This window comes from Bos grunniens, chromosome 14 (assembly GCF_055505025.1).
Source record: "Bos grunniens cultivar Pamir isolate PY7600 chromosome 14, Bosgru_T2T1.0, whole genome shotgun sequence".
Classification (NCBI taxonomy): domain Eukaryota; kingdom Metazoa; phylum Chordata; class Mammalia; order Artiodactyla; family Bovidae; genus Bos; species Bos grunniens.
This window is the reverse complement of record NC_141178.1, coordinates 18,172,501-18,285,003: the sequence shown is the minus strand read 5'-3', so window position 1 is coordinate 18,285,003 and position 112,503 is coordinate 18,172,501. Positions and strand designations below refer to the sequence as shown.

At 39.6% G+C, this 112,503-nt stretch overlaps 2 protein-coding genes across 7 annotated transcripts in view; one reads left to right on the top strand and one right to left on the bottom strand.

The window, feature by feature from the left end:
- The first annotated feature begins 402 nt into the window (after positions 1-402).
- On the top strand, positions 403-55,801 carry RNF19A (ring finger protein 19A, RBR E3 ubiquitin protein ligase). Of its 2 annotated transcripts, none has more exons than XM_086336145.1 (10): positions 403-654; positions 27,833-28,598; positions 39,472-39,680; positions 41,140-41,284; positions 42,088-42,250; positions 45,314-45,428; positions 45,905-46,066; positions 51,253-51,466; positions 52,794-52,937; positions 53,603-55,801. In XM_086336145.1, exons 2-10 carry the CDS (start codon positions 27,925-27,927, stop codon positions 54,291-54,293), a joined length of 2,517 nt encoding a protein of 838 aa, XP_086192271.1. In that variant the 5' UTR covers positions 403-654; positions 27,833-27,924; the 3' UTR covers positions 54,294-55,801. The 2 variants fall into 2 exon arrangements, with proteins under 2 accessions (XP_086192271.1, XP_086192272.1); XM_086336146.1 differs by lacking the exon at positions 403-654 and adding an exon at positions 939-1,428.
- Positions 55,802-76,389: 20,588 nt separating this feature from the next.
- SPAG1 (sperm associated antigen 1) overlaps positions 76,390-112,503 on the bottom strand; it is an 85,475-nt gene continuing 49,361 nt past the window's right edge. For 3 of the 5 annotated variants that reach the window (XM_086336125.1, XM_086336126.1, XM_086336128.1), the window contains 9 exons: positions 102,964-103,335; positions 102,552-102,651; positions 96,287-96,439; positions 91,664-91,830; positions 88,007-88,139; positions 85,322-85,448; positions 78,996-79,160; positions 77,544-77,915; positions 76,390-77,439 (listed from right to left, as the gene is read on the bottom strand). In XM_086336125.1, coding sequence (XP_086192251.1) covers positions 77,308-77,439; positions 77,544-77,915; positions 78,996-79,160; positions 85,322-85,448; positions 88,007-88,139; positions 91,664-91,830; positions 96,287-96,439; positions 102,552-102,651; positions 102,964-103,335 — 1,721 coding nt within the window. In that variant the 3' untranslated portion in view covers positions 76,390-77,307. Of the gene's footprint in view, positions 77,440-77,543; positions 77,916-78,995; positions 79,161-85,321; positions 85,449-88,006; positions 88,140-91,381; positions 91,516-91,663; positions 91,831-96,286; positions 96,440-102,551; positions 102,652-102,963; positions 103,336-112,503 lie in introns of those variants that run through there. The other 2 variants (XR_015140535.1, XM_086336127.1) reach the window with 2 other exon arrangements.

Genomic DNA, 112,503 nt, shown 5'->3' with positions numbered 1-112,503 from the left:
TCACCTCCCTACACCTCGAGAGCGGCTTCTAGGCACCTCCCACCCCCCCCCCCCCCCCCCCCCCCCCCGTCCTGAGACACCTGCCCCACAGCCCGGGAGAAGTCCTACAGGCTGAGGGGCAGGAAGGGCCGCTGACGCTCTCGGGCGGAGGTCAAGCAGGAGGTGGCGGGGGCGCCACACTCCCGGCCACCCGAGCCGCAGGCGGGACGCTCCCGTGAGATTAACCGGGCGAACGTGGGACAGCGAACGCCCGCGTCCCCGCGCGTCCAGCGACGGGCCGGGGTGGGCGTGACGCCATGACGCAAGGCACGCGGGCGGCGCTCCGGGGAGGGGCGAGGCGCGGCTGGGCGGGGAGGGGGCGGGAGGAAGGAGTGGGAGGAGGGGGCGGAGACAGCGGGGGCTGAGGGAAGCGGGGCCCGGGGGAGAGAATGGCAGTTGCGGCGCTGATTCCCGGGAACCGCCGTCAAGACAGAACTGCGGAGGAGGAGTTCGGGGAAGCGGCCGTCGGGACCCCTCCTCTGCGTTCCCCCCGCCCCAGCTGAGAGGCGCCTGGGCGGCTCTGAGGAACCCTCCTCCGTGTTTCCTCTGGCCGCCGCCGCCGCCGGGAGATGGGCCTGCTCGCCCGCAGCCCTGCGCCCTATCGAGGAGTTGAAGGTACGGGCGGGTCTGGGGTGGGGTGAATGGGGGAAGGCTGCACCCGGGAGCCGGAGGGCAGGGGCGCGGTTCCCGTTTCCGACGCGGGGCTCTCCGGCCGCTCCCCGGGACGGAAATGGACTCGGAAATCCCACGGGAGAGGCGCCCCTTCTCGCACTCTGCGCGGCGGAGCCCAGGCGGCGCCGGGGGAGGGTGACGGGCTAGTGGGGGCTCAGGCCTCGCGTTGGATCCGCGCGTCCCCCTGGCTCGGCCCCGGCGCTGGCGGCCGCGCGGGCGGGAGGCGAGGCTTGGGATCCGCCCCGCGAGCCCTGTCCTCCTGGCCCGGGCAGTCTGGGGCGACGGCGGCCGACCCGGCGGTGTTGTGACGGGGGCGGAGGCGGCGCTCCCCTCAGGCACTTCCCCGGCCCCCCGGAGCAGGCGACGCGGAGGGCGGCAGCGGCGGGGAGGCGGTGGCGGGGGCGGAGCGCATTCCTGATGGGTGAAATCGGCTCTTAACGGGACCGATTTCCGGGCCTCGCTGCAAAATTCGGAGCCGGGGCCAACGCCCCCCACCCCACCCCCCACAGCCGGTGCAGCTGGAGGCCCCCCCGGGGAAAGGAGAGAGGCATGCCCAGGGGAACGTTCATCCGGGGGACGGCCACCCCCTGCAAAAGCAGAAATTAAACCGACGAAAACTGGTGTGGCCTTGGGGTAAAGTATGTCTTACGAGGGGGTCTTCCAGGATTGTCTCCTTCATGCTAAACCTTGAGAGACTTCTCCGTCTTCATCCAGCAAGTAATGCCACTGTTTTTAATTTCCAGTTTTTCCTATCATTTGAATTCCCCTCTGTCGTTCCCCACCCCCTTTCATTAATAGGGAGGAAAATAAGTTTAGGGTTCATTAACCTCGCGACAAGGGCAGTAAATAAAAGAGTGAAAAGAATGGCTATATATGGGAGAAAAAAAGATCTTATTTTTTTTCCCCATTAGCTCTTGAAGATAGAAATATACGAACGATGCTTTATTCTGGTTAATATTTACTATTCAAAACGTTGCTGAAAGTCCTGTTGGGTGGACGTTAGAAAGGACAGCTTTTAAATGCTGCTGCAGTTTTCAAACCCAGGTGTTGGCTGCAAATGCTCGTGTTAAATGTTATTAAACAGTGGAGGAATAAAGCAGTTCTTTCCTCTGATCGGTTGCCTTAAAATGTTCCTGATTTTTCCCTTTCCATTCCTTTTTTGGGGGGGTGGGGTGGGGTAAGAACATGACTGTGTTTTTATTTATACATATGTATTTTTTATTTTAACTGAATTCCTTGACCCATTTTGTTATGTGAAGTCTGATGGTATGCCCAAGTTTCATTTTCAGTTTTGCCATTAACCATCTTAATAAGCATCTTTCCACTTCGGTTTATAAGTCAAGCCATTTTTACCGTATTTGCCAGTTTATGCTTCCTTAACACCCAGCTGTCAGAACTGAATCAAAATGTAAATATTTCTATTTAGAAAATGGCGATGATCTATTGTTAACATTTCTTTTCAGACGTTCGTTGCCTGCTACTTACAATTCCATAGTAAAGATTTAGAGTCTTGGGACTTAATAAATAAACCAAATTATGCAACAGCAATAACAACAACAACAAAACCCCTTTTTGTTAGCTTTATTTCTCTTTTTATTATTGTATACAATGTAACAAATTTATATTTCATATATCCTCAGGAACTGTTTTAATATCTTAACAAAGGGTCTTTCTGAGGAAAAATTACATTTGGCCAGCTAATGTTAGTGTGTGTGCTTAGTCGCTCAGTCCTGTTGGACTCTTTGTGACCCCGTGGACTGTAGCCCACCAGGCACCTCTGTCCATGGGGATTCTCCAGGCAAGAATACGGGAGTGGGTTAGTAGTTTTTCAGTATCTGTGACTTCCAGGAGGATTCCAGTAAGGTTATATTTTAAAACTGTAAGATTATCTTAGGAGTTGAAACACAACTCAATTTTTAGTCTTCAGATAGTAGCTATTTGAAATATTGGTGTTTCTTTTGGATGGTGCTTCACCTGATCATTAGAGTTTATATAAAGAACAGCCCAATTTTACTGTCTTTAGACCAGTATTGGAATTTTTACAATTTTAATGGTATTTATAGAATTTTGGGTGCCTTTTTACTAGATTAAATGAAACAATGTTTTTCTCCTACTTAATATGTGAAGATGCTAAGTGTCTATTTATAAAGCTACTTCAGCATTTTAGTGGAAAATAAATGCACATCACAAATTTGAAATAGAGGAAGTTGTAAGGTAATATTTTTGTAGTTGTTGATTAAGACACGTGGGGTCGCCTCTCTTTAGTGGGATCAGATTGAAAGATATTTGCATGGGGTTGTTAGATGGAATTAAATATAGGTAATTTGAGACAAACTTAACATTTGAAAGAATCTCTTGTATATTATGGCAGGTTCTGATTTTAAAGCACTTAACACTTATCACAGAAATTCTTTGGTTTCTCATCATCCCTGCCCACCCCTCCCCCACCCCTCCTCAGTTTGGAGGGCACTGAGGATTGAAAATGTAGTTTCCTGAATTTTCCAAGGAGAAGAAGGAACAAATATTGTGATAACATGTAAAAATCCTTAGTCAGGTGCTAGGCAGAAAGTAAGCTAGGGATAAATTTTGTCGCATTTATATCTGAATTGCCTTCTTCCGTTTCTTCTCTACTCAGGTTATAAAGGAAATCTTAGAGAATTCTAATTTGTTTTTCTGATGTTTCTGACAAGTGACAATTGATTGTCAAACTCAGGCTGGTTTCCTGCTTACTAAGCTTTATGATCTTGTATTATTTAAGGCCCATATAAAAATTAGGCCATTTTGTACTGAAGGCCAAAAAAAAAAGTTGCATTGCTGACTTTATATTTGATTGTATTTGCATTGTACGTGGCAAACCAGCACTAGTAGTTTAATGATGGTCTGAAAGGACTCACGATCATGTGTGAAGTACTTTAGCTTAAAGGTTTGGATTTGATCTTTTTTAAAAGCAAAATGTTATTTTACTTATGGAGATCAGCTAAATTTTCCTTAGGTAATTTTTTTTTCTCCAGTCCAGAGTAATTATTATTTTTATTTGGCCTTTTAGTTTTTAAGTTATGAGGTATCAGTTTGTATATGTAGCTTTGTATCACCTTGAAGCAGCTATATATAACCACACCTGCACAGCTAAAAACCGAGGGATAGTATTCCTTTTCTAAACACATCTGTGTTTCAGGTGATGGTTGATCTCAACCAAAAACATCAGTGAAATCATTTTGGGTGTTTCAAACTTGGAAACTTTGTTTCTCAAGAGCTATCATATATCTGTAATACTTTCAGTATTAATAAAAATTAACACTTTTTGATAAAGTAGTTTTTGCTTGCTCTTTGTAGCTGTCAATAAAACCTGAACAATTATTTTGTTTATTAGTGACATTTTCTTGAAAGTTATTAGCCTAGAAAACATTATACATTTTTGTCCTGTTGATGTTACCTAATATTTTGTTTTAAAAGTCATGTACTCAAGAAATGCTACTTGTTAATTTTTTAAAAATTTCTATATGATAGTTTTTTATGTGAAAGTTTTAGTAGGACAAAACCAATAAAGAGTTGTTTAAGTCCTCAAATAAATTTGTGCATTGAATTTTGACACAAAATCCTCAGAAATCAGCCTGATTTGTTGAAGCTGAAAGAAAACTTTAAAACTTGGTCTTCGGTCCAAAAATCTGAACTCAGCCTCTTAAAATTATGTACACTTAACATTTTCAACCTCTGTCCTCTCTGGAGACCCCTGAATACTTACATAATAATGTAAGTAATATATCACAAAAATAGATGACCAGTACTATAAATGTAAGATGATTCATATTTTGTGATTTCTAAGTCAGGTATTGGCATTTGCTTCTCAAATGGTGTTCTGTTATTCTTATGCATTACCATAAGTGAGATAATACATATGACGTGTGTAGTGGAAGATAAGAGATAATGTAAACTCTGATGGTAGAGACCATTATCTTTGTTTATTCTTCAAGTCTCAGCACTTAGCATAAGGCCTGACAGTGATAGATGTTGGATTAAGTATTTGCTAACTGAATAAAGTATGTATAATGTAATTATATCATACCTATAGTAGGGCTATCTAATGGAAATATAATGAGTCATAAAGATTTTCTTTTAGTCACATTAAAAAAGTAAAAGGAAACAGATGAAATTAATTTTCATAATATGTATTATTTTAAACAACATATACAAAATACCATCTCAGCATGTATTAATGAATGACTTTACATTGTTTTATTCATACTAAGTCTTTGCTCCACTCTGTGGTTACACTAGACAGCATAGCTCTAGGAATATTTTATTTGAAATGTTTCTTTCCACAGAAATTCCTTAGTCTTTTTGATAGTCTTTTTCTAACATGTCTTTTGAATCCAAATACAGAAGCACATGTATGATTGAATTGAAATTACTGAGTTGAACTGAAAAGTTAGAATACCTGACTTCTTTCGTTCGTACAACTTTATCGAAGTGACTCTGCCTCACTTTCCTTGTTTATAAAATGAGGGAGAATATGCTATCATGTTTGATTTTATTAGTATAAATTATGTCTTTGAAGGTTCCCTGGTAGCTAATTAGTAAAGAATCCTCCTGCCAATGAAAGAAATGTGAGTTCAGTCCCTGGATTGGGAACATACCCTGGAGAAGGTAATGGCTACCTACTCCAAAATCCCATGGACAGAGGAGCCTGGCGGGCTACAGGCCATGGGGTTGCAAAGAGCCTGATGTGACTGGGCAGCTGAGCATGTGCCTGCATGCACACACACACACACACACCATGTTTCTGAAACATGTAACTACTCAGACAAGATTGTTACAAAAGAAACTTTTTCATTACTAGTAACTTGTCATAGCAGATCTCAGTGTAAAAACAGAAGGAAGAAGTACCCGTGAGGCTACTATATGTGGAGGTCCTGGTGCCTCCCACACTGGAGTAAGTTACAGTGGATAAATTGATACAAAATGCTCTTATATTGAGTCAAGAGAGGTGACTAGGTCTACTCCAGAACAAAATGTTAAACCTCTTATCTATTTAAATATTGCCTGAACTAGTTTATCCTTCAGTTTTTGTTTATATGAATAACCAACACTTCTTATATAGGCATCCTTAAAATCATGAAATAAGTCCTTTGGAGGTAGAGGGTGGGGACTGATTACGTGCATATAAATGGGGAAAATGACTCTGTCATCACAGGATATGTACAGTGTTGCACAATGACTCATTCTTTTATCTAAACTAGCGGTTGCAGTGGTTACCTGGTAAGCAATTATGCATAGCCAAATATAGCTAAATCAAATACATAGGCAAACTGAATAGATATCTCCTGATAGCCATATGCTTTCATTAAAAATAATGATTTATTAAAATTATAGATGAACATCCCTTAACTTTTTGCATAAACATAGCACACTTTACTGATAATTTCTGGAATCATGCAGTAGATTATGCGGTAGCCCTCAAAAAGATAGGTTCACATGCTAACCTCTCAAACCCATGAATGACACCTTATTTGAAAAAAGTCTTTGCAGATGTAATTAAGGATCTTGAGATGAGGAGATCGTCCAAGCTATCCAAGGGGTCCAAAATTCAATGACAAGTTGCCCTTAGAAGGGAAAATCAGAGGGAAATTACAGACAAGACAAAAGAGAGGGAGATAGTTTGACCGTGGAGGGAGAAATTGGAGTGATGTGGCCCCAAGTCAAGGGATACTTGTGATCACCAGATGCTGTAAGAGGTGAAGAACAAATTCTCCTGTGCCACCCCAAAAGGGATTATAACCCTGCTGGATTTGAGGCTTTTAGCCTCCAGAACTGTGAGAACATAAATTTCTGTTGTCTTATGTCACCCGCTTTGTGGTAATTTGTCACAGGAAACTGATAAACAGTCAAAAATAAAAAGATCTGTGCTTATCTTTATTTTGTATCATTTATTGTGACTATCAGAGATTAGACAGCCCTTCCTTTGGAGTGCTAGTCCATTCTTAGAAATATCAGAGGAAGTGTTTTAATACCCTCAAGTCTGAACAAGCCTAATAAATAGTTTATAGTCTATAAGATACATTGTTATTGTCTCTCATGTCATTCTTCACTCCTCCTGCCGATTTGCCCCTGTTGGCTTGCTCTTGACTTTTTAAGATATAGTTTATATTTAGTGGAAGGGTGAAAACATAGTACTGATGGAATAGGCCAACAGGTTTTGTCTTATGAAGGTGTGATTCCTTCTACCTTCCCTGTCTCCTTTACTGGATCCTCCTGTAAACCCTGTAGCTTAAGAATGGACTGCCACAGGGCTCAGTCCTTACCCTTCTTTATTTACTGCTTTGGCGAGTTCATCCCTACTTGTGATTTTACACACCATCCAGGTAACAACTTTTCTCAAAATTTTATCTCTAGGCCATACTTTTTCCTGAATTCTGTGCTTGTCATTTGGGTATTTGGATGCACATTCTCCCCTAAGATTTAAAGGGAACCCCTGCTCTTAGCTTCTCCCTAAAACTTATTCTTTTCACAGCCTTCTCCATTTCAGTGGACAGCAGTTTCAGCCTTCTGGTTAATCAGGCCAGAATCCACTTGGAATCCATGTCAGTTCTATCAGTTCTACTTTCAAGACATGTCCTTTTGCCCATCATCATCTCTCTCCTAGGGTATTGCAGCCGCCTTTAAACTGTTCTGCATGTTACTGTCTTTAACTCTTCTTGTTCTATTCTTTCTGCTTTATTGACTATGCCAAAGCCTTTGATTGTGTGAATCATAATAAACTGTGGAAAATTCTGAAAGAGATGGGAATACCAGACCACTTGACCTGCCTCTTGAGAAACCTATATGCAGGTCAGGAAGCAACAGTTAGAGCTGGACATGGAACAACAGACTGGTTGCAAATAGGAAAAGGAGTACGTCAAGGCTGTATATTGTCACCCTGCTTATTTAACTTATATGCAGAGTACATCATGAGAAACACTGGGCTGAAGGATGCACAAGCTGCATAGCAATAACCTCAGATATGCAGATGACACCACCCTTATGGCAGAAAGTGAAGAAGAACTAAAGAGCTTCTTGATGAAAGTGAAAGAGGAGAGTGAAAAACTTGGCTTAAAGCTCAACATTCAGAAAACAAAGATCATGGCATCCGGTCCCATTACTTCATGGCAAATAGATGAAGAAACAGTGGAAACAGTGGCAGATTTTATTTTGGGAAGCTCCAAAATCACTGCAGATGGTGACTGCAGCCATGAAATTAAAAGACGCTTACTCCTTGGAAGAAAAGTTGTGACCAACCTAGTTCAGTTCAGTTGCTCAGTCGTGTCCGACTCTTTTCCTCTTGTCCCCAATCCCTCCCACCATCAGGGTCTTTTCCAATGAGTCAGCTCTTCGCATGAGGTGGCCAAAGTATCGGAGTTTCAGCCTCAGCATCAGTCTGTCCAGTGAACACCCAGGACTGGTCTCCTTTAGGATGGACTGGTTGGATATCCTTGCAGGACCAATCTAGACAGCATATTAAAAAGCAGAGACATTACTTTGCCAACAAAGGTCCATCTAGTCAGGGCCTTGGTTTTTCCAGTAGTCATGTATGGATGTGAGAGTTGGACTATAAAGAAAGCTGAGCGCCAAAGAATTGATGCTTTTGAACTTTGGTGTTGGAGAAGACTCTTGAAAATCCCTTGGACTGCAAGGAGATCCAATCAGTCTATCCTAAAGGAAATCAGTCCTGAATGTTCATTGGGAGGACTGATGTTGAAGCTGAAACTCCAATACTTTGGCCATCTGATGCAAAGAGCTGACTCATTTGAAAAGACCCTGATGCTGGGAAAGATTGAAGGCATGTGGAGAAGGGGACGACAGAGGATGAGATGGTTGGATGGCATCACCGACTCAATGGACATGTGTTTGAGTAAACTCCGGGAGTTGGTGATGGACAGGGAGGCCTGGCGTGCTGCAGTCCATGGGGTCGCAAAGAGTCGGACTTGACTGAGAAACTGAACTGAATTCTATTCTTAACACTAGAATTATCCTTTTAAATTACTAATATCCAGATTCTAAACTATCTTGTTTAGAAGCCCCTTAAGCCTCCTAAGTTTTCCCATCTCAGAAATAAAATTTAGAGTTCTTAAAGCGGTCTGTGAAGCCCTACACAAGCTGAGCTGATAACATTCTGACCTGTCTCATATATTCCTTGCTCATTTCCCTTAGACCTCATTCTGGCCTCTGGGCTATTCCTTGAACAGATCAGGCACATTCAACCTTAAAGTCTTTGCAGTGGCTGTTGCCTTTCCCTTGGATGCTCTTTTCCTAGATTTCCTCATGGCTGCTGCTGCTAAGTCGCTTCAGTTGTGTCTCACTCTGTGCAACCCCATAGATGGCCTCCCACCAGGCTCCCCCGTCCCTGGGATTCTCCAGGCAAGAACACTGGAGTGGGTTGCCATTTCCTTCTCCGATGCATGAAAGTGAAAAGTGAAAGTGAAGTCGCCCAGTCAAGTCCGACTCTTTGCAACCCCATGGACTGCAGCCCACTAGGCTCCTCTGCCCTTGGATTTTGCGGCAAGGGTACTGGAGTGGGTGCCACTGCCTTCTCCATCCTCATGGCTAACTCCCCTCAAGTCTTTATTTAAGTGTCATCTTCTCAGTTAGTTCTGATCACCCTTAAAAAAATTGTCATGTGGCACTTCCCAGGTGGTCCAGTGGTTAAGAATCTGCCTGCCAGTGCAGGGGACACAGGTTTGATCTCTGCTCCAGGAAGATCCTGTGTGCCTCAGGGCAAACCTGTGTGCCACAGCTCCTGAGCCCACACTTCACAACCAGAGAAGCCACTGCAATGAGAACCCTGTATGCTGCAATTAGAGAGTAGCTCCTGCTTAACTGCAACTAGAGAAAGCCCAAATGCAGCAACGGAATTTCAGCACAACCAAAAGTAAAAAAAATTTTTTAAATTGTGATCAGCACCCCTCTGACATACACTCTTGATTACCTTTACTTTGCTTAATTTTCCCCCCACATTTCTCACAAAGAATGACAGTAAAATATTTAGGTGACATATTTAGAAAATTATAAACTTCTATATAAAACTATGAAATAATTTTTAGTAGTTTGTCTGTAATTACTGATCTAGAATGATTTGTAGACATAAGATAAGAGTTGGGCCTCAAAGGGTAGGAGTTTAAATAGGCAGAGCAGTGCGGTGTGGGTGTGTGTGTGCTCAGGTGTGTCTTATTCTTTGCTGACCCCATGGACTGTAGCCCGCCAAGCTCCTTTGCCCATGGAATTTTCCAGGCAAGAAAATCCCTTGGGTTGCCATTTCCTACCCCAGGAGATCTTCCCAACCCAGGAATTGAACCTGCATATTTTGCATCAGCAGGGGGCAGGGGGCTTCTTTACCACTGTGCTGCCTGAGAAGCAGAGCACAGAAGGCAGAGGAGTGTATTCAGGCAGAGACAAAGACATAGCAAGTGTCATGGAGGTGAAACTATGTTTTATTAACATATTTAACAAGTAGACCAGCCAGTCCAGGTTCGATGCACGATACTGGATGCTTGGGGCTAGTGCACTGGGACGACCCAGAGGGATGGTATGGGGAGGGAGGAGGGAGGAGGGTTCAGGATGGGGAACACATGTATACCTGTGGCGGATTCATTTTGATATTTGGCAAAACTAATACAATTATGTAAAGTTTAAAAATAAAATAAAATTAAAAAAAAACAAAAAACAAAAAACAAGTAGACCAGTTAGCTAGAGTGTGTTTTTATGTCAGAGAATGGTAAGAGACTAAGGTAAGATTGTGGAAGACTTTGAATTCCATGCAAAGTTTAAAATTCATTTATCTGTGGGAAGCAAATGGATGTTTGTAAGCAGAACTTAACAAAAGGCCAACGTGATCAGTCAGAAACCAGGTGATTAATGAAGGCCTTGTCAAGGAAGTAAAATAGTAGAAAGAGGGCTAAGAGTTTGTTCTGGCACATTAGCTGTATGGATAAGTCAAGTAATCACTAGACCAGCACTGTATAATAGAACTCTCTGCAATGATGGAAATATTCTAGATCTGCACTGTCCAGTATGGTAGCCAGTGGCCATATACAGCTATGCGAGCAAGCTACGTCGCTTCAGTCATGTCTGACTCTCTGCGACCCTATGGACTGCAGCTGGCCAGGCTCCTCTGTCCATGCGATTCTCCAGGAAGGTATACAGGATTGGGTTGCCGTGCCCGAGTTCTGGGGATCTTTGCAACCCAGGGACTGAACCCGCATCTCTTATGTCTCTGGTAGGCGAGTTCTTTACCACTAGCACAACCTCGGAAGGGCATATATGGCGATAGAGCGTTTGAAATGTGACTAGTATAACTGAGGAACTGGAGTTTAATATTTTTTAAAATTAATTTAAACTTAAATAGCCTCATATGGCTAGTGATGATGTATTCAACTGAGTAACTCTAGACTACAGTTTTCTCACTTATAAAGTTTAACATTAGATTGGAACATTAGTGTCACTAGAAGTATAGGTTCCACAATCAAATGAGGTTGTTCTGAGGAACTCACGTGGGTATCTAGCAGATTCACCTGTGCATGACTAGTATTTGTGGAATAGTTCCAGTTTGTAGCCTTTTCATTTTTTGAATCTCCATGACTTATTTGAGATTCCCTCTGTCTCTTGATTGCTGATTTTTAAATTGGGGTTTGTTGATGTTCCTATAGCAAAATATTTATAGTTAAAATATCTAATATGTCTAATTAAATACTAGGTTGTATAATTATAGTTAAACCCACTTTGTTTCTTTTGAATTCTTAATGAGAAAGCCATAATAATGGCTTTCATAATAATGATAAACCTTTATGATTGTTTACCTGTTGTTTAATTCTTATCTAGGTTCTCCTGCTTTCTTTGAAAATACTCCCTTAGTTGTTTTCTTCTCCTATAAAATTAATATTTCATTTGTATTTCAGTTCTGATTTTATTTTGGGGGGACATATTTAGAGGGAAGCGCTATAAATGTGGTGTATCTGGAGCAAAACAGACACATTTTGCTTATTGTGCCTCTTTTTTCCCAAGAGATACTATTGCTTCTGAGAATTACTTTATAATTTGAAGAAAGTTTTAAGGATAGTTTTTAGGACTTCTACCACATAGCTCTTCCAGTCTGTGCTCTACCTCATCATGTGCATATGTTGTAAAATTAAATACACACACAAACACACACATAATGATTTACCCTAACCAGAGGTCTTTGCTTTCCCCACTCCTCATGTTCTTTAGGAGAAAGAGACAAATCAATTTCCACAGTTGGAGAGGCAGGATACTGCTGTTATCAATACTTTTTAAAGTAACTTACAGAAAAATTGGTTAGGACAAAATTAGCCCAAATACTTAATATTTGTAATTGTCCAAATTAAGAATTATTTAGATTAATGATGAAACTGGTAAAATTAAGTTTGCAGTTCATTCCACTGGATTTACTAAGACCAAAGAGTATACCAACACTTTAGAGAATTTGGAGATATTTTTAAAAGAACAGAAACAAAAATTATCTTAGAAACTATTAATTGTCCATTTTTAACCCTAGCGTATGTATGTATTGGGCTTCCCAGGTGGCTCAGTGGTAAACAATTCACCTGCCAGTGCAGGAGATGTGGAGATGGGGGTTCAATCCCTGGGTTGGGAAGATCCCCTGGAGAAGGAAATGACAACCCACTCCAGTATTCTTGCCTGGGAAATCGCGTGGCTCAGCGGGCTACAGTCCATAGCGTTGCAAAGAGTTGGGGACGACTACGCACGCATGATGTGTGTGTGTTACAGCTGTGTATGTGTTTGTGTATTAGAATCACAGTCTTTCAGAACTAAGAGACCTTAGACATTACCTTATCCAATCACTTTAGCTTTCAAATAAGGAAGTTGAAATTCAAAAGTACACAAACTTGACTAATATCTCAAACTAGGTTAATATCTCCCTTCTGTTGATGTATAGCAGTGAGTATTTTAACCAGTCAAAAAGAGTTTTTTTTTTTGACAGCTTGGTCTTTTTTTAACCTGTTAAAAAATTTTTTTTCATGTCTCTGGGCACTCCATCACACACATCATTTTGCGGTATGCTTTTCCATCCTTTTCCTTATTGCTGTGTTGTTTGCCCTTCTAAATAGTTCCTGGAAGGAGCTAGTCAAAATGTTTTAAATATTTTTTATTGGAAAATGGAATGAATAATGCCTTTTCTTTCTGCAGTAGTTTAAACTGTCTTTTTGGGGAGGTTTTGTGGCATACGGGAATAGTTTATTCTGAACTTTTAGTTTATGTTTCTAGGAGATCATAGACATTATCTAGAGGTAGAGCCTAAGGTAGTGTATTTGAGTCTTGATAAGTATTCACTTTCCAAAAAACTTGCTGGAAACGATGTGCCTATGTTAATCATCTGTTGAGCTTCCTCCACCTCCCCTATGTATAAAAGTAGTTAATTTGAATTTACTTATTCCATTTTTAATGTTAGATCACTTATTGTAGGTTTACAACTATATAAACATAAGGGTGAAAACTATATTCATCTTGGAAAAATTTATGTTCTGTAATGATGTATTCCAAACTTGCAAGTGGCTAAGTATTCTGATTACATTAGATAAGCCATTTCAGAGCCAACAGTTTGTTTCATTTTATTTCTAACCTTAAGCATGATAATCTTTTTTTAAATAGCTTTATCCAGTAAGTGCCTTAGTTACATTTGTATCATCTTCTCAAATATTTATAATGGCTAATATTTGTCAGGTGATTAATATGTCATACTAGTGCTAGATTCTTTACATATTTTATTTAATCCTAGTAATAATTCTGTGGACTGTAGGTTATTTGTTATTCCTATTTTACAGTGTAGTAAACTGTCTTAGTAATTTAACACAGTGTCACACAGCTAGTGTCAGAATCTGAACCTGAACCCAAACTTTGTGACTCCAAAGTCCCATGCTCTACTCTCTGAATAAAAACAAGCTATTATTACCCTATATTTGTTTTCAGAATTTTCCTTCCAAGCTACTCTTAAGTTATTCCCTCATTTTATCTCATCTTGGGTAAGATAGTTGTGTCTGAAACAAAAAAAAACCCAAATCTTATGGTGGAATTCTATAAAAGTTAATTTTTCACTCACACAAAGAACCATGTGGGTGACTCAGGTATCCCAATTCCTTCCATCTTGTGACTCAGCCCTCCCCAAAGACCTGTTTGGAGTCAACCACTGGAATCACTACATTCAGCCAGCTTTCGAGGAAAGGGAGAGAGCTCAAAGGATGATTGAAAGGATGATTTAGGGACTAGTTCTGGAAGTGGCATGCATCATCATCCTCACGTTACATTGGCCAGAACTGGACACATGACTGCATCTAGCTGCAAACGGAAGGAAAATGAAACAGGCTAACACTATCTCTACTTAAACACCATCTCTATTTAAAATGGAACAGCACAAAGAAGTAAAATGTTTGATGGCCAGTGAAAAACAGTCAGCAATGGTGCTAGAAAGAAATACAGCCTAAAAGCCTTTTAATTACTGGAATGTGTCCTCAGAAACACGAGCATATTATATACAGATAAGAAATCTGGGTTCTTAGGATAGAGGTAGTGTTATTGACTTACCTTATGAGGATTGATGAACTTAAAAAAATTTTCAGTGCATTTTAAGTGAAGATGACATAATAGCTCTGTAATATCTTTATACACAGCTGTCTTTTGAATGGAGAAGGCAATGGCACCCCACTCCAGTACTCTTGCCTGGAAAATCCCATGGATGGAGGAGCCTGGTAGGCTGCAGTCTATGGGATCTCAAAGAGTCAGACACGACTGAGCAACTTCACTTATACTTTTCACTTTGATGCATTGGAGAAGGAAATGGCAACCCACTCCAGTGTTACTTGCCTGGAGAATCCCAGGGACGGGGGAGCCTGATGGGTTGCCATCTATGGGGTCGCACAGGGTCGGACAAGACTGAAGCGACTTAGCAGCAGCAGCAGCAGTCCTTTGAATGTACAACAGCCTTTATTTGTTAGATTTTGTTTTTTAAATGTGGGTTACTCTAGGCCATGTACATACCTTATATTTATTCTTGCATTATGAATCTGAGACATTTGTCTTATAGATGAAGGTTGTTTATTTTTTTTAAACTTTTCCCCAAACTTAACTCTTTGGAACTGCAACTTATCTTAAAGGAATAGAAGTGTGTTCTAACTGAGCTAATAATTAGAATAGATATGAATATAGTACTAATAATGTAAATTAGTGAGAGCAGACCCAATTTACAGAATCTGATGTTAACTTTTACTGGCAAATTAAACTCCACTATCTCAGCAGTAGTGGTTAACCTTTTGTTATACTTTAGACTCCTTGGAGAATCTGTTGAAATCTATGAGTTCTGTCAGTGGAATATACCTTTATTTATAATTTAGTATGTAGTTTTAGAGATTTCATGGATTTCTATGAAGCCTATCCATGGATAAGCTGTGTTTTTAAGCATCTTTATCCTTCACCAAAAATTATTATTCTGCCTATTATATTTTTACTTTAACAGACTGTATAAAGAGATGTTTAATAAGTCAGAGTTTTTATAAGAGAGTTTGCCTTTTCAATATTATTTGGACAGCAAGAATGATACCCAGAGCCTGCATTACTGCTATGGCTGAATTTCCGGCTATATTGGGGAATAGATTTATTAGAGGAAAATATAACATTTCACATTTGACACCAGCAAGATGAATGACATAACTTAAGATAACTTTAAACATTTAAATGACCTTTTTGAGCAATATGAAACTTCATTATAATGAACTTTACTGATGTATCACCGTAAAGAGAAAACCATATGTGAAAAACCAAAGAATTTAATGAACTTGTTCAGATGTACAAAAACTCTATTTACTTGGGGCCAAAATTAGCTTGTATGCAGATACATCATTACTAGTACGTTACTTCCAGTTGTGGTCTGATCAAAGGATGGCTTATGATGATTAATTCTGTTTTTTATAGTTAGCTACTACATTAAATTGTACCTAGGCATAGTTAAATTTGATATGTTATTGTTTGCAACTCTGTATAGGAAATGCTATGGAAGATAAATATTTCCTTTTTCCATTGCCTTAGGAACTTTTTAATTCTAGAGGAAGAGCAGGGTCAAAAAATTTAGTTAAGTATAGAGGATATCCCCCACTGTTTATTCACCAATATTGGCTTCTGAAGTCATGCTCAGTTAGCTAAGTTAATTTTCTCTGTATTAGATAATTTGGTCAGATAACTAATGATCCCTCTTTGTACAACTTAAATTGTCTGCTATTTATGATGCTAAAAAACTACTGTCATTGTGAAAAATAGAATGCTGTCAAAAGCACATATATACAGTCTTTTAGAAAGAAAACTTTAAATAGATATTGATAAATATTTAGATTTTGGGACTAAAATGTTTAGATTATGGGACTATCATATATGCTCATATAAAATCATCTTTTCTTTCCAAATCATGCTTATGAAAAAAGGGAAGCACTTTATTATACTTTATATCCTTGCAAAGTCTAGTATTACTGTTTGGGGAAGACACAGGCTGAAATGTCTTTGTTCAGTGCTTGGTGTGGATGCACTAGAATGAAAGTTCCACAGAACAGGGGCCTTGTCTCTCTTGTTCACTATTCTGTGTCTACCACCCGGAAGAGTATTTGGCACATTAGATAAACACTGAACATACTTGTTGAAAGAATAAATGAATTAATGCTGATAAAGAATAATGAATTGTATACTTGAGCCAAAATTTCCTATAATAGCATCATATACAGGTTCAAGAATATTGTATCTTAGATCTTTAGGTAAAGGTATCCTTTGGAAAACTGCCAAATGCTTCTCCTGCCTCAAATATATACAACTTTCCTCTTGAGGAAAAGATCATGCAACACAAATCAGATCAGATCAGTCGCTCAGTCGTGTCCGACTCTTTGCGACCCCATGAATCGCAGCACCCCAGGCCTTCCTGTCCATCACCAACTCCCGGAGTTCACTCAGACTCAACGTCCATCGAGTCAGTGATGCTATGCAGCCATCTCATCCTCTGTCGTCCCCTTCTCCTCCTGCCCCCAATTCCTCCCAGCATCAGAGTCTTTTCCAGTGAGTCAGCTCTTCTCATGAGGTGGCCAAAGTACTGGAGTTTCAGCTTTAGCATCATTCCTTCCAAAGAAATCCCAGGGCTGATCTCCTTCAGAATGGACTGGTTGGATCTCCTTGCAGTCCAAGGGACTCTCAAGAGTCTTCTCCAACACCACAGTTCAAAAGCATCAATTCTTCGGCGCTCAGCCTTCTTCACAGTCCAACTCTCACATCCATACATGACCACAGGAAAAACCATAGCCTTGACCAGACGAACCTTTGTTGGCAAAGTAATGTCTCTGCTTTTGAATATGCTATCTAGGTTGGTCATAACTTTCCTTCCAAGGAGTAAGCATCTTTTAATTTCATGGCTGCAGTCACCATCTGTAGTGATTTTGGAGCCCAGAAAAATAAAGTCTGACACTGTTTCCACTGTTTCCCCATCTATTTCCCATGAAGTGATGGGACCAGATGCCATGATCTTCGTTTTCTGAATGCAACACAGGACAGCTGAAAATCAAGCAGAAACTGGTCTTACTGGCTCAAGGTATCAAGGGATAGAGTTTGGGACTGCCAGAATGGCTGGAAATTGAGTGGATAAATCCCAGAAAGGAGGGAGTTACAGTCGGATAGCCCTTAAATCTATGAAAAACTCCCCTAAAATATGCTAGTGACCCCTAAACTATTCAGAGAGATTCCATGGAGCTCAGTGGAAAATAATAACAGTTAGACTGGAAAAGCTGGCTAAAGATTTTAGCTGGTACTCGGGTCAGGAGAGACAATTTGGTATTTGATTCCCACCAAATTAACAGAGCTTGGTAAAACATTTGTGCTCAGAGACACATTTTAAAACATAAAATCAAGCCTCCACAAGTTTGACTTTATGAGCCAGAGATGTAACTGCTGGGTATACTAAAAATTTTCACTCTTAGGAGAAGATCTCTCTACCACATAATATCCACAATACCCAGTTTGTAATAGACAACTGCTAGACATGTGAAGAATTGGGAAAATGGGATGTAACGTCACGACCATTGACCCCAGAATGATAGTGGGCCCTAAAATTAGCAGAATTAACAGACTTGAAAGCAACTGTAATATATTCAGTGACCTAAAGGGAGATGCATGATCATGATGACTGAATATAGGTGGGCAATTTCAACAGAGAAATAGAAACTATAGAAGAATGGACAATCTAGAACTGAAAAATACAATTGAAGTAAAAATTTTACTGAATGGGTTTAGCAACAGACTGGAGAAGGCAGAGAAAAAAGTTGATGAACTCGAAGGTGGATCAATAAAAATTTGCAAATCCAAAGAATGGATTAAAAGCACAAAAAATGAACAGAGCCTTGGCAGGAAGAGAGAGAGACAGACAGTAGAGTAAAAAAAATATGTAAAGAAATAATTGCCAAAAAATTAAATCAACTTGAAATTGAAAAAGTTCAGTGAACCCCAACTATGATAAATACAGAGAAAATAACATCTAGGTGTATTTTGATCAAACTTGCTGAACATCAGAGATGGAAAGAAAATGTTAATACAGCCAAAGGAGAAAACGCACACGTTACTACAGAGGAATTAAAATATCAGTGAATGGTGACTTAATCAGAAATGATTGGCGATCAGAAGAAAATGGAATGACCAATTTTAGGTTCTGAAAGGAGAAAGTTATCAACCTGAAATTCTATATTCAGAAAAGAATACTCATGAAAATGAAGGTAAAATAGGACATTTTTCAAATAAACAACTTGAGAGAATTCATTGATAGGAAATCTGCAACATGACGAAATGTTTAAGGAAGTTCTTCAGGCTGGAGGGAAATAATATCAAGACACCAGATGAAACTTGGATCCACAAGAAGGAATAAAAAGTACCACAAATGGTAAATGTGTCAATAAATAGATTTTATCCCCAGAAAATGTTTTGTAAGCATATAAAGTAATGAAAGAATTTACAGAAGAACTGGTAGATGTGATTAAATAAACATTTTAAAGCTTTTTACTTTAAAAATCACAGAATTAAAGGGCAAATATTAAGAGGAAATAAATATGAAAGTTTTAAAATTGAAGAGGACCATTAATATTCCAGTATAAAAAATGGTCAAAAGCATATGAACAGATAATTCATTGAAAAAATAAAGAGGGCTGTAAGTGTGAACAAATGTTCGATTTGTTTAGTAACCAAAGAAATAGAAATGAAAGTAGCTTACTTTTTTTCCCCACGACTTAGAAAAAGCTATTGAAATAATATAGAATGTTGATTAGAATCCAGGGAAATAAGCACCTTTCCAATTGGTGGGAGCAAAAATTGGAACAAAACAGTTTGGTTGTTTATTTCAAGAGCGTATTTTGGAGTCGCTACCACGTAGATAGCAGCAAGTATTTTGGAAGTCCCTACCACCTAGATGGCAGCAAAAATTGGAACAAAACAGTTTGGTTGTTTACTTCAAGAGTGTATTTTGGAAGTCCCTACCACTTAGATAGCAAGAAATTTATACACTAAGAACTAGCTTATCAAATTAGGTCAGAGGTAGGTAGAAAGGAGATAATTATTCAGTAACTGGTGTTGAGAAAACTGGCTAGCCATTTAGAAAAAAATCAGACTTTGATCTCTACTTAGTTGTAACATGAAAATAAATTGAAATGGATACATGATGTAAGCAGTAAACAAACAAAATATAGAAAAGTACCAGAAAGAAATATAAATTCATTTTAAAAATGTAATCTTGGAGTGAGCAGGATTGTTCCAAGAATATAGAATCCAAAAGTCATAAAGAGAAAAAATATGTGAATTTGAACACACACACACACACACACGAAAGTTTCATTTCTACATTGGAAAATTGCCATGCAGGTGTTTTTTTTTAAATTTTTTAATATATTTAACACATAATAGTAGAGTTCCTTTATATAAAAAAACCTCATACCAGCAGCAGAATATGAACATGTGGTTAGTTCACAGAAAGTGAAATGTGACTTATAAACGTGTGAGAACCATGTTTAATATCAGATAAATATTCATTAAATTTTTTTCTTTTATTCATCATCTTCTCTCAACCTCTCAACATGAGTATATATTGCTGAAGAAGTTTAATGGCCTGTTATGCTTTTGTAACATAAAATAGTTTTTTAATAGAATCTAAAATAGAAGGTCTTACTTCTTTATCTCCTTTCTTGACTCTCACTTAAATATGAAATAGCTTGGGTTTCAGTAGTGACCAGAATTAATGATCAATAGAAACTGTGCTGGGAATCTCTGTACCTGTTCCCTTCTCACTTCAAACAAACAAAAACTACTTTATACTTAGTCCTCTTTCTATTTTCTTCAACAGTGCTAGTGTTCTGGCATGCTATTTTTATTACCATGTTCTAGAGGTGCTGATGGAGAAGGCGATGGCACCCCACTCCAGTACTCTTGCCTGAAGAATCCCAGGGACGGGGGAGCCTGGTGGGCTGCTGTCTATGGGGTTGCACAGAGTTGGACACGACTGAAGCGACTTAGCAGCAGCAGCAGCGGTGCTGAACTGGGTGTCAGACATCAGTAAAAGAAATTAGAATCAGAAACTGGATACTTTTAGTGTTTATCAATACAAAATTATTGGGTTTTCTCTGTTTTTTTACTTTTGTGAGAAGTAATAGAAGAAACCCAATTTTGGCTGAATAATAGGCAAAAACAGATATTCCAGAGTTGAGTGGGATTTTCTCTTGGGAAATAATTTCTTTATTGTCCTTTTTTTTTTTTTTGCCCAGCCTACTTTCTGCAAAATAATGTTTCATCAGTCTTAAATCATTTAGGCATGTGGGTGCTTAGTAGATGCTCCTAAAACGTTGGTGGTTGGGAGATGTTTATTGGTTGAATGTTTTAAATCTGTAGTTCTTGAAGTTGTATAATGTCAAGATATTTAACATGATCTTATCTATCCTGTAGCACTTGTGGGGTAAAGATTCTTTTTACAGTTTAAAAAGCTGAATGTAGTAAGGTTGTATCACTTAAAAAGAACCATACAGCAGTAATAAGCCAAAAGCAAAGATATGAACAAATCCTCAGTTCCCTTACTTCCACGTATGTGTGTCGTGCATCATGATTGATTTATCCAGTGTGTCTTAGGCACCTACTATAAGTTACAAGTTGTATTAGGTACTACTAGAAACATAAAACTTGTCTTATATTTCATTTCAGCTAACATTTAGGATAGGCCAAATTTTAGCCTGTTACAGTTTCACTTTCTTGTCATAACATCTATTTGAAATAAGTGGAGATCACAGATTTTTTAGTGGAGCTCACAGACTCAGGAATGGACATTATCTAAGATTTTTATAACTAGCAGTGTCTGACAAGGTCTTGACTCCCAAATTCTCTTCTTTATACATCCAGACTGAATATTTTTATTTGCTGCTCCAGACCCACTCCTCATCCTCCCCTTGCTTGCTCTGTGCCCCATGGAAAGCTGACTTACTCTAAGGACGGCCTCCCTTGGCTTCCTTGGTTGGTTTCTCGTTGGGTTTAGCCAGTGTGAGGCATTGGTGGATATTAGAGATCTCCAGAAGAGAGACGCTGTATGTTTATTCTTCCAACTGCCATTGGACAGCTCCCTCCCTGCCCCTTTTTTCCAAAGGGTGGCAGTGGCTTTCTGAGTACTTTGCCATCACTGTTGGTTCCTTTAACCCTACCCACACCTTTGCAAATGAGCACTTCACTTACCTCTTTGAAAATGCTTCGAGTTTTGGCCAGGATCCTGAATAATATATACAGCTTTTCAAACATAGGCTGCTCTTTGTATGGATTTGAACTTTCTAATTGCTCATTATCCTGTGTTTATAAGTTGAGCATTTAAAATCTGCAACACATTTTCACTTAAAACAATATTGTAATTATTGATTAGATACTTCACCTGAAATGTTTAACTTCCATAATTTTTATGAAGTATAAAAAACAGCATTACGCCAAATTAGATTATTTTTGATGTGTCAGTACCTAGTTATCAGCACTTACACTACATCTTTGGTCCACAAGGCTTTGGCATACGTGGTAGAAATACCAGTTGTGGACCATTCCTATTTCTTATTGGTGTTCAGTTGCCAAGTCATGTCCGACTCTATGGACTGCAGCACGCCTAGCTCCCTTGTACTCCACTGTTTGCTGGAGTTTGCGCAAATGCATGTTCATTGAGTCAGTGATGCTATCTAACCATCTCATCCTCTGTTGCCCCCTTCTCCTTTTGCCTTCAATCTTTCCCTGCATTAGGATCTTTTGCAGCGAGTTGGCTCTTCGCATCAGGTGGCCAAGGTATTGGAGCTTCAGCTTCAGCATCAGTCCTTCCAATGAATATTCAGGGTTGATTTCCTTTAGGATTGACTTGTTTGATCTTACTGTCCAAGGGACTTTCCAGGGTCTTCCTCAGTACCATAATTCAAAAGCATCAATTCTTTGGCGCTCAGTTTTCTTTATCATCTGACTCTCACATCCATACATGACTGCTACAAAAACTATAGCTTTAACTATACAGACCTTTGTCGGTAAAATAATGTCTCTGGTTTTTATATGCTGTCTAGGTTTGTCATAACTTTTCATTCAAGGAGCAAGCATCTTTTAATTTCATGGCTGCAGTCACCGTCTGCAGTGATTTTGGAGCCCAAGTAAATAAAATCTGTCACTGTTTCCATTGTTTCCCCATCTATTTGCCATGAAGTGATGGGACAAGATGCCATAATCTTAGTTTTTAGAATGTTGAGTTTGTCAATAACTTACTGAAAGTTATTGATAAATAAGTTAGCTATCAATAACTCTGACTATATTATTTTTAAAAAGCTAATCCTACAGCTATTAATCTGGTATTTGTCTTGTTCTAGATCTTAGAGGAAATGTTTTCAGTTTTTCATTGTTGAAAATGTTTGCTATGTGTTTGTCATATATGGTCTTTATTTATTATGTTGAGGTAGGTTCCTTCTGTGACCATTTTTTGAAGAGTTTTTATCAGAAATGGGTGCTGAACTTTGTCGAACATTTCTGCATCTATTGAGATTATCGTATTTTTATCTTTCAATTTGTTAATATGTTACATCACATTGATTGATTTGTATATGTTGAAGAATCCTTGCATCCCTGGAATAAACCTCACTTGGTCATGGTGTATGATCCTTTTAATGTGTTGTTGGGTTCTATTGGCAAGAATTTTGTTGAGGATTTTTGTATCTATGTTCATCAGTGATACTGGCCTGTACTTTTCTTTTTTTTGTGATGTCTTTGTCTGGTTTTGGTATCAGGGTGATGGTGGCCTCGTAGAATGGGTTTGGAAGTGTTCCTTCATGAAATTTTTCTTGTCTATTTTTTTAATGGAACTTTTATTTTTAGTACCTAAAGTAATGAAAAACAAGGAGCCTTGTTTTGGAGACCAAGCATACAGAATTCTGTTTTTAAGTGCAGGAGTTTAGCAGACTTTTTAGTGTTAATGGTTCTTGATCAGTGTGTACAACTAAATTACTGAGAACATTTGTAAAATATACAAGTTCTGGACCACATTCTCAATTTGATTGGTTAATTCTAGAGTGGAATATGTTTTTTTGTTGTTGTTTGTGGGGTTAAATTAGGGTTGTTTTTTTTTAACCTGTAAGTAGTAGATGCTCATGATACAATTGTAATTTACACAGAAGGCAGAAAGTGAATACTAAAGATTATTCTCCCCAACGTAGCTGCTATTAATGGTTTAATATTTTTCCACAAATTCTGTAGGTACCTGTAAACCTCTGTGGGTGCGTTTTTTTTTTCCCACAAATAGTTTCATATTATACATACTACTGTTTTGCAGTTATTATTGCTCATTCAGTGTTATATAGAGAGATCTATTCCTTATTATTACCTGTAAATTGTGGTTGATTCTTTTATTTTTACCAGTTCCCTGTTGGACACTTATTTCCAAGTTTTGTATGGGGTTTGTTTGCCTTGTTTTATTTCCTTCTGTCACCTGGCTGCAGTGAGTTTCCTTGTACACTTTCTTTGCACACTTGTGTCCTTATAATTTCTGAAGGATAGATTTTACACGTAGGATTGCTGGTCAGAGAACAGTTCCATTTTGAGTTCAGTTCAGTTCAGTCGCTCAATCGTGTCCGACTCTTTGCGACCGCATTAGCTGCAGCACGCCAGGCCTCCCTGTCCATCACCAACTCCCGGAGTTCACCCAAACTCATGTCCATCGAGTTGGTGATGCCATCCAGCGATCTCATCCTCTGTCGTCCCCTTTTCCTCCTGCCCTTAATCTTTCCCAGCATCAGGGTCTTTTCCAATGAGTCAGCTAAATTGGTTCCCCAGAGTTGTGCTGCCTGCTCTCCTCTGAACAGTTTGTGAGGTGCTTCTTTCAGTACACGCTCACCCACCCTTTCGACCTTTGTTAGCCTGTTGTGTACAGAGATGGTGTCTGCTGTTTGAATTTTCATTTCCAGTGTGTTGAACACTGTTTCCTGTCTTCCTGATTTTTGTATTTTTTTCTCCAAACTCTTCCTCCTATATCCTTGCTCATTTTACCACCGAGTTGTGCATCTTTTTCTTACTAATGTGTAAAAGCTGTTTGTATACTCATGAAAGTTGTTCATTGTTATATGTAAAATATTGTTATATATTACTAATTTATCGTGTCTTCCTATTTTATTATACTTTTTACCATATAAAAATATTAAATTTTTTAGTATTCAAGTTTTTTAATTTTCCTTTAAGGCGTATTTGTTTATTTGCACACTGTTTTGGAAAGGCCTCCTAAGTGGGATCACCATATGTTCTAGTTTGTCCCCATTATTCTATTTTAAGGGCTTCCCTGGTGGCTCAGATGGTAAAGAATCTGTGCATGATGCAGGAGACCTGGGTTTGATCAGGAAGATCCCCTGGAGAAGGGAATGGCCACCCACTCCACTATTCTTGTCTGGAGAATTCCATGGACAGAAGAGCCTGGCGAGCTACAGTCCGTGAGGTCCCAAAGAGATGGACACAGCTTAACACACACACATCCTATTTTAAATATTAATCAGATCAGATCAGATCACTCGCTCAGTCATGTCCGACTCTTTGCGACCCCATGAATTGCAGCACGCCAGGCCTCCCTGTCCATCACCAACTCCCGGAGTTCACTCAGACTCACGTCCATCGAGTCAGTGATGCTATGCAGCCATCTCATCCTCTGTCGTCCCCTTCTCCTCTTGCCCCCAATCCCTCCCAGCATCAGAGTCTTTTCCAATGAGTCAACTCTTCTCATGAGGTGGCCAAAGTACTGGAGTTTCAGCTTTAGCATCATTCCTTCCAAAGAAATCCCAGAGCTGATCTCCTTCAGAATGGACTGGTTGGATCTCCTTGCAGTCCAAGGGACTCTCAAGAGTCTTCTCCAACACCACAGTTCAAAAGCATCAATTCTTCGGCGCTCAGCCTTCTTCACAGTCCAACTCTCACATCCATACATGACCACAGGAAAAACCATAGCCTTGACTAGACGAACCTTTGTTGGCAAAGTAATGTCTCTGCTTTTGAATATGCTATCTAGGTTGGTCATAACTTTCCTTCCAAGGAGTAAGCGTCTTAATAGCACCTTCATTCACTCTTACTAGGTTCTGACGTGGATAATAAATTATGTGGGTATCAAATTTATAAAAGTGTGTTTGAAAAATTCTCCAGGTGACCACTGGTTTTAATGTTTTAAGTGATAAATTCTTAGGATCCCCAAGATAGTCTGTTCTTTGATACGTATATTGAACCCTGGAGTACAGAAAGCATTTTGAGATGCAAGAGAAATTAATAACTGTAGAGAAGAAAATACGCAGAAAATTTTAGTTGAGTCTACCATTACACTGTATTTCCCTCAGAATTAAGGAAATATGCAGCAGATGATGGGAAGGTATAAACTGTTGGACATGAATAAAGTTTGCCTGAGTGAAATGGTTTTCTTACCTTTAATTCTGATATAAAGATCACCCAGAAAAACGCATTAACCATGAGTGTAGGTCAGTGATTTATCACAAAGTGAATATACCTTTGTAACCACTGTACATGTGCCATTTCTCAAAAGGTAGCTGTAGTTCTGACTTCTGACATGTATTAGAGATTAACTCTACCTGTTTTTGAACTTTATTTAAATGGAATTATACAACACACAGGCTTCCTTGGTAGCTCAGCTGGTAAAGAATCTGCCTGCAATGCAGGAGACCCCGGTTTGATTCCTGGTTCAGGAAGATCCCCTGGAGGAGGGCATGGTAACCCACTCCGGTATTCTTGCCTGGAGAGTCCCCATGGACCGAGGAGCCTGGTGGGCTACGGCCCATGGGGTTGCAAAGGGTTGGCAGAACTGAGCAACTAAGCACAGCACATACACGCACATCCTTTTATGAGAGATTGATATTTGTTTTATGAGTAGCAGTATTTTGTTCATTTTCATTGCTTTCTGGTATACTAGAGTGGAATGAATATACCACAGTTTATCCATTCTACTGTTGATAGAAATATGGGTTGTGTCCAGTGTTTGGGCTTGTTATAACTAGTGTTGCCATAAATAGTGTTATGTGAGTGTTTTGATGCATGTATGCATTCATTTCTCTTGTGCATTCATATCTAGGAGTATCAGTATGTAATAGATACTGTTACATATTGTAGTAATAGAATTTCCGTATGTCCAAATTTGGTAGATACTGTTGAACAGTTTTCCAAAGTAGTTATGCCGTTTTACACTCCTATCAGCAGTCCACATCTTTGCTAACATTTGGAAATGTCTTTTGAAATTTTAGCCATCCTGCCAGGTGTGCAGTGTCTTTCATTATGGCTTTGATGTCTACAACAAGTGAGGTTGAACACTTTCTCACATTCTTTTGTGAAGAGCCTGTGAGCGTCTCTCATGCGCGTTTTCTATTTTTCTGCTTTGTCTTGATTTCTATATTCTTTATATATTCCGGTTACTGGCCCTTTATTAGTTTTATGTGGCAAATGTCTTCTCCCACTCCCTTAATACTATCTTGTGATTTTATTGTAGTGCAATTAACAGTCTTTTATGGCAGGTACTTTAGTATGTTTCATTTAAGAAATCTTTTCATTGAAATAGTCTCTTCTACCGACTGCTAGAAGTGTTATGATTTTACTTCTCACATTTAGATCTGTTAACCATCTGAATTGATTTTTATGCAGAGGGTTACCTATAGGTTTAAGTTCCTTTCCTCAGATGGTAACCAGTAAAACAGTACTATGTTGTTTTTGTTTTGTTTTTGACAAGGCCATTCTCAATGCTCAGCAGGGTCACCTTTGACAGTAAGTCAGGGATTCATGTGTATCAGTGGGACTTTTTTCCTGGACTGTGTTTTGTTCCCCATTGGTCTTTATATCCATCTTTGTGTTGTACCACACTGTCTTCTTCATTACTGTAACTTTATAATGAGTCATTATTTCTGCCAGTGTAAGAGAATCTGCTCCCTCTCCACATACACACTGTTCTTCAAAGTTGTATAAGCTCTTCTTAGCCCTTCATATTTGCATGTACATTTTATAGTCAGTTTTTAAAAAACTCCTAAAGGCAGTGGGAATCATTGAGGTTTGAGTATGATAAAAATCAGAAATTTTATACAAGATTTTAATAATAAGGTCAACTCAAATTAGATTCTTAAGATTAAATAATATCTTTGTTATATCAGCATTGGTTTTATATCTCTTGTAGACTGATCACTGCTAACGTGCTACATGCTAAGTCTGACTCTTTGTGACCCTATGGCCTGTGGCCCGCCAGGCTCCTCTGTCCATAGGATTCTCTAGGCAAAAATACTGGCGTGGGTTGCCATGCCCTCTCCAGGGGATCTTCCCGACCTAGGGTTTGAACACGCATATCATTATCTCTCCTGCATTGGCAGGCAGATTCTTTACCACTAGCACTACCATAAACTGGCCTTATTTAAAAAAATCAAACCCAAAAACCGTTGATTAAAGTACATACTTGTTTGACATTTCATAGAGAGTTTGTAAGTTTATTAAAAAGACATGCACATGGTGAATACAATTAAATAATCTTGCTGTTTTGTTTTCTTCTGTTTTTCAGAACATCCGTGATAAGTCTTCTATAAATTGAACTCTTTCAAGAATTCTCTGAAGGAACCAAGTAGGATTTTCTAACATCATGACTTAATCTGAATGCAAGAACAAGAAATAGATTTTATCTTTAAATATAATGAAGGGCTGTGTGTAAACACAGACCCTGACTCAATTCTAATGAGCATTTTAGACATGAGTTTACATCGGCAGATGGGTTCAGATCGAGATCTTCAGTCTTCTGCTTCATCTGTGAGCTTGCCTTCAGTCAAAAAGGCACCCAAAAAAAGAAGAATTTCAATAGGCTCTCTGTTTCGGAGGAAAAAGGATAACAAACGTAAATCAAGGGAGCTGAATGGCGGGGTGGATGGAATTGCAAGTATTGAGAGTATACATTCTGAAATGTGTACTGATAAGAACTCCATTTTCTCTACAAATACCTCCTCTGACAATGGGCTAACTTCCATCAGCAAACAAGTTGGAGACTTTATAGAGTGCCCCTTGTGCCTTTTGCGGCATTCTAAAGACAGATTTCCTGAGATAATGACTTGTCATCATAGATCTTGTGTGGATTGCTTACGACAATATCTAAGGATAGAAATTTCTGAAAGTAGAGTTAATATCAGTTGCCCAGAATGTACTGAACGGTTTAATCCCCATGATATCCGCTTGATACTTAGTGATGATGTCTTGATGGAAAAATATGAAGAATTTATGCTTAGACGGTGGCTTGTTGCAGATCCTGATTGTAGGTGGTGTCCAGCTCCAGACTGTGGGTAAGAAGGTTTTGTTTGATTTTTCTTGAGTTAATTTTTTCCTCTGTGTATAAAATATGAGTTTTCTGTTACTTAAAAGAAAAGTCTTAACATGCCAAGTAGTTAATTCACTCAATAGGCAAAAATAGACTGAGTATATACTGTGTGTCAGGTACAGTGTTAGATGTTCATTTTTATATCGTCTTTCCATCATATATTCACATAGGCTATTTTCAGAAGAAAAGGATAAGATGGTAGGGCACAGGATCTAGTCATATTGATTTTCCCCATCCACTTGGAGAATTTTTACTTTGGTATAATAAATGGTCAGACGTTTTGTTGGTTTGCTTTTGGTGGGGGAATTATTCGTATAAATTTAACTGACCCTTTCGAAAGGCCTCTTAATGTGTGCCGCAGTATGATGTCTTCCTGTAGGAGTATGTAAGTACTTACTAGTCTCAAGATCTGGAGGCTATATAATATTTCATTTGCCTCAAGTTTGTGAACTACAAATATTTTCCCAATATTTAAAATAATTTTGCTTGTATCTTTGGTTATTACGTTAACAGCAGCCCCTGTTAATAGCATTTACCAAGTATGGCTGTCAGGACTAGGAAGAAATAGTCATAGGCTTTGCAAGAATAATGAAAGCCGTGAAGACTAGGTGAGATTTAGCATTCCGTTAGTAAGCCAGAGATTATAGTTAGGAGTTTGGGAAAACCCAGAACTTCCAAGATTATTTGGGTATCATCAGAGACAAGACTGGAATGTGATTTATCAATCACTTTATCAAGTGACAGTTTGAGGACTCTGACTAATAAAATTCATTATAAAGCTTACTGAGCAGCAAATTTCATGTTGCATCTAGTCTATGAATCCTGTAATTTTAAATAAGAAAGTAATAATATGTTTATAGCCTGTGCAAATTCCAACCAGTTTTCCCAGGTCTCACTAGCACTTGACTTATCCACCAAGGATTTCTGGGTAACATAAAGCATTAAAAATATTATCTAATTATTTAACATTTTATGAATTCATTAGCTGTGTGAAAGACTCAGAGGTACTATGCAGTATCAGATCTGTATTATGATCTCCTGTACTGCAGGATGCTCATACTGTAACATAAATCACAAAATTATATATTAAAAATACTATCTAAACTGGGCCAAAGTTGCTGTACTTCCAGGTCTATGGTAGAAGCAAGCTCTGGGACCTGTGAAGGGTTAAATTCTCAAGAGAAAGATGGGAAGAAAATAGAGATAATGAACAGTGCCTTTAAAGAATTTGAACAAGCAGAGAACAGTTTAGGTGCGGTTTTATCACTCTTGATCCTATGGACCCCTGGAGAATAGTTTTCACTGTACAGGTGTGCACATTCACTAGAGTAGATTTCAAGTCAGTTGCGAATTTTAGGTTAAAAAAAAGGCTTATCCAAGTCATTATAGCAAATATCCCTATAGCAGGAGTTCAAATAGGGAGAAGTATATTGCATTTCATCTGGAGAAAGTGTGATTTTCTAACTGTCTTTCATGGAACCCCAGGATAAGTTGTGCTTCACAAGTTCCTTTAAGCATTTAATACTTGGAAAGAAAATGATGTAACAAATTAAAAGGATGCTTATCTGTAACAACCTGTGACCAGGAGAGACTGAGAGAATTAATCCAAGAGCGTAAGCTTTCTGGTCACTAAATAGGTGTGTTCCCTTGTGCTGGGTTGATGGAGCATGTCATCATAGAAGATAATAAATCAACACTAGCAGCCTGAAAGAACACAGTAAGTAGGGCTGACATAGATTTTTGCTTGTGTAAGAACTTATTTGGGGGGAAGCATGCCAAACCAACAGGAAAGGATTGATATTCACTATATAGAATTGTGAAAATTAGCTATTTGAGGGGAAGAAATTAGATTGTCACAACATATAATAAATCAAAGTCAAAACAGATTATAGAGGTAAGTTATACAAATAAAAGGAAAAAAATTAACTATAGGAAAATATGGGTGATTGGTTAGCTCACCTACTATTATATTAATAAAGTTGAACACACATTTACCCTATAACTTAGAAGATCCATTCCTAGTTAAAGACCATAGGGAAACTCTTTAACTTTTGTGCCAGGAGACATCTATTTAGGAGACATCTTTAAGAATGTTTTTAATAGCAAAGAAACAAACCAAAAAATATTCATTAACAGTAAAGTGGATAAAATACATTTAGTTTCATGGTTACCTCTTGTGATGAAAAAGAAGGGATATGAACTTCAAGGGATAATCAAGGAACTTCTCAAGCCACAGCTAAGTAAGGTAACAATCGATTCTGGTTTGCCCAAGGTAGTTCCAATTCATGATTATGGTACTGGTGTACATTTTAATAGCATTACCTTTCTTTTTCAGGTGTTCCAGTTAGTTTGCAAATTAAATGATCACCCTATTGATACTGTTCTTAACTTGTGTGGTAGATGCAGAGGGTATTCATTCTGTTATTCTTTATAAATCCTTTGATAGGTATGACATTTCTCCATAAATTTAAATTTTTTTCATAATCTTATACTTTTAAGTATTTTGCACATTTTCTTGTTGAGACTTCATTGGTAAAAAGTAAAATGGCTTAGTATTTTAAGTATTTTGGAGAAGAGGACATGAATGTTAACTCAGATATAAACTAATATAAACTAATAGAAACACTTTAATAGATTGTTTTATTATGAAAGCTACTTGATTTGTTATACAGGTTGAACAAGAATTAGCCTTGATTAATTTGGCTATAAGTTAATTTTTGGTTTTGGTGGTTGTCAGTCTTACCCACAAAAGACAAAGAAAATGCCACAGAGATTATTTCCATTTGTTTTTGATTTATGCTGATACACTAGATTGTTGAGAGCATATTTTGTATACTTTATTATGTTGTAGATTTTCTGGTTGTGTTATGTGGAAAATGTCACCTTGTGACAAAATTTATATGTATGCTTTGATAACATGGAATACTGCATGAGATCGTGCAGTGTTAAAAGTTATAGTTGTACTTAGCATGAGTGTGGACAGACTTGATTTTGAATCTCATATCACATTGTTTTTAAGAATTGAGAAGGGTTTTAATACTATTGCTAGAGTAATCCCGAGCACACAGTAAGCTTTTTATAACTCTTACTTATCATTCTTCATCTCCATTTCTGAAGTTTTATTTTTATTTTTATTTTAAATCAGATAGTTATTCAACTATTTAATGTACCTATGTGCCAGGAACTGGGCATTTTTAATAATGAACAAAAGGTGAAAATCTCTTCCCTCTTGGAACTTACTAAAATCTTTGGATTTGCAGAGGGAAATTTTTTTATTTAAACTACATTTATAGCTGAAATCTGGCACAAGGGATACTGATAAATATCTGGCTGTTGGCAGTTATTCATAGCAATGCTTAACCCATAGTATATGTTAGGACTACAGGCATGCTTAGGCATGTAGTATTTTAATCCCTTTCATTGTATTCAATACATTATACTTAAAAGACTCTTTCCAGAAATGCTAGATGTAAAATTTTGTCTTTTCTCTTGCATTTCATACTTATCAAAATGACCATTTTCTGTATCTGACACCAATTTTACTTCACCCTGTGATTTATTTAACAGACTGAGAAATAATTCTTAGCTCAGAGTGAAAAGAAAACCTGATCTGGTTTCTGTTTGAGATCTCTGAGGGTTTCTGACTTAAAATTCTTTCTACTCTTCTGAGGGCCAGAGAAGATTAAGCTTGTTTAAAGGACAGTATGTATTTCTGAAAACCTCTGTTGAGAAGGGATCTGGGAGGCCAAACCTCTGTGGTGATTTAATCAGGGTAAAGTTAGCTGGACTGCTTCTTGAAGATGCCAGTCTGTACAAGCTCAGAGAAAAATCTGGCCATGGCCATGGCTGAGGAAAAGGATTGTGGTGAGGGACATGTAGGAGGAGAAGTATAAAATCTGTCTTGGATAAAAATATCGATTACCTTCTGCCTAGGAGACTGTACATTGTCTAGGTAAATGGCAAAAAAATGGGCATTTTGGTGTCTGTCATCACTTGTTTCAGTTGGCTAAATCTACCCTGCTATTAGCACACATTATCCATGTCATCTCCTGTGACTGCTTCTGACTTTACTGGGAAGCTTTGAATATGCAGGAACATTTATTATACTAGAATATAAAAAGTGGTTTAATATTTGTGAGCAGAAAGACAAATACAAAAATAAAAGTATTTTTTCTTTATAACCACAGGTTCACCCTATGATCGATAAAAAGAGTTATTGAGTGAACAAATCTGACTACATGCATTAATATAAATTGTATATCTTAGGAACAGTTAATAAACCATTTTAAAGTAATGTGCTCAACTGTAATCAGGTTTGTGAAGCTTTGAATGGATTTTCTGACATTTAAATGGCTCTAAATACTAACTTACTCTGGTGGAAGAAACTGTTAATGATGGATAAAAAAGAATTGCACCATAGGCTTAGGAACTAAAGAATATGTATTTTTAGAATTTTATGCTGTCTGTATGACTCTCATTCCCATCCTCTTCGGGTTTTAGCCATAACTTGCCCAACTTTCGACATGCTGGAAATGCTTTTGTAAGCTAACCTTTTAGAAATTTTATAACAGAGAACAGATCCAACTTTGATTTTCTCCTGAGGAAACAAATACATGTGCCTTAGAAACAAGAACTGAGTTGATATATAAGACACAGGAGACATATCAACTTTCTCTTACTAATTAGTCAGCTAAAGAAGTTAGCTTTAGATAAGCATACTAAATGGCTTGGTAACACTCCACCCTGAAATTAGACAGACTTCTGCAAATAGTCTGGGCAGTTCTCGACAACTGTAGACCTTCCCTGCAGCTTGTACAGGAAAGCAGAACAGAAAGCATCCTATCTAGGAAAGCAGATCCTGAAAGGAGGAACCAGGAAATGAGCCTCGCTTTGTCTAGACTGTCTCTCAAATACATAAATTAAGTCATTCCTTTTCCACGGAATAATAACTTCTTGCTAGTGGAATCATGAGCTTTTTGATTTGAATGTAAAACCTGACTTTTCTCCTTAACTGGACCAACTGATTTCAGTGTTTCTCATTATATTTTTTTGTTCTTTAAAGATTTTGTTAATTAAGGCTTTGTGCTTACCTTGGACTCCTGGATAAAAATTTCTTTCCCCTCATTTTTTAATTAAAACATTTATTAAGATTATTATATCTTTCTTAGGATTACATTTCATGTTAGGTATAGTTTGTTCTTGTTCCCTTCATAAAGAATTTGCTCTAGGTGGAATATACAACCCCAGTTGGTATTCCTGCTTCCTTGGTGCTTTTTTATGGAACCTCTAGTATTGTCAAACACTCCCAGGAAATAGATGTCTTGGTCAAATAAATTAACAAAATAACATTTACTATTTATGTACACGATTGGTATGTTAGTAGCATCAACACATATACACTATGGTGTGTAAAGGGGATAGTTGGGGAGAAATTGCTGTATAACACTGGAAGCCCAGTCGGTTGCTCTGTGATGACCTAGAGGATGGGGTGGAGGTAAGGTAGGGAGGCTTAAGAAAGAGGGTGTATATGTATCATTATGGCTAATTTCCATTGTTGCATGACAGAATCCAACACACGTGAAAATTAAAATAACAAAAAATAAAAAATTATCTTAGCAAATCCTATAGTAAAAAAAAAAAAGGACTTTAATTTTGCTTGCTGCTGCTACTGCTGCTAAGTCACTTCAGTCGTGTCCAATAGTTGGCAGCCCACCAGGCTCCCCCGTCCCTGGGATTCTCCAGGCAAGAACACTGGAGTGGGTTGCCATTTCCTTCTCCAATGCATGAAAGTGAAAAGTGAAAGTGAAGTTGCTCAGTCGTGTCCGACTCTTTGCGACCCCATGGACTTCAGCCTACCAGGCTCCTCCGTCCATGGGATTTTCCAGGCAAGAGTACTGGAGTGGGTGCCATATGTCCTAACTTACCACTGAGTTCTTTCTTAGTATGCATCACCTTTAGTAATCCAACAAATAGAAAATATTTCTGAAAAAACTCTTCTGTTTCAGTTCCTTTCCCTCTTCCCCACTTTCTTCCTATCCCTCCACCCCTGCCAAGTAGAAAGGTTTAAGCATTTCAAGTAACTGGAGACCTTTAGCTGAAAAATAGAGATGGAAAGTTAAGACTTGAGTTAAATAAGGAATCATAAAAGGAGATAGAACTGTCTTCTGAACCATGGTTTGGGTACTGTTTAAGCTAGAGATCTTTTAGTTGGTTAACCAATATTATTCAGTTATTTCTATGAACTGTGGAGCGTGTTATTTTCACAAATAATACCTAATGCACTAGAGCATTGGAAATTTTCTTTAAAGCAAATACTTTACCATTTGCTTCCATTATAATTTGAGAGTTATTTTCTAGTGGAAAAAAAGCGTGGCTCCCACACAATGAAAATCATCTTCAGGAGTCCTATCATTCTGTTTTCAAAATATGTGAATGCTTGGTACATTTAATTCCTTGATATATTATACAATAAAATGATAAAATGTGCTTAAGTTACTATTAGGATTGAATATGTATGAAGATGGAACACTTACATAGTAAACACTAATTATTAGCATAAGAAAAACTTTCTAGACAAAATACCCTAACTTTTATGGTTATCAGAATTCACAGTCATTAAAATATTTGGTTAGTATTATTAAAGGTAATCCCGTTTTTCTTTGTAATTTGTTTAGATTGAATGGGACTTAAATGTTTAGCTATGCACTAGGAATATCTTAGCTTTTCTATTTAAAAGAATACTGCAGAGTATCATGAAACAAGTTTGATGTACTTTCATTCTAACATTTGAGTACATATGATGTGCTGTGACTATTCCTTTCTTTTCCTCCCCCCCACCTCTCTCTTCTCTCTTTCTTACCCTCCCTCCCTCCACACACACGTTGTTTTATATAAATACCGTAACTCTTTCTTGTTATTATGTCCTAATTTTTGAAATACATCAAAACCTGCGTTTTCACAAAAGTCAAGTGGCCAGATGTTTAATCAATGCTCGTCTCAGTCAAAGTGTAATAAAGGGATGAACTTCTGGAATACAAGAATAAATATAAAATTCTAAGAAATAATTTTTTTAAATTAGCAATCAGATATTAAATGTTTGACATCATAATGCTAGGACTGATTATTACTCTAACATGTCAGCTGTTAGTTTTCTCCTGATAATTACTGCATATTTTTAAATGTTCTAAATAGATAAGCACTATCTATGAGCAGTCATTTTCAACAAACTTAAGTCTCTAGACTCAAAACTATAAGAAATTTTCATCTTAAAGGAATTTATAAAGCTGTTTGGAAATTTGATTATTGAGAAGAAACTATGTTTTTGAGTCCTCACTTTCCTTGGTATAGCATGTTTTTATGGATATTTTGCTAGATTTTGGAACTTGTGAAATTTTGAAATGGCAAAATTGACATTCTGCTTTTAATTCTCCTCATCATGATGTGAAGAATTCCCAAAAAAGGCTTTTTCTTGAAAGGCTATCTCTAGATAGCCTACATCACTAGTTAGAAATTGTCAGTTCTTAAAAGTTCTGCTTAGTGATATACTGGTATACTGAATGGCCTCTACAAAGGTTAGAATTATGATTTAGCCCAATTTCTGCTAAACTGCTTCATATGTTTTATATGTTTGCTCAGAAAGAATATTTTCTTCCTAAATTTATCTAGTTAAAGCAATCTTGACATTCATATTTCCTATAAATCTGTTCCCTGTTTAATAATTTGAAAGCTCTTAAGTTTGTATCTAAATTTGGCTTTCACAATCATCACTAAATATTTTACATTTTCTTCTTGCCGCATAGTGTACATTTATATACTTAAGTTGTCCAGTAAAATTTCATCATTTAAAGCAATTAGATTTCTACTGTGTTGTCTTAGAAAGGCTTTCAGCATTTATTTAAAAATGAATATTCACATATTAATGTTTAAATGACATACATTATTTATATTGATGTAGAAATGATAGTGGTCATTCAGTTCAGTTGCTCAGTCCTGTCTGACTCTCTGTGACCCCATGGACTGCAGCATGCCAGGCTTCCCTGTCCATCACCAGTTCCCGAAGCTTGCTCAAACTTATGTTCATCAAGTCGGTGATGCCCCCCAGCCATCTCATCCTCTAAATGCAGAGGTACTAGAAATGTCACTGAAGCAGTCGTTTGCTTATTTGGCCTCCTAAAAGGTCAGGCCAAAGCTGAAGCTGTTTTTGGCTGAATACTGAGGCTAAGCCAGACTTTTGTTGTTGTCTGTTTGTTGAATCACTAAGTCGTGTCTGACTCTTTTATGACCCTATGGCCTACAGCCCACCAGGCTCCTCTGTCCATGGGAATTTCCCAGAATACTGGTGTGGGTTGACATATCCTTCTCTAGAGGAATCTTCCCAACCCAAGGATCGAACTGGTGTCTCCTGCATTTGCAGGCGGATTCTTTACCATTTAGCCACCAGGGAGGCCAAACTTCAGTGAATCCCTACTAGATGTTTAAGAACTTCCCTGGTGGCTCAGACGTTAAAACGTCTGCCTACAATGCAGGAGACCCGGGTTCAATCCCTGGGTTGGGAAGATCTCCTGGAGAAGGAAATGGCAACCCACTCCAGTATTCTTGCCTGGAAAATCCCATGGACGGAGGAATCTGGTAGGCTATAGTCCATGGGATCGCAAAGAGTCGGACACGACTGAGTGATTTCACTTCATTAGATGTTTGGGAAAACTTAGTTGTAGGCAGTTTATGTGTAACCTTAATTCAAGTAATAAGTGGCAGAAGTGGAGTCTGATAGTCTAAAATTTTGTTCTGCTTGTGTAAATTGTGATTGACTTTAAAAAATAGTTGGTCTTACCATTGTGCCATACACATACAGGTCTCCCCATTCTGTCCCTCCTCTTCTCTTCTTTTTTTTAAGAAGAATTAGGGTAGAGAAGAGATTTAGAAGAGAATACCATTTTCTTTTCACCAAAATTACTACTGTTAGAAAGACTGATTAAAGTTATAACTTGGGAGAAAATAAAGAGTCTTTGAAGAATTGTTTTCTTTTTATTGAGACTGCAATGAATAAGTCCTCAGGGAAATCTTAGAGCTCAGGGAAACAAAATTTTCCTAGATTACCCTGTGCTGATTTAAACTGCCTTAATTCATTCATGTTTGAACATGTTTATGATAGATGATGGTAATTAGAAAATGGCCTATCAGAAATAAATTAGAATTTAATATATAAAATTTAAGTTTAAAGGTGAGATTCTAAGGGGGCAAGAGGTCCAAAATTAGAGAAGCTTCCTTACTCTTAATATTTGGCATAATTTAATAGATTATCTTGAAATTCAACAAAAATCTCTGTTATAGCTAGTATTTAAATTTTATTGCCAGTAACAAGAGATGCCCTGAAAACTCCCCTAAATTTCTAGGCAAAAATGTTTGCTATTTACAAAAGCCTCTTATGCATAGATGACTTGTTTTCTTTCAAAGAGAACCACAAACTCTATACTTTTTAATTGAAAGGTCTGTAGATAATTGATTGTACTTATGTGTAGTTGTAAGAAATAATACAGAGATATTCTGTATATCCTTTGAACAGTTTTCCTCAGTGGTATAATTTTACAAAGCTATAAAGCAACATCACGACCAGGATATCAATATTGATACACTCTTCTTGTCTAGATTTCCTTAGTTTTACTTGTACTCATTTTTGTGTATGTATTTGGTTATATATCATTATATCACCTGTAGGTTTGTGTATCCACCACCATAGTCAAAGTATTGAACAATTCCATCACAAAAGGATTGCTCATATTGAAAGATCTTGCTTTTTAAATACATCCACCTTGCTTTTGCCCACTCCTTGCCCCCACCCCATTTCTAACTTCTGGCCACCACAGATCTGTTTTCCATTTCTAAAATTTTGTCCTTTCAAAAATGTTTTATAAATGAAATAATAAGTATATAAGTTTTTGAGATTGACTTTTTAGATTCAACATAATACCCCAGAGATTGATCCAAGTTGTTAAGTGTATCAACACTTTTGTTTTTGAGTACTATCCCATTATATATATGTATCATAGATTGTTGAACCATCATCTGTTGAAGACATCTGGGCTGTTTCCAGTTTGGAGCTATACAGTTTGGAGTTTACAGAGCTGCTGTAAACATTTGTGTATAGGCTTTTGTATAAATGTAACTTTACACTTCTCTGGGATAAATATCTAAAGAGTGCCCAGAATTTATTTAAGTCAGAAATTCTTAAAGTGCCAAAAATTGTAACTCAGAGAAGAGATATTAGTCACAAATCTGCTGTTCTCAGTCTTTTATCTGCAGCAAAAAAAAGAAACACACATTTCCTGATTGAGAATTGAGAAAGGAATTGGTGCCAAAGACTATTTCTGCCATGCATCTTAAAAACAAAAATATGAGAATTTATGCGTAAATACAAGATAATGCACAAAATGTATGAATTGGCCTCATAAGTATATAAAGAAGAAAAAACCCTAATACCAGGGAAGCTACTGTTGAGATTTTTGATGTATTTTTAGTCTTTTCTATGTGCAAACAATGCTAATTTAATAGAATTTTTATAAAATTAGGAATAGGCTATATATACAGTTTGGTGTCTTAGTTAAAAGTTGAAAGTTAAACTTGAGCAATATTTTTTAGCCATTTCTATGTCTTTTGTGAACTGTGTATTTTTTCCCATTTTTATATTGATGGGAAGATAGGTTTCATGAGTTTATGACTGTTAGCTCATGCATAAATATAAAACTTTTTCAAGAATAGCATTTAAATTGGATAATTTTTTTACTTAATGAACATCTCTTATTTTGCATTACATTTTGAATCGTTTTTCTTATTCTTAACAGGTATGCTGTGATAGCGTTTGGATGTGCTAGCTGTCCAAAATTAACTTGTGGGCGAGAAGGCTGTGGAACAGAGTTTTGCTACCACTGTAAGCAGATTTGGCACCCCAATCAGACCTGTGATGCTGCTCGACAGGAGAGGGCTCAGAGTTTACGTCTGAGAACTATACGTTCTTCATCCATTAGTTACAGTCAAGAGTCTGGAGCAGCAGGTATTTACAGCTAACTTCTAGTAAAATATTTGGCACATACAGAACACCTGTTATTTTAATTCAAAAATGCAATAAATATTCAGTCCCTGGTCTCTTTTGAATTGTGTTTTACGTGTTAGCATTTCTGTCCCAGAAGCACTCGTTTTTTTCTGTAGAAGAAAGTGGTATTGAGTTGGAAAGATTTTATTGTCCAAAAATAGAAAGGAAAAAAGAAGTGTCACAGATGATTTATATGACTGATAGCTGAAGATGGTCCGAAACTGTTGTTTAAAATAAAGGTGTTTTATGCAAAGCTTAGCAATTATTTTAAATACTAATATTCCTTAGAGATTATTTCTTTTTTACTAATATCACACAGTTACAGATTTTAAATAGTATTTTTTGGATCCTTTTCACTTACATGTATTACAAAATACAATTTTTATTTCTCGATATTACCAATTCCAGGATCAGGGATTCAAAAATCATACCTTGGTGGGGAGTACACTAAGAAACTTTGTCTTCGGCTAGAAATTTAAAGTTGCCTGGAAATCTATACATGAGCAAACATACATCATAAATCTCAAAAATTAGAAAAAGTCTGACCATCGTACATTCATAGAATTTTCACTTTTTATTGAAACTTCAGTCATTTTTAGAAAAATATTTACTGTTTTCATTGATTATTAAAGGAAAAAACTTGGAAAATACAGAAATTTATTAAGAAAATAATTTATATTCCTACCAGCAGCATATTTTAAAAGAGTCATGTATTTTATGCTACTAGAAAAAGAAGTGTTGCTCAATATTTAAAGTTGAATTTAAAATTAAATAAACTTTAAATTCAACACTTGATATTTTATATAATGGACATGGATTTTCTTGCTTGTTCACTGATTCACTTGTTTTATTTCCTTTCTTGAAGATTTTAGGGTAGAACTCCAAAGGTATTATTAATAATAATTTGTAGGTATTGTTTCAGAAGCAGTTCCAGGAAGAGCCAAATATACCTAAACTGTCCTCTGTAGAATCAGCTAAAGCTATCCTGGCATGCCTTACTGTTACAGCCTTTAGCTACTTACATGTGTGCTCAGTTGCTCAGTCATGTCTGACTCTCTGTGACCGCATAGCCAGGCTCCTCTTTCCATGGAATTTCCCAGGCAAGAAATTCCCACTGGAGTTTTAGTTTGCCTAGAGCTGCCTTTGGTTCTCATTTCTTTTTTTATTATTTTACTATTCTTTGTTCTCATTGTTCTCCTGCTGTTTGAAAAATGTTTACAACTTGAAAATTTAATGTAAAAGTGTTCCTTTTCTTGAGAGGGGGAAAAAAAGTGCTTTATATACTGAAAATAGCAGGCTAAAGCTATCAGTTAACAAACTATACACATAAAGATTTTTTGGCAATGCTATAGTTGGTTATCTACTAGAAATTGTTATTTTTAGACGTTTTATATACTAAACGTGTCTGTTTTCCTAATAGCTGATGATATAAAACCATGTCCACGATGTGCTGCTTATATAATAAAGATGAATGATGGGAGCTGTAATCACATGACATGTGCTGTCTGTGGTTGTGAGTTTTGTTGGTTGTGTATGAAAGAAATCTCAGATTTACATTATCTAAGGTAAGCTTATAGAAGGGGCTACTTATATTTAAATATAATTTTATATTATAAGACAAAAGGACTTTTTTTTTTGAAAAAGGATTATCCTTAGTATTACTTAAAGAGATCTATTTTATTCTAGCTACTTAAATTGAACAGGAAGCCAATTATTACGCCAGTCATTTGAGATTAATAGCTAGTCAAAAATAGGAAACGGAAATTTATTTTTTCTTTTTTTTGTTTGGCTTTGTGTTTTGTTTTGTTTTGGCCATGCCACACAGCCTGTGGAATCTAGTTCCCCGACCAGGAATTGAACCTGGGTCAGTGAACTCACCAAGTCCTAACCATTGGGCCTCCAGGAAATTCCTGGCTTTGTTTCTGTTAAACTAGAAGGTTAGCATTTAATATCTAATTAGCTAGGTCACAAATATTTCCATTTGATTTTCTCATATATAAATTTCCTCATTTAGGTCACAGAGTGAGTTTATGATATGTTCAGATAATTTTGTGTCTTAATACAGGGATAAAACAAACATATTTTGCATCGATTTACTCTTCAAAGATAAACCTAAGGTTTTGAGGCCAATGGAAGACAAGGAATGAATGTTTAACCTGAATCCCAGCTATTAGTATCCATTTAATATAATTTATGGTGGTTCTTACCTTGATTTTTTAGCTTTTAATAAACCCAGAATTCAAAAAAAGGGGAAAAACCCCTCATTCCTAAATTTGAGAATTTTTATAGTCATTGCTGAATGTACTGTAGTCAGTTGTTACTGTGATGTTTTGCAGCAGTTACTTTACATTGTAATTTTTTCCTTTAGTCCATCAGGATGTACTTTTTGGGGGAAGAAACCCTGGAGCCGAAAGAAGAAAATATTGTGGCAGCTGGGCACACTTGTTGGTGCTCCGGTAGGAATTGCCTTAATAGCTGGCATTGCTATCCCTGCCATGATCATTGGCATTCCTGTGTATGTGGGCCGGAAGGTAAAGTGTTTGACTCCTTGTTAATTCATCATCTCATTTTTAATCTTTAGATTTAAGATTAATGGTTTTGCTTTGTGTTTGTTTTGTTTTTTGTTTGTTTTGAAAGGTCATTTTTAGCATCTTAAATATCAAATAATTACTATTTTTTCATAAGATAATACATTTTCAGTGTTTGACAAGCTTGTATGTCTGCATGAAAGTAGACTTACTTGAAAATTATCTGAATCTGAACACTTCAGCACATTTGCATTATAAACTTCACATAAAATTTTAAAGTCTACTCATCTGACATTTTTCTTATCCGTGTGTCCTTGTACACTCAGGTCTATGAAGTTAATAGATAATCTGTGCCTTCAAGGCAAAAGAATAATCCATTCCTGAGTTATTTCCAACTTCAAAGTTTTTTTTCTTATTGCTATTACTAAATACGTAGTTTTGTAGATTACAATCATTTTGTGAAAGTCTGAATGCCCAGTATTTGCCACTGTCCTGAGTAATGAATTATACTTCATTAGCTAAGCAAATGATTTTTTATTGAAAGGTTAAAAGGATAATGTATGAAGTGGTTAAGAAGTCTTCTGCTGCCTAAATTAGTAGAATCTCAGAATTGAGAACTAACTTCAGAAATTATCTAATCCCAACCCTGCACCAAGCAGAACAAAGTACAGGAATTTTTAAAAAGGGAACTAACATTTGTTGAGTTTTAACTGTGTGGTAGATGTTTTATATACTTTGACTCATTTTGACCTCAATTTATGTTAGAATATTGAAGTTTTGAAAAATTTATGTAATTTATCTTAAGTTACACAGGAAGAAGCAGACCTAGGATTTAAACCCAGATGCCCAAATTCTTTATGTACGATCCCTGATAAATTTCAAGCTAGCCATTTGGGCACCTCAGTAGTGGGGAAAACACCAACAGCCCATCGTGCTGTCAGGGAGCTGTACTGAAAATTCTTACGTTGAGTCAGAATCCATTTTCCTTTAAATTGTTTCATTTGATTCTAGTTCTGACTTTTGGAACAAAACTCAAGACAAGGCTGATCCTCTTTCATAGAACAACCAGATTTTTTTTTTTTTTAATGTTCAACATTTATAGTCAGAAATAATAGTACATGTTATTTTTTAATTAGCTTGAAACTGAGGCCAAACAGAGATATTTACAGACCAAATGTTTATTTCAGAAGGTTTTAAGTAACTAAACTTAATTGTTAAAGTCCCAAACATAATAACAGATTTTAATTTTTTTATAGAGTTGTCCAAAGCAAGGTTTTGCTAAAAACAAAACTATTCAGATACTTTGAAGTAGAAGGGGAAGAGAGACTGTTGTACTGTACATACCTACAAATAATTTATAGAGGAGAGATTATTTACCTCATTGTTCAGTCTTAGGTGCAGTAACAAGTCCCCTTTTTTCAAATGTGTCCTCAAATGGTTGCAAGTTGATGCATTAGTTTTCCATTGAAATCATGTTCTCTGTGGTGTTTAGGGATACAAACCATCCCAGGAAAACCTATAAAATTGATAAAGTACTTAAAAGTGAGCTTTTTTTTTTTTTACAATAACAAATAGAAAATGTGACACAAAATAGTAAAACAGAAAAAATTGAGCCAGAAGTTAGTAGGATGATATGATCACTGTAATTGAACATTAGTGCTTGAGGATGCGGAATTTTCTGGAAGACTCAGCTGCGTGCTTTTGCAAATCTGTTCCATCAGTTTTTAGCTTTGGCTTTTTTCTGCTTCAGTGCTAAGTTTTCTAGGGATAGGAGTGGCAAGGAATACTGGAGAATAATGAAAGGTGCCTTGGGAAACTGCCATCTCTGCTTGTATGGACTGCTCGGGAAGTGTAGAGGCCCATTCCTTGAAACATACAGTCCGTTCTGGAAAACAGGATTCTGACTAGAATATAGAAATGTTCCTTGTTCATGCCTGCTTTGCCTGTCTCCCCACCCCAGCTTTCTCACTGTTTAAAACATCCCACAAGATTCATTGTACTTTACAGCCTTCAAAATAACCACATGATAATGATAGATTATGTTGTTTTGCTTCATCTGTAAAACTGTTTTTAAGTCAGGTATTTTACTTTAGAGACTGCCTGTACACTTTTGAGGCTGTTTTGAATCTGTCTTGAAACAGGGGGGAATGTACTTTATTAGTTTTAGCCCTTGGAAATCACAAGAACAAAGATACTGAGCTATTTTCTGAAGTTCCTATATCTCACAAGCAACTTTCATGGTGATATTAAGTTCTGTTTTTTAGTAATACCTATACTCTGTAGAGATGCCAAATAGATCGGACTGCTGTCCTCTGGCAGGATTATTTGTTCTTTTTGTCTCTGTGAACTCCGGGAGTTGGTGATGGACAGGGAGGCCTGGCGTGCTGCAATTCATGGGGTCGCAAAGAGTAGGACATGACTGAGTGACTGATCTGATCTGATCTGATCTGACCCCTTATTTTGAGCTGTAAATAAGAGTCCAGGATCTTGAGTCATTTGATAATATTTTTCTTCATAAAAAGGAATCTGAGAAAAAATTCATTCTTTTTAGTGATATTTACTTATTAGTACTGCTTTTTAAGGTCAGGTTTTTTTGGTCTTTTTTCCAAAGACTGTGTAAACCTCTTGCAGGAACCAGTTTTTACTTAGGGATGCTTATTTAGAAGGCTGTGGAATGATACATTTGTTAGAAGTAATCCTATTGGTCAAATATCCAGCTCCTAACTATGTTGAAAATAATGTTCTTAATGTTGTCTTTGTTCAAAACATGATTTATCCTGTTCCTGAATAAGATTATAAGGACTACTTTTACTCAAGACAGTTTAAAAATAAACACAAAGTAAAACCTATTAAATAACTGTTTTATGTAAACAAATTATTAATAAAGCAAATGATAATATGATTTAAGAACAATAATATATTTACCTTGAATTTGGACACTTAACTATGAAGTTATAAGATAAATCACTTTACACTTCCAGCAAATCTAGGTCTATTTCATTTAAATTAAATACGTAACATGGTTTTTCTTTAATCCATCATCCCCATTTTTATTTTTAATTCAAGATTCACAATCGATATGAAGGCAAGGATGTTTCAAAGCACAAACGGAATTTGGCCATAGCAGGTGGTGTAACATTGTCCGTAATCGTGTCTCCCGTTGTAGCTGCAGTAACTGTAGGTAAGAAATACTTAAAAATAGTTATTACCTCACATTTTATTTAAAATTTTGTGGAAGAAATTTGAAAACCAGAGCATCTTATTGTTAAAGATTAGAGAGTTACTTTTATTTAGGGACAGTAAGCTGAACCTATAGAAAGCCTCTCATTTAGTAACCAAATTGGTTACAAGTAATATAAACTTAAGAGGCTAGCCATAGGGATAGTTGGTAAATTACTAATGGTTCCCCACCAAGAGAAAGTTTAGAGCCCTGGCACATGAAAGATTATATATATATAACCTCATATGTGTCACCTGATGGGCTAGAAGCTTTGAATCTGCTTGCATCCTTTAATAGTTGGGTGAATCTGCTTTGGTCAAGAGTTACAGAACCCTAACACTTTTCTCCTGTATACTTTATCTTGAGAAAACTTTCTAAAATGTGTGTTTCTGTGATTTATTTTTTGGTTTGTAATGACCAATTTAATTCCTTTTTAGGTATTGGTGTTCCTATTATGTTAGCTTATGTCTATGGTGTTGTTCCAATTTCTCTCTGTCGAAGTGGAGGTTGTGGAGTCTCAGCAGGCAATGGAAAAGGAGTCAGAATTGAGTTTGATGATGAAAATGATATAAATGTTGGTGGAACAAATACAGCTGTAGGTAAGTCCTTTCAGCAAAGGAAGAAAATGTACTTACTAGTGGTAATAGTGTAAGTGGGAGGCTGTAGGTAACATGCTTTGCTCTCTTACTAGTCCTAATAGTATTCACCCAGAAGTATATCAGAGAAGAGCTGCTGAGGAGAGATTCACAGATGAAAGAGGGTGGAATGGTTCTGGGTACCTGTAACCTCCAACAGAAATCTAGTATCTTAGAAAGTCTAGACTTTTAATCTTTAATTTTGTGTAAAGCATTACAAATCAGTAATAAAAGGATAGAAGAGAACTGCAGTTCATAAAAGAATAAATGCAGATACCCAATGAGTAGAAAATACCTTCAACCTAATGTTATTCAGATAAACAGGCATTATTTTTAAACAAATGGATCATATAAAGGCCATCATAGACTACCAGTAGGAGTATAAGTTACACTTTTTAAAGTGTGGAAGTTTTTCTTAAAGAAATTCCAACAGTTCTTATTAAAGAAGTTGTTTCATGGAAGTACAGGCATACCTTGGAGGTGTTACACGTTCTGATCCAGACCACTGCAACAAACATCACATTAAAGCAAGACATGAATTTTGGGGTTTCCCACTGCATATAGAAGTTATGTTTAGACTATACTATAGTCTATTAAATGTACAATAGCATTATGTCTAAAAATGTGTATATATCTTAATTTAAATATACTTTATTGCTAAAAAAATTTCAGTCATCATGGGAGCCTTCAGCAAGTCATATTCTTTGCCCGTGTAGGGTCCTGCCTTGATGTTGCTGGTTGCTGACTAATCAGGGTGGTGGTTGCTGAAGATTGGGGTAGCTGAGGCAATTTCTTAAAATAAGATAACAATAAACTTTGTAGCGATTGCCTCTTCCTCTTCCCTTCCCAAATGATTTCACATGCAGTGCAGTTTGATAGCATTTTACCCACAGAAAAACTTCTTTCAGAATTGGAGTCAGTCCTCTCAAATCCTGCCACTGCTTCATCAGCTAAGTTTATGTAATAATTTACATCCTTTGTTGTCATTTCAGGAATTTTCATAGCACCTTCACCATAAGTAGATTCCATCTCAGGAAACCACTTTCTTTGCTTATCCATAGGAAACAACTACTCATTCATGAAAGTTTTATCATGAGATTGCAGCAATTCAGTCATCTTCAGGCCCCAGTTATAGTTCTCTTGCAATTTCCACCACATCTGCAGTTACTTTCTCCATTGAAGTCTAACTCCTAAGGGTTGGAATCAACTTTTTTGTTATTTCTTTACAACTCCACCTAATGTTGATATTTTGATCACTTGCCACGGATTGTAAAAGTTCTTAATGGCATCTAGAATGGTGAATCCTTTCCAGAAGGTTTTCAATTTACTTTATTCAGATTCATCAGAGGAATCGTTGTTTCTGATGAATGGCATCTATAGCCTTAGAGAATGTATTTCTTAAATCATGAAGTGTTAAAAGTTGAAATGAACCCTTGATCCATGAGCTGCAGAATGGATGTTGAGTTGGCAGGCATGAAAACATTAATCTTGTCATATATCTCCATCAGAGCTTTGGGTCACCAGATGCATTGCCAGTGAGCTAGTAATATTTTGAAAGGAATCCTTTTTTTTCTGAGCAGTAGGACTCAATAGTGGGCTTAAAATATTCAGTAAGTTATATTGTAAATAGATGTGCTGTCATTTAGGCTTTGTTGTTTCATTTATAAAGCACAAGCAGAGTAGATTTAGCCTAATTCCTAAGGGCCCTAGGATTTTTGGAATGGTAGATGAGCACTGACTAGCTTCAGCTTCAAGTCACCAGCTGCATTAGCCCCTAATAAGAGAGTCAGCCTGTTCTGTGAAGCTTTGAAGCCAGGCATTGACTTCTCTCTAGCTATGAGAGTCCTAGATCGCATTTTCTTGCAATAGGAGGTGTTTCCTCTGTATTAAAAATCTATTATTTAGTATAGCCACCTTCCTTAAGTATCTTAGCTAAATCTTCTGGATAACTTGTTGCAGCTTCTACATCAGAACTTTTGCTTCACTTTGCACTTGTATGTTACAGAGACAGCTTCTTTCCTTAAACCTTGTGAACCAACACTGCTAGCTTCAAACTTTTCTTCTGCAGCTTCCTCACCTCGCTCAGTCTTTGTAGAATTAAAGGCAGGGCCTTGCTCTGGGTTAGGCTTTGGCTTAAGGGAATGTGGTGGCTGGTTTGATCTTCTATCCGAACTCCTACAACTTCCTCCATGTCGGCGATAAGGCTATTTTGCTTTCTTATCATTCATGTGTTCACTGGAGTAGGACTTTTAATTTCCTTCAAGACTGTTTCCTTTGTGTTCACAGCTTAGCTAAATGGCACAAGAGGCCTAGCCTTTCAGCCTGCTCTGACGTTCGAAGAACATTCCTCACTAAGTTTAATCACTTCTAGCTTTTGATTTAAAGTAAAAGATGTGCAGTTCTTTTCACTTAAAAACTTAGGGGCCATTGTAGGGTTTTTAATTGACCTAATTTCAATATTGTTGTGTCTTAGGGAATAGGGAGGCCAAGGAGAAGGGAGAGAGAAGGGGTAACAGCCCATCGTCAGTGGAGCTATCAGAACACACATTTATCAGTTGTTAGTATATATGTGTCATGTATCGGCACAGTTCATGGCACCCCAGAACAATGACAGTAGTAACATCAGAGATCATTGATCACTGATCACCATAACAAATACAATAATAATGAAAAAGTTTGAAATGTGACAAGAGACACCAGGTGAGCAAATGATGTTGGGGAAATGGCGCTGATCAACTTGCTCACAGCAGAGTTGCCACAAACCTTTTACTTTTTGACTTCCCTGGGCTCAGACAGTGAAGCGTCTGCCTTCAATGCAAGAGACCAGGGTTCAGTGCCTGGGTTGGGAAGATCCCCTGGAGAAGGAAATGGCAACCCACTCCAGTTTTCTTGCCTGGAAAATCCCATGGACGGAGGAACCTGGTAGGCTACAGTCCATGGGGTCGCAAAGAGTCAGACACAACTGAGCAACTTCACTTTCTTTATTTTACTTGTAAGTGTATATATATATATATATCTTTGAAGTGCAGTAAGCTGAGGTTTATCTGTAATCTGCATGTGTGTGAAGATAATGTTCTATTTCCTACCTCCCATTTTCTCTTGGACTCACTCCAATTAGATTTTGGTCCCTACCAGTCCAAAATTTCCTCTCTACCACTCCACCAAAGCAGAGTCACCAGGTACCTCCATGAAGCAAATATAGTGGCCCGTTCTTGATTTCCATCTTACTCTGACAGTATACTTGACATGGTAGAGCATGCCCTCCTTAAAACATTTTCTCTACTTGTCTTCTCTTATCTTGTGGCCACTTCTCAGTCTTTTTTGCTGATTCATTTTCCTTTCCTAACCTCTGAATTTTGGAGTTTCCCAGGGCTCATTCTCAGATTTATCTATACTCACTCCCTAGGTAATCTCTATTAAATAATATATATAGACAGATGACTCTTAAATTTATATCTAGGCTAGAACTGTCCTCTGAACTTCAGTTTGTACATGTAACTCTTCTCTTTAATCTGCACTTGAATGTCTTAACAAGAATTGCAAGCTTGACTTCTCTATAACCAAACTCTTCACTCTAAAACTTGTTGGCCTCTCAGTCATCCTTACCTCATTAAGTAGTCTCTTTATTCTTGCTATTGCTGTGCTAAAACCTTTACTTAAGATTACTCTCCCCTTTTCATCAGCAGATTCTGCTGGTTCCTCCAGTGTTTAGCCATAATTCAACCATTTCTCACCATCTCTGTTCCACTAGTACAAACTACTCTCTTCTTGCCTGTGTTATAGTAGTAGCGTTTTATGTGATCCATTAGTTAGATCTAACTTATGTTCAGAATTCTCTCAGTGCTTCTGACTGTACCAGGGGTGAGGGAATGGAATCCACAGCCGCTACCATGGCCCATAAGTCCAGCTGTGGTCTTTCCTGAGCTGCATCTTTGAACTCTTCCCTTGTCACTCTATTTTATACCTCCTGTCCTTGATCCTGAGATGCCAAACATACTTCTACTGCTAGGCTTTTAAACTTGAAGTTTCCTCTGCCTGGATTACCCTTCCCCCAGATAATTTCATGGCTCACTCCTTCACTTCCTTTTCAGAGAGGGCTTCTCTCATTACACTATATAAAACAGCAAACAGGCATGCAGGCTCACACACAGAGATGCATGCACTCCTCATCACTCTCTGCCTTTTACTGACTCCTCTTTATTCTGATTCATTTTTTCTCATAGCATTTGTCACCATGTAATTGTATTTATTGCTCTCCCCAATTGGAGCATAAGTCTTTTGAGGGCAAGATGTTTGTCTCTGATTCACTGTGTCCCAGCACTTAGAAACAGAGTTGGGTTATATAATAGGAGCTCAAATATTAGAGCAAATAAGTAAATTCTCCAGTATAAAGCATGTGAAAAAGTACTGAAAGATTGAAATATAATGGTATCAGACCTCATAATAACTTACAATCGGAACTATGGAATATATTCAGAAGTCAACTTTTGACCCATTCTTACTGACCTCAAGACACCCTTACTGAAAACCATCACATAATTTTCCTCCAAAGTCAGCTAAATTTTTCAACAATTAGGTTCTTTATAGAAATTTTAAATCTTCTAGATTTTCATCTAAATTGCAGGTGTACTTCATTTTATTGCACTTTATAGCTCATTACGTATTTGTACAAATTGAAGAAAGTTTGTGGCAATCCTGACTTGTCAGATGATGGTTAGCAATTTTTAGCCATAAAGAATTTTTTAAATCAATGGTATACACAATTTTTAGACATAATGCTATTGCACACTTGACTGTAGTATAGTATAAACATAACTTGTATATGCTCTAGGAGGACCAAAACTTCAGGATTCACATTATTGTGATATTTGCTTTATTACCATGGTCTGCAACCAAACCCACAGTTCCTCCAAGATATGCCTGTAGTGACCATTTAAAACTGAGGCCCAGTCCTTAATCCAGCTTCGCTGTGAGGTGTTTCCCTTTACTATTATCCCATAGTTATATGTCCCTGACTCCAGACATCTTTTCTATTCCTCTGTATGTTTTACACTTTATATGAAAATGCATCCTATCTGAAAATCACGACAGACTCTTAAGGAGAGGGAAATTAATAATCACACTAATTTCTTTGAAATATTTGCATTTAGACACAACTTCAGTAGCAGAAGCAAGACACAACCCCAGCATAGGGGAGGGAAGTGTTGGTGGTTTGACTGGCAGTTTGAGTGCAAGCGGGAGCCACATGGATCGAATAGGAGCCATCCGGGACAACCTAAGTGAGACGGCCAGCACCATGGCGCTCGCCGGAGCCAGTATCACAGGGAGTCTGTCAGGAAGTGCCATGGTAAACTGTTTCAACAGGTAAGAAAACTGCATTGTTTTGCTTTAACTGTAAACTAATTAGATGAGAATTTTGAACACAAAGCACGATGATTACATATAATCCTACTGTGTCAGGGTTGAAAACAATAAGGTTTCAAGTAAGTTTTAAGGTTTCAGAAAATGAAATTTAGTGGTGAACAGTGAATGAGGAGATCTGATGAGGTAAAAACCAAATCTTAGGGATAACATTATGCCATTTTTTTGTTCACTACACTTGTCAGATTTTATGAGTCAGTGCTGGAGCTTCTCTGGTGAACACTGTAAAGGCAGTGATTAAGCCTGTACTTACATCTCTTGGGAGGCAGCCACAGCTGGATGTTGGGAAATGAGACACTGGCTGAAGCCTGAGGGGACAGGTGGTGTCAGGATGTCGGGAGTGCACAGGCTGAGTCCAAGAGTCTGCCTGGGCCCTTTTCTGTATTAATGGTTATTTAATTCTCACAAAGTCTTTTACCAAAAGCTATGTAGATAATAGGTAGGATAAGTTAAGCATTTTTATCTTCTCTTATTTCCTCTTTAATTCACTTTTATTAGCTTTAGGGGTTTTTTAAATGTAGGGGAAAATACATGAATTAAAAGATAAATCAGTTATAGTTATTTTTAGGTAGTGTGCTTTTAAACACAAACTCTTAAGTTACAGTGGTGTATATTATTATTTTTTTAAGAGTCAGGTGTTAAATTTAGAACCATTTTTAATATACAGATGCCCAGAATTTTTTGATTCATTGATCTTAGAATGGGTTTTAATGTATTCAGATTTGGTGTTTTGCTGGTAGGCTGCAGTCCGTGGGGTCGCTAGGAGTCGGACACAATTGAGTGACTTCACTTTCACTTTTCACTTTAACGCATTGGAGAAGGAAATGGCAACCCACTCCAGTGTTCTTCCCTGGAGAATCCCAGGGATGGGTGAGCCTGGTGGGCTGCTGTCTTGGGTCGCACAGAGTCGGACACGACTGAAGTGACTTAGCAACAGCAGCAGCAGGGAAGCAGAGTGCCACACCCTAAGTGAGAATGATGGAGCATGTTTAAGCATCCATTCTAAAATCCTTTCTATTCTATTTGTGTTACTCTGTAACTACCTTACCTGGCAGACAGCTAATTTTCCCATTTTATTCAGATAACTGGTACTCTTCAGTATACTGCAGTAGAATTTGAATAATCAAATAAAAGGAAGCTGAAAAAAATAATGTTTATAGTTGTCTCTAAATTAGCTTCTTGTTACTCAGTTACTTGAAGATAAGCATACTCATAGTAGTGCTGATACTATGTATAATTTTTGTCTTTTTCTGATACCCCTCTCTTTAAGGTTGGAAGTACAAGCAGATGTACAGAAAGAACGGTACAGCCTAAGTGGAGAGTCCGGCACAGTCAGCTTGGGGACAGTTAGTGATAATGCCAGCACCAAGGCAATGGCAGGATCCATTCTGAATTCCTATATCCCACTGGACAAGTAAGGAAAAAGTTGTTGTAAAGTCAAAAGCATTTTTAGATTAATTTGTATCCCTATCATTAAGCAGAATTATGGTAAATAATTGTTATCTCTTCTGTTAGGTTCTCTGAAAAATGTAAGTAGTGAGAGATGTCCAAAACAGGCAGATCCATAGAGACAGAAAGGAGATTAGTGGTTGCTCGGGGTTGAGGGGCGGGGAGAATGGGAACTGGCTGCTAATGGTACAGGGCTTCTTTGGCGGACAATGAAAATGTTCTTGAGTTCAGTCATGGTGATGACTGGACAACTGTGAATATACTACAAACCACTGAATTGTGTACTTTAAACAGGTGGATTTATGATATGCAAATTCTCTCTCAATACAACTGTTCTGGAAAAAAAATGGAGAAGGTAGCGTAGTACCTGGAACAGTGTAAGAAGTGAGCATGGTTGCTTTTGGTTTTTTCTTTTTCCCCCTATTTGAAGCATTGTTATAAAGACAGTTCTCTTATTTCAAGCAGCTTTTTTCCATTAGTAGAATGTATCCTGCATTAATTTGTTCTGATGCTTTTATACAGTCTTTTAACATTTCACCCAGAAACTCTCCCCCTTTGATACATTTGTATTTAATAAAAAATAAAAAAAGAGGAAGTCAAAAATTTATATTTGTTTCACTTCTGTTCCAGAGAAGGCAACAGTATGGAGGTTCAGGTAGATATTGAATCAAAGCCATCCAAGTTCAGGCACAACAGTGGAAGCAGCAGTGTGGAGGATGGCAGTGCCACCCGAAGCCATCCTGCGGGCTCGTCCGGTGGCTTGCCTGAAGGTAAATCCAGCGCCACCAAGTGGTCCAAAGAAGCAACAGCAGGAAAGAAATCAAAAAGTGGTAAATTGAGGAAAAAGAGTAACATGAAGATAAACGAGACCCGAGAGGACATGGATGCACAGTTGTTAGAACAACAAAGCACGAACTCAAGTGAATTTGAGGCTCCGTCCCTCAGTGACAGTATGCCGTCCGTAGCAGATTCCCACTCTAGTCACTTTTCTGAGTTTAGTTGTTCTGACCTAGAAAGCATGAAAACTTCTTGTAGTCATGGTTCCACTGATTATCACGCCCGCTTTGCTACTGTTAACATTCTTCCTGAGGTAGAAAATGACCGACTGGAAAATTCCCCCCATCAGTGTAGCATTTCTGTGCTTACCCAAACTGCTTCATGTTCAGAAGTTCCACAGTTGAACCATATTGCCGAAGAACATGGTAACAGTGGAATAAAACCCAGTGTTGATTTATATTTTGGCAGTGCACTAAAAGAAACAAATAACAACCACTCACATCAGACAATGGAATTAAAAGTTGCAATTCAGACTGATATATAGACCTATAAATGCTGCAAAATAATTACCACTTGAAAAACCTTGTTTGGAGCTGGTTGAACTACAGATGGCTGTTTTTTAAGTTTCAAGTTGCCAGCAAAGGCCGGGTTACATAATCATAATGCAGATACGTTTTCTATGTTCAGCAAAGCATTGTGTTTCATGTGGATCTTAATTACCAAACTATGAAATGAAAGCTTTAAAAGTGCATTATCGTAAGGACAATAATTCTTAAGAGAATTATGTTTTGTGTGTTTGCCACAAATCAGTGCTTGAAGCACATACTTGTGTATTTAGATAGAAATTTGGCTTAATTTATAATCAATATAAAGTACTAATGCAGTTCTACAGCATTCTTATGAAGAGAACTTGAGGCTTAGGGATAAGTGGTTAGTGACATTTTATTGAAACCACTAAGGGATACTATTTAAAGAACCTTGCAGGTTATTCTCAGTATATGATATTCTTTGTAACATTTCTGTTCATAACTGGGCATAAATTTCATTTCTTCTTCACATGCAATGTGGATATATACAGCTTAATGCAGCCCATTTGCTACCATGTGGATACTTAGACACCTTGAGCAAGATTGTGGCAGTTTTGCACAACTTTGAAATAGAAATACCTGGTACTCTATTTAGCTTGTATATTGTTGCCATCTTAGAAGACAAGTGTAAAAGTAGGTAATTAAGTATACTGACAGCACCAAATAAGATATACGAAGCTGCAAAATAAAATTCCATTAGTTTATAAGTATTACAAAAAGTCACCTTTCCCAAAGGGGAACTTTGCACCCCGTTGATCCTTGGTGCCTTGGGAATAGACTGGATTTTAAGGGCCTACATGTTTTGAGAGTTTTGCTGTATTGTTTTCCATAATGTCCTCCTTAGTCACCTTGGATTATGTAGAAAAATACAGGATAGAGAAACATTAGTATAATTACAGTAACAATGCTGAAAAAGTATTAGCCTACCAAAGACACACTCAGGCTTTAGTGAACAACTTTACATAATAACCTCAGTTTTTAGCACATACCTTCTCCAGTCATGAAATCAAAGCATGGCGCAGAGTTTGTACCAAGTACTAAGGAGGGGTCCGTGTATGGCTGGCTTTATTTTCCTTTGCTCTTGTTTATGGAACATGTTCAACTGACATAAACAAAAGTTGGCCAAAATATTGCCTATACTGTTAACTTCCAGTATAATTCCCTTAAATAAAACAGGCTCACCTCAGTGATTAGCAGTTAAAATATTCCATCTTACATGTTTCTATTAAGTATTACCATTATGGTGCTACTAAGCGTTTTCTTTTGATAAAAGGAAAAATGCCATGGGCTGCAGTCTTCTTTCATCACTTTTCTCACCAGGCCCATTAATATGCTTATAACACTAGTGCCAGTTATTTTATTTGATCATGCTTATTATGGTATTTGTATATTTGTCTGCATTCCAATTTTGTTCAGTAGTGAGTGTGTAAACTGCATACATGAAATAAATGTAAATACTAATGTATCGCTGCTGTATGGTTTGTGCACAGGCGTTTTTATAAGAACAGAAACATTCATTTGCTGTATGGTAAGTTCATAAATATTGCAAGCCACTGAGAGGATTCAATATTCTAGTCTCAGCCCAGAGAGAGGCATCTGCTGAAGTTCTCAACAAACACTGTTTGAAAGTATCCTTTCTTCATGTCAAAGACCCGCCTTCCTTCAGAAAGAAGCTGCTTTCTTCACTACAGAATTTAATTTTTTTTTTAAGTAGATTGGTTAGAAAGTAAATAGGTCTGTTACTAAATTATGAAGAGAGAAGCATTATAAATCCTCATCTGAAAAGTAAAAATCTTAACTTGTAAGAGATCCTACTCTGGCAACATTAGGTTATGAAACTACAGTCAGTTAAATTCAAGCTAATAATTGTAGCAAAACACTTTGTATTACAACCTCTGTTTTCCTGTTACACAGTTAATACGTCATGAAAGTAATATGTATGAATATGTTGACTGCCTTCTTGACATTTCATAAAAAACTAAAGATTAAATGGAAAGCTAAATGATCTTAGGAGGAATATGGCAAAAGCGGTGCTGCGTCAGGAGGCCTGTGTGTGCCGCTCACCCCGTCCCCTCTCCTGGTTGTACCCAACCAGTACCACCTCAGTTTCACTTTAAAAATGGTCTAAACCTTTCAATTGACTTCAGAAGTTCCTTCAAACTTGGGTTAATTAAGGACCAAATCAGATTCCTGTGGAGCTCAACCTTGGGCTACCATAGCATGAGAGAATACTCCAGAATTAAGACAGGCCTTAACTCATCACCTCCAGTATTCTTGCCTGGAGAATTCCATGGATAGAGGACCCTGGTGGGCTACAGTCAATGGGGTCATAAAGAGTGGGACACGATTGAGTGACTAATACTTTCAGTTTTTCACTTAATTCATTAGACTCTTTTAAAGACCCTTTATACTTCGCTTTCTTCAAAGCCTTTGGGGAAGATCACATCGTAGTGAGAGAATACCCTGATTATCATCATATACCCTACTGGTCATTGTCTGTGCTACCGGTTTACCTGAATTCTCTTACATGTACAGATTAGCTTTTTATATTAAATTTACACAATTCATTCTTTTGCTAGAAATGAGGTTAATTTATAAATATGAAAGATTTTCCATAGCATATTCTCTAGTTAAATATAAATTTTGGAAAGGTTCGTCATGGTGATGGAGAAGATAGACTCCGAGCTCACCTCCTCCCACAGGTACACCACAATTACAACTGTTTACAGAGTAACTACCTATGGCAACCACCTAAAGACTAGCAGAAAAGAGTCTCTACAGCTAAAGATACAAAGAAGGAGCCACAACAAGATGCATAGGAGGGGGAGAGACTGGTATAGTCCAGACTCACACCCCCAAGTCCTTGACCCCAAGTGGGAAGAATATCACACACGCAGAGGTCTCCCCAAGGAGCGAGAGGGGTCTGAGCCCATGGTGGGCTCCTAGTCTGGGAGTTCTGCACTGGAAAGATGAGCGCCCAGGACATCTGGTCAGGGATTTAAAAACTGGCTAAAAAACTGAGCTTACCTTTCTGAAAAACTGAGCTTACCTTTCTGAAAAACTGGGCTTACCTTGGAGAGCTGGGGGGCGGGGTGGGACGGGGTGCTCCTACAGGGCACATGCAAAATCTCAACATGCTCCAAGTCCCAGAGCAGAGGGAGAAATTCTAAAGGAGCCCAGGTCAAACCCACTCGCTTTTGCACAGTGAACGAAATCATCTACCATGTGAAAAGGCAGCCTACTGAATGTCAAATACCAAGTCAGATTTCTTACCAATATAAAAAATCCCATTTAAAAGAATGGCAGAGGACCTGGATGAACATTTTTCCAGAAAAGACATACAGATGGCCAAAAAGAAAAGATGCTCAATGTCACTAATAATTAAGGAAATGCAAATTAAAAACAGAAGGAGATATCACCTCACACCTATCAGAATGGTTGTTATCAGAAAACAAGTATTGGCAAGGATGTGGATAAAAGGGAACCTTCCTGTACTGTTGGTGAGAATATAAATTGGTAGAACCGCAATGGAAAACAGTATGGAGGCCCCTCAAAAAATTGGAAATGAAATTACCAGATGATCCAGCAATTCCACTTCTGGGTATTTTTGAAGAAACCAAAAACCCTTTTCAGATGTATGCACCCCTGTGTTCATAGCAGCATTATTTACAATAGCCAAGATGTGGAAGCAACCTAAGTGTCCATTAGTAGGAAAATGGATAGAGAAGAGGTGATAGGTGGACATGTGTCCATGCATATTTGGGTATAGATACCTATATATATGTGTGTGTGTGTGTGTGCTTGGATGTCTGTGTGTGTATGGAATATTAGCCATAAAAATGAAATTGTGCCATTTGCAACAACTTGATATACAGAGTATTATGCTAAGTGAAATAAGTCAAAGACAAATACGATCTCATTTGTATGTGAAAACTAAGAAAACAGACCAATACAGAGAGCAAATGGGTGGTTGCCAGATTTGGAGGAAGAAGGGTGCTTTGGGCAAAACAGGTGATGAGGGTTAAGAGAGACAAACTTCCAGTTGTAAAATAAATAAACCCCAGAGATGTAATATACATCATAAAGAATATGGTCAATACTATTACAGTAACTATGGAGAGAGGTCGTTACTAGGTTCATCATAGTGATGATTTTGTAGTGTATGTAATGTCAAATAACTATACAGTACACCTGAAACATAATATTGTATGTAGATTATATTTCAATTAGAAAATTTTAAAAAAACTTGGATTACCAAAGGATAAGATACATGTTGAAAACCATCAGAACTATTCATTCATACATAACATGAGAAAATACCTAAACTACTTCTATCATTTTGCCAATTTTAGAGTCAGTTAAGATTCTCAGAGTTACGTTTTATATGGCTCTTGTAATGGACTTGTTTCATTTATTTCCCTTAATTAAGTATAAAGCCATTATTTACATATTGGTTGTTTCTGGAAGCCCAAAATAGTATTCTAAATCTGGGGAGAGTTATAGTACTTCAGTAGCCATCATTTAGCAGATAAATAGTGAAGGGGAGTTTGCAGTTTATACATTTAGTTCAAATTGAGTCACTACATTTCCTATGCCAGTCAGAATGTTTGTGACTTCAATTTATTCATTCATTCAATGAAGAAAGTAAATCTGGAGATACAGCATTATACCAAATAACCAGATTCTCTGATTTCAGCAAGCTTATAGTCAGGAGAGTGGCATAAATAATAAACATATACACATACATTAAAATATTGTCAGATAATGGATGTTATGAAAATACGAGGTTGGGGAGAAGTGACTGGAAGTATTGGGTATGCCATTTTATACAGGGCAAATTGGAAAGAAGTCTTCAGTGACAGTGGTGCATAAGATTTTTTAAAAAGTGAGGGACAGACTATGAAGACAGACCTATTGGATGAGCATTCTAGAAAGAAATCTTTCCTCAGGTGAGTTAACGGACAATTTAGACATCAGTGTTGGAATTTGTTTGATATCTGGAAATATGTTAGCCACCTTGTTTTCCTTGGAGAGTGTCTTGACTGTTTTTAGCACTTTACATTTCCGTAAACATTTTAGAATAAGCATGTTGCATTCCACCAGTTTTGTTTGGGATTGCACTGAATCTATAATTATCCCTCTAGAGATCTTTCACATCTTTTCTTAAATCTTATCCCCGGGTACTTAATTTTTTTAGATACCATTTTCTGTTTGTTTCAGTTCAGTCACTCAGTCATGTCCAACTCTGCAACGCCATAGACTGCAGCACACCAGGCTTCCCTTTCCATCACCAACTCCCAGAGCCTACTCAAACTCATGTCTGTCACGTCGGTGATGCCATCCAGCCATCTCAGCCTCTGTCATCCCCTTCTCCTCCTGCCTTCAATCTTTCCCAGCATCAGGGTCTTTTCCAATGAGTTGGTTCTTCTCATCAGGTGGCCAAAGTATTGGAGTTTCAGCTTCAGCATCAGCCCTTCCAGTGGATATCCAGGACTGATTTCCTTTAGGATTGACTTTCTGTAGCGTATAGAACCACAGCTAACTTCTATGTAATAATTTTGCTTCTTTTATTTCTAGAGTCTTTAAGATTTCTTTAGACACAATCATCATCTGGGAATTTTTTTATTTGAAAAACACTTTACAGTGCTTTAAAGTGTCAAACAGTTTCTATGTACTTCTAAAATATTCTTCTTTACTCTTTGGAACAACCCTGTGAAGGAGATGCTCATTATCCCCATTTTACAGATGAGGAAACTGAGATACAGAGTTATTAAATGCTTTGCCCAGAATTACATAGCTGGTAAGTGGCAGAACAAGGATTCAGATCTTTCTCTTTGATCATCACATCATATATTTCTGGCCATCTCAAAGGGAACCCCTTCAATATTTCAACCATTATGATATTTATGTTTCAGTTACGTTTGTAAATATATAGATATATATTTTATAGATATATAGATATCTCTATTATAGATATTATAGATATCATTTATCAAATTTATTAAATTCTTAGTTGCCAAGAGTTTTTACCTTGGGAAATATGTTATTGGCTGCTATTTTGGGGGAGAGCCACCTATCATATAATTGTGGTTTATTCCTTTAATGTTTTTAACATAGTAAATTTGACTCCAAGTATTAAACTAACCTCCTGGGATAAACTTCAATATCAGAGTATGTAAGACTGAAATTATGTCTTCCGTGAATGTTTGGTAGAAATTACTATTAAACCTGGCTGGAATTTCTGAGTTGTTTTTCAATACCATGGAGACCCATGGTATGTTTTTAGGGTTAGTAAGCAGTTCCTTGGAGAAGGCAATGGCACCCCATTCTAGTACTCTTGCCTGGAAAATCCCATGGATGGAGGAGCCTGGTGGGCTGCAGTCCATGGGGTAGCGAAGAGTTAGGCACGACTGAGCGACTTCACTTTGACTTTTCACTTTCATGCATTGGAGAAGGAAATGGAAACCCACTCCAGTGTTCTTGCCTGGAGAATCCCAGGGGCGGGGGAGCCTGGTGGGCTGCCATCTATGGTGTCGCACAGAGTCAGACACGACTGAAGAGACTTAGCAGCAGCAGCAGCATGGCATGGCATGTTCGTTCCTCTTTGAGAGTTTACTAATCTTGGAGCATGGAGATTAGCAGTTGTCTGGTGCCAACATAGTCCTGATTTTATTGTTTTTCTTCCCACTTCTTGCTTAATAATATTGGAGCACCTGTTTCTGCTACCTTTTATCCTGCATGGAGAAGGTAAAACAGATATTTCACAACCCCATGTGTACCAGGTGCCTCCACATTCTGAATTCAGGATACTAAGGAAACAGAAACCTTTAAAAGAAAGAAACTGTAGGCTCTAGAGGGCAAGAATCCTGTCTTTACTTTTTCCTATGTGTACTTAGTAAGTACTCCATCTATGAAGAGGGCATTGAGGCTGCTACAACGGGACAGAACAGCAGTAAAGGCTTGAGAGTGTGGACCGAAACCTCAGAGCTGGTGGCTCACTTCATGAAGTTGACCACTAGAGTAAATTTTGAAACAAGACAGTGGCAGTCACTTTTAACAAGGTTAACCAAAAATGTTCATGGGGTTCTCAAGGCAACAAAGGTCTGTATAGTCAAAGCTATGGTTTTTCCAGCAGTCTTGTCATAGATGTGAGAGCTGGGCCATCGAGAAGGCTGAGTGCCAAAGAATTGATGCTTTCAAATTGTGGTGCTGGAGAACACTCTTGAGAGTCCCTTGGACTGCAAGGAGATCAAACCAGTCAATGCTAAAGGAACTCAACCATAAATACTCATTGGAAGTACTGATACTGAAGCTGAAGCTCCAATACTTTGGCCACTTGATGAGAAGAGCCGACTCATTATGAAAGACCCTGATGTTGGGAAAGATTGGGAGCAGGAGGACAAGGGGGTGACAGAGGATGCGATGGTTGGATGGCATCACCGACTCAATGGGCGTGAGTTTGAGCAAGCTCGGAGAGATTTTGAAAGACAGGGAAGCCTGTTGTGCTGCAGTCCATGGGGTCGCAAAGAGTTGGACACGGTTTAGCAACTGAACAACCACCACCCCCACCAAATAGGTTAATTCGTAAATATTCTAGGATGTATGGCATCTAGAAAATCTTTTCTCAGGGTCAGTATAAACTGTATAAAAGTCACTTAGTCGTGTCCGACTCTTTGTGACCCCATGAACTGTAGCCCATCAGGCTCCCCTGTCCATGGAATTCTCCAGGCAAGAATACTGGAGTGGGTTGCCATTCCCTTCTCCCGGGACTCTTCCCAACCCAGGGATCAAACCCAGGTCTCCCGCATTGCAGGCAGACTCTTTACCAATTGAGCCTCCAGGGTCAGTATAGCCCAGACATTTTTATTTTCAGGGGCCTTTTGTTCTTCTGTTTAAGAAAAATGGAATACATTGAGCTAATAAAGAGACCAGTGTTGCTTTAGAGGTAAGGTGTGAACTGATGTTTTAGAGACAAGTGCTACTGAGAGTTTTTGGGTTTCCCATGTGGCACTAGTGGTAAAGAGTCTGCCTGCCAATGCTGAAGATGCAAGATCCTCAGGTTCAATCCCTGGGTTGGAGAGATCCGTTGAAGAAGGAAATGGTGACCCACTCCGGTATTCTTGTTTGGAAAATTACACGGGCAGAGAAGCCTGGCAGGCTACATGGGGTCCCAAAGAGTTGAAATAAAATATGCACAGACGATTTTCTTTCCCCTTCTTCCCTTTTTCCTTTCTTTCTCTTTTTTCTTTCTCCCTCTTTCTCTTCTCTGCCCCTCTTCCCACATTACCTTCCACATCACCACTTCAATGACCAAGTTATGTGTGATAGCATAGCTTTCTCCACATTTATATAATCTGATATAGTACATATATGTATGGATTATTGTGATTTTTCTCAGTATCTTATAGAAATCAGTCCAAGTCAAGGGGTAAAGCTCCAGCTCCTCCTTTCTGATGGCTTCATATTCATGTGTATTCACTGTGTGTCTCTCTTGTTTCTCTGCAAGAAATCAGCCTCATCCATAAGCCCTTGTTTCCTGGTACTTTGGAATATGCAGATGGATTCATAGAAATCAAATAGCTATGTTAAAGGTATATGTATTTTTAATTTTAATAGGATTATCAGACTGCCTTCCCCAGAAGGCTGTCACAGTTTCCAATCCCACTAACAATACATGACTCCCCTTTCTGCTGTATTTCACAACAGATATTAGGAGCTTCATGGTTTTGCAAGGATGTTTGGTATAAAGTAATATCTATTACTTGGTTTTTCATATCCCTGACTATGAGTGAATTTGTACATCTTCTTGTGTGGCCTTCTTTTTACTAGGGGAGGGGAATAGTGGTATTAAATTTGCTGCTGCTGCTGCTGCTAAGTCGCTTCAGTCCTGTCCGACTCTGTGCGATCCCATAGATGGCAGCCCACCAGGCTCCCCCGTCCCTGGGATTCTCCAGACAAGAACACTGGAGTGGGTTGCCATTTCCTTCTCCAGTGCATCAAAGTGAAAAGTGAAAGTGAAGTCACTCAGTCGTGTCTGATCCTCAGCGACCCCATGGACTGCAGCCTTCCAGGCTCCTCCATCCATGGGATTTTCCAGGCAAGAGTACTGGAGTGGGGTGCCATTGCCTTCTCCGGGTATTAAATTTGTGGTTATCTAAATTGACTTTAATGTTTTTTGCCTTTTTTTTGAGTTGTTTTCTCATTGTCAGTTTGAAAGATATCTTTATTGCAGTAAAGATACATATATTATAGTTATCATAATAGCTACATATTACATATTGTAGCTATTAAGTTATATTTTTATTACATTTTTTTTCCAAAGCTAGTATTTGATTATTGACTTTAAATTTTCTTGCTGTGCATTTTTCTTCTGAAATTTTATCTGGAATATTTTCAAAGTTACAGAAAAGTTGTAAAGATAACTCAGAGGCTTCTTATACACTCTTTACTCATATATATATATATATATATATATATTTGCCATATGATAGCTCTATTTTAAAATATGTCTAATAGTATATATTTCAGGCCTCTAGTCATGGGTAAGGTCTTCCCCTCCTCCTAAACGATACTTCAGTTCAGTTCGGTCGCTCAGTCGTGTCGCTCTTTGCAACCCCATGGACTGCAGCACGCCAGGCCTCCCTGTCCATCGCCAACCTCATGTCCATTGAGTCGCTGATGCCATCCAACCCTCTCATCCTCTGTCATCCCCTTCTCCTCCCGCCTTCTAGCTTTCCCAGCATCAGAGTCTTTTCAAATGAGTCAGTTCTTCACATCAGGTGGCCAAAGTATTAGAGTTTCAGCTTCAGCATCAGTCCTTCCAAAAAATATTCAGGACTGATCTCCTTTAGGATGGACTGGTTGGATCTCCTTGCAGTCCAAGGGACTCTCAAGAGCCTCCTCCAACACCACAGTTCAAAAGCACCAATTCTTTGGTGCTCAGCTTTCTTACAGTCCTAATTTCTTGTGAGATTATTTAATTTTTAAAATTTGCCTCAATCGCTGTTATTAATATATAATCTATTGTTTCCTAGTGATCTGGATACTGTTTTTATGATGGAATTTCTAGATTTCCACCAAAAAGTCTGCTGGGATTTTTATTGTGATTCCATTGAATCTGTAGGTCAATTAGGGGGAAATTAGTATCTTGATATTGACTGTTTTTACCCATGAACAGCACATTTTATCTGTCCATTTATTTAGTTTTCAAAATTTCTTTAAACAGTGCTTTTTAGAGTGATTTTTTTTTTTAATCTCAATTTCTAGTTATTCTTTAATAATATATAGACATACTTTGTTTTATTGCACTTTGCTTTGTTGTGCTTTGAAGATATGGTGTTTTTACAACTTTGAAGTTTTGCGACAGATAATGGTTAGCATTTTTTTTTTTTTTGCAATGAAGTATTTTTTTAATTTATTTTTAATTGAAGGATAATTGCTTTACAGTATTGCACTGGTTTCTACCAGACATCAACATGAATCAGCCATAGGTATACACATGTCCCCTCCCACTTGAACATTCCCCCCACCTCCCTCCTCATACCACCCCTCTAGGTTATTACCAAGCCCCAGTTTGAGTTCCCTGAGTCATGTAGCAAATTCCCATTGGCTATCTATTTTACATATGGATGAAGTATTTTTTAATTAAGATATGTACACTTTTTTAAACATAATGCTACTGTATACTTACTAGACTACAGTATATTATAAATGTAACTTTTGAGCAAACTCAGGGATATAGTGAGGACAGGGCAGCCTGATGTGCTGCAGTTCATGGGGTCACAAAGAGCTGGACATGACTGAGAAACTGGACAGCAACAACTTTCATATGCATTGGGAAACCCAAAATTCATATAACTCACTTTATTGTGATACTCACTTTATTGAAGTGGTCTGGAACAAAACCTGCAATATCTCCAAAGTTGCTTGTATAGAAATACAATAGATTTTTGTAGATTAATCTTGAATCCTACAAATTTGTAAGTCATTTGTTAATTCTAGTAACTTTTTGACAGATTCTGTAGGATTTTTCTACATAGATAATCATGTCTACAAATAAAGACAGTTTTATTTCTTCCTTGCCTCTTTTCCAATCTGGAAGCCTTTAGTAACTTTTATTTTTTGCCTTATTTCACTGGCTTCCACCTCAAATACAACATTAAATGGGAATGGTTAGGAGTAGACATCCTTACATTGTTTCCAGTTGCAGCACAGAAATATGAAGTCTTTCACTCATCCTTAGCTTTCAGTCCTTCTGGTAAATTCTTTTTTTTTAAAATTAATTTATTAATTTTAATTGGAGGCTAGTTACTTTACAATATTGTAGTGGTTTTTGCCATACACTGACATGAACCAGCCATGGGTGTACATGTGTTCCCCATCCTGAGCCTCCCTCCCACCTCCCTCCCCATCCCATCCCTCAGAGTCATCCCAGTGCATCAGCCCTGAGCACCCTGCCTCGTTCATCGAACCTGGACTGGCGACCTATTTCACATATGGTAATAGACATGTTTCAATGCTATTCTCTCAAATCATCCCACCCTCACCTTCTCCCACAGAGTCCAAAAGTCTTTTCTTTACATCTGTGTCTCTTTTGCTGTCTTGCATATAGGGTCATCATTATCATCTTTCTAAACTCCATATATATGCGTTAATATACTGTATTGCTGTTTTTCTTTTTGACTTACTTCACTCTGTCTAATAGACTCCAGTTTCATCCACCTCATTAGAACTAATTCAAATGCATTCTTTTTAATAGCTGAGTAATATTCCATTGTGTACATGTACTGTAGCTTTCTTATCCATTCATCTGCTGACATCTAGGTTGCTTCCATGTCCTGGCTATTGTAAACAGTGCTGTGATGAACATTGGGGTACACGTGTCTCTTTAAATTCTGGTTTCCTTGGTGTGTATGCCCAGCAGTGGGATTGCTGGGTCGTATGACAGTTCTATTTTCAGTTTTTTAAGGAATCTCCACACTGTTCTCCATAGTGGCTGTACTAGTTTGCATTCCCACCAACAGTGTAAGAGGGTTCCCTTTTCTCCACACCTTCTCCAGCATTTATTATTTGTAGACTTTTTGATAGCAGCCATTCTGACTGGCTTGAGATGGTATCTTATTGTGGTTTTAATTTGCATTTCTCTGATAATGAGTGATGTTGAGCATCTTTTCAGGTGTTTGTCAGCCATCTGTATGTCTTCTTTGGATAAATGTCTGTTTAGTTCTTTGGCCCACTTTTTGATTGGATCGTTTATTTTTCTGGAATTGAGCTGCATGAGCTGCTTTTATATTTTTGAGATTAATTCTTTGTCAGTTGCTTCGTTTGCTATTATTTTCTCCCATTCTGAAGGCTGTCTTTTCACCTTGCTTATAGTTTCCTTTGTTGTGCAAAAGCTTTGAAGTTTAATTAGATCCCATTTATTTTTGCTTTTATTTCCATTACTCTGGGAGCTGGGTCATAGAGGATCCTGCTATGATTTATGTCAGAGAGTGTTTTGCCTATGTTTTCCTCTAGGAGTTTTATAGTTTCTGGTCTTACATTTAGATCTTTAATCCATTTTGAGTTTGTTTTTGTGTATGGTGTTAGCTGGTAAATTCTTGACATGCTTAAAGGGGTGAGCTTAGTTAGTGTCTGAATTGGATGGTTTGTGCTCCCCCCCCCCTCTCAATTTTTAAAATTGAGATATAGTTAGTTCACATATGAAATGGAAAAAATAGCAAACCAAATCAATTTGGTTTGTGCGTCTCCTGTCTGGTTCCGCTCACTATGCTGTGAAGCATGCCTGCAGTGGTCAAGTTGCTGTTTCCAGTGCCCTGTGCCGCTGGGACTTCTACAGTAAACTAATTCAGTCAGACTGAGCTCTTCTTCTCATCAACCCAAGTCAATATGAAAACACAGCTTAGACTTGACCTCTTACTGAAAATGTTCTTGATTAACTTTGGCCCATTTAATAACTTTGACAGTGACTTTAACATTTTATCAATGCCTTTTTTTTCCCCTACCAGAGCCTCTTGAACTTGGTTTTATTTTCCGTTTCTTCCAAATTAGTTATAATCTCATTAAAAGCAGGAGCTATCATTTTTATGTAGCCCCTACAATACTTTATTCTGAGGGTCACAAGTAGTTTATTCACTCACAATGCTTATGTATCTCATATTAACTAGTTATAACACACTTGGCTTCTAGGACAGTGGGTGAATATTTCAACTTGCCTGAGAATCACAGGAAATACTTTTAAATTTAGATTCCCAACCCCTTGAACTCTAAGATTCTGAAGCAAATATTCCAAGAACTCCTGTTTGAGGAATATTTAGAGTGTCATCATAAACTTCTCAGTAACAGGAGCTTCTCTAATCTGAATTTTGGAAACCAGGGCACCTTAAAACTCCGGGAGTAAACTCCAGGAGTTGGTGATAGACAGGGAGGCTGGGCACGCTGCAGTCCATGGGGTCGCAAAGAGTTGGACACAACTGAGTGACTGAACTGAACTGCGGGCACCTTTTAGGGCAGCATCCTCTAGGTTCATTCATTCAACATTTGCTAAGCTCCCACCAGCCTGTGCCAGACTCTGACTATCTATCAGTGTTGGCTCACTCTCAAAACAGTGAAGGTTAGAAAAGGCATGTGCTATTACAAATAGGTTGTTAACCTCAACCTGTGGAGTAATCTCTTGGCTGTTGTAACATGACTGATTTCCAGCAGACGGCACCAGACCGCTCCTCTGGCTATCCTGTCTCTTTTGGCTGAGTTTTGATGTGTGTGACTTATCCAGTGAGTGAACACAATGTGGTCTGTAAATATTTGAAAAGAGCTTTATTATCCTTTTCTAACAACATAGGTGAGATCATAATACTTATGGGAAGAAAGAAATTACACCATGAAAGGTAAGAGCAGGAACTGGTGAAGTAACACCAGGCATTTTACAAGAACTTTGTAATCCTACAGCTCCGAGTGGTTGGAAGGTATCTGTCCGTGTTTTTTGCAGATGAGGAATCTAAAGTCTTCATGAGGCCTTCTCAGCCTCTGTGTACAGGGAGAAGTCTGCGTGGAGGGCTGTGTGCCCGCTCCTGCATACTCTGGCCCGGAAGTGATGGACTGCTTCTACCCCTACCCTGTTGGCAGAAGTGGTCACCTGGCTCTAACCCGTTACAGAGAGGCTGGAAAGTACAGTGTTGTGTGTGCCCAGAGCGGGGAAGAAAACCAGGTACTGGTTAAGAGTGGTAATGCCTGACTAGGGAAGGAACTATTTGTATAATTAAAACTCTGGTATTTCTACCATTTCAAGTGCAGCTTCCTGCTGTATCCAGCTGTCATTCCTTCAGGCTTATCATACAAAGCTTATGCTCCACTGATACTAAGATGAGATGCAGTTCCCCGAGCAGGCTCAGTTAGTCCACCCTTTCATTCAACACACACCTCCAACATGCATCTTAAGGACTTTGTGTCTCCTCTTTCCTCTGCCTGGTACATCGTTTTCTCTCATTCAAATGGGCAAACTTGAGCTGCAACATCAACTCCTTGAAACCTTTCCTAACCCTCTCCCAGGCAGGCCTGGGCATTCCACTTGCTCTGAGTAGCCACCCTAAATACCTCAACTTGGGTACCGAAGTTGCTAATTTACATTCCTCTGCCTCCTCTAAGCTGTAACTCATAAAGGCTGGGTACCATACTCATTATTCTAGTCATATATTTAATACTTTCCATTACACAGCACAGTGCAAATGCATTCAAAAGAAAGCCTGTCCAGGTTTGAATCTTAGACTGTTTGCTACATTTGTAGTCCTTGTTAATTTACAAAGATTTAACTTAAATTTTCTGTGTCGTGGTTTAGTCTGAAACACAGTTGTTATACAGATTAAACTAGACAACATGTGATAAACTAGGCACAGTGTCTGGCCAAAAAGTGAAGCTGAAGATAAATATATGCAATTATTTTTAATTGAAAATATATTTGGCATGTAACAGTGTATACATTTATACAGTATGTTACTTGATACATTTATATACTACAATATGATTGCCATTGTACTGCTAGTTCACACCTTTATCACATCACATCATTATCATTTCTCCTTTGTGTTAGGACTAATAAAGCTCTAGCCTCTTAGCAAGTTTCATGTTTATAATATTGTTATCTAAAGTCACTATGCTGTGTTAGATCCAGGACTTATTTATCTACTAGTTGTTAGCTGGTACCCTAAACAGCATGTCTTCTATTCTCCAGCCCTAGTCCCCGGATATGCACCAATCTACACTGCTTTTGTGAATTCAGCTTTAAGATTCCACACATAAGTGATATCATACAGTATGTCTCTGACTTATGTCACTTGGTATTTTAGAATACCCTAAGGTCCATCCATGTTGTTACAAATGGCAGAATAATATTCCTTTGTGTGTGTATGTGTATATATATATATATATATATATTCCATATCTTTATCCATTCATCAGTTGATGAGCACTTTAAGAGTATCAGGTCTTATAAGCTTTTGATCTATTTTGAGTTAATTTTTCTGAGTGGAATAAGTGAAGTCCAATTTCCTTTTTCTTCATTTGTTTGTTCAATTCTCCCAATACCCTTTGTTGAATAGCCTACCCTTTCCCCATTGGGTGTTTTTGGTTTCCTTGTCTAATATCAGTTGGCATATATGTAGAGGTTTAATTCTGGGGTCTCTATTCTATTCCACTGGTCTATATGTCTATTTTTATGCCAGTACCATGCTGTTTTAATTACTATAGTTTATGGTATAGTTCAAAATCAGAAAATACAATGTCTCAGTGCCAGGAGCCAGCACGGGAGTTCCCACCCATGACAAAGGTCATGCGGAGAGGCCTGATATGCAAAGGTGAGTCAGGGCTCAAGGGGCCCCCTGGACCTGCCCAAGCATCTACCCCCAAAGCAAAATCTGTCTTACTATTTCACAACTTTCACTAACACTTCTGACATTAACGGGGGGCTATCCCCGACCACCCTTCTCTGTAAGAAAATCAACTTAAAACTCTAGTTAATAAGTCTCCTGGGCATAATAGGTGTGTTTCAATTCAAGCCCCTCTGATGACTTTCTAGCTTGCCTGACAGGTTTGTTTGGACTCCTGCAGCTATGCATGTGATTGTTCACAGCCTCCCAACCACGAGAGGCATGGGAAGCTTAAGATATTCTAACAATGCAGAGCTTCTCAGAGAGTTAAAATTGTTAGACTAGAAGTAGTAGAGGATTTCTTTGTTGAGCTAATGCTTGCTGCCAAGTTTCCATATCCCTTACCTACTGTGTCCCTGGGAGTGTATTGATTAATATAGTTGGTATATAGAAATGTAAGTAGTAGCTTTAATGTTTATAACCTTGGACCCTTGAGTTAATTCTTTTCTTGTTATAGCCCACCACACTTTTGCCCTATAGGAATGCAACTTTATCTAATGCTTTCGGAGGGTGGCACCTGACTTTAGAATAATCACCTTTAGAGAAAAATAAGTTTTCTGAAGAAAGGGTCATAAAATGTTAACAGGCCTCCTGGCCAGAAGATGATGTAAATTACCTAAAGCTTTTGCATATGATACGTTTGTAGAAAAAAAGCCTGGCTTTGATAAGGATCAAGGACTGCTGACCTTGTATGACTCTACCTGCCGCCTCCCCCCGCCCATTATCCTCTATGCACAACTTAAGGTATAAAAACTACTTTGGAAAATAAAGTGTGGGCCTTGCTCACTGAAGCTTGGTCTCCCCATGTCGTTCTTTCTCTTTGCTTTTCCTTTTCAGGCTGATTCCCTGGAGCGCAGGGGCCCTCTGCATTCACTTTCCTGCCTGGGACCTACTTGAGAAGGTGCTCAGGGTGGGGCACCTTCCGTGATTCGAGAGGGAGCCTGTGGCCTGCGTGAACAGAGCAAGTCCCATGCTGGGGCTTTATTGGCTTTCTGCGTAAACCAAGGAATATCAGCCTCTTTTCTCTCCTCTATTTTCTCAACTGCAAAATTCTTTCCTTATCTCTTTCTCCTTTTATCTATCCTTTTGCCGACGCCATCCTCCTGAGGGAATCCCTGGATCCAACCGGGACTGGACCCTGCGGCACCTCAGCTTTCTCTTTTCTCTTGTAATTGTTTTAATTGTTGGGGCCTTTAGTGGTTCTAAACAAATTTGGGGCCTTTTTTTTCTATTTCTGTGAAAAATGCCATTTGAATTTTGATAGAGATTGCACTGAATCCCAGAAAGATGGCTTTGGGTAATATGGACATTTTAACACTATTAATTCTTCCAATTCATGAGTGGGAGGATATCTTCCCATTTGTTGGTGTCATCTTTGATTTCTTTCAACAAAGTCTTGTAGTTTTATATAGATCTTTCATTAAATTTATTTCATTAAATTTATTGCTTTTGACGCTATTGTGCATGCATGTACATGCTCAGTTGTGTCTGTAGCCCGCCAGGCTCCTCTGTCCATGGCATCCTCCAGGCAAGAACACTGGAGTGGGTTGCCATGCGTTCCTCTAGGGGATCTTCCCCACCCAGGGATCAAACCCACATCTCTCTTGTCTCCTGCATTAGCAGGCGGGTTACTATTAGCACCACCTGTGAAGCCCATTGTGCGTGGGATAGTTTTATTTTTCAGGTGTTTAATTATTAGTGTATAGAAATGCAACTGATTTCTGTAAGATGAGTTTGTATCCTACAACTTTACTAAATTTGTTGATTAGTTCTAACGATATTATTGGTTGAGACCGGGATTTTCTAAACTGTCATCCCTTGATGTCTATGGGGGACTGATTTCTGGAATCTCCCCCAATACCAAAATTCATGTATGCATAAGTCCCTTATTTAAAAAAAAGGGTGTAGTACAGTTGGCCCTTTCATGGATTCTGAATCTGTAGATCCAGTCAACCCCAGAAGTCAATCCATGGATAGCGAGGGCCAACTGGATAGAAAATCATATCATCTATCTGCAAATAATGAAAATTTTACTCCTTTCTTTCCAATTTGGATGCCTTTTCTTTGTCTTGCCTAAATGCTCTAGTGAGGATTCCCAATACTAATATTGAATAAGAACAATTGTCTTGTTCCTAATCTCAGAGGACGACTTTCAATTTTTTACTCTTGAGTAGGTTTGCTGTGAGCTTGTCACATATGGCTTTTTTTATGTTGAGGTATGTTTCTTCTGTATTTAATCTGTTGCAAGTTTTTATCACGAAGGGATGCTGCATTTTGTTATATGCTTTTTTTCTGTACCTATTGAGATGATTGTGGGATTTTTTTTCAATTCTATTAATATGGTGGATAACATTTATTAACTTGCATATGTTGAACCATTCTTGTAGCCCAAGGATAAATCCCACTTAGTCATATATTTAGATGCTCCCATGTTGAGTGCATATCCCCATCTGTATGATTGTTATATCTTCCTGCTTATTGACTCCTTTTATTATTACATAATGACTCTCTTCGCTTTTTATTGGTTTTGGCTTAAGGTCTATTTTGTCTGATATAAGTTTGCTATCCCAGTTTTTGTGGTTTCCACCTGTATTGGAATATCTTCTTCCATCCCTTTATTTTGGGTCTGTGTGTCTTTAAAGTTGAAGTGAAGGAACTTCCTTCTCTTGAAGGAAGCATATAGTTGGGTCTTGTTTTTTGTTTTGTTTTGGTTTTTGTTGGGGGCGGGGATGGATCTTGTTTTTTAATCAATCCAGCCACTCCTTTTAATTGATGAACACATATGTAAGGACTTTCTATCTTACTGTTTTCTGGTGGTTTTTATTTCCATTGTTTCTTTTCCCTCTGCTTCTGTTTTTTTTTCCTTCTGTTTCTTTTTCATTCATTTTCATCTTTGTAAAGTGGTTTTCCATGATGGTATGCTATTATCCTTTTTAAAAATCTTTCATGAATCTACTCTAGATTTTTGCTTTGTTGATTACCACAGATCAGATCAGATCAGTCGCTCAGTCGTGTCCGACTCTTTGTGACCCCATGAATCGCAGCATGCCAGGCCTCCCTGTCCATCACCAACTCCCGGAGTTCACTCAGACTCACGTCCATCAAGTCAGTGATGCCATCCAGCCATCTCATCCTTTGTCGTCCCCTTCTCCTCCTGCCCCCAATCCCTCCCAGCATCAGAGTCTTTCCCAATGAGTCAACTCTTCGCATGAGGTGGCCAAAGTACTGGAGTTTCAGCTTTAGCATCATTCCTTCCAAAGAAATCCCAGGGCTGATCTCCTTCAGAATGGACTGGTTGGATCTCCTTGCAGTCCAAGGGACTCTCAAGAGTCTTCTCCAACACCACAGTTCAAAAGCATCAATTCTTCGGCGCTCAGCCTTCTTCACAGTCCAACTCTCACATCCATACATGACCACAGGCTTACCTAAAACAGCTCATAGATGACAGTCCATTTTACACTGATAGCATCTTCATTTCCCCATGAAATTTCCACCCTCACTCCCCTCCCTTTTATATTTTTGATGTCATAATTATCTTTTTATGTTGTATATTTGTGAACAAATTATAATAGCTATAGTTATTTTTAATACTTTTCCTTTAACCATTATCTATAATTAAAGTGGCTAATACAGCATCCTATTATAGAATTTTCTAAATTTGAGTACATATTTTTCATCTTTACAGGTATAAAGGTGTTTTCATGTCACTGATGAGCCTCTTTTCATTTCAGCTTGAAGCACTCCTTTTAACATTTCTTGCAAGGCAGGTCTAATGGTGATAAACTCCCTCAGCTTTTGTTTGTCTGAGAAGGTATTTTTCCTTCATATCTGAAGAATAACTTTGCTATATGGAGTATTCTTGGTTGGCATTTTTTACCCTTCAACACTTTGAATATGTAATTCTGCTGTCTCCTAGACTGAGGTTTTGGTGAGAAACCTATTGCTAATCTAATGGATGTACCTTTGTAGGTTATACTCATACTCCGTCGCTCAGTCGTGTCCAACTCTTTGTGACCCATGGACTGTAGCCTGCCAGGTTCCTCTGTCCATGGGATTTTCCAGGCTAGAATACTCGAGTGGGTTACCATTTCCTTCTCCATTGTAGGTTACACGTTTTTAACCCCCTGCTGCCTTTAAGATGCTTTGATTTGTAGTAATTTCATTACAGTGTGTCTTGAAGAAGGCATTTTCACATTTAGATAACAGGGTGATCTATTAGCTTTGTGAATTTGGGTGTCCAAGTCTCCCCAGGTTTGGGAAGTTTTCAGCTAATATTTAAGTAAATGTTATGTCCCCTTCCCCGTCTGGATTCCCAATTCTCCTAGCATATATCTTCTCTCAAATCCCATAGATCATACATGCTTTCTTTGCTTCTTAAATTGTGATTTATTTAAAAATTCTCATCCCCTAAGTCATTTACTGTTGGAAGAAATGCACTACTGCAGAGGCTGTCCAGTGCACTCTTTATCTCATGTACTGAAATTTTCAGCTCCAGAGTTTTATTCTTTTTTTGTGATTTCTTGGCAGAGTTAATTTTGTTCATGTATTTTCATTCCTATTATCATTAAGCTATCTTTGAGTTTTCCTGTAGCTTTCTTCAAAACAGCTATTTTGACATTTTTATCAGCTACATCAGAGTATTTTGAGGCTTTGAGCTCAGTTGTTGCAGAATTATTGGTATCTTTTGGGGGTGATATATTTTCTTGATTTTTCATGTTCCTTGTATCTTTGTGTTGTTGCTTCTGTATCTGAAGTAGCATACCTCTCCTTAAGTCTTTACTGGTTGCCTTTAGACGGTACTGGGGTACTGGTACTGATCGCTGGTGTTGCTATATGAGGGGTTTCCTCGATTTCTGAATGGGTGGACCTCCTCCACTCTTCTTGTTCAGCCTTGTGGACGAACTCTGATGTTTCTTATTGTTCCTAGAGTTCACCAGAGTGGCTGCTGGAAATCTCTCTTTTGTTTTCTAGAAGGTAGTGTTATATACAGCTCCAACTGCAATTTCTCTCTTACCTGCACACCCTGGTCCACTCTTCTGCGAATCCTCCAACTACTGAGCTTGCTCTCACTGCCTGCACACTCAGAGGCATGCCACAGAATGGGAGGGGGTGTGGGGTTAGCACTTGGGGATGCCCACAGACCCAGCGGAGAGATCCCTGAGTGGTACTCCCAGAGACTCATGGGCAGACTTCCTGCTGAAGTTCTGAAGCAGTCTGCAGGAACTGTGCTCCTTTCATGCCCTTGATATTCTTGCCTGCTTCCTTCACCTCCTCTTCCCTTCCTTCCATCATGGAAGTGCCGCCTCTGGACTGCTGGTGCTGCTGCAGAGAAACAAGTGTCTCCAGGTGTGACCCCAACAGCTGGGACGGCCCACTGCTTCCCACGCCTCCATGGGGGAGGCTGTCCCCTACAGCCAGTACTCGGTATGTACCTGTTTCCTTTTTATCTTTCTACTATACAGTTACTAACACACTCCCTCATTTGCTTATACAAAAAAACTATCATTCAAAAGGAGAAAACTATTTTTTTTTTTTTGCTTGAAGACTAGAGTTAAATACCCATCACAGTAGATTTTCATTTATGAACTTAGGAAAGAATAGTTTAAAAGAAAAATTGCGGGGGGGGGGGGGGTGGTGCTTCCCTGGTGGCTCAGTGGTAAAGAATCTGCCCACCCAATGCACGAGACGTGGATTGGATCCCTGGTCTGGGAAGATCCCATGTGCCAAGGAGCAACCAAGCCCATGCGCCACAAGTACTGAGCCGAGGTTCTAGAGCCTGGGAGCCACAGCTACTGAAGCCCACATGCCCTACAGCCCCTGCTCCACAACAAGAGAAGCCCCCACAAGCTGAAGCCTGTGCACCTCAACTAGAGAAAAGCCCGCACAGTAATGAAGACCCAGCACAGCCGTAAATAAATAAATAAATATTTTAAGGAAAAATGGCAGTCTGAAACCATTTCCCCACAACACTTTAAATATTCTTTAATTATTAAATATTAGATAAAATAATAATGGGTATGGTAATAATGAATGTGATAGTCTTCTTTCATCTGCTCTTCTGAAGAACAAGAAAATGCTCCAGAAAAAAGAGAATTGACCAAAGACTACAGGAATAAATGACAGCACACTGATAGAGACCTGAATGTTTTATTGTAAGAAATACCTTTACTTTGACCCAAGTAACAAGCGAGCTCTCAATATAGAGAGTTCTTCATTTTCCCTTTTGCACTAAGGGAATAAATATGATCATGCTTAAAGGAGGAGGAGACAAAGGAGGGAGAAGTAATTTAAAATGTTTGGGGGAAATGTGCGAGTGATAATTCAAATAGAAATGCAGGCTTGGTTGATTTTATACAGTGCTAGTTCTGTTATTGCTTATATAAACAACACATAAGGGAAACCAGCCTTTAAAAATCTAGTAATAGAATTTTTGGCAATTTCTGCTCTTAATTAGTAGGCAATACTTCCATATTAGAAAAAAATAGGTTCCTCTTATAGCTCTAAATAACCACAGTTTATTTAATAATCATTTCATATTATAGACTTAAATGTTGTGTTTCATCTTAGAGGCCTGTCATCCACAAGTTAATATAAAATGGGATTTATATATATCTTAGCAGAAAATAAAGGTGATGTAATAATCACTGTTAATGATTTTCACTTTTAAAAATGAACTATAAAGAAATGACATTTCTATCAAACTTAAGAGGACTGTTTCATAGCCCAAAGAAGTAGAATTTAACTCAAAATTTTAACAAGTCATTAAGAGAAAATGTATAATATAAATTAAAATGCATCTTAACAAGTTCCAAATATACTTATTAAATATAAAGATGTTAGTTCTGGTACATAAGAAAATATTTACAACTAATAAAAAGCAGACTGTAGAATATACGTGTTCTGTGTATAAAAATAAGTAAAATATTTTATAGTCCAGACCAAGGGATCTTTTCTAAGCCAGGTTTTATCCATGCAGCTCTATTACAATACCATCTCACTGGCATTACCGGAACACATACATACATGGAAGAAATCTAACCGTTATCTTGATTTAAAGATCATAGTCCCTTTTGAGGGCTTGTACATCTTCTAAAGTAAAATGTTTGTTTGGTGCATCTGAGAGGTCATCAAAGAGCTGCTTAATCTGCTCCTTTTGGCCTTTGCTAATTAGTGTCAACATCATCTGCAATAAGGGAAAAAATTATATCAGCTTATAAATGAACATTTTAAAATTATAAGAACCCTAAAAGAATCTATCTCCACGAATGAGATATTTTTGCCACTTACCTTAAACCTTTCTGCTTTGCTCAGATATAAAAGATGCTGATACACCAAGGAGGGATCTTTATCAATAAGATGACTTTTCAGAGACTGGAGGAGGAGGAGGAATGTGTCCCCTTCAAGTTTGTTACTTAACAACACTGGCAAATCTTTCGGTTCAGTGATGGCTAGCAGGTGTGCACAGGCTCCTTGATCTTTTCTCGTGCTGATGGTGTTTATAACCTGACCAAATTCGTAGGCATTGTTAGGCTTGGAGATCAACAGTTTCTCATAGAGCTCTTGTGGCCCGTTGCTGGTGTCCCCCTTCTCAGAAGCAAGGCCATCCATGGGGACCTCCTTCGAGGTCCTCTCAGGCTCTTCCTGATGGCCTTCACTCACCTGCAGGAGGAGGAGAATTACACCGTGACCCAGACAGCAGTGCCTGCACACACCCCCAGGTTACTTTCATTAAAACAGGAGGGAACTGAAAAACACCATGGGCTGTATTTTAGTCAAGTTCTAAGTGAAAAACATGTAACTTGCAATAAATCATAAAATCTACTTATTTTTTAGGAAGAGAAGTTTTAAAGTCTAAGCATCCATTCATAAAAGTATTCTTTTTTTAAGGTTTAAAATTTTTTTTGACATTGAGAATATGACCATGAAATTTTTATAATTTTCCATGAGTAAAAGCTGCTGTGTAAAAGAAGACCTATAACAACTTTATATCTCTTCTTCATGACAGATTTTATATTTACTTATTTCCTTATATTTGATAGGGACGTGAAGTTACATTTTTCAGTTCTCTTAAAAACAGTTTTTTTCTTCCCTCCTTAGTGGGGAAAAAACTCCCTTGCTTCTTTCAGGTATTAGCCTCCTACTCTTAGTGGAAATGTAAGATGATAGACAGGTTGATATGAGCATTCATGAATACATAGGGATCCACGAGCTGACATTCTTCACTAAAGGCTACAACACAAGGCACTGGGTTATCTGAAATCACAAAGGCAGGTTTGGTTCTAGGGTGGTCCAGGACCCCTGATGAGGCTGATCTTGTTTACAAATACTAAGAAAGGTCTGAACTGATCAGGAACCTCTCTGGGTGTGGTGTGCAGGACGCTGAAACTGAATCAGTCCTCTAGGGTTCTTCAGGTCAATCAGGAAGCAAAGCTCAGTGGTCACAGGCTCACAGGGCAACCTGGATAGAAGCAATAAAACCACAGGCCAGGTGGCATGGAGGGAGGGGAGCACAGAAAGAAAGAATGCAGACACCCAACAGGTTCTTAAATCCAAGGTGGAAATGCAATGGCCATTTACCACAACAAAAGAAAAATTTTGTCATTATAATCTGTTAAAATGTCTTCATTGATTACCAGGATAAAAACACAGAATTTTAAAAATTCATAGGAATATGACCTCAGAATCCCATGAGTATAGGATCTCCAAAGAGTACTTACAGAGATAATCAAATACACGTACCTCTTGAATCTCAATTTTCCTTCTCTCCTTTTCTTTGTTGAATGATGCTGTATTATCCTTAATATTAAGGATTCTGGTTACCTCTTCCAGTTCCATTTTTGCCTCAACAATACTTGGGTCTAGCAGGAGAACTTTATTGAGATCGTTTAAACTTTTCTGATAATTCTGAAAGCAGGAGGGCAGAGAAAATAATTCTCATAAATAAAAGGAGAAGGGGCACAGATGAGCCTGAAAGGGAGACTGGTGAGATAAGTACACAGAGCGTGCACAGTAGGTTCCCATTAGTACCACAGTAATAAAGTCAGGCCTATGAGCTAAGTCTTGGGCTACGATACTATAATCCGTAACACAACAGGGGCTTCCCAGATGGCTCAGTGATAAAGAAGTCACCTGCCAATTCACGAGACTCAAGTTTGATCCCTGGGTCGGCAAGATGCCCTGGAGGAGGGCATGGCAACCCACTCCAGTCTTCTTGCCTGGAGAATCCCATGGACAGAGGAGCCTGGTGGGCTACAGTCCACAGGGTCGAAAAGAGTCGGACACGACTGAGCAACTGAGCACACACACACGTAACACCGAAGAGTGAGCACAGAATCTGGAGTCAGAAGTTAAATTCTGTATCACCACAGCTTTCACTGTCCCTGACACACAGGCATTGTCTGCTAAATGAATGAATCAAAGAAGCAACAGCCTCGTATCAGTACCTACTAGCAGCAAAAACTTGAGCTAGACCCCACATCACCTTTCTGAGCTTCAGTTTTCTCATCTTTAAAATAGGAATAACAAGAGATTCTTCATTCTAGTTTTCACAGGGCTGTGCCAAGTAATAAATGAATTAATAAAACGTGAGTGGCTTACACCTACAAAGAGCTGGACAAATCTTAGTTGTTACCATAACATCCTATTCCATAACACCCTTGGAGTTGTAAACTGTCCAGACAGGCTAGAGTTAATATTTATTCTCCCATAAAGAGTCAGGCAATACCTTGGAGAGGTGGAAGGAAATGAAAAGTGTTGTGTTTAACCAAACACTGCACAGAATATGGTGACAGAGGACACTACAAAATCAGCCCGCTGGTGAGAGGCCATATTCCAGAACTATAGACCAGACTCATGTTCTGATTAAGCCAAAAGTAATTCTGTGAGGAGGCGAAGAATCCCAAGTATTCGTGACATATAATAATAGCATGCACTGGACACGAAGCACAGGTAAAATGAGTTAGTGGTTATGTGACATTCCTGGGGGACTAGCTGTAAGGACACAGCCCTTCCCACTCCACCCAGCAATAGACCAGAGCAAGAGCGATGTGCTTAAAGGGATAGCCTTAAACTGCTCTAACTTATTGTTTAAAAAAGGTGAATTATTTACGAACTGTATAGTACATCGGGCTTCCCTGGTGGCTCAGAGGGTAAAGCGTCTGCCTGCAATGCAAGAGACCTGGGTTCGATCCCTGGGTCAGGAAGATCCCCTGGAGAAGGAAATGGCAACCCACTCCAGTACTCTTGCCTGGAAAATCCCATGGACAGAGAAGCCTGGTAAACAACAGTCCATGGGATCGCAAAGAGTCGGACACGACTGAGCGACTTCACTTATATAGTATATCGGTACTATTGACAACCAATCTGCACACAGCAGTGTGTCACCAGAGCACAGTCAGAACCTGCTGCAAGAAAACAAGTGGCCCTGGGTCTCCATCCCGGGTGTTCAGCAGGGTGGGAACCATGCGGAAAAGCACGGGGGTGGGCGGTGGGGCAGGCGGAAGGGGGACTAGTCTTCCTTCTCCGCGTTTTAGTCCCACAACTGCCGGATAAATACTAACTTTTACTGTCCCCATTTAAAGACGAGGAAACCGAGGCACAGAAAGATGATCTTTGAGATGATCAAGGCAGCAATGAGCAGAAGGCGGGTGTGAGGATGGTTGTGGAGCTCAAGGGAGAGGCCTGAATATGGAGTCTTGGAAATGGAGGGTCACCACCGAGGCGTGGATGTGACTCTTTTTCCATCAGTTCAAGGAAAGCTTGTGCCTAAAGAACCAATCTGTTTGGTTAGAAGAAAACCTAAGAAAGCAAGAAATACACTTTGATAAATGATAAACAGAGGCAGGCAGTGTGAAGAGAGGGCCCAAGAGCAGGAAGGGCCGGACAGCCATGGGGTGGGGGGTGCAGAGGAGGCCGCTGGGTCAACACAGTGTCAGACCAGACGGGTCACCGGTGCTCCGTGTGCTGTGGGCTGGGACACGGTGGCGGAGCAGACAGCGGGGCCTGGGCCCTCATGGAAGCTCATGTCTTATGAGGGAAAACAATAATAAGACGAGGGAATAGACAAATAAATAAAGTAAGCGTGCGGGCACCATCATTTACGCAAGTAAGAAAAGCAAGGGTTGAGATAGATACTAACAAGGGGCAGGAGTCTCCTTTGACACTGCCTGTCAGAGCAAAGGAGACTGGAAGGGAAGCAAGCCCTTGGAGTGAAGGGCAGAGCTCACACACAGAGGAAAGTGGCTCCAGCAAAAAAGGAGGACAGGAAGAGACGCTAATGACCTTGCTGCTGCTGCTGCTAAGTCGCTTCAGTCGTGTCCAACTCTGTGCGACCCCAGAGACGGCAGCCCACCAGGCTCCCCCGTCCCTGGGATTCTCCAGGCAAGAACACTGGAGTGGGTTGCCATTGCCTTCTCCAATGCATGAAAGTGAAAAGTGAAAGGGAAGTCGCTCAGTCATGTCAGACCTTAGTAGGCCTTAAAAAAAAAAGATAAATCACATATGTTTGTGACAATATTTACTATTAATAAATGTGCTTAAACTACAATAACAACAATTACTTTAGATGATGTTACTGTTTTTGATACTTTGGGCCTGCTGGCGTCCCTGGATGGCTGTCAATTTCCAAGGGCAGGCTACATGTCTCACCACCTCTATGCTCCCACAGCCCAGCACACGCGTGGCACTTGAGAGAGTAAACAAACTGTAACTAAACCCAAGATGCTCAGTTATCTTTTCTTATGAAGAACAGCTGAACAGTAAGAAAAGCCCTGGACTTCCCTGGTGGCCCAGTGGTTAAGAATCCGCCTGCCAATGCAAGGGACATGGGTTTGATCCCTGGTCCGGGAAGATCCCACATGTCATGAGGCGACTGAGCCCATCTGCCAATTACCAGGCCCGCGTGCCCTATAGCCTGTGCTCTGCAACAAGAGACGCCACAGGAGTGAGAAGCCAACGCACCACAATTAGAGAGGAGCCCCCGCTTTCTGCAACTAGGGAAAGCCAGCATACAGCAATGAAGACCCAGTGCAGCCGAAAATAAAACTATATAGGGAAAAAAAGAAGGAAAACTCTGTAGTTTTCAAACCTGGCACACAAGGAAAAAAAAATTTAAGCCAGCTAGAAAACAAATAAAATATCTGAGAAAGCAGAGTTTAGTTCAGAAGCACAGGCAAGGCCCTGCTCCCTGTGGGCTCGTGGGCCACCTCCTTAGCAGTCATACAGAGGAAGCCAGTCCAAGTGTGAGTTCTGATGCATTTTATAAGCAGCCTTTGAAGATACTCAAATTAAATTCACTTGGCACATAACTCAAACCACAGGGGATATAGATAAAACTATGAGAGATCAAACCAGAAAAACAAGCTGCCAGTCTCATACTCTACTGGGGTAGGATTACTAAAAGTTGGGATTCTCTTTCTGCATTGTAATGCAATTTCCAGAATTCATTCCAAGGAAGTACAAAATTCCAGTCTTTCAAACAGTGAGGCAGCCAGTATGGGATAAACCTGCTCTAAGAGTTTAGAATCTTGATATAGAAGCTCATGAGTCACACACATCATGACTGCCTCATGGACCCAATCCATTAAGTTAAAAAACAATTGAGTAAACTTTCAAGAAGCCTCTTTTAATTCATGGTGCCACACCCCTCCTAGGAAATCTTTACGTGAGGTTTACAAATGAGTATGTTGTTAACAAAAAAAGAGGAGTTGGGGCAGGGGGCATGGTGGTGGTGGTCAGGTGGCCTGGGCACTGGAAATCCAGGGCCGCTGCGGAGCTGCTGGGCCGGCGAATGGGGCAGTCACATCCCAGAGGGTAACACGGCCCACTTTCATCAGGGTGGAAGCTCCTACACTTGGGACACTTCTCGACCTTGCCCTCTGCACCTCTTCAATTGGCTGTTCATCTGTATCCTTTATAACAAAAGGAAGGGCCGGGGACGGGAGGGAGGGCAGCAGCATGGCTGAGGGGTCGTGACCGGTCATCCTGCCTCAGTACCGGGGTCACTCCACTGCAACCTGAGGGGATCTAGGCTCTAGAAAAGCCTGAATGCTCAGAGCACACAAGCACACATCCTTATCTGATACAGGACATAAAAAACATGACCACCCTCTTTCAACAAAACCTAGCTTTTATGGAATTAAAAGAATTCTCTCAAACTCAGTAAGGTCAACACTCTGCCCTCAAACCTCTCCCTCCTGCTGTATACCCTCCCTCATCACACTGCACCGCACACATCACATCACAGCCACCCGAGACAGAACGCAGGACACGGCCCCAGTACTTATCCGAAGGAAGCAGAAACTCTAATTCAAAAAGACATTCCCATGCTCACTGCAGCATTATTCACAACAGCAGCCTAAGTGTCCATCGATGAACGAATGGATAAAGAAAATGTGGTGTATCTACATAATGGAATACTATTCAGCCATTAAAAAGGGAAGTCTTACCATTTGTGACAACATGATGGACTTTGAAGGCATCATGCTAAGTAAAATTGGTCATATAGAGAAAGACAATTATCATATGATCTCTTATATGTGGAATCCAAAAAAAGAAAAAAATGAAAAAATGAAGTCGCTCAGTCGTGTCCAACTCTTTGCGACCCCATGGGCTTGTAGCCTGCAGGCTTCTCCGTTCATGGGATTTTCCAGGCAAGAGTACTGGAGTGGGTTGCCATTTCCTTCTCCAGGGGATCTTCCTGACCCAGGTATCGAACCCAGGTCTCAGGGACCAAACCCTGGTCTTCCACCTTGCAGACAGATGCTTTACCCTCTGAGCCAGTCCCCAGACCTGGCTAAAAAAAAAAAAAAAAAAGTAAACCCAACACTGAGAAACAACCTGAACTCACAGAAACAGAGAACAAAACTAGCGGTTGCCAGAGGAAAGGTGGGGGTTGGGGAGTAGAGGATGGGCAGAATGGTCAAAGATGTTCAGAAGGTATGAAATTTCAGTTACGAAATAAGCCATGGAGATGTAATGTACAGCATGATGACAAGAGGCAATGATAGCATATTGTACATTTGAGAGTCTCCGAGAGAATAAATCTTGAAAGTTCTCATCACAAGAAAAAAATGTGTTAACTGTATAGTGAACTTGGAGAAGGAAATGGCAGCCCGCTCCAGCATTCTTGCCTGGAGAATCCCATGGATGGAGGAGCCTGGTGGGCTGCCGTCTATGGGGTCACACAGAGTCGGACACGACTGAAGCGACTTAGCAGCAGCAGCAGCAGCTGTATGGTGAACTAAACATACTGTGATCATCTGATCATTTCACAATACATACAAAGATCAAATCACTATGCTGTACATCTGATACTAATATAAAATGTCAATTATATCTCGATTAAAAAATAAATTTAAAGAAGAAAGAAAAGTCAATGACCTGTACAATGTGTGAACTTCATTGTATTAAACTTTAATCAGATTCTTTAAAAATACCATTGCAGGAAATGCTATTTCCCAGGATGTTCTGAGTTTTCCTTGTGTTGTTATTTTCTACAAATGAGAATGTTCACTTTTCCACACAGAAGCAGCAGCGTCAAGAAAAGTGTAATTATATAAACTGTCTTTGAAAATAATGGTGTGGTTTTCTTGGAGAAGAATGCGGTCCTATGGCCTCCTAGGGACCACTTGCCAGTTTAAGGCTCAAATCACATGAACCCCCTGGCCTCTGCCGCGTCTCTGCCAGTGTCCATGGGTGAACAACCTCTTCTGTTCCATTCCTTCCTCCCCGCCCCGCCACAGACAACCCCAGCCCTCTGCCCGAGGAATCCAGCAGCACTGCCGGGGGCCTTCAGTAACTCAGCAAACATTCCTGTCCCTTAAACTGGACCTATTCTAACTAACGACACTCCTTAGAAAATCAGGAAATAAATCCTCATTCTTGAGCTGGAAGGAATCTTAGAAATCTGCGGCATCTTCCTAGATTTCAGGATTGGTGGGTACGGAACCAGGCTTAAACCCCAGGATACTGCCACACCCATTCCTCAAGCCCGTAATTTATGTTCATCGAAAGCATGTGATTTGTTCAGAGATGACCCTGACATATGAAAACGAAGGTTTCCTCACCTTGAGCCCTTTGTGAGCAAGGGCTCGTCTATAGCAAGCTTTCACATTCCCGTGATCCATCTGAAGGGCCTGGTCACAGTCCTGCTTTGCCTCTTCAAATTGGCCCAGCTTCAAGTAACAAAGGGCTCTGGTGTAATGAAATGGAACTCAGCATTATCAAAGGTAAAAACAACATATCCATAAACTGGGGCAGCTAATAGAAATCAGAAAATAACTAAATAAGTCTGTTTCTATAACACAGCTGCTGCAATTGAAACCTAACATTTTTTTCTCCAGCGATGCCATTTTCTGGCAATACTTGGAATTAGGGACCCTGGGGATACCACTGCAATCAAAACAGTCCAGGCCCTCAAGGAGGCTGCAGTCTAGGGGAAGAGACAGTCTATCAAAAGAAGCAAATGCAATGAAATCTGTAAAGGATGCTCTGGGAACACAGAGCTGAGAATCTCTTCAGACGTGGTGAAGCTGAAGTGAAAAGACAGTCAGGGAAGACTTCCCAGAAGAAGGGACATTCAAGTTGAAGCCCAGAGTACGTGCGCAGCGAGTATTATCCAATGGGAAGGCGCTGGGCTGAGACTTAAGATGGAGGGAGGGCGCACAGCCCGCGCAGAGTTCAACAGTGACAGAGAATGTGGCGCTCCTGGCGCTACCTATGGCAGGAGTGTAGGGGAGGTTTGGGGAAGGGGAGGCCAGACAGGAAGGGCCTGGCAGGAGGCTGAGCTTTATCCAGCACTTAATGGAGTCTGGTGATGGGTTTTTAAGGTTTTCCCAGGTGGTGCTAGTGGTAAAGAACCCACCTGCCAATGCAGGAGACGTGAGAGACACAGGTTCGATCCCTGGGTCAGGAAGATCCCCTGCAGGAGAGCATGGCCACCCACTCCAGTATTCTTGCCTGGAGAATCCCATGGACAGAGGAGCCTGGCGGGCTACTGTCCATGGAGTCTGAAGCAACTTAGTACGCACGATGGGTTTTTAAACAGAGGTGGACCCATTCACTGTGTTTGGGGAAGGTCACTCTAGCTGCCAAGTGGAGAATCGGAGGGGACGAGGCTGAGCCGGGGACACCGGGAGGGTGTGGCAGACGGTGAGGGGGAGTTGGTGACAGCCAGAGCAGGACTGATGGGGAGGGGGGATGGAAAGGAGTTTAGAAGTCCTAGAAGAGTTTAGAAGTCAGGACACCTGCGCTGCATGGACTGACGAGGGAGGCGTGGGTCAGGGGTGAGAACCCATCATGAGCACAGAAGGCAGGGCGGCGGCGCTCAGGTCCAGGGCTCAGAGACAGAGATCAGTCAGTTCAGTCGCTCAGTCGTGTCCGACTCTTTGTGACCCCGTGGACTGCAGCTCGCCAGGCCTCCCTGTCCATCACCAACTCCCAGAGCTTGCTCAAACTCATGTCCACAGAGATGTGGAGCTCAGAACTGAAAGGTGGTAAATGGAGCTGGGGAGAATATGAAATGGGCCAGAGGATATTCGAGCGAAAAAGAGATCTACACCTTTAGAAACCCAAGAACAGCAGGGAAAGAAAAGGCTTAAAAAAAAGAAAAGAAAACCTTAGGGAGCAGAGGAGTGCCAGGCACGCGAGCAGTCTGCAGGAGAGGGGAGGCAGTCTCTGGGGAAAATTAAGAGGCCACTGACGCCAAGACCACAAAGGCCAAACAGGAGATGGGCAGAAAAATACCTGCTGGTTTAGAACGAGAACTTTTCACAAAAGAAGGTCGCCAAAAAGAGGAAAACATGGCCAAAACGAAACAGTGACAAGTTTAAAACATTTTCTGAAACAGCTACAAAACCCCACGCCGAGTCACTATTCTTTAGAAACCATACCTTACTCGTCCTTGTCACTGAAGACTCTCTACTACCTAAAAAATCCCCAATCACTGTATTCCAGGTAACTACCTTTTTCACCATAACGTGAGCAGCGTTCTGGAACACTCGGCTCATCCCGACTACACTCGAGAAGACACGGACCCTGCCCTCAGTACTTCAAGAGGAAAGGGGCACTGGAGACACTAGCATGCAAGACAGCTGATTCCCGGTCCCACTCTGGAGGTTGAGGCCTCACACCAGAGAGGGAGGGGGCAGGGAGGCCTCACACCAGGGAGGGAGGGGGGCAGGGAGGCCTCACACCAGGGAGGGAGGGGGGCAGGGAGGCCTCACACCAGGGAGGGAGGGGCAGGGAGGCCTCACACCAGGGAGGGAGGGGCAGGGAGGCCTCACTCCAGGGAGGGAGGGGCAGGGAGGCCTCACACCAGGGAGGGAGGGGCAGGGAGACCTCACACCAGGGAGGGAGGGGCAGGGAGGCCTCACACCAGGGAGGGAGGGGCAGGGAGGCCTCACACCAGGGAGGGAGGGGCACGGAGGCCTCACACCAGGGAGGGAGGGGCAGCACCAGCCAAGCCAGCCAAGGCTGAGCAGGAACCCTAACACAGCCTGTGTCAGCTCTCCCAACCCTAACACAGCCCGTGTCAGCCCTCCCAGCAACAAGATACCAAGACACCTCAGGCTTTCAATCTCTCCTATGGCCTTACTTCTTAAAAAAAAAAAAAAAAAAAACTCACTTAGAACAATTTATTATATATACTAAATTCTCAGAGTCATGGGAAAAAATTTTGGCAATTAATCAGTCTATAATTTTTTCATCAAAAATATCAACATAAGAAATACAGCAAGTGGCAGAGAACTTGCCTGTTTGTATAAATGGCACATTCCTTGTTGTTAATCTTCAAGCATTCACTGTATTTACTAAGGGCATCTTTATAGTTTTTGTCTTTTACACATTGATTTCCTTCTTCTTTAAGGGTTTTAAATACTTTTTCATCTATGGAACACACAAAAAAAGTGGAATTATTCATACAAGCACCTCTACAAAACTTTAAGTATACTGTAAACTAAGTGACCACAAACCATACAGAGCTAAAGTCTAAATGGAACAAAATGTTGTATATGAATTAAAAAGATAAATTGGCTACAAGTAAAAATTTGATTACACAATGACGACACAGTTTTTTCAAATTAGAAAATAAAATACAAGCGATTGTATCATTTTATCCATATTGGTATGCCTTCTCTCTGCTGGAGACAGTAACTATGTCGTGAAAAATGAATGAACAAACCCATTAAAGCCTTAATTAGACTTCTTCCAACAGTCCAAGTTTCCTTGGAAAAACCACACCTCCTCCCCTCTCTGCTCCTGTGGTTTCAGCAAAGCAAACCTCACCCCAGCCCTACCTTTTGGGGTAATCTGTGCTTTACTATGGAGAAGGAAATGGCAACCCACTCCAGTGTTCTTGCCTGGAGAATCCCAGGGACGGGGGAGCCTGATGGGCTGCCGTCTATGGGGTCGCAGAGAGTCGGACACGACTGAAGCGACTTAGCAGCAGCAGCAGCAGTGCTTTACTAACCAGCACATTATACTCCCTTGGCCACAGTCAGCTAATTGGTCAGGGAAGGACCTATGAGAGCCAATAAGTGACAATAAGATTTTTGTGGCAGCTTCTGCTAAGGTAATTCTTGCTTTTCCCTGTGGAACATGAGGATAAAAGGCTATTTTGTCATTGTGCAATACAAGGGGAGAATCTGAGAATGGGGTCAACAGAGCAAGAGAGATACCAAGACAGAGAGCTCAAGAATAACCTCTGAGCCCTGAATCTAGCTGCCCAGGCAGCTATCCTACCTGTGGACTTTTCCACAAGGGGGGAGCCAATGAACAACCTTTTCTGCTTAAGACATTCATTGTTGGGTTTTCTGTTACTGGCAATCAGAGAGTCCTAACTATTACTGTTGCCTATTATCTTGCCATGAGCATGACCCTCCACTCAGGATCCATTCCCTTCTTCCTAAGGGTACCTCGATATTCACGCAGCTCTCACTCCTCTCCTACTCAGCCCACGTGTCCAGGGGAAATTGACCCCACCAATCACAACTTGGGTCTAAGTCAATCAGGGCATTTTTTTCATCACTGAGGGAGTGGCTCAGGAAAGAGCATATGACTCATTAGAATAAATACCAAGACAGTTTAGCCTACAGAACAACAGGCTAAAAAAAGCTAGATCTTTAGGGCAATGTATTTCCTAATCCTTAAATTAATACCACCAAAAGCAGTGGTGTCTCTCTCTCTCTTTGGACACTGATCTGTGCAGTCATTAAGTCTAAAACTGTTACAGTTCTGTATTTCTGGCCATACCCTGAGCGCTGACAAATCATGCCTGATTTTGGAGCCTGCCCAGGCCCTTTCAGTTACTTTGAGCCAAAACTATCTCCTTACAGTTATAAGTCAACAGATTTTCTGTGACTTGCAACCAAGGTTGTCTACCATACATAAAATATTAAAATTTAAACTTTTAAATCTATGTATTAACTTTATAGAGTAAATATAAAATGAAAATCCATAACTTAAATTTTAAAATATATCTTTAAATTCTGTGCTCTAAAGATCCTGATAGATGCACTGAATTTATAGTATAAACTTGGAATATAAATGATAACCTTATTTGTCCCTCTGCACAAATGGCAAGAATATTAATTTTTCATCCCTTATTTCAAATCACAGAATATTTCTGCCTAATGTTTCATGTTTCAAAAAATCTCACACTATGCAGCCAAATGACACTCGCCATAAATCTTGGCGTCTATATAAGCTCTAAAACAGATTATTACAGAGGATTTTTTCCCTCTAATTTGCTGAAAATTTTTCCTCAAGCTTTTCTTCCCACACTGTTTTTAGGAATGTGGAATCCAGTCTCACTAATAAATATGAACAGAAAGAACTGATTATTCTTGTGCTCATGACTTGCTAGAACATATCTGCAGCATGGTTAGTTTTTGCATGTTATTAATAATGAAGAGCTACCCTTTACTGACCAAATAACTTTGTGCCAGTCCCCACTGATTACAGCCTCTAGAAACTAGAGATCTCTACAGCTTCCCCAGGACTGCTGCCCATTTAAAAGCCTTGGCAGAAGTTCCCTGCCTCTTCTTTCTAGGCAAAGAAAAGGGTGAGGGTCTAACACCAGCCTTCGGGACATGCCAGTTCAGGAACCTCAGGGGCTTTGCAAGATGAAGCCCAACAAAGACACACATGGGTCCCTCAGCAGGCAGTAGAAACGGAGCCTCAGCTGGCTTTCAGGCAGAAGGCCAGTGTGAAGTCACACTGACTACACACTCTACACAAAGTGCTGAGGTGGGCACTGTGGGGATGCACTTGTGGACCTGAATGACTATGATGTAAGGGAGAAGGAGGTCCCGCTAAGATACATGTTATAAGGCTTTATTCTTTCAAAAACATCAATTTCATTACACTAGCCTTGCCACCACATTCATGGTATGATGAGAACCACACGGCTACTTAATTCTTTTTCTTATTATTAATAATAATGCTGACTCAAACTTTATTAGGAGCTTCCCTGGTGGCTCAGTGGTAAAGAATTCACCTGCAATGAGGGAGATACAGGTTCAATGCTCAGATCAGGAAGATCCCCTGGAGGAAGAAGTGGCAAGCCACTCCAGTATTGTTACCTGGGAAATCCCATGGACAGAGGAGCCGGAGCTATAGTCCATGGGGTTGCAAAGAGTCGGACACTACTGAGCGATTAAACAATAACAACTTTTATGAAGAGGTTCAGTCAGTTCAGTTCAGTCACTCAGTCGTGTCCAACTCTTTGTGACCCCATGGACTGCAGCACGCCAGGCCTCCCTGTCCATCACCAACTTCCAGAGCTGACTCAAACTCATGTCCATTGAGTTGGTGATGCCATCCAACCATCTCATCCTCCATTGTCCCCTTCTCCTCCCACCTTCAATCTTTCCCAGCATCAGGGTCTTTTCAAATGGGTCACTTCTTTGCATCAGGTGGCCAAAGTATTGGAGTTTCAGCTTCAACATCAGTCCTTCCAATGAACATTCAGGACTGATTTCCTTTAGGATGGACTGGTTGGATCTCCTTGCAGTCCAAGGGACTCTCAAGAGTCTTCTCTAACACCACAGTTCAAAAACATCAGTTCTTCAGTGCTCAGCTTTCTTTACAGTCCAACTCTATGAAGAGGTTACTGTACGCTTACACAGGCAGCACGTTGTACTGAGAATACCATATGCATATCTCCACTTATTCCTGAGCATAACTCCGTGAGACAGTTACTCACATCTCCCCGTTTCACATACATGAAGACACTGGAGGTGGGCAGCAACTCCTTAAGACTCTGCAGTTAGACAGAGGGAGAGCAGGGTCTTGAACTTAAACCCAGGTCTGACGCCTGATATCACGCACTTACCCTCCCGCTCTACTGAGAAAATAACATGCACAGCTGACAATAACCCTCAGAAGAAATGAGTGCAGGCTTCCCCTACCTGGCATGCCCGGCTGGGAATGGCAACAGGAATCTCCCACTTGGTCTGGGGGCGTCTCTGCTGCAGGCCGCCAAGCCCGCACTTGTGTGGAGGTGGGCACAGCAGGAATGGGTGGCAGCTTCTCCCGCCAGTTTGGGCCATCCAGAGCGATCAAAATCTTTGTTATCCTAAAAAGAAAATCAGTTTTCTCTGTCGATCATGCAGTTTGCTTTTTTATATTACTGAAGGGTACATCAAGGTAAAACTTACAAATGCTACACAGCTCACGGGGTCACAGAGAGTTGGACACGACTTGGCGACTGAACAACAACACGCATTTGTATACTTCCCTGTAGAAAACACAGCAACTTGAGCTATATGCTGTCCACATAAACTGTCTTTGAAAGGACTTTTAAAAGTTGCTCCAAACTATGTAACTTTAGATCTTTTTTGTATCAAAAGAAAAAATGAAGACACTTCTAATTGGTTTAAGAAATTTTTAAATGTATATGCAATAAAATTTTAATTTTTAAAAAAAGTAAAGTATAAAACTAAAATTTAGGAAGCCTAGAAGAAATGTGCCCCACATAACATTTCATATAATTGCTAAAGTGATTATCACTCTTGGGAATTAACAGAAGTACTTTAGAATGGCTATGCCCAAACTGTATACTAAAAATAGGCACACAGGACTGGCTGCTGAAACTGATGAGGGCGTGTACGTGTGTGCTGAGTTGCTCAGTCATGTCTGACTCTTTGCAACGCCACAGACTGTAGCCCACCAGGCTCCTCTGTCCATGAGATTTCCCAGGCAAGAGTGGGTTGCCATTCCCCTCTCCAGGGGATCTTCCCAACCCAGGAATCGAACCTGTGTCTCCTGCACTGGCAGGATTCTTTACCACTCAGCCACCTGGGAAGCCCACAACTGACGAGGAGTGGCTGTCAAATGGAATAGTGCTTCTTCTTGAAACATTAACGTATGGTTGATACTCTTACCTGCATTGTTTCATCTCTAAAACGATCCACTCATTGTGTTTTCATATGCATAAAGATGAAAGAATTTGATAATGGAGTCTACTACAAGGACCCTTGTATTAATGACATTTGCTAATGGCTATAAATAATATTCAGATTACCACCCCTGATTATCACTTTTGCATCATTTTAAACACACAAAGTATCATACTTAGAGTTTAAGACAAACCTAAATTATGTCTGGGATAAATGTGGTTTTAAAAAAAGGTGCTCCCCAAGACTGAGAAAGTCACTGGTAATTAGTAGAATGCATTCAAATTAGTTAACTCAGTAGTACTTTTTATGTGAAAAAATTATATTTATATACAGCCAAATATAATACATACATTCTCCCTACAGTTTCATAAACTTAAATTTCAACAGTGATCTTTGGTTATGATAGCCACATTTCATATTTTAGTACAAAAATATTTTTTTGAAAAATAATGCATAACCACCCACCACAGCAGAAGAAAAGGACGCTTTAGAAAAAAGAATTTTCAAGCAAAACTTGTATTACCAGCAGAAAGGAAGGAAGAAGCAGCTTAAAAGAGATGATGTGTTGCCAGGGAGTAAATAAGTATATGCAGGGAAATGTAACATATGAGATTCCTGGAGAGGAAAAGAGGAATATGGTTAATGGAAGAAACAAAATAAGCATAGATGTTTAAATTTTTTTTTCCAAAAAAAAAAAAGCTGCTTAGATGGAAAAGCAAGCATAAATACAGGGTTCATGAAAAGGAATAGTGAAATTTTTTAAAGACTATTTTACAGAAAATATATATGCCAAAACCAGACAAAGCCTCCTCACCTTCTCATAAAATGATACATAAGCAATTACCATTCTATTAAAAAAATGAATGAGTCTTAAAAGTCAATCTGTGTAAAAGCACCTTCTTGAGTACACCTAAAAATTACAATACAATTCTCAAAAAACTAAACAGAATTACCGTATGATCCACCAATTCCATGCCTGGGAATACCCCAAAAGGAACTGAAAACAGGTATGCAAACAAAACCTCGCACATGATGTTCACAGCAGTGCTATTCACAATAGCCAAATGGTGGGAACAGCCGAAATGTCCTTCAACAGATGGATGGGTGCGACACATCCACACAGTGGAATATTGCTCAGTCATAAAAAGAAATGACATCATCACACATGCCACACCACGGACCAACCTTGAAAACATAAGCTATGTGAGTCAGGCACAAAAGCTATACACTGCATGTTTCTATTTATATGAACTCTCCAGAATAAGTAAATCCACAGAGACAGAAAGCAAATCAGGGGCTTAATGGGGGTTTCCCTTTGCGGGGGAAGGGAATGAAGTATTTTGGAACTATTAGAGGTGGTGGCTGTCCAATACTGTGAGTGTACTAAAGGCCACTAAATTGTACACCTAAAAATAGTAAATTCAGTTGTTATGTGAATTGTACTTCAATTTTTTTTAAAGTGTAAAAAATGTAGCAGGTTCAGAAATATGAATGATCCCGGTCTCTTGGACATGAATTTCTCCCTTCAGACCCATTCAGTCTATCACTATGAACCAGAGTTCCTAAAACACCTCTTCACAGGCCCCTCGTCTCTGGCAGACACTTCAGGTGTCTGCCCACTTTTTTTCACAAGAACTTCTAACCCGGGGAGAAGATCCTACTTTTCCAACCATCTCAGAGACCCCCAGGCAGAGGATGGGCGAATTAACAGCAGAAACCCACAGCACAGGGTCTGCTGGAGAATGCATTCACTCCACACAATTTTACTGAGGATGCCTGCTGTACAAGGTACTGCAACAGCACAGCTGGATAAAACACAACCCTGACTTCCCAGAACTCTTAGTGGAATGAATCTAAAAGAACTTTATGAAAAGAGATAATATGGAAAGAAGGCACAGCTTGGAGGGAGAGGAGCCTGAGGGGCACGTGTGCTGGGGGAGATGGGTGGATCATGGGACGTCCTCTCCTAAAGGTAAGAAGGGACTTAGCCAGACAAAAGCAGGGAAGAAGAGCCTTCAGGAGCCCATGTGGAGGCAGCAAGTGATGTGCAACCAGGCGGCTGTGCAGCAGGAGAAAAGGCTTGGAGGGCTCCCAGGGACACACCTGATTTTACAGGATGGAGACCATGCCCTGAATGCCCACGGTTCCATCAGGTTCCACTCTAGATCCAATAACCAGTATCTTTTCTTTTCTTCCCAACAGGTGGGTCCCTAGCGACCACGGAGAAGAAGCACCAGAGAAAAGCTGCCCACTCAACACACAGATCTTTCCAACAGTTTTCTCCAAAGTGCAGTAGGACCAGGTGGGGAGGTAAGGCAGGACTATAAGTCACGAGTTCTCATCTTCTTCAGCTTTGTTCAAGGTCCCCTCCGTGGTCAGTCAGTGCCCTTCACTGACCACCTCCAGTGCTCATTCTCCAAAGCTGCAGCCCACAGACCAGGGCAGCCTGACCCCTCTGTGATCCCCTCACTCATCAACTAAGGTTCCTGCTTGGGGATAACGTATCTTATGTTAAGTTGTTCCCCCCTAGCTACATTCTACTTTGCTTAAAGACAGAGACTGTGTCATTTTCCCCCTTCCTCTCTTTCTGTGGGGTGTGTGGGACATGGTACACTACATCAACACAAGGCACAGTGTGACACACAAAAATCCTTCAAAGAGATTATACTTTGGACAAATGGAATCAGAAAATATCATATATAACTGGAAATGTTAGCCAAGTAGTAACTTTTCAAAGTTCACGTGAAAGCAGTTTATGAAATCTGGAAGCTCTTACTTTCCCGTTCTCACCTAGGGAGTAAATAGGTCATAATATAAATTAAATCCAAATTCTGTGCTATTTAACCATCCTGTGCTGTGCTTAGTCGCTCAGTCGTGTCTCACTCTTTGTGACCCCATGAACTGTAGCCGGCCAGGCTCCTCTGTCCATAGGGATTCTCCAGGCAAGAATACTGGAGTGGATGGCCATGCCCTCTTCCAGGGATCTTCCCCACCCAGGGATCGAACCCAGGTCTCCCACTTTGCAGGCGGGTTCTTCACTGATTGAGCCACAAGGAAAGCCATCACCATCCTAGATGAGTGTCTATCTAAAGGGCATAGAACACAAACATCTAGTAGGCTCATGAAACATCCACTCTCCTGAGGAGAAAATAAAATATGTTTCCACTGACAGATGTGGTGCCAATGAATACCTGCAGATCCTGCAGAAGACGACTCAACACGGCAGGCAGGCTTCGCTGCATTTTTGGATCTCGTCCTATAATCAGTACTGACGTATGACATCACTGAAAACACCCTTCTAACCCCACAGATGTTAACAAATACTAAAATCAAATTCTGTACATCTTGAGTTGCACAGAAGAGCCATACCCTGTGCTGTTTTTAAAATTAAGTGTATATCATATATAACATTGGGCGTCAGAGGACAACTCAAAACATATCACGGGACAGTTAGAAAGTTAGAGAGTGAGAACCATTTGGTTTGGAAGGGGTGAAAAAAGGCACACATCCATGTAATGCCAATAAGGAAGGACATGTCCACACCCTGACCTGGTTCTGAAAGGAGGGGAAGAAACGAAACCTCATTCCATTAGAAAACAACTCGCCCTCGGGCAGCGGCCTCGATTAGGTTACCTGTTAATACTGTCATTTGCTAACTGGATTCCACAGTCTATTTGCAACACTGTTTTATAATCCACGTAAGCTTTCTGATACTGCTCTACAGTTTCATAGGCCATTGCTCGTCGAAGAAGAGGCTTGATAGAGAATGGATGAAGCTCCAGGGCCCTAAAGGAGACAGAAATATTACATGTCATTTGTTATGAAGATCACTCCCTAACTTACACTAACCTGGCATATCTGTTAGGACTGAACTCTCACATACATGCATATCTGATATTTCACCTTGGGGATCTGGCAACATACCAGAAAGGCAAACCCAGAGCAATCAATCTGTGGTTACTTCCTTTCTTTTAAACCAGTCCCCTTTGGCACTTGCTCTTCCCCAAGTGAGACTGAGCTCCCAGGCAACAGGCACTGCCTACCCCTTCAAGCCCCCCTCCCAGGGTCGCCCCCTCACCCCCATGGGCTAACAGAGCCCGCATGGCACCGGCTCAGAGTAGGCTTTGCCCCAGGTTCTTGTTACTGACAGATCCAAGGGAAAATTTTATTTGCACCTATCTACTTACTAAGGCCCTTAGCACAGGACCACAAAAACCTACAATACCTTTTGAATATCAGACCTCTAAAGCTTAACACAGTTGATTATGATTTAGTTGCTGCTGGTCAAAAATAGACCGGAGGAAATCGAGGAAGTTAGTATACAATGATTTCTGTAAGTCATGAATTTTCTAGCATACTTTTTATTCTGTGAAGTACTTCCAGGATCACTAGAGATGTATTTCAAGGTTATGTTCCTTGGTTTTGTTTGAAATAACTGCTTAAGGCTAGGTCACTAACTTAATGCACTTCACTATACTCTGAAATAAAGAATACAATCAAAAGATGGTATTTGAGTGAAAACTATTGTACTCTTAGTTTTAACAAAATCAGTTGAAACTGTAAAAGAGTATTATGGGTCGATACCAACATTTATTAATATTCCACGCAGAGATCCCATGAAGAGCCTACTTCCTCTCTGATCCACTAACAAGAATCTGCGCCAGACTGTCCACAGTGGGGATAAAGGTTTGCTGGTGATTCTTTACGCACAAGCAGTTTCCATATATCAGACACTTGACCTGCTTCAGGAAAAGCATGATTTCTTCCCCAGTAGATCTGTTTATCCCTGTCTACAGTGATCTGGAAGGAGGAAGTCCTGACAACACCTGCAGGTGTGAGTCACTGCAGATGACATCTAATGTCACAACAGGCCTGGAAGGTAAATATTCATATGTTCAGGACAGATGAGGGAGCAATCTGCCCACATGCCTGATCTTCTGAACTTAAGCCACGGGAGACCAAGGGCATTGCTGGTCTCGATCATTACTATATCCCAGCACCTAGATCACAGAGGGCCACTGGAGGTGCTCAGCAAAGCCCTCCCAAGTGAACCTTCAGGACCCACACTCTTGCCACCACAAGCACAGATGAAAGCACCACAGATTAAGAAAGGCTCAGTCACCTGCCACCCAGAGCCCTTGGTAATTCTTCACATTGTACGGATACTTGACAGCACGTGTGGGTGTGCTCCTGGGCTGTATACCACTCACTCTGTTCCAGAAATGTCATTAAACCTAATTAGCATCATTTCTTTGAAAAAGAATCATTTTTGCTCTGCCTAGGTACTAGGATTGCGGGTGATTTTAACAATCTCTTTTGCATTGTACTGGATTTAAAATTCTTTTTTTTTCCATAATAGGTATGTGTTACTCTTGTAACCAGTAAAAGTTTTTTTAAAAATAAAAGTCTATTAAAAACACTCAAACACTAGAAAACAGGTTTTTGGGTATCAGGATCTATCACCTGTACCCCTGTCTTAAATCTACCTTAGTTTAATGCTTAGGAGATAGTAACTACATGAACACTCATTATAAAAATAGGTCACAGACACGAGACGGCCCCCATTTTACCAAAGACTTGCAATGCCCAAGGAGCTATTTATCCACAAGATGGACCTGAGATAGGCGTGGAATCTAAAACTGAATGAGATGATGCATTTAATTTATAGCACTTCCCAGCTGAGTAAATGCAAATTTTTCTTTTTAACCACAATCCTGAAAATGAATGTGAGCTTATGAATGGGAATTCCACTAAAGGAAAAAAAGAAAAGCACATCTATTCATAAACACACAGAGAACTTTTAAATCAGAGTTTACAAGAGCTTAACTATTCAAGTTAACACAGTTAAGAATCTAAAAGAGCCTTCTAATTTCAAGTCCATCAGAGAGAAGCAAAGATGAGCAGAAACAGAATTATTAGCAGCATTCATTTGAGTCTGTCGAAATACTCTCCATGAAAAGTCCGGGAAAGAGTTTTGATGTATTTAGATAACTCAAAAAGGTTCTCTGACAGATTGGGAGTGGTGAAGATGTTTTTTAACATCTTCTGATAAACAATTACGAGAACTGTTTTATGGTTTTCCAGAAGTCATGTACCAACATGAAAGTTGGACCATAAAGAAGGCTGAGTGTTGAAGAAGTGATGCTTTTGAATTGTGGTGCTGAGAGACTCCTGAGAGTCCTTTGGACCGCAAGGAGACCAAATCAGTCAATCCTAAAGGAAACCAACCCCGAATATTCACTGAAAGGACTGATGCTGAAGCTGCAATACTTTGGCTACCAGATGCGAAGAGGTGACTCATTGGAAAAGACCCTGATGTTGGGGAACACTGAAGGTAGGAGGAGAAGGGGATAGCAGAGGATGTGAATTTGAGCAAACTAAATACTTCTAGTGCTCCTTCAATTATTATTTTAAAAATAAGCCAAATTAACTGATATTTAATTTGCTTAATTCCTGAAAAACAAGTTAATCTTGTCATTTAGGGAAAAAATAGGGCACAACATAGTAATCGTAGGGGAAAATATTCATGTTAACCTCTGTAACCTGAAAGGATGAAGTTCTGTTTGCTTTCCTGTGCATGTACTTGGTGCAGACAGGGGCTGGCATGTCACCACTGTCATCCTCAAAGCTTTAACATTTCTGGAACAATTTCTGTATGTCTAGTAACTATGCTGAATGCTTCTTTTGCAATATCTGCTTAATGTTTGCCTAAGTTCAGTCAAGATGTGCTAGTGTTCTCTCTCTCTTTTTCCCCCCCAAAATGCATAAAAAGTTATTTCACAAGTAAATCTATGAAAGTTATTTCATAGGTTCCCCCTTATTTTAAATTTTGCTCCCAGGGAATTTTTCTTTTTCACTGTTTGAAACCTGCTACCACTTGTAATAAAAGTCTGTGCAAACAACTCTCCAAGGAGCAAAGATAATTAACTGAAAAACTAAAACACAGGCTTTCTCTAAAAGGTATGTAACCTTTTGAGGTGAAGAGAAAAGAGATATATTCCTGCTAATAACTGGTTTTCAATACAGCCATACTTCAACATGTCCCCAAAGGCAAATCATGGTTTCCCTGGCATTAAAATGAGTTTAAGAATCATTGCTTTTGAGTAAAATCACCCCAATCACCCAGTCACCTTATGCTGAGACTCATATGTCAGGTATCAAAGAAAACATCTAAGTAGGTCGGTTTCTAGAAAGGTCGGTACTGACCAGCAGAGCCAGATTCCTTGGCTGAAAACACAGCCTTTCACTAAGGACCCCTCACCTAAACCTTCCCCTCTGCCTCCTCCCTCCCCGGCAGGCAATCCTCCTGTCCTCCTTCAAGACAAAACTCCACTCCAGAGTCAACAGTGTCCTCTGTGACTTCCTCCTGGGTCTCCACTGAAACACAACACATTTTAGCAAGAAAATGTCTTACACCATATCTCACTTACACCATCTCACTTAAGTCCACTGTTTTTTAACCGGAGTACTGAACTCACTGAAGGAAGACCTGAGACGCATCTGAAGGGTAATGTATTAGGCAATAGACACTTGAACTGAAAGGCTCTTAGCTGCAAATCGCAAGGTGCCTGATACTATGCAAATCTACTTGGTCTTGTTGTTAGTTATGGGCAGTGGCAAACGTTTAACAGCTGGCTCTCCTGAGAAAAAGACCCAGATTTGTGGCATTTGCCAATTTTCATAGTATTAGTAGTACTCCAATCATGTCAGATTTCAACTACCAACTTGACTTCAACCAACTCCCCAAATCCTGAACACGTTGTGAGCTAGCACAACTGTTGATGATGTTGAGACAGACCAAAGTGAATATAAATATTATTTATTTTAAATTTGAATATGTAAAATTGGCAAAAAATACAAGCAGCTCGCAGCTTTCTTTTTAAACTGCAGGCATAGATACCAGCAAGTTTTTACCCACATATGTAAACTGATACTGTCGATGAAAAAAAAATTGTTCACCTTATAATCAAGGTGTCCATGTATGCCCCTGTGCAAACTAGGGCTTCTAAGAGTGAAAGGGAGTAATTCTAATAATTATACCACACAACGGTGGTAAATCGAGACTGTGAAGGTTACACCAGTACCTGCAGCTTCTTATTTTTTAGATGCACTAACAGTAACACATTAATGGCAGAAAGCGAAGAGGAACTAAAGAGCTTTTTGATGAAGATGGAAGAAGAGAGTGAAAAAGCTGGCTTAAAACTCAACATTCAAAAAAAGTAAGATCATGGCATCTGGCTCCATCACTTCATGGCAAACAGATGGAGAAAAAATGGGAACAGTGACAGATCTCATTTTCTTGGGCTCCAAAATCACTGCGGATAGTGACTGTTGCCATGAAATTAAAAGATGCTTGCTCCTTGGAAGAAACACTATGACAAACCTAGACAATGTATTAAAAAGCAGGGACATCACTTTTCCCACAAAGGTCCATATGTCAAAGCTGTGGTTTTTCCAGTAGTCATGTATGGATGTGACAGCTGGACCATAAAGAAGGCTGAGTGCTGAAGAATTGATGCTTTCAAACTGTGGTGGTAGAGAAGACTCTTGAGAGGCCCTTGGACAGTACAGACATCAAACCAGTCAATCCTAAAGGAAATCAACCCTGGATATTCACTGGAAGGACTGGTGCTGAAGCTCTAATACTTTAGCCACCTGATGCAAAGAGCCAACTCCTGGAAAAGATCCTGATGCTGGGAAAGACTGAGGGCAAGAAGAGAAGGGGGCAGCAACAGAAGATGAAATGATTGGATGACATCATCGACTCAATGGACATGAGTTTGAGCAGACTCTGGGAGATAGTGAAGGACAGGAAAGCCTGGTGTGCTGCAGTTCATGGGGTCTCAAAGAGTCGGATATGACTTAGTGACCGAACAACAATAAACAGTAACTTCTTCCCAAAGGGCTCCTCAAGCAGGCTTAATATTTAATGGTTAAAAAAAATGTAAAAAGCTACTTTTTATTTATGTAAATATATTCATCCGTCTCAGTATGTAACTTGTTGAGTACCATGGATGACTACTGTGCTTGAGGGATGCACACGCAATTCCTGACCTCAGAGAGTTGAAATTCCTCTGCAGAGGGTGACGTAAGGGCCTACAGGTGTGAGAGTGGCAGTAAGTGTTCCAGCCATGCAGAAGACCATGAAGTCTGAGGTGCAAGGAAAGTGGAGAGGAGGGGCAAGCTGAGGAAAGATTCCTGAAGCAAAGTTTGCAGAGGGCATTACACATACAGACCAAAGGAGAGCAGAAAGCTTGTTGGGGGGAGGGGAAGGGGCGCAGGGTGCAGTGTGGTGACAAAGTGTTAGTCACTCAGTAGTGTCCGACTCTTTGCGAACCCATGGACTGGAGCCCGCCAGGATCCTCTGTCCCTGGAATTCTTCAGGCAAGAATACTGGAGTGGGTGGCTTTCCCTTCTCCGGGGGATCTTCCCGACTCAGGGATCCAACCCCGGCCTCCTGCATTGCCGGCAGATTCTTCACCACCTGAGCCACCAGGGAAGCAGAGATAATAATGATCTGCAACAGCATACTGGGCAACTGAACACAGGCTGAAACAGTCTGCACAAAATAATGCTTCAGGAAAAGTCATCCTGATGCCACGGTGGATTGGAGGAGGCAGAGACACCGGTCAGAAGGCTTCTCCAAAACTCTGGGATCCATGTGGAAAGACTATGATTAAGGTGGTAGCTAAGAAATGAAAGAAGTTTGCACAAACATCTTCTATAATTGTCTTCATATATGTAAAAGGATGTATGAGCTTTATGTGTTAACCAATTAACGCACCTTCAATGTCATAAAAAATCAGATTTACGCAGAAACGTTAGAAGGGTATTAAATACTGCATTCATCCCACTGAAATGATAATCTGTTGACAAAGCTGAAAAACGGGCAGTTTACCTGTTACAATCCTGAATACAGCCACTGCAGTTTCCGTCTTTGAGGTAACATGCTGCTCTATTTGAATATAAGATACTTAGATCGGCTGCACTTCCACTTCCTAAAAATCACATTTAATTAAATGGTTACAATCCATTGGCTAATCACAGTTCAGCAGAAGATTGAGGTCTCCGGCGGCACTGCGGTCCTACACCCGCGGCTAACGCGGCTGCGAGCAGCTGCCGGTGTACGCGCTGGCCGGAGGCCAAGCCCGTGACCGGCAGCTGCCCACGCGCCCCGCCCCGGGCACACGCGGCGCGCCCCGAGGTTCGGCCGCATCCGCCCTGCCCTCGGTTCGCGGGAAGGGAACGGACGCAGCGGGCGCCTGTCATTCGCAAGGGGCCGGGGAGACCGCCGGGCGCAGCCCACTCACCTGCGGACTCCAGCTGCGCAATCGCCGCCGAATACTTGAGCGCCGCCTCGGAGAACTGCCCATTTTGAAAGAGCTCGTTGCCCTGGCTCTTCAGGGCGGCGGGACCCATCGGGGCGGCGGACCCCGGCGGGGGCGCGGCGGGTCCCGGGGACGGGCCGGCCGCGGGCTCCCCGGCGCCCCGCCCGCCGCCCGCCGGGGCCGGGGCCCGCGGTCGGTCGCGCTTGTCCGCGCCGGCCCCTGGCGTCCGGCCCCGCCGCGGCGCGCCCCTCTCCGGCCGCTTGCCGCCCTCGCTCCTGCGCGTCAGCTTCTTCTGGATGTTGCCCATGGCGCGCGGCTCGGCGGCGCTCCCGGCTCCCGCCGACTCCGCGGCCTCTGTGGGGAGTGGATGCGGGAAGTGACTGTTTGCATCATCCGGAGCAGCTACCGCCGAGGCCGCGGCAGTGCCGGCGCGGGGGCGGGGTCCCGGGCGAAGCCGGGAGGAGCCGGCCCGCCCCTCGCCGGGAGCCGGGCAGTTCCGGCGCCCCTGGGAGAGGCAGCGCTCCTTTGGACCCCGGGGGCTTCCCGGGCTGAGGACTCAAGTCAAGCCCGGATTTAACTCTTCGAACGCCGAAGAGCTTGGGATGTGAAAACCGGCATTTCAAACATCATTCCCTTCATCACAGCGTACGTGTCGAGGTAGACCTTACAAAATTTGTACTTTTTTTCCGCCTAACAATTTACAAATGAATGAATGAAGTTACTAAGACTTGAATACAACTGCACTCCCAAGTTAGGGTACCCTTTCCTTCTGTTAAAGAACTGGGAGAAGATAATTTTTTCAAATTATCTATTTCAAATAATCAAAAAATTATCAATTTTTTTCAAATTATCAAGTCCAAGTGATTTTTAAGGCATTTAAAAATGATTTTAGCAAAGAACTCACATAAAACAGACACCTAGTTTTTAAAAGGAACCTTAAAAAGTCAGTAAAATTTCCATTACAATACCTTACTCCAAGTTAAAAATTCCTCTGATCTTGATTGAAAGATTTCAAGTATTTATCAGAGCTTTAATAATTGATTATTGAACTGATTTTTAACTGTGAAAATAACAAATATTTCATTGATGGGTGTCTAAATATTTAAAACAAAGCAATTCATCATTTCAAAGCACTAACTGCAGAGACTTCCCAACTTTCTCTTGTAATAAATTCTCATGTAATTTTTAATGAATGTATTTCCCATTCTGTTTCATGAATGTTAAAGCCAGAATCTGAAACACAGATGAAATAGAAAGCCACAAGTACATAAATGAAAATCAGTGGATAGGTGATGGTCACCTTAAGGCAAGCAATGAGTTTATCAGTTCAGTTCAGTCGCTCAGTCGCGTCCGACTCTTTGCCACCCCATGAATCGCAGCACACCAGGCCTCCCTGTCCATCACCAACTCCCGGAGTCTACTCAAACTCATGTCCATCGAGTTGGTGATGCCATCCAGCCATCTCATAGCATATTGGGCACCTACCGACCTGGGGAGTTCCTCTTTCAGTATCCTATCATTTTGCCTTGTGAGAGGGCATCAGAGGGCAGACACACTGAAACCATAATCACAGAAAGCTAGCCTATCTGATCACATGGACCACAGCCTGTCTAATTCAATGAAACTAAGCCATGCCGTGTGGGGCCACTCAAGACAGACGGGTCATGGTGGAGAGGGCTGACAGAATGTGGTCCATTGGAGAAGGGAATGGCAAACCACTTCAGTATTCTTGCCTTGAGAACCCCATGAACAGTATGAAAAGGCAAAATGAGTGTATAAAAAGCACACTAATTAATAGAGTTTTCTATACAGCAGAATGACATTCAATTTTGGATCACTGACCAAAAGAGGCTTAATTATTAAAACAAAAGATGATCTTGTAATAGTGATAAACCCCTAGATTGAACCCAGTAGAATTATTACAGCAAAGCTCTAGTACTCTTCATCTGGTATTTGCTGCTCAGGTTCCACCCAGAATAAAAATGGACGGAAGCATAAATCAGTGTCAGCAGAAATGATGAGCAGCTAGTGTTGTTTTCGGTTCCCTTGTGTGTCATCATGTCTGACCAATACTGTTACTAAATTGCTGCTATTTATTTAAAACTTACTATGAGTCAGGACCTTTACTTACATAATCATTCTTCATTATCATTAGTCTTCATACCAAGTATCATCCCCACATTACAAATGAAGAAAGAGAGACACAAGGAAAAGACTAAGGAATTCGATCAAGCATGAAGATCTAGAAACAACGTAACTGGGACTCAGGATCCAGAGGAAATGAAATGAACGCTGTACCTCTTTCCTTAAGATTGAAATGCCCCTGAAATTTTCCTGCACAGGTAAGCAGAGGCCCAAACACGAAAGACCTGTGAGTCCTGGGGGCTATTTAGCTCCCTGGAACACATTCCAGAGGAGTCGTTCAGAAGATGGCTCCAAACATAGATCAGAGGAGGCCTTATCTGGAAGACACTGACTTGGGAATTTCGAGCATAAAAACAATCATTGAAGTTTGGTGGATGTGGAGGGAGTCACTGAGATCTTCCAAAGGATTCCTGAGAAATAAAACACTTAAAAAGATGATCAGAATTGCCAGTGGAAGTGGAGTATCACCTAGAAATGAGAGGAAAAAAAACGGGAAGGTGTACTGCTTCAGAAACCAAGAGGAAAGAGCATTTCAGGGACAAGGGAGTCAATGATTAACAACTGTCAAAGGAAGGAATGACCAACAGTTCTCACCGCATAAAGACTGAAGGAAACCATCAGATCTAAAAACCACAAAGACTTCAGTAGCCTTGGGTGTTGTGGTGGTTTAGGGTAGCTGGTAGATACAAAAATTCTCAATGAAATACTAGCAAACTGAATCCAATAGCATATTAAAAGCATTATACATCTTGACCAATGGGATTTATCTCAGGAATGGAAGAGTATTTCAACAGTAGAAAAATCAATCTATTCAATACCTGCCATTAATAGAACATGGGGGAAAAACCATATAACCATAGCTGACACTGAAAAGGAACTTGACAAAATCCAATACTCTTTCATGATTAAAAAAAAAAAAAAAAAAAACTCAAAAAATGAAGAAGTAAAACTTCCAACATGATTAAGTATATTAAGTACATTTATGAAAAACTCACAGCTAAGATCATACTCAATAGTGAAACCCTAAAAGCTTTCCCCTGAAGATAGTTTTCACTGTAGCTACTCAACATTATACTGGAAGTTGTAACCTGGTCAGTTGAGACAAGAAAAAAGAAAGAAAAGACGTCCATACTGGAAAGGAAAAAGTAAAACTATCTCTATTCAAAGATAACATGATTATCTTCAGATAGATTCTTTAGGATTATATTTACATAATACACGCACACACACAAACCACCAGAGTTAATAAGAAAATTCAGCAATTTCAGGGTACAAGTTGTTGTTCAGTCACTCAGTAGTGTTTGACTCTTTTTCACCCCATGGACTACAACACACCAGGCTTCCCTGTCCTCTATCCCCTGGAGTTTTCTGAATGTTGAGTTTTCTGATAGTTTTCTGAAATGAACCAGAATCGTTTTTTGAATGCTGAGTTTCAAGCCAGCTTTTTCACTCTCCTCTTTCACCTTCATCAAGAGGCTCTTTAGTTCCTCTTCACTTTCTGCCATAAGGGTGGTGTCATCTGCATATCTGAAGTTACTATTATTTCTCCAGGCAGTCTTGATTCCACCTTGAGCTTCATCCAGCCCAGCATTTTGCATGATGTACTCGGCATATAAATTAAATAAGTAGGGTGACAATATACAGCCTTATAGTACTCCTTTCCCAATTCTGAAACAAATCCATTGTTCCATGTCCAGTTCGAACTATTGCTTCTTGACCTGTATACAGGTTTCTCAGGAGACAGGTATTCCCATCTGTTTTAGAATTTTCCACATTTTGTTGTGATCCACATAGTCAAAGGCTTTAGCATAGTCAATGAAGCAGAAGTAGATATTTTGGAATTCCCTTACTTTTTCAATGATCCAACGGATCTTGGCAATTGATCTCTGGTTCCTCTGCCTTTTCTAAATCCAGCTTGAACATCTGGAAATTCTTGGTTCGCATACTACTAATGCCAAGCTTGAAGGATTTTGAGCATAATCTTGCTAGTATGTGAAATGAGTGCAACTGTACAGTAATTTCAACATTCTTTGGCATAGCCTTTCTTTGGGATTGGAATGAAAACTGACCTTTTCCAATCCTGTTGCCGCTGCTGAGTTTTCCAAACTTGCTGGCACTTGAGTGCCGCACATTCACAGCATCATCTTTTAGGATTTGGAAAAGCTCAACTGGAATTCTGTCACCTCCACTAGCTTTATTCATAACAATGCTTCCTAAGGCCCACTTGACTTCACACTCCAGGACGTCTGGCTCTGGGTGTGTGATCACACCATCGTGGTTGTCCAGGTCATTAGAATCTTTTCTTGTACAGTTCTTCTGTGTATTCGTGCCACCTCTTCTTAATATTCTCTGCTTCTGTTAGGTCCATACTGTTTCTGTCCTTTTTGGTGCCCATCTTTACAAGAAATGTTCCCTTGGTATCTCTAATTTTCTTGAAGAGGTCTCTAGTCTTTCCCATTCTACTGTTTTCCTCTATTTCTTTGCCTTGTTCACTTAAGAAGGCTTTCTTATCTCTCCTTGGATCAACATATAAAAATCTGTTATTTTTATAAACTAGCAATGAAAACTTCTGAAAAGAAATTACAAAAACAATTCCATTTACAATAGTATTCAAAGAAGTAAAATATTAAGGCAATTTTAACCAAGGCAATGGGACTTGTGGGATAAATATTGCTGAAAGACATTAAATGGAAAACTATCTCTTCATCATGGATAGGAATACTTTCTTTTGTTAAAATATCCATACTATACAAAGCAGTCTACAGATTCAACATAATCCCTATCAAAAATCCATAACTTTTTTGGCAGAAATGGAAAAGCTGATCCTTCACTTTGTATGGAATTTCAAGAGGCCTAGAATAGCCAAAACAATCTTGAAAAAGAACAGAATCAAACGACTTACACTTCAGATTTAAAAACTTATGGAAAGCTACAGTAATCAAAACAGTATGATACTGATATAACGATAGACATGTAGATCAATGAAATAGAGAGCTCAGAAATAAGCTCACATATCTATGGCCAAGTGATTTTTTTTAGGGTAACATATGTTTTGCTGCTGCTAAGTCGCTTCAGTCGTGTCTGACTCTGTGCAACCCCATAGACAGTGGCCCACCAGGCTCCCGTGTCCCTGGGATTCTCCAGGCAAGAACACTGGAGTGGGTTGCCATTTCCTTCTCCAATGCATCAAAGGGAAAAGTGAAAGTGAAGTCGCTCAGTCGTGTCCAACTCTTCGAGACCCCATGGTCTGCAGCCTACCAGGCTCCTCCGTCCATGGGATTTTCCAGGCAAGAGTACTGGAGTGGGGTGCCATTGCCTTCTCCAACATATGTTTTAATTTTTATCAAATGGAAATCAATGTGATAGTACAATGAAACCTCTGAAAACCACGGCTTTGACCACATCAGTCAGTCCATCAATCAGGTGGGATTTTTTTGGGTTTTTTTTTGTGGCATATTTGATTTACAGTATTATATAAGTTTTAGGTATACAAAATAGTGATTTGCAGTTTTTAAAGGTTAGACTCTATTTATAGTTATTATAAAACATTGACTATATTCCCTGTGCTGTATAATAAATCCTTGTAGCTTATTTGTTTTATACAGAATAGTTGTACCACTTAATTTGCCCCCCCCAGTATGCCCCTCCCCCTCCCTTTCCCCTCTGGTAACCACTAGTTTGTTCTTTGTGAGTCTGTTTCTTTTTTGTTGTATCCACTAGCTTATTTTATTTTTTAGATTCCACATATAAGTTTTATCATACAGTATTTGTCTTTCTCTGACTTATTTCACTAAGCGTAATCCCCTTCATCCACATGATGCTGCAAATGACAAAATTTCACTCTTTTTTAGGATGGAGTAGTATTCCAGTGTGTGTGTGAACATCATATTTTCTTTAGCCATTCATCTGCCGATGGACACAGGCTGCTTGCATATCTTGGCTATTGTAAATAACGCTGCTATGAACATTGGGGTGCATGCATCTTTTCGAATTAGCGCTTTTGTTTTATTTGAATATATACCCTGGAGTAGAGCTGCTGGATCATATGGTAGTTCTACTTTAGTTTATTGAGAAACTGCCATGCTGTTTTCCAGGCTGCCTGCACCAATCTGTGTTCCCACCAACAGTGCACAAGGGTTACAATTTCTCCACATCCTTGCCAACATTTGTTATTTGTGGTCTTTTTGATGCTAGCCACTCTGACAGATGTGAGGTGATATCTCACTGTGGTTTTGATTTGTATTTCTCTGATGATTAATGATGTTGAGCATCTTTTCCTGTGCCTGTTGGCTATTTATATATCTTCTTTGGAAAGATGTCTATTCAGATGTTCTGCCCATTTTCTAATTGAGTGGTTTGTTTTGACAGAGCAAGTTAGCACTGTTTATATATGTGGGATATTAATCTCTATTGATCATAGCATTTGCAAATATATTCTCTCATTCAGTAGATTGTCTTTTTGTTTTGTTGGTGATTTCCTTTGCTGTACTTTTTAGTTCGATTAGGTCCCATTTGTTTGTTTTTGCTTTTGTTTCCTTTGACTTAGGAGACAGATCCCCACCCCCCCCAAAGAAAATACAACTTATGTCAAAGAATGTTTTTCCTAAGTTTTCTTCAGGAGTTTTATGGTTTCTGGTCCTAGATTTAGGTCTTTAATCCATTTTGAGTTTACTTTTGTATACGGTGGTAGAAAATGTTCTAATTTCATTCTTTTACTTGGAACTGTTTAGTCTTCCCAGTACCACTTATTGGAGAGACTGTTTTTTCTCCATTATATATTCTTGCTTTCTTTATTGTAGTTTAATTGACCATAAGTGTGTGGGTATGGCCAACTAACTTCTGACAAAGATGCCAAGTCCATTCAATAAGGAAAGAATAGTTTTGTTTTGTTTTGTTTTTTTAACAAATGATGTTATGATAACTAGATTTCTACATGTCAAACAATAACAAAAACCCCCCAAAACCAAAGCTAAGTTGGACTCCTTCTTATATGAATTAATCAAAATAAATAAATGACCTAAAAATAAGAGCTAAAACCCTAGAACTCTTAGAAGAAAACATAGGAGTAAATCTACATGACCTTGGATTTAACAGTCGATTTTTGTATACGACACCAAACTTTTGTGCCTCAACTGATATTATCAAGAAAGTTTTAAAACCTGTGGAATGGAAGAAATATGCTAATCAAGTATCTGATAAGGGTCTAGTATTCAGAATATATAAATAACACTTAAAGTGAAACAATAAAAAGACAACCTTCAAAATGGGCAAATGACTTGAATAAACATTTCTCCAAAGAAGACACACAAATGGCTAATAAACACATGGAAAATGATCAACATAATAAGTCATTGTTGTTGTTCAGTCGCTAAGTCATGTCCGACTCTTTTTGGCTCCTTGGACCACAGCATGCCAGGCTTCCCTGTCTTTCACTATCTCCTAGAGTTTGCTCAAACTCATGTCCACTGAGTCGGTGATGCCATCCGACCATCTCATCCTCCGTCGTCCCCTTCTCCTCCTGCCCTCAATCTTTTCCAGCATCAAGGTCTTTTCCAATAAGTTGGCTCTTCCCATCAGGTGGCCAAAGTATTGGAGCTTCAGCTTCAGCATCAGTCTTTCCAATGAATATTCAGGGTTGATTTTCTTTCAAATTGACTGGTTTGATCTCCACGCTGTCCAAGAGCATGTCCTTGTCAAAAGTTTTCTCCAGCACCACAGTTGGAAAGCATCAATTCTTTGGCGATTAGCCTTCTTTATGGTCCAACTCTCACATCTGTACATGACTACTGGAAAAACTATGGCTTTAAGTATACAGACCATGGACGGCAAAGTGATATCTCTGCTTTTTAATACCCTGTCTAGGTTTGTCATAGCTTTTCTTCCAAGGAGCAGGTGTCTTTTAATTTCATGGCTGCAGTCACTGTCCACAGTGATTCTGGAGCCCCCCCAAAATAGTACCTGTCACTGTTTCCACTTTTCCCCCATCTATTTGCCATGAAGTGATGGGATAATGTCATGATCTTAGCTTTTTTGAGGGAAATCCAAATCAAAACCATAAGGAATTAACACTTTACACCCCTTGGGATGGTTATACTGAAAGTGGTGAACTATAACAGGTGTTTGAAAGAATGTGGAGGAATTGGAATCTTTATATATTGCTAGTGAGAATATAAAATGGTGTAGCTGCTTTGGAAAACAGTCTTGCAGTTCCTTTAGAAGGTAAACATACAGTTTCCATATAAATCAGTATTCTACTCTTAAGTTTGCTGCTGCTGCTGCTGCTGCTGCTGCTAAGTCACTTCAGTTGTGTCCGACTCTGTGCGACCCCATAGATGGCAGCCCACCAGGCTCCCCCATCCCTGGGATTCTCCAGGCAAGAACACTGGACTGGGTTGCCATTTCCTTCTCCAATGCATGAAAGTGAAAAGTGAAAGTGAAGTCGCTCAGTCGTGTCCGACTCTTCGAGACCCCATGGACTGTAGCCCACCAGGCTCCTCCATCCATGGGATTCTCCAGACAAGTCTACTGGAGTGGGGTGCCATTGCCTTCTCTGACTCTTAAATTTATACCTCCCCAAATTATAAACATATGTACATGCACAGACACAAACCAAAAATTCCTGTACATGAATGTTTATAGAAGCATTATTTATAATAGCCACAAAGTAGAAAAACCCAAATGTCCATCAACTGATTAATGAAAAAAGAAAATGTGATATTATCCATGCAATGGAATATTTGTCCATAAAAAGGAGTGAAGTACTAAAACATTGGTCTTAGTAATATTTTTTTGGATATGTCTACTCAGACAAGGGAAATAAAAGTAAAAACAAACAAATGGGACTACATCAAGCTAAAGAACTTTTGCACAGCAAACTATGAAGAACTGAAAAGGCCACCTATTGAATGGAAGAAGATATTTGTAAACAATATATCTGATAAGGAGTTAGTATCCAAAATATATAAACAACTCATATAACTCAATAGCAAAAAAACAAACAGCTTGGTTTAAAAATGGACATAGGATATGAATAAACATTTTTCCTAAAAAAACATACAGATGGCCAATAGGTACATGAAAAGATGCTCAACACTACTGATCATCAGAGATTAAAACAACAATGATCTATCAGCTCACACCTGTCAGAATGGCTATTATCAAAACGACAACAATTAAGTGTTAGCAAAGATGTGGAGAAAGTGTAATCCTTGTGCACTCTTGGTAGAAATGTGAATTGGTATAGCAACTATGGAGAACAGTACGGAAGTTCCTCAAAAAATTAAAAATAGAACTATCATACTAACAATTCCACTGCTGGGTATTTGTCTGAAGAAAACAAAAGCACTAATCAGAAAAGATAAATACACCTCTCAGCGT

Excerpts from the sequence above, each read along its gene's own strand:
- RNF19A (XM_086336145.1), top strand. The coding sequence starts at position 27,925 with ATGCAAGAACAAGAAATAGATTTTATCTTTAAATATAATGAAGGGCTG. Across the intron at positions 28,599-39,471 it reads TGTCCAGCTCCAGACTGTGG|GTATGCTGTGATAGCGTTTG; the intron begins GTAAGAAGGTTT and ends TATTCTTAACAG. Across the intron at positions 41,285-42,087 it reads TCAGATTTACATTATCTAAG|TCCATCAGGATGTACTTTTT; the intron begins GTAAGCTTATAG and ends TTTTTCCTTTAG.